This window comes from Aegilops tauschii, chromosome 1 (genome assembly GCF_002575655.3).
Source record: "Aegilops tauschii subsp. strangulata cultivar AL8/78 chromosome 1, Aet v6.0, whole genome shotgun sequence".
Classification (NCBI taxonomy): domain Eukaryota; kingdom Viridiplantae; phylum Streptophyta; class Magnoliopsida; order Poales; family Poaceae; genus Aegilops; species Aegilops tauschii.
The window spans coordinates 66,887,231-67,031,409 of NC_053035.3; the positions used below are offsets into that span (position 1 = coordinate 66,887,231).

Below are 144,179 nucleotides of genomic sequence, written 5' to 3' on the forward strand. Positions count from 1 at the left end.
AGTTCGAAGGTTCACCGTTGTCTAACAACATGATTACCAGGACAGGGTTGCCGTACCACTCTGGTGCGGAACGTGTCCTTGTGGACCTACGAAGTTCAGTAACTTGATCCGAAGCTTCATGATCATCATCATTAACTTCCTCCCCAGTCGGTGTAGGCACCATAGGAACACTTTCCCGCGCTGCGCTACTTTCCGGTTCGGAAGGGGTGACTATCACCTCATCAAGTTCCACTTTCCTCCCACTCAATTCTTTCGAGAGAAACTCCTTCTCCAGAAAGGACCCGTTCTTGGCAACGAAGATCTTGCCTTCGGATCTGAGGTAGAAGGTATACCCAATAGTTTCCTTAGGGTATCCTATGAAGACGCATTTTTCCGATTTGGGTTCGAGCTTTTCAGGTTGAAGTTTCTTGACATAAGCATCGCATCCCCAAACTTTTAGAAACGACAGCTTAGGTTTCTTCCCAAACCATAATTCATACGGTGTCGTCTCAACGGATTTCGATGGAGCCCTATTTAAAGTGAATGCGGCAGTCTCTAAAGCATAACCCCAAAATGAGAGCGGTAAATCGGTAAGAGACATCATAGATCGCACCATATCCAATAGAGTGCGATTACGACGTTCGGACACACCATTTCTCTGAGGTGTTCCAGGCGGCGTGAGTTGTGAAACTAGTCCACATTTCCTTAAGTGTGTACCAAATTCGTGACTTACATATTCTCCACCACGATCTGATCGTAAGAATTTTATTTTTCTGTCACGTTGATTCTCGACTTCACTCTGAAATTCCTTGAACTTTTCAAAGGTTTCAGACTTGTGTTTCATTAGGTAGACATACCCATATCTACTTAAATCATCAGTGAGAGTGAGAACATAACGATATCCACCGCGAGCCTCAACACTCATTGGACCACACACATCGGTATGTATGATTTCCAATAAGTTGGTTGCTCGCTCCATTGTTCCGGAGAACGGAGTCTTGGTCATCTTACCCATGAGGCATGATTCGCACGTGTCAAATGATTCGTAATCAAGAGACTCCAAAAGTCCATCTGCATGGAGCTTCTTCATGCGCTTGACACCAATGTGACCAAGGCGGCAGTGCCACAAGTATGTGGGACTATCGTTATCAACTTTACATCTTTTGGTATTCACACTATGAACATGTGTAACATCACGTTCGAGATTCATCAAAAATAAACCATTGACCAGCGGGGCATGACCATAAAACATATCTCTCAAATAAATAGAACAACCATTATTCTCGGATTTTAATGAGTAGCCATCTCGAATTAAACGAGATCCAGATACAATGTTCATGCTCAAAGCTGGCACTAAATAACAATTATTGAGGTTTAAAACTAATCCCGTAGGGAGATGCAGAGGTAGCGTGCCGACGGCGATCACATCGACCTTGGAACCATTCCCGACGCGCATCGTCACCTCGTCCTTCGCCAGTCTCTGTTTATTCCGTAGTTCCTGTTTTGAGTTACAAATATGAGCAACCGCACCGGTATCAAATACCCAGGAGCTACTACGAGTACTGGTAAGGTACACATCAATTACTAGTATATCACATATACCTTGGGTGTTGCCGGCCTTCTTCTTGTCTGCTAAGTATTTGGGGCAGTTCCGCTTCCAGTGACCACTTCCCTTGCAATAAAAGCACTCAGTCTCGGGCTTGGGTCCATTCTTTGACTTCTTCCCGGTAACTGGCTTACCGGGCGCGGCAACTCCCTTGCCGTAATTCTTGAAGTTCTTCTTACCCTTGCCCTTCTTGAACTTAGTGGTTTTATTCACCATCAACACTTGATGTTCTTTTCTGATCTCTACCTCAGCTGATTTCAGCATTGAATATACCTCGGGAATGGTCTTTTCCATCCCCTGCATATTGTAGTTCATCACAAAGCTCTTGTAGCTTGGTGGAAGCGACTGGAGGATTCTGTCAATGACGGCGTCATCTGGGAGATTAACTCCCAGCTGAGACAAGCGGTTGTGCAACCCAGACATTCTGAGTATGTGCTCACTAACAGAATTGTTCTCCTCCATTTTACAGCTGAAGAACTTGTCGGAGACATCATATCTCTCGACCCGGGCATGAGCTTGAAAAACCAGTTTCAGCTCCTCGAACATCTCATATGCTCCATGTTTCTCAAAACGCTTTTGGAGACCCGGTTCTAAGCTGTAAAGCATGCCGCACTGAACGAGGGAGTAATCATCAGCACGCTGCTGCCAAGCGTTCATAACGTCTTGGTTCTCAGGGATTGGTGCTTCACCTAGCGGTGCTTCTAAGACATAATCTTTCTTGGCTGCTATGAGGATGATCCTCAGGTTCCGGACCCAGTCCGTATAGTTGCTGCCATCATCTTTCAGCTTGGTTTTCTCTAGGAACGCGTTGAAATTGAGGACAACGTAGGCCATTTGATCTACAATACATAGTGTAAAGATTTAGACTAAGTTCATGATAATTAAGTTCATATAATCAAATTATTTAATGAACTCCCACTCAGATAGACATCCCTCTAGTCATCTAAGTGAAACATGATCCAAATTCGACTAGGCCGTGTCCGATCATCACGTGAGACGGACTAGTCAAGATCGGTGAACATCTCCATGTTGATCGTATCTTCTATACGACTCATGCTCGACCTTTCGGTCCTCCGTGTTCCGAGGCCATGTCTGTACATGCTAGGCTCGTCAAGTGAACCTAAGTGTATTGCGTGTGTTCCGAGGCCATGTCTGTACATGCTAGGCTCATCAACATCCGTTGTATTCGAACGTTAGAATCTATCACACCCGATCATCACGTGGTGCTTCGAAACAATGAACCTTTGCAACGGTGCACAGTTAGGGTGAACACTTTCTTGAAATTATTATAAGGGATCATCCTACTTGCTACCGTCGTTTTAAGCAAATAAGATGCAAAAACATGATAAACATCACATGCAATCAAATAGTGACATGATATGGCCAATATCATCATGCTCCTTTGATCTCCATCTTCGGGGCACCATGATCATCTTTGTCACCGGCATGACACCATGATCTCCATCATCATGATCTCCATCATTGTGTCTTCATGAAGTCGTCACGCCAACGATTACTTCTACTTCTATGGCTAACGCGTTTAGCAACAAAGTAAAGTAATTTACATGGCATTATCCAATGACACGCAGGTCATTCAAAATAATAAAGACAACTCCTATGGCTCCTGCCGGTTGTCATACTCATCGACATGCAAGTCGTGATTCCTATTACAAGAATATGATCAATCTCATACATCACATATATCATTCATCACATCTTCTGGCCATATCACATCACATAGCACTTGCTGCAAAAACAAGTTAGGCGTCCTCTAATTGTTGTTGCAAGTTTTTTTTACGTGGTTTGTAGGTTTCTAGCAAGAACGATTTCTTACCTACGTATGACCACAACGTGATTTGCCAATTTCTATTTACCCTTCATAAGGACCCTTTTCATCGAATCTGTTCCGACTAAAGTAGGAGAGACAGACACCCGCTAGCCACCTTATGCAACTAGTGCATGTCAGTCGGTGGAACCTGTCTCACGTAAGCGTACGTGTAAGGTCGGTCCGGGCCGCTTCATCCTACAATGCCGCCGAAACAAGAAACGACTAGTAGCGGCAAGAAGAATTGGCAAACTCAACGCCCACAACTGCTTTGTGTTCTACTCGTTCATAGTAACTACGCATAGGCCTGGCTCATGATGCCACTGTTGGGAATCATAGCATAATTTAAAATTTTCCTACGCTCACCAAGATGCATCTATGGAGTCTACTAGCAACGAGGGGAAAGGAGTGCATCTACATACCCTTGTAGATCGCGAGCGGAAGCGTTCCAATGAACGTGGATGACGGAGTTGTACTCGCCGTGATCCAAATCACCGATGACTGAGTGCCGAACGGACGGCACCTCCGCGTTCAACACACGTACGGTGCAGCGACGTCTCCTTCTTCTTGATCCAGCAAGGGGGAAGGAGAGGTTGATGGAGATCCAACAGCACGACGGCGTGGTGGTGGATGTAGCGGGTCTCGGCAGGGCTTCGCTAAGCTTCTGCGAGAGAGAGAGAGGTGTTGCAAGGGAGGAGGGAGGCGCCCAAGGCTGTTGTGTGCTGCCCTCCCTCCCCCCCTTTATATAGGCCCCCAGGGGGGGCGCCGGCCCTGGAGATCAGATCCAAGGGGGGGGCGGCGGCCAAGTGGGGGGGAAGGGGTGCCTTGCCCCCCAAGGCAAGGGGGAACTCCCCCCCTAGGGTTCCCAAACCTAGGCGCATGGGGGGAGGCCCAAGGGGGGCGCCCCAGCCCACTAAGGGCTGGTTCCCTTCAACTTTCAGCCCACGGGGCCCTCCGGGATAGGTGGCCCCACCCGGTGGACCCCCGGGACCCTTCCGGTGGTCCCGGTACAATACCAGTAACCCCCGAAACTTTCCCGGTGGCCGAAACTGGACTTCCTATATATAATTCTTCACCTCCGGACCATTCCGAAACCTCTCGTGACGTCCGGGATCTCATCCGGGACTCCGAACAACTTTCGGGTTTCCGCATACATATATCTCTACAACCCTAGCGTCACCGAACCTTAAGTGTGTAGACCCTACGGGTTCGGGAGACATGCAGACATGACCGAGACGCCTCTCCGGTCAATAACCAACAGCGGGATCTAGATACCCATGTTGGCTCCCACATGTTCCACGATGATCTCATCGGATGAACCACGGTGTCGAGGATTCAATCAATCCCGTATGCAATTCCCTTTGTCAATCGGTATGTTACTTGCCCGAGATTCGATCGTCGGTATCCCAATACCTTGTTCAATCTCGTTACCGGCAAGTCTCTTTACTCGTACCGCAATGCATGATCCCGTGACTAACGCCTTAGTCACATTGAGCTCATTATGATGATGCATTACCGAGTGGGCCCAGAGATACCTCTCCATCATACGGAGTGACAAATCCCAGTCTCGATCCGTGCCAACCCAACAGACACTTTCGGAGATACCCGTAGTGCACCTTTATAGTCACCCAGTTACGTTGTGACGTTTGGCACACCCAAAGCACTCTTACGGTATCCGGGAGTTGCACGATCTCATGGTCTAAGGAAAAGATACTTGACATTGGAAAAGCTCTAGCAAACGAAACTACACGATCTTTTATGCTGTGCTTAGGATTGGGTCTTGTCCATCACATCATTCTCCTAATGATGTGATCCCGTTATCAATGACATCCAATGTCCATAGTCAGGAAACCATGACTATCTGTTGATCAACGAGCTAGTCAACTAGAGGCTTACTAGGGACACTTTGTGGTCTATGTATTCACACATGTATTACGATTTCCGGACAATAAAATTATAGCATGAATAATAGACAATTATCATGAACAAAGAAATATAATAATAACCATTTATTATTGCCTCTAGGGCATATTTCCAACAGGGGGGGTTGGATGAACAGTGAGCGGTGGCGTTGCCTCTGGATGAACAGGACCCCGTGGTGTGGAGGGCTGGATGAACAGGAGACGGTGGAGGGGTGCCTGTGGAGGGGTGGTTGAAAAGGACCCCGTGGTGTGGAGGGCTGGATGAACAGTAGACGGTGGAGGGGTGGTTGAACAATAGCCGGTGGAGTAGCGCGCGGTGGAGGCTGGATGAACAGGAGCCTGTGGATGCTGGAGGAGGTCGACGGTAGCCCGTGGAGGCTGGAGGAGGTCGACGGTGGAGATGAACAGTATCCCGTGGAGTCCCGTTTTGCGGTACGCCACACCCCTCCCGATGAACAGGACCCCCGTTTCGACCATAGGAGGTACGTTTCGTCCGTTTTGCGGTACGCCACACCCCTCCCGATGAACAGGACCCCTGTTTCGACCGTAGGAGGTCCGTTTCGTCCGTTTTGCGGTACGCCACACCCCTCCCGATCAAAAGGACCCCCGTTTCGACCGTAGGAGGTATGTTTCCTCCGTTTTGCAATACGCCACACCCCTCCCGATCAACAGGACCCCCATTTCGACCATAGGAGGTCCGTTTCCTCCGTTTTGCGGCACGCCACACCCCTCCCGATCAACAGGACCCCCGTTTCGACCGTAGGAGGTCCGTTTCCTCCGTTCTGCGGTACGCCAGGCCTCGTTTCCATCGCCTGTTCCGTCCAAGCCCTCCCGATGAACACGACCACACATTTCGTACCGACCCAGCCGGTTGGCTCCCACGCGTTCCGTTGCCTCCCAATGAACACGACGCATTCCGTTGCCTCCCCATGAACATGACGCATTCCGTTGCCTCCCCATGAACACGACGCATTCCGTTGCCTCCCCATGAACACGACGACGGCCATGTACACGAGCCCTGGTCGTAGGTATGCGCGAGTAGGTGTCCGAGACCCCGCCCGTATGTACACATACGTGGCCGTATTTTCTTTCTTGCACCCTGGCCGCTGTACGTACGTGTACATGCTACGTGTGCGCCTCTACTACGACACGTACGCGCCTCTACTACGACACGTGGGTGCCTCCACATCCACCAGTATATATGTACGTACACGTTCGCGACCAGAATGACAACGCTACGTACGCTTCGACCAGGTGGGTCCCGACTGTCAGGCACTTCCTTGCGTGCGAAGATGTAGCTGGTGGGTCCCAGCAGTCAGGGGAGCGAATCGTTTTGTTTTTTTGCCCGGACGCACTTCCTTGCGTGCGAAGGTGTAGCTGGTGGGTCCCAGCAGTCAGGGGGGAAACATTTTTTTCGCGAAATACGGTGGCCCGTCCAGTGGGTCCCCGCTGTCAGGTGGAGGAATAATTATTTTGCACGTAATAAGAGGCACTTCCTTGCTGCGGCCGTGGACCCAGCTGCCAGCCTCTCCACATACAGTCCACGTCCGATGGAAGCCGTTCCTTGTCCACGTTGACCACGCCACGCCGAGAGCACCAGGGCGGTGGACGACGGCGAGGCCTAGGAAGGGGACAACGCAGAGCCGGGGAAGACGCGGCAGTGGATGCCACGCGTAGAGGAGTACGAGGGTTCACTGGTTCGCTGCGGTGTGAGGCTGTCGTCGCCGCAGAATAACAGGGGGTGTGGGTGAGTAGAGGGATGGCCTGGCCAGCGGTGGGAGTAGTAGGGGCTGTGAGGCCTCCGCCGCATTGCAGCCGGCCACGGGAGGCAGGAGCACGAGGCACGACCGGCGCTGGTTTGGGCGGCTGGAGCAAGAAGACCAGAGGTTGAAGAAGCACTATGGCCGTTGGATGGACATCGTACGGTCACTGGAGCTAGAATCGTGCATATTGACTAAGTTGACAAAGCCCTCCGTCCCTGTCAACTTAGTAGGCCCACAAGTCAGCCTGCCACTATACTGGGTCCCAGCTAACAGGGGGAGTATTCATTTTTTTGTGCGTAATAAGGAGGCACTTCCTTGTGTGCGAAGATATAGCTGGTGGGTCCGAGCTTTCAGCGGTGGTAATGTTTTTTTCGCGAAATACAGAGGCCCTTTCGGTGGGTCCCTGATGTCAGGTGGAGGAATCATTATTTTGCGCATAATAAGGAGGCATTTCCTTGCGTGCGGCCGTGGACCCAGCTGTCGGCCTCTCCACGTACAGTCCACTTCAGATGCATGTCGGTCGTTGACCACGTTGACCAGGCCACGCCGAGAGCACCAGGGCGGTGGACGACGGCGAGGCCTAGGAAGGGAACGACACGGAGGCAGGGAAGACTCAGCAGTTGTTTCCCACGTGGAGGGGAGTACGACTGTACGAGGGTTTACTGGTTCGTCTGCCGTCGCCGGAGAATAACAGCAGGTGTGGGTGAGTAGAGGGATGGCTAGGACAGCGATGGAAGTACGGTGGGGCGGGGAGGCCTGCGCGGCAGCAGAGCCGGCCGCGGGAAGGAGGGAGCAGGCAGTCCCGCCGGCGCTTGAGCGACTGGAGCAGGAAGAGCAGAGATTGAAGAAGCACGACGGCCGTTGGATGGACATCGTACGGTCAATGGAGCTAGAATCGTTCATATTGACTAAGTTGACAACGCCCTCCGTCCCCGTCAACTTAGTAGGCCCACAAGTCAGCCTCCCACCATGGTGGGTCCCAGCTAGCAGGGGGAGTATTCATTTTTCTATGCGTAATAAGGAGGCACTTCCGGTGGGTCCGAGCTGACAGCGGGGGGAACGTTTTTTCGCGAAATACGGTGGTCCGTCCGGTGGGTCCCAGCAGTCAGGGGCAAACGTTTTTTTCGCGAAATACGGTGGCCCGTCCGGTGGGTCCCAGCAGTCAGGGGGGAAATGTTTTTTCCGTGAAATGCTGGTGGCCCGTCCGGTGGGTCCCTGCTGTCAGGTGGAGGAATAATTATTTTGCGTGTAATAAGGAGGCACTTCCTTGCGGCTGCCGTGGACCCAGCTGTCAGCCTCTCCACATACAGTACTCTTCCGATATAAGTCGGTCGTTGACCACATTGACCACGCCGCGCCGAGAGCACCACGGCGGTGGACGACGGCGAGGCCTAGGAAGGGGACGACGTGGAGCCGGGGAAGACGCGGCAGTGGATGCCCACGCGGAGAGGAGTACGAGGGTTCACTGGCTCGGCTGCGGTGTGAGGCTGCCGTCACGGCAGAATAACAGGGGGAGTGGGTGAGTGGAGGGATGGCCTGGCCACCGGTGGGAGTAGTATGGGGACGGTGAGGCCTCCGCGACAGCACAGCCGGCCACGGGAGGCAGGAGCATGCGGCACGACCGGCGCTGCTTTGGGTGGCTGGGGCAAGAAGACCAGAGGTTGAAGAAGCACTACGGCCGTTGGATGGACATCGTTGACCACGCCGCGCCGAGAGCACCAGGGCGGTGGACGACGGCGAGGCCTACGAAGGGAACGACACGGAGCCGGGGAAGACACGGCAGTGGCTGCCCACGCGGTGGAGAGTACGAGGGTTGACTGGTTCGGCTGCCGTCGCCGGAAAATAACAGGAGGTGTGGGTGAGTAGAGGGATAGACAGGCCAGGGATGCGAGTATGATGGGGCCGTGAGGCCTGCCCGGCAGCACTGCCGGCCACGGGAGGCGGGAGCATGCGGTTCCGACGGCGCTGGTTTGGGCGGCTAGGGCAGGAAGATCAGAGACTGAAGAAGCACGATTGCCGTTAGATTGACATCTAACGGTCTGACGCTGGTAGAGTCGATTGTTGACTAAGTTTCTTTTTTGAGAAACCTTGTGTACGCATGAACTTAGTAGGCCCACAAGTCAGCCTCCAAATCTGTGGCAGACAACATAAAGCCCATTTGCTATTTTTTATAATTTGCAGCCCATTTGCTAATTCTTAAGTAATTTATTACAGCCCATTTTCTGCCCAGGACCACGGTCAAAAAGTAGAACCTTATTTTGCATATTTCGGTGGAATTCGAACTGTTGTAATCCCGAAATGATAAACATTTTTTTAAGAACTTATTGATTTGCCTACGGATGTTGTAAGACAAAATATAACTAACGCTGGCGGGCCAGAGGCCAGTAGATACCTGCTGGATCTTTGTGCCCCGTTGTCGTCATGGGCTGGGCCTGTTAAAAACAAAACCAACCCTGGGCAGTCTACAGCCCAGTTGAAACTTGCTCGACCTAAAAAAACAATATACGTGCTCAATAAACGAGAGAATTCTGCAAGTACAGACTGATAACTGGGATGCAGCACGGATATTGTTTTTTTATTGTGATAATAAGTGCATGCACTTGTTTCGAAACAAATGGAGAACTGGGAATTCGAACGGCGGGTGCTTTTGCTACCCATCAAATAAAAATCAGGTGCCTGAAAATTCGTTTCGAAACAAATGATTCAACTTTATATCCACGTCGACCCTCGGCATGATGGTTGGAAGCAAATGCAAGTTCATACCAAAAGATCGTTAACAACAATACCAACTTGCGAACGACAAGGTAGTACAACTACCAATACCAAACTAACTTATAATCTTTTTACTCCTGGCCCTAGTGTTCGTCTGGTAGAAAATCTTGCAGAGAACCAGCTCCTGCTCCTTCTCTTGCTCCAGGTCCCCGAGGTGGTACTGGTGCATCACCCAGTTGGTCCTCTGTTGGTCGAAGTTCTTGTTGGTGTGCAGCACCAAAACCTTTTTTGCTGCCCGTCTGCCGGCTATTAACCATCACCGGCAAGGTATTGCCGGTCTTGTGCCACATCGCGTGCATGCCGAACTCCGACTGTATCTTGCGACGCGTCCACGTGCCCCTTTTGAACGCCCTGGAATTGCGCTGGAAGAAATGCTTCCTTAGGCCACTCAGTGTGATACCTGCAGTATTGTGGAATATAGGTTTTAGTGTACCTAGTTGGCATTTTCATAACATCTTTGGCATGTTGCAGTCACTTGTTTCACTTTTTATTAACTGTCAAATTGTAATTGCTTCACCAGGTCTGCGTCTAAAAAGAAAAATAGAGCTATAAACAAAGGAATATGTTTGTGCAAGTAGACGGCCGATCAGTGTCTTACCTGGAAGTTTCTCGGGTTGGGTGTAGCATATGCCGTGCTCGCTGTCGATGGTTGGTATGAACAAATTGATGAGAGACTAAAATCTCACACTGTCAGCACTCACTTTGGCCTCAAGGTGCTCGATCAGCTCCTGATCCGTGGGATCGAACTTTGACGCCAGCCGGCATCACCGGCCAATCCTTCTTCGACTTGCATCGGTAATTCCAGTTATGTGGTACTCAATGTATGATCAATCGACTGTTTTAAGTGAATGATGAAAGATTTCGACAGATAAGTGGTACTCCAAATCTGAAGTCCAGAATACCCGAACACGCCGCCGGGATTCTTGTGTCACCTCACGCGCAGCGTGTTGTCACGTCAATTCAATGTGTGGACATGATGAATAATTTGACCGACGTATACTAGTACTGCTACTGTACTACTTACTAGTCGTATTTATTGTCACAATTTATACATAGGTTTAAATAACAAGTACGCACTTGAAGCCTAACTGATATATATATGGCTTCTGCACAGCATCTCCATCATCATTATCAGTACATCCTACGCAGGTGAGTTAGGATGCACTTGATCCCAGGAAGGTATCTATCCTTCAAACCAGAGGAGTGCTTCAAACTAACAACAGTACATAATATCCAACAAAAGAGGGTCGTGCTACAGCAGCAGAATACATGGCTCAGTCTAGATATGAGCATCAATCAAGTTGTGCATATTTGCTGTTGGCATGAACCACATCGCCGCATGTCGGGTTTGCAAAAGCCATCCATCGCATGGAAGCTTGATGCCTTTCACACACTGAAGATTATCTAGCAACAAGCTATGTCGACGAATCTCTGGATATGGTGATTCATGAAACCCATGGTATGATGTGTAAACACAGGCCCCCCCTCGCGAATGGAAGTTGCATAGCGCAGTAATCATCGCCGGTGATATGATCGATGATTGGTTGGATGATCGGATAATTGAGCCCGAGGAACAAGGAGTGGTTGCCGAGGCTGTAAACCCACCTCCAGTTGAATACGCCTGGCCCAACGGAGCTGGGATCTTTCTCGAACACGAAGCAGCCATAGCCATCAATGTCACGAACACCCCACGCATTGTACTGCATGTGGTTTGATGTAATGGTTTGGTCAATTTGGTACGTGTGAATGAGCATCAAATGACCGCCGTCAGCTGAACGAGCGATAAACCACCACCCATCGGCTGCTATGATTCCAGGTCCTGGAATCATGAAGGCCAGCGCATTTGCGTCTGCTGCAACAATTCAAATTGGAGACCAAAAGGACAAAAATAAAGAATCATGTTCAGAGTATGTGTGGAATTAAGATTATTATAATAGTGACACATATCATAGACAGAGAATTGCAATGTCGTGGTCATAATCATACCCCAAGTTAAAAAAATAAGCCAATGGCTTTCATATTCTAGTAATATGTCATGGTTCAAACATCATATAACAATGAGAGGAAAACAGCTATGACAGCGCCTACTCATATTCTACCATAGCACTTACTACTACTGTTCTCATATCAACTCTAAGCAATAACATGCGTTGTTATAAAAATCTTGTAAACGAGAGTAACATATAGCAATCATGATGTTATGCTCATAATATGTATTCTAACAATCATTAGATGCCAATTGTTCTCATATCAACTCTAACAATAACATGTGTGGTCATAAAAATCTAGGAAATGAGAGGAACATATAGCAATGATGTGGTTATAGACATGCTATGCATTCCAAATTTGTAACAAATGAAGAGGCAGTTGTATTCATAAGGTAAAGATGAGATGAGATAGAACAATTACACGATGATAGATTCCACCAGTATAGGCAGCCAATCTGTGCGTCGACCGCGTAAACGATGCCACCGTGCACTATAGCATCAGACAGAAATGTTGCCTCAACAGGATTGATGATGAGCCATAACCATGTATGGCAACCGGATTCCAGATAGACTAATCCCATGTTGAACAAGGCAATGAGCTTGTAATCCATGTAGTCTTCTGATGGTGTGGGCACTTCGCATATTACAAGTTTCTGCAAACAGAGGTCGAGCCAAAAGCTTGACGCGTCTCGTGCGTAGTAGGCAGGAGTGTCCGGCGGGCCGCGAGGCTCGATGGCGGCGGTATCCAACGATGGAAGGGTGATCTCTCGCTGGGTGTACATATCCACGAGCCACAACGAACTACCGGTGTGGTGGATGAGGACGATCCAGTTGGCCTTCATGCCCGCCCAGTAGTGGCCGTGCATGAAGGACAGGTGGACGGGTAGTGATAGCATGTCGAGGGGCACCACGGCAACCTCCGTAGGATCGTCAAGTCGGTGTCTGGGCCACCTGCGAGGATCGGGCATCAGCAAGCAGGGTTTCTTGAAAAGAGCCGGCCGGTTGCAGACGAGTAGACGGTACAAAGACACCGAGCATGCGGCCAGACGGACGGTGCTGAGTAGGTCCATACGACTACAGATCTACTCCAAGAGAACATCGGGGAGGGAATTCCAATCGCGGCTCTGCGTGTCAGTCGGTTCTGCCATTGGGGTTTTCGGTGCCTGCGAGCCAGCGGGGAAGTGGATTTGGGCGGGCGAGCGAAGAAGCTTCTCCTCGTGTGGCCGAGCAGTGAGCGGGGGGATATGGTACGCGCGAGCTACCAAGGAAGACGGCGCGGGCGGACGAGCAGTGAGCGGGGGTAAATGGTGTGCGGCCGACGATGGGGAAGAGAGGAGGAAGAAGAAGAGAGGAGGAAGAAGAAGAGAGGAGGAAGAAGAGTAGAAGACGGGGAAGAAAGTGCATTCAATCTCAATTCTACTAGTACTACTACCAGGATATACCGTCCTTCGGAGTGTAAATAGTTACACCGATGACATGTGGGTCTACCACAACATGGCCCATATGTCAGTTAATGGAGGATAGAGGTGCGTAGGCGTATTTGTGGAAGCGTGCTCTACTGGCAAACATCATGGCAGTACTGGGTAAGGCTGATTTAGTAACACCAACACGCTGGTTCAGCTTATTAATTACGTGTCCCATCTGCTGCAGCGTGTATTGTCACTTCACTGCAAAGACTAGTTGAATAGTTCTCTCTGACCGAGATGGGGAATAATGGATCGCGAGGACTTCCTTTCTACAGTATCCCAATGCCTCTACGCTCACTTCACTCATTTTGCTCCGTACCTAGTCACTTGTTGAAATCTGTAGAAAGACAAATACTCCGTATTTGGGAACAGAGGGAGGCTTTTACTCCGTACTATTTGGGAACAGAGGGAGTATCACCATATGGAGGGAACAGAGGAAGCTTGAAATATGAACATGTCAATGGGAGGGAGTAAGCCCCATGCATGCATGCATGCATGCAACATGCAACACTCACACGTACACATGGACGCACGCAACACTCACGCACCCATGCGGCACACAGCACACGACGCAACACACACGCTCACGCTCAAGTGCTCAACCTACTCCCTACGTCCGTGAAAGACTGTACATTTAGAGATTTACACATTGACCAGGGCATAATTAACGCCCAAAAGTAGCAGACTTATGTGTGCATGCGACCATTGAGATAAGAAGATTAAATGAAGACCGTTGCATGTTGTAATTAAGGATAGACATGTAGCCTATACCTACAGCACAAGTTGGTGCATTAGTCAATCAATATCGATTTAGATTAAAGGCTAAATGCATTGGAAGTGTAGATGTACATCATGTACTACACTCTTTGTTTTATAGCCGATGTACACTCTTTGTTGGAAGACCGAGGGAGGACACGTGCATGCACTCACATACACAGCCAGGGCGGTTCGCGCGCAAGGGTTGGACTCGTGTCACGCCTGCATAAAGTTTTGTTTAACTAATTTCTTTGCTCTGCCAACTGACAGGTGGGACCCAGAAACCAGGTGACAATTTAACCAGTCAACAAAGTGCCACGTCGACTATGTGGCCGGTCAGTAGGGTGCAATACGGTGCTCTACGATGAGCTAGTGATCGTATAATCGCCGCAAAACTATATATAGTGACCGTAAAGAGCGTATTGTTACATACGTTGACCGCCATTGTATTTTTCTCGTTTCAAATTAAGCCATATTAATCGGAAAGGACGCAGTATGGACTACTACTACTAGTACTAGTACTGCTTTGATGTGTCCCGTCAACTCGCCAAACGAGGAGAAGCTTGCTTACTACGCCTCTCCCTCGCCCACGCGCGCGGTGGTTCGCAGGACGAGGAGAGGGTTTTGACTATAGCGCCCTCTCCCTCTCCCTCTCCCTCGCCCTCGCCCTCGCGGTGGATGTGCAGCAGTTCAATCGGTGTCAAATTGCCAGAAGCATATTGTACTGTAGTATCATCATTGTTGGACCTTCTGAAGAGGCGAAGAGCCAAGTGCAAGGTTCACACAAGTACGAACTGTTGAACCTCCCGAAGAGGCAAAGAGCCAAGCGCAAGGTTTTATAGGAGTTGTCGTCCTAGTAGGAGTGTACTACAACTATAGCGAACGATGCTACTGTATGATGCCGCCACGTCACGTATATCCAAAGCTGTGCCACCTTTTTTTCTCAAAGAGCGTGTTGGAGCCCGTGCAACAACCACACAAGTTGCACGTACACATAACACATTTACTAGCAATAAATTCTAAAGGACAAATGCCAGTATGCCACACAAGTTCATCTCCAATTCATGTGATAAATTTGTGCACGACTAGTCTACATATATTCACAGTGCTACCATTCACAATTACCGTACTCCACTTACACGTTATAGATGGGCTACATGTCCTCCTCCAGGTTCCAGTCCCAGGTGTTCTTCATGGATGGCATGATCCATAGCGGTGGGCAACGGGAATCATTGTCGCAGCTTTCTAGTCCGGTTGCACACGATGGAGACTCATCCAAGCTGAAGCGGCATAAATCAGGGATAGCGTGTCCCAGCATGTCGTTCATCCGGCGGTGCACACTGAAGACACAACCATGCTTCATGAACGGCAGGCCTTCCGTGTCGTGCACAGAAGGTGGCATCCGCTTCACAATGGGGTAGTTGTCCCCGATGAAAAGCGAGTACTCTCCAAGAGTGTTCCTGGGCGCCCACGTAGCATCACGGGGGTCGAACTCGGCGCCGTTCATCTGGTACACGCGGCATCCCAGATCTGGACACATGGTGATGTACATAGTCAAGGTCCATGCATAATAATGTTGTCCTCAAATATGGCGGTCAGTAATACTGTGCAGCAAATAGTACTACTCCGGTATAGAGGAAGTAAAATAACCGGATTATTATATATAGCCACTCTTGGCTACATGGATGAGATAGTAAGACATGGAAAAACAAAAATGGTGGCAGCTAGTGGGTTCAAGTCTTCAAGGGCCTAGCTAGCTATACGCGTTCTCCAAGGTAAAAAGTACTCCTACTAGTACTACAAAGTATACTACTAGTACAACAATGAAAGAGAAGGCGAGAGGGTTAAAAAATGGAATACTTGGGTAGATGGTGACGGTCCGATCGTGGTAGATTGTGTAACCATGTTGCAAATCAGTGGTACCATGGGTAACGACTGCTAAGATAGTTGATCCCAATATGCCAAAGTCAGCTACAAGGTTCCAGGTTAGACCGAATCACGGATGCAAATGCACATCTAGGATCGGCGATCTTATTTTGATCGGGGGATGACTGGTCCCTGCAAAATAATGGAGTACCGTTAGGGATGAAAATGATGGTTTGTGCATTCCGTTTGTAATCTCCCGTACCGTAGGATGGCAACCAGATGAAACAAGTCCCCTGGCTTGTCACCGCGAAGATGCGGCCTAGATGGTGCACGGCGTCTTCGAACGTGTAGGGGTACAAATCTGCCGCCGCCAACATGCGCCAGCCTCTGCCATTACTGCCTCTTGCATTGATGGCAATCCTTATGTCGAACACCGCGATGAGATAGTAATCGTCGTAGCCGCGTCGCTTTGTCGGCGGGTCCGCAATTGCTATATTCTTCAATCTCATGTAGGCATCATCATACGCATTCAAGCCCAGCCAATCCGGAAGGCCGATCCCAATGGTGGAGAAGGGGTCTACCGGAACGGCCGCATTGCTGTGGATGTTGTGCAAAATGATGGTGGTATCCGGCCGGAGGTATGCAAGCCAATCTTCGTTGGCACCGACCCAGACCTATATATAAGACGGTGGGCAACGGAGAAATTATGGGATGGAAATGGAATAACTAAGTACTACATGATCAAACTCCATTACTGGCCTACTCATCGGACAAAATCCGACTACCTCTCAACGTCGGCAACTCTAGCGGAGTCAACATGCAACCATGGCCAGGGAGCGGTGGACTGTTCGAAGGATTGTCCCATAGAAGAACCTTCTCCTCGAGGATGCATGGAAGACCAACAAGCATGGCCTTTTCCCAAGCCTATTTAAGCAGCGTCTTGAAAAAGTTGGTGCAGGAAGCACCGAGTCTTGCGGCGGTGAGGACGTCGGAGCGGTGTGCGATTTCTCCCAGAGGATCGTCGTCCAAGGTCTCCCAGCCCCGATGAGGAGGAGAACCGCCTGGCGAATCCATGGGAGCAGCGACGAACTGCCTTCTCTTCGGAGGGAGGGGAACTGGCGAGGAGGAGATAAGAGCGTAGTAACCGCAGGGCCTCGTCCCTTCCAACTGTAGATCGTTCCTCAGCGAAGGGGTGAGGCTATTATTTACTACTAGTACTAGCATTATGGAACGTTATGGGATTGCATTATACTGTAAATAATAGCACTAGTAAGAATTTTTGGCACTAGGTAGTAGTTTTTGGCATGGATTAAGAAATTTTGGGTATGTTTTTGCCATTTTTTGTACACGCCAACTAGTGTCAAAAAACGTCTTACATTATGTGACGGAGGAGTACGTACTCGTACTGTAGCAGTACTAGTACTACTTTTCTCAACTAGTAGTGCGATGTACTGTACTTCTAGTCTAGTCTAGTATAGTGCACCAGTTTTGAACTCTTGAATCTCAGGGCCAAGGAGCTACAGTTGGAAGTGGAGGGTACTACTGTTCTCTAGAACCATCGCTGTACTATCAATGCACGGGAAGTACACCTGCGTAGTGGCCTAGTGGGTACTCTCGGTGCTCCATTCAGCAGCTCCTCTCACGTAGCGGGCCTACTCAGCCGCTCCTCTCACGCACACACTAGCAGCCTGTTTATCAGCGACGGTTACTGCGGGGGCAGAACATTTGAGTTATTTGATACAGCGAGACTAGGCTTTTCGCTTCCATTTGTGGAGGTGTAATGGATCTCGTCGAACTTTGTTAGTAGTTCCTTCTTTATGAATGAGATGAAGCAAAGCTTTTGCCTCTGTTTCAAAAAGAAACACGTCAAGAGGAATTTCTTTTATAGTAGAGCCAATAATGGAGTGAAGTCCATGCGTGCAACGCCACAAGCTACAGAGTAGTAGTAGAGCACTTTACGTACAGAGCCATAGTGCACAGTTCCCAATGCCCCGCCAGGCTTTTCCGGCTCCTCAGGCTTAATTGGGAGGCGCTACTTTAAATATGCTACTAGCTGGAAGCTGCAAGCGAGGTGCGGCTAGGGCGAGCACGCGAGCCACGGGATGTTGGGAAGGAAAACCCGTTCACGTGGCTAGGCTGTCCAGTGCACCCAGATTGTGGGGCCGCACGTCCGTTTTGACTTCAAAACTCAAACTACCCGTGTAAAATATTGGCTCACAGCGAAGTGTAGTAGTACTATTTTTTTTAAAGGCCGCCGTGCGTTCGGCCGGGATCGAACCCACAAAATGAGGTATACACTCTCGCGACCACTAGTAGTACTCGTTGGAGTACAACGCAACCTAGAATCGCCTTTTGTCGCTAGTAGTACGTACATTGTTCCTTACAAGAAACCCCTAAGAGCACGGTTAATAGTATAGCCAGCTGCAGCCTATAAGCCAGTGCCATGTCATCTACAGCCCATCTTATAGCCAACATGTACAATAATAGATCAAAAGAGTGTACTACTTTTTTATTATGTGGCCCACTTTTCATTCTCACAAAGTGCCTAGGAGCACGTGCTAGAGCTGGCTCTTCACGAAGAGCCCGCTTACCTTCTCTCTCCTCTTCTCTTTCCTCCAACTAAGCAGAAATATACTAGTTTATTTCTTATACCCCGCTGACTCAGCTCTATTGTACTTGCTCTAATAATGCAAGAAACCACTAAAATGCCAAGAAAATACTGCCACTTGCATACGTGGCAGACTTAAGATAAGACTACCTTATCAACCATTGTACATGCTCTTACCAACAAAAATCCTCGAGTGACCTCCTACTTCCGGCCCGTCCACCTAGTCATCCTCGGCCATGGGACGCAGCTACCGCCGCCGGCAGAAGGCGAGGTCAAAACCGATGGCGGTGTGGAGCCCATGTTGCGGCAGCCCAGATGCCAACTCCGTCCGGCGCTCGCGGCCGCTAGCTAGCCAAGATAGCTCCGTCCAGCTGCTTGTCTGCAAGGTTTGCTAGATAGATTGGCACGGCAGCGCGGCGGCTTGCTCGCGCGCACCGCGCTAAGGCCAGCCATCTGGCTCGAGCGAAGGCCAGCGCGGCAGCTTGCCGTTGGGGAATGTAGTAGTTTCAAAAAAATTCTACGCACACGCAAGATCATGGTGATGCATAGCAACGAGAGGGGAGAGTGTTGTCCAAGTACCCTCATAGACCGAAAGCGGAAGCATTAACACAACGCGGTTGATGTAGTCGTACGTCTTCACGATCCGACCGATCAAGTACCAAACGCACGGCACCTCCGAGTTCAGCACACGTTCAGCTCGATGACGTCCCTCGAACTCCGATCTAGCCGAGTGTTGAGGGAGAGTTTCGTCAGCACGACGGCGTGGTGACAATGATGATGTTCTACCGACGCAGGGCTTCGCCTAAGCACCGCTACGATATTATCGAGGTGTAATATGGTGGAGGGGGGCACCGCACACGGCTAAGAGATCAATGATCAATTGAGTGTCTAGAGGTGTCCCCCTGCCCCGTATATAAAGGAGCAGGGGGGGTTCGGTCGGCCAAGGGGAGAGGCGCGCCAGGAGGTGCCGCCCACCTATCCTTGTCCTATTCGGACTGGGGGGGAGGGGCGTGCGGCCCTGCCCTGGCCTCCTCTCCTCTCTTCCACCTAGGCCCACTAAGGCCCATTAAGTTACCGGGGGGTTCCGGTAACCTCCCGGTACTCCGGAAAAATCCTGATTTCAACCGGAACACTTCCGATGTCCAAACATAGGCTTCCAATATATCAATCTTTATGTCTCGACCATTTCGAGACTCCTTGTCATGTCCGTGATCACATCCGGGACTCCAAACAACCTTCAGTACATCCAAACATATAAACTCATAATATAACTGTCATCGTAACATTAAGCGTGCGGACCCTACGGGTTCGAGAACTATGTAGACATGACCGAGACACCTCTCCTGTCAATAACCAATAGCGGAACCTGGATGCTCATATTGGTTCCCACATATTCTACGAAGATCTTTATCGGTCAGACCGCATAACAACATACGTTGTTCCCTTTGTCATCGGTATGTTACTTGCCCGAGATTCGATCGTCGGTATCTCGATACCTAGTTCAATCTCGTTACCGGCAAGTCTCTTTACTCGTTTCGTAATACATCATCCCGCAACTAACTCATTAGTCACAATGCTTGCAAGGCTTATAGTGATGTGTATTACTGAGTGGGCCCAGAGATATCTCTCCGACAATCGGAGTGACAAATCCTAATCTCGAAATATGCCAACCCAACAAGTACCTTTGGAGACACCTGTAGAGCACCTTTATAATCACCCAATTACGTTGTGACGTTTGGTAGCACACAAAGTGTTCCTCCGGTAAACGGGAGTTGCATAATCTCATAGTCATAGGAACATGTATAAGTCATGAAGAAAGCAATAGCAACATACTAAACGATCGAGTGCTAAGCTAACGGAATGGGTCAAGTCAATCACATCATTCTCCTAATGATGTGATCCCGTTAATCAAATGACAACTCATGTCTATGGCTAGGAAACATAACCATCTTTGATCAACGAGCTAGTCAAGTAGAGGCATACTAGTGACACTCTGTTTGTCTATGTATTCACACATGTATTATGTTTCCGGTTAATACAATTCTAGCATGAATAATAAACATTTATCATGATATAAGGAAATAAATAATAACTTTATTATTGCCTCTAGGGCATATTTCCTTCAGTCTCCCACTTGCACTAGAGTCAATAATCTAGATTACACAGTAATGATTCTTACACCTATGGAGTCTTGGTGCTGATCATGTTTTGCTCGTGGAAGAGGCTTAGTCAACGGGTCTGCAACATTCAGATCCGTATGTATCTTGCAAATTTCTATGTCTCCCACCTGGACTAAATCCCGGATGAAATTGAAGCGTCTTTTGATGTGCTTGGTTCTCTTGTGAAATCTGGATTCCTTTGCTAAGGCAATTGCACCAGTATTGTCACAAAAGATTTCCATTGGTCCCGATGCACTAGGTATGACACCTAGACCGGATATGAACTCCTTCATCCAGACTCCTTCATTTGCTGCTTCCGAAGCAGCTATGTACTCCGCTTCACATGTAGATCCCGCCACGACACTTTGGTTAGAACTGCACCAACTGACAGCTCCACCGTTCAATGTAAACACGTATCCAGTTTGCGATTTAGAATCGTCCGGATCAGTGTCAAAGCTTGCATCAATGTAACCATTTACGATGAGCTCTTTGTCACCTCCATAAACGAGAAACATATCCTTAGTCCTTTTCAGGTATTTCAGGATGTGCTTGACCGCTATCCAATGATCCACTCCTGGATTACTTTGGTACCTCCCTGCTAAACTTATAGCAAGGCACACATCAGGTCTGGTACACAGCATTGCATACATGATAGAGCCTATGGCTGAAGCATAGGGAACATCTTTCATCTTCTCTCTATCTTCTGCAGTGGTCGGGCATTGAGTCTTACTCAATCTCACACCTTGTAGTACAGGCAAGAACCCTTTCTTTGCTTGATCCATTTTGAACTTCAAAACTTTGTCAAGGTATGTGCTTTGTGAAAGTCCAATTAAGCGTCTTGATCTATTTCTATAGATCTTGATGCCTAATATATATGCAGCTTCACCGAGGTCTTTCATTGAAAAACTCTAATTCAAGTATCCCTTTATGCTATCTAGAAATTCTATATCATTTCCAATTAGCAATATGTCATCCACATATAATATCAGAAATGCTACTGAGCTCCCACTCACTTTCTTGTAAATACAGGCTTCTCCAAAAGTCTGTATAAAACCAAATGCTTTGATCACACTATCAAAGCGTTTATTCCAACTCCGAGAGGCTTGCACCTGTCCATAAATGGATCGCTGGAGCTTGCACACTTTGTTAGCTCCCTTTGGATCAACAAAACCTTCCGGTTGCATCATATACAACTCTTCTTCCAGAAATCCATTCAGGAATGCAGTTTTGACATCCATTTGCCAAATTTCATAATCATAAAATGCAGCAATTGCTAACATGATTCGGACAGACTTGATCATCGCTACGGGTGAGAAGGTCTCATCGTAGTCAATCCCTTGAACTTGTCGAAAACCTTTCGCAACAAGTCGAGCTTTATAGACAGTAACATTACCGTCAGCGTCAGTCTTCTTCTTGAAGATCCATTTATTTTCAATGGCTTGCCGATCATCGGGCAAGTCAACCAAAGTCCATACTTTGTTCTCATACATGGATCCCATCTCGGATTTCATGGCCTCAAGCCATTTTGCGGAATCTGGGCTCACCATCGCTTCTTCATAGTTCGTAGGTTCGTCATGGTCTAATAACATAACCTCCAGAACAGGATTACCGTACCACTTGGTGCGGATCTTAATCTGGTTGACCTACGAGGTTTAGTAATAACTTGATCTGAAGTTTCATGATCATTATCATTAACTTCCTCACTAATTGGTGTAGGTTTCGCAGAAACTAGTTTCTGTGATGATCTACTTTCCAATAAGGGAGCAGGTACAGTTACCTCATCAAGTTCTACTTTCCTCCCACTCACTTCTTTCGAGAGAAACTCCTTCTCTAGAAAGGATCCATTCTTAGCAACGAATGTCTTGCCTTTGGATCTGTGATAGAAGGTGTACCCAACAGTTTCCTTTGGGTATCCTATGAAGACACATTTCTCCGATTTAGGTTCGAGCTTATCAGGTTGAAGTTTCTTCACATAAGCATCGCAACCCCAAACTTCAAGAAACGACAACTTTGGTTTCTTGCCAAACCATAGTTCATAAGGCGTCGTCTCAACGGATTTCGATGGTGCCCTATTTAGAGTGAATGCAGCCGTCTCTAAAGCATAACCCCACAACGATAGCGGTAAATCAGTAAGAGACATCATAGATCGCACCATATCTAGTAAAGTACGATTACGACGTTCGGACACAGCATTATGCTGTGGTGTTCCGGGTGGTGTGAGTTGCGAAACTATTCCGCATTGTTTCAAATGTAGGCCAAACTCGTAACTCAAATATTCTCCTCCACGATCTGATCGTAGAAACTTTATTTTCTTGTTACGATGATTTTCAACTTCGCTCTGAAATTCTTTGAACTTTTCAAATGTTTCAGACTTATGTTTCATTAAGTAGATATACCCATATCTGCTCAAATCATCTGTGAAGGTGAGAAAATAACGATATCCGCCACGAGCCTCAATATTCATCGGACCACATACATCTGTATGTATGATTTCCAACAAATCAGTTGCTCTCTCCATAGTTCCGGAGAACGGTGTTTTAGTCATCTTGCCCATGAGACACGGTTCGCAAGTACCAAGTGATTCATAATCAAGTGATTCCAAAAGTCCATCATTATGGAGTTTCTTCATGCGCTTTACACCGATATGATCTAAACGGCAGTGCCACAAATAAGTTGCACTATCATTATCAACTCTGCATCATTTGGCTTCGACATTATGAATATGTGTGTCACTACTACCGAGATTCATTAAAAATAGACCATTCTTCAAGGGTGCATGACCATAAAAGATATTACTCATATAAATAGAACAACCATTATTCTCTGATTTAAATGAATAACCGTCTCGCATCAAAACAAGATCCAGATATAATGTTCATGCTCAACGCTGGCACCAAATAACAATTATTTAGGTCTAATACTAATCCCAAAGGTAGATGTAGAGGTAGCGTGCCGACGGCGATCACATCGACTTTGGAACCGTTTCCCACGCGCATCGTCACCTCGTCCTTGGCCAGTGTTCGCTTAATCCGTAGTCCCTGTTTCGAGTTGCAAATATTAGCAACAGAACCAGTATCAAATACCCAGGTGCTACTGCGAGCTCTGGTAAGGTACACATCAATAACATGTATATCACATATACCTTTGTTCACCTTGCCATCCTTCTTATCCGCCAAATACTTGGGGCAGTTCCGCTTCCAGTGAGCAGTCTGCTTGCAGTAGAAGCACTCAGTCTCAGGCTTAGGTCCAGATTTGGGTTTCTTCTCCTGAACAGCAACTTGCTTGATGTTCTTCTTGAAGTTCCCCTTCTTCTTCCCTTTGCCCTTTTTCTTGAAACTAGTGGTCTTATTGACCATCAACACTTGATGCTCCTTTTTGATTTCTACCTCCGCTGCCTTTAGCATTGCGAAGAGCTCGGGAATTGTCTTATTCATCCCTTGCATGTTATAGTTCATCACGAAGCTCTTGTAGCTTGGTGGCAGTGATTGAAGAATTCTGTCAATGACGCTTTCATCCGGAAGATTAACTCACAGTTGAATCAAGTGATTATTATACCCAGACATATTGAGTATATGCTCACTGACAGAACTATTCTCTTCCATCTTGCAGCTGTAGAACTTATTGGAGACTTCATATCTCTCAATCTGGGCATTTGCTTGAAATATTAACTTCAACTCCTGGAACATCTCATATGCTCCATGACGCTCAAAACGTCGTTGAAGACCCGGTTCTAAGCCGTAAAGCATGGCACACTGAACTATCGAGTAGTCATCAGCTTTGCTCTGCCAGACGTTCATAACTTCTGGTGTTGCTCTTGCAGCAGGCCTGGCACCCAGCGGTGCTTCCAGGACGTAATTCTTCTGTGCAACAATGAGGATAATCCTCAAGTTACGGACCCAGTCCGTGTAATTGCTACCATCATCTTTCAACTTTGCTTTCTCAAGGAACGCATTAAAATTCAACGGAAGAATAGCATGGGCCATCTATCTACAATTAACATAGACAAGCAAGATACTATCAGGTACTAAGTTCATGATAAATTTAAGTTCTATTAATCATATTACTTAAGAACTCCCACTTAGATAGACATCCCTCTAATCATCTAAGTGATTACGTGATCCAAATCAACTAAACCATAATCGATCATCACGTGAAATGGAGTAGTTTTCAATGGTGAACATCACTATGTTGATCATATCTACTATATGATTCATGCTCGACCTTTCGGTCTCAGTGTTCCGAGGCCATATCTGCATATGCTAGGCTCGTCAAGTTTAACCTGAGTATTCTGCGTGTGCAAAACTGGCTTGCACCCGTTGTAGATGGACGTAGAGCTTATCACACCCGATCATCACGTGGTGTCTGGGCACGACGAACTTTCGCAACGGTGCATACTCAGGGAGAACACTTTTATCTTGAAATTTTAGTGAGAGATCATCTTATAATGCTACCGTCAATCAAAGCAAGATAAGATGCATAAAAGATAAACATCACATGCAATCAATATAAGTGATATGATATGGCCATCATCATCTTGTGCTTGTGATCTCCATCTCCGAAGCACCGTCATGATCACCATCGTCACCGGCGCGACACCTTGATCTCCATCGTAGCATCGTTGTCGTCTCGCCAACTATTGTTTTTATGACTATCGCTACCGCTTAGTGATAAAGTAAAACAATTACATGGCGATTGCATTGCATACAATAAAGCGACAACTATATGGCTCCTGCCAGTTGCCGATAACTCGGTTACAAAACATGATCATCTCATACAATAAAATATAGCATCATGTCTTGACCATATCACATCACAACATGCCCTGCAAAAACAAGTTAGACGTCCTCTACTTTGTTGTTGCAAGTTTTACGTGGCTGCTACGGGCTTAGCAAGAACCGTTCTTACCTACGCATCAAAACCACAACGATAGTTTGTCAAGTTGGTGCTGTTTTAACCTTTGCAAGGACCGGGCATAGCCACACTCGGTTCAACTAAAGTGAGAGAGACAGACACCCGCCAGTCACCTTTAAGCAACGAGTGCTCGCAACGGTGAAACCAGTCTCGCGTAAGCGTACGCGTAATGTCGGTCCGGGCCGCTTCATCTCACAATACCGTTGTACCAAAATATGACATGCTGGTAAGCAGTACGACTTATATCGCCCACAACTCACTTGTGTTCTACTCGTGCATATAACATCAACGCATAAAACTAGGCTCGGATGCCACTGTTGGGGAACGTAGTAATTTCAAAAAAATTCTACGCACACGCAAGATCATGGTGATGCATAGCAACGAGAGGGGAGAGTGTTGTCCACGTACCCTCGTAGACCGAAAGCGGAAACGTTAACACAACGCGGTTGTTGTAGTCGTACGTCTTCACGATCCGACCGATCAAGTACCAAACGCACGGCACCTCCGAGTTCAGCACACGTTCAGCTCGATGACGTCCCTCGAACTCCGATCCAGCCGAGTGTTGAGGGAGAGTTTCTTCAGCACGACGGCGTGGTGACAATGATGATGTTCTACCGACGCAGGGCTTCGCCTAAGCACCGCTACGATATTATCGAGGTGTAATATGGTGGAGGGGGGCACCGCACACGGCTAAGAGATCAATGATCAATTGTGTGTCTAGAGGTGCCCCCTGCCCCCGTATATAAAGGAGCAAGGGGGGGTTCGGCCGGCCAAGGGGAGAGGCGCGCCAGGAGGAGTCCTACTCCTACCGGGAGTAGGACTCCCCCCTTTTCCATGTTGGACTAGGAGAGAGAGGGGAAAGAGGTGGAGGAGAGGAAGGAAAGGGGGGGCGCCGCCCCCCTCTCCTTGTCCTATTCGGACTGGGGGGGAGGGGCGTGCGGCCCTGCCCTGGCCTCCTCTCCTCTCTTCCACCTAGGCCCACTAAGGCCCATTAAGTTACCGGGGGGTTCCGGTAACCTCCCGGTACTCCGGAAAAATCCCGATTTCACCCAGAACACTTCCGATGTCCAAACATAGGCTTCGAATATATCAATCTTTATGTCTCGACCATTTCGAGACTCCTCGTCATGTCCATGATCACATCCGGGACTCCGAACAACCTTCGGTATATCAAAACATATAAACTCATAATATAACTGTCATCGTAACGTTAAGCGTGCGGACCCTACGGGTTCGAGAACTATTTAGACATGACCGAGACACCTCTCCGGTCAATAACCAATAGCGCAACCTGGATGCTCATATTGGTTCCCACATATTCTACGAAGATCTTTATCGGTCAGACCGCATAACAACATACGTTGTTCCCTTTGTCATCGGTATGTTACTTGCCCGAGATTCGATCGTCGGTATCTCGATACCTAGTTCAATCTCGTTACCGGCAAGTCTCTTTACTCGTTCCGTAATACATCATCCCATAACTAACTCATTAGTCACAATGCTTGCAAGGCTTATAGTGATGTGTATTACTGAGTGGGCCCAGAGATACCTCTCCGACAATCGGAGTGACAACTCCTAATCCCGAAATATGCCAACCCAACAAGTACGTTTGGAGACACCTGTAGAGCACCTTTATAATCACCCAGTTACGTTGTGACGTTTGGTAGCACACAAAGTGTTCCTCCGGTAAACGGGAGTTGCATAATCTCATAGTCATAGGAACATGTATAAGTCATGAAGAAAGCAATAGCAACATACTAAACGATCGAGTGTTAAGCTAACGGAATGGGTCAAGTCAATCACATCATTCTCCTAATGATGTGATCCCGTTAATCAAATGACAACTCATGTCTATGGTTAGGAAACATAACCATCTTTGATCAACGAGCTAGTCAAGTAGAGGCATACTAGTGACACTCTGTTTGTCTATGTATTCACACATGTATTATGTTTCCGGTTAATACAATTCTAGCATGAATAATAAACATTTATCATGATATAAGGAAATAAATAATAACTTTATTATTGCCTCTAGGGCATATTTCCTTCACTTGCTCGCTCGTGAATCACGCTCGGGCCAGCCTGCCAACCCGTGCGGAGGCCAGCGCGGCGTCCGGCCCGTCCGGCGGAGCGGCGGCCAACTCTCTCATCACCGGCGCCGCCGACAAACACGCATCAGTACTGTTTGAAGTAATGTTCAGGAAAAATAATGATTTGCGGGGGAATAACAGGATAGAAGGTCAGATGTGGGTCCCTCGTGTCAACGGTCAAACAAAATGTGTTGGTTTAAGCTGCCTCGTCAGCACGGATGTGTGGTCCAACCCTGTCATAAATGGGTTTAAACGAACCTAATCGGTAGGAGTACTAGGTAGTTTTTGGCGTGGATTAAGAAATTTTGGGTATGTTTTTGCTATTTTTTGTACAATAGATTCTTCCTAGGGCTGGTTGAAAGTGGTAGTTTTTTGTTAAATACTCTACATATTCTAAGTAGGAGTGAAAGCTAAGCTTTGGAAGCCAATAAGCAAGGCTAGTTACATAGTGCATATGTGTACATGATTGAAAGTAAATATCAACCATGAGTGACTAATATCTTGATGGAAAACTCGAAGCTATGGAATACTAGGAAAAAAATGCATGGTTGGAAATACTAGCAATGTTCATGTCCGTTGCGACGAATCATAATTAGAATAATACTTATTCACAAACTTGGTAAAAAACACTCTAATTTTGATATACATATGTCACTAGAGATATATTATGTTTCAGTTAGAATATATTCCTTGGGCTGTTTTGGTGAGGTCAGGGAGGGATGTGGTTGGTTTTAAGATACTAATTATGGGTTTTTCTGCAAATTGGTAGACAAGTGGGATGTTGGTGAGAAAAGGCAACAACTTACCTCACAATCGTTAGATGTAGATCTAATGGTCAGAAACGACGGATGGCAGACACACCAGCATCACCAACTTAGTCTTGTGTAGGAGTACTAGCAAGATCCATGCATTGCACGGAACATCAAGATGCATTTTTTTATAAAACACTTATTGTGATTGACCCTTGCGGGAGTAATCCCATGTGTAAAAACTAATGATATCTCGAGAAATATGAGATAAGGTGAAGAGGAGTGGGGTGTGGTGGTGGTTGGTGGTCGGACTGAGCGGAGGCATGGGGATTGACGACGCCGGCAGCGACCACCAGGCCACTTTGTTCCAGAGGCTTCCTTTCTTAATTGCTCAACAATGAGGTTTGTTGGAGATAAGGATGAACGAGGGAAGGTCTTGTCTACAAATGTGGAGAGGGGTGCGGGTATCTTTTAGTTTAATTTCCATCCGTCAGATATAGATCGGACGGTCTATATTGCAAGATGGCACACGTACCATCATCACCAACTCGGTTTTTTATAAGAGAAGAAATATAAGTATGGAGATACAAACGTATTATCGATACTTGCTTCTGTAAACTAGCATCTACATTCTATTCAACACCTTGGCATGTGGGGCCTTAGCACAATGACTTCTCGACTGTGTAAAACAAAGATTTTCCCGTCGCCGACAAGGAGGGGGGGACGGCGGCGCGCTTTTTGGCTTGCTCTAGTCCTGGTAGTCATACTAGGTGGTCTAAGCACGTGTAGATTTATTCTTTTTCATGTCTTGTGTTTGCCGTACTGCCACGACTGTTGATGAATAGACGGTAAGTTATTCATGGGGAAACCCTTGTTGAGTGTGTTTGCGAGAGAGAGAAAGAGAGAGAGAGAGAGAGAGAGAGAGAGAGAGAGAGACAGTGTGCGCGTGTGATATGTTAGAGGCTGAGGCAATGATAACAGATTCTTTGTGTCTATGTGTGTGGAGGATAGAGAGAGACATGTACATGGGGCTTTGTGTTGTGTAACGTGGAGACACATATACATAATTAGAGAGTGAGTGTGTGAGATACACATGCGGACATGAGGAGAGATGAGGATCCAGATAAATGGGTGTTTGTGCGTGTCTGTGTGTGTTCGTGCACGCATTTGTGTGTGAGAGGGAGAGAGTGTATGTGGAGTAGAGAGACCACTGATGATGTAAACCTAGTATAAGGAAAGGGGGAATGGTGTGACATGTGTAGTAGCGAGATAGCACGGGTGCGGGTGGGGGAGCAGACTATTTGGAAGAGACATCGAGTGTGTGTGTGCGAGAGGGGTGTGAGAGCGAGAGAAAGAGAGAGCTAGCGACGGAGAGAGAGAGAGAGAGAGAGAGAGAGAGAGAGAGAGAGGAAGAGAGGGGGCGAGAGGGGTCGTTTGTGTCCATAAATGGCGTATAGATAGGGAGACAATGTTGATGTTGTCCGAAATTGGCCTATGAACGGAGACGCAAGGGAAGCGAGTCATCGTGTGTGTGATAGGGACTTCATGAGAGATCTAGAATAGATGGTGTAGAGAACAATGTGCGAAATCGAGAACGATTATACATTAGGGAGCTATGCAAAGAGTCATGACATATATGTATACAGGGAAGGAGCTGGGGCGGGTCCGCATGTGGGAGAGATAGAAAGAGGAGAGTGGTGCACAAGGAGACAAAGTGTGCTTGTTTGCAGTGGGCGTGGTGTGTGAGGTGAGTGCGCGAGAACCACATAACTAGGGAGATAGACGTTTGGGGGCGACGTTTTGTGTGTATGGGAAATATACACTCTACATAGTGCGTGTGCTTGGGTAAGAGAGATAGCGGGAGACCTAGAGAGCGAGGGAAGAGATGTGTGCATGCCCGAGACTCCGAGAGACAAAGTGATAGAGACCTATGTTGGGGTCCGGACTTTACAAGAGAGAAGGGTGTTAATGTGCTCTTGTGTTGGTGTTTGGGGGAGAGAACGACTTCTCTATGTGTGTGTGTGTGTGGTGGTGGGGGTGACTTCAGATAAAGAGTGAGGTGTCTATATCTGAGGGACTTTAGTGTAATTGAGATATTGTGCACTCATGGTTGATCAATTTGTTTCACAGTTTGTACTATGAGGTAACGATACTTTTGAACATGCGTGATATACCTTGATGTACCAGAATTACAAACCTAAGATTGGAATTTTGGAATTCGACTCCATCATTAGCTTTTGTAATTCATTTAAACGGAGGTACATTTTTAAGCCGGGATTTCGTGATTTCAAATTCATATATCAAACCTAGAGATATACACATACGGGCATGTTCAAACTTTATAATCATCCACTTCATTCATACACATACACATTTTTGCTTTTGTCGTCATATTTAGGATAAACACATTTGGAATTTCATTTGAATTGGACCGTATGATGGTATTTGCTTGTAGTAGCTCAATGATCCATATTTGAATTGAATGGACAATCTAAGTTTCGAGTTGGAGACATTGATTTTCAAAACTTGCACATTTTTTTGCGTGCAAAACAAACAAATTGTCGGCCATGATATCATAGTCGGCCGTATGAGAGCAGAATACTTATAATTTTAGGCGCCAAAAGCTTTCAAACTTCCCGCTCACATCGAAATATCACGCGCCCGAAAGTTTAGCCCTGCGATATTCCTGTTTTACCCCTGCCACATGAACGGAAAAGGGATGCTTTGGTAACTCCATTGTTTTCCCCTCTTTGCCCCCAACATTCTTCCCCAGAGCCCCTCCCCTTTCCCTCCCCGACCCCCGCAACCACGGCAAGCCGCCGAATCTAGTCCTCCGCCGCAGCGGTGGACCTCACACCCCGCCGGATCTACCTTCCGCACCTTGGAACCCCCAACTGCCAACTCACCACTTCACCGGAGCCGCTTCAGCGACTGGCTTGTCCACCGCTCCAGATCTCCTTGACCGCCATCATGGTCCACCGCACTGGATCTGCTTAACCGGCGCCCTCGTCCACCACAACGTAGGCCCTTCACTGACTCCCTCGGCTGCCCCTTCGCTGGCCCTTCATACAAGCCCTCGTCCGCCGCAACAGATCCGCCCCACCGAAAGCACTGTACAACGCGCCCGCCGAAGCCTTCATCCACTGCACCGGACCCGCTCCACGGACGCCATATTCAACTCCACCGGCCCTGCTTTGCCGACGCCGCAGCCTCATCAGGTTATTTCGATTTGTACTCCTTCGGTTTTTCTCTTTATCGTGCAACTGTTCACTTACCACAAATGAGCTTTCTTGTATGTCGACAGGCGCCGCAACTGTAGCACCGGAGCCGCTTCAGCGACGGCGACAGCCGGCCCATACTCAACCGCAACACGAGCACCATCGACGATCCTTAGCTATCAAGTATGACAACGATACCCATACGCCGCCGAGAATCAGGTACTATTATCCAACGGCCGACGCCTACGTTCACTTTCCTAGCATAAGCACCGCACCTTTGAATTTCTTCATGGCATCATTCAGTTTTTCATGAGACGTGTTATTCTGCTTGCACCTGTAGGGCCATACTTCTGGCAGTGAACATGTTACATGTGCTAAATTACATACCAGTGCACATATAGTTAATATGCTTTAGTTTTGTTCTGATGCCACCTGTTGGTTCCATCAGACTGCTTAATGTTCTCTATGCTTAATTACACATCAGCAAACTAGCATGTGGTTCCGCTGCTTTTTGTTCGTTTTACCCTACATTTTCTGATGCTAGCTATTACATCACTGCTCCGAGCCTCTATTCATTACTTGTTTGTGTGTTCTGGATCTTCCCAAGTTGCATGACTAATTTGATGCTTCTATTAATTATGGAGCTGCCAACCCCATCAAGCAAAATATTTGTTCTTTTGGGGCTGGCACCTCGAACAAGCATAAAAATAGAGGGAAGCAGATATATTGTCGTGTATGCACACACCCTTCTTTCATTAGTTTAGATGAACCATTGATGATCAATTCGAACCAGTGCATGCGATTAAAATTAATTTTACCTAAATAGATGGTGCAGAATAAACTACAACAACTAGATTTGCAACCACGGGATGCTGACGATATCTTCAAAGAACATTGCAACAGCAGCTAGGCTTCACAACAACATATGGTAAGCCAGTGTGTTTTAGTACATGTGAAATGTAATGCGAGTGGGCTGCTTTCTTGGCTTGTGCCCTCAACGTGTAATCCTACCGAATTACAAATAGTTCAGTTGTCTGCTTTGCTGTATTGCTTGATTTGAATGCTTATTTGTTGTTACGGTATACCTGAGTTGGCCAATATGTCAGCAATGCCTGCTGTACTATCGTAAAGAAATGCATGCCTATTTCATTTGAGTCCTTCACTTTTCCTCTCAACTTCATCACAAGACTGTCTTCGTAGTTTATATGAGGCCACACTGTTAAGTGCTTTCTCAGATTATTTCAACTGCTTAGATGCCTTGGCAACTTAAATATAGCGGTTGTACACTCCCTTTCAACTAGGGATGTCAACTGGGTCCCGTTTAATCCCGATTAAAGTCCACTAGTGGTATGATAGTTCAAAAGATTTTTTATTTTTTGAGGAAAATGAACTAGGGAGGTAGCAAAAACTAACTAGATGGGACTAGCGGATGTCGTTTATTTGCCACTTACATCCCTAGTTTCATCTTACCATTTTAATTTCTTTTCGGCTGATGCTGCTTCGAACCATTTAAATATAGTTTGCCATGCTCGGCAATAATTCGTCCGTCGTTTACCATGTAAGCTTACTGCCTGGATCATACGATAACTATCTCTTACTGATATCCAGCGGAAACCTTTCAGGATGCCGTTCACACTAGGACACAATGTACAAACCCAGAATCTATTTGTGGAAGCAGTGCACCATCCATGTTACCAGATGGTAGCAGTTCAGAGGCAACACCGCTAGAGAGCAGTCTGAGCACAAATATTATAGTGCTTGAGGCTCTACTAGAGGCAGAAAGAGATGGTGTGGCTGCCATGAATGAGGTAATCTTTATCTTGAGGCTAGAAATTACGGAATTAGCGGCACGCATTATGCAAGCAACCCAAGAATTAGAGGAAGTAAGAATGTTGCATTTGAAGACGGAGGAGGTCCTGCTGTTTCTGCTATCTGAAGCCTAAGGTAATCCCGGTTCTTCTTTAGATACCAGTCGAAATTTTCATTAGATTATTGTACTTGCGTGTTGTGTCATGTCTCTGAATGGATTATGTTGCAAGACCCCCTATGTTGTCCATGTGTTGTAATGATCCGAATTTTTTAGGCGAGGTAATCCTCAGTACTTGTATGATTGACATAAGGTGAACTGTTTTTCGTGTGAGCATATTGTATTGGATGAAATAACTATTTGACTCAGAGTGTATCCAACCTACTGAATTCGAAGATCATGGCATTTCTAAATCATAATCATATATAAAGGTGGAATAAATCTTTGTTGTGGTTTTGAAGAAATAAATAACAAAACGTATAATTATCTGTGGATATTCGTAATCGAATACAAATTGGATTTGAATTTAGTTTGCCAGGTCCTAGGGCAAACGTGAATGCTAATTCTCCCAAGTTTTGAACGAAGCGGCTAAACACCCACTATAATTTGTGGGCTGCCCGAAGCAAGTGTTTGCGAGATGGAAATTACTGTCTACCCCTGACACTTGACATCCTTATCGACCGGATTTACACTGCTGTCGATAGGGGTAGACTAGTAACTTCAATCCGACGTGACACGACGGCCTCTGAGCCCATTCAGACACGGTGGGCGCCAAACGTGGGCGGCAAAACACATTTGATTCAAGCTCGTCTGAAAGACATGTGTCTCTTCCTCCATTTCCCCATTCATACACGGTGGGCGGAAAAACAAACTCTCCTCGTCCGAAATCGATGTAGGCTAATATTTTAAATAGGGGCAGATGTGTAACTTCCATCAGACGTGACACAACCGCCCTACCTGTCAGCCCCGTTCATACATCGTGGGCGCCAACCGTGGGCGGCAAAACACCCTCTCCTCGCCCGAAATAGTTACCGGCAAATATTTGGGAGATGCGAGATTACCGTCCTATCCCCAACCGACGCGATGTCCGAAATTTTAAACGGGGGATAAGTTCGTAACTTTCCCCCATTTCAGAGAAGCGCGTCCCAAAGTTTGAGATCCCCCTCCCCTCCATTTCCCCATTCATACACCGTCGGCGGCACGACAACCTCCGCACTGCGGCCAGCCTCCTCCGTCTGCCACCCCATCCTCCACCTTGCCGGAGCCGCTACCCCTACCCCGTCGTCCACTGCAAGAGATGGACGGCTCTCATCCACGACGCTGGACCAGGATCTTTTCATCGCCTCCTCTCGCTTCATCGGCGCCGTCATCCACCTTGCCGTTGCCGCTCCTACGACCGCCTCTCCACGGCAATAGGATATATCCCCTGACCCGGCCGTCTGCCGTCTAAAGTCTTCTTCCCCGCCGCCGACAGCCATCCCACCCGCAGCACCCTCAACGTATCAGCATAGGCCTACACGGCGTCGCAAGAGAGGTGGTACTCTTCCATATGTGCTTAAGTTATTGATCTCACCCGGAAAATAGATCGTAATTTGTTTACTGTACTTTTCTTGTCCGTACCAAATCGTAGTGGCTAGTTGAAAGCAAACATTGGTTGCGAAGTAGCTTTGTCCGGTTTGCACATTCAGATCCGCCATGGCACGGGCACTATACTCGTAAAGCTTATGGTTTCCCCCCTTTATATTCACTACCATCATCGTAGGTGCTTCGTGTCGTGCTAGCACTGCTCCTCAAGACCTCAACCCAAAGCTTACGTGTTGAAATACGAATCTGATATAATGCTCATATCACTAAAACAGAGAACGTTTAATTGGTCACCTAATGTTCCTATATTCGTTTCGAAAAGCATGTGCGCCACCCACTGGTCCAGCTAGTTCCACTTTCCTGATTTTTCTCTTGATGCTTAGGGTTTTCCCCTTTTATCTACTCTACTATGATCTGCGTAGGTGCTTTCTGTCGTACTAGCATTACTCCACCCTTCAAGCTAAACAACACAACACTCGGAATTCGAAAGCTTAGTTGTTCAAATATGATTGTGATATGATACTGATATTAGTTAACCGACACATTTAATTGGTTAGCTAAAGGTCCCACTTGAGTTTCCAAATGTATGTCGCGACATATAGAGAGATAGCATAATTGCATTTCTTTGTCACTTGTTGACCGTACTTTCTTGTCCATACCAAATCTTAGTTGTTATTTCAAAGCAAACATCGGTTGCTAACTACCCTTTGCGTGGTTTGCAGCTTCAGATCTGCCATCCCACTGCCACGGTCAACACTGTACTCATCATGCTTATGTTTTCCCCATTTTATGATGACCACAATCAGCCTACGTGGTTCGTGTCGTAATAGCACGGCTCCACGCATCGAGCTAAACAAGCTTAGTTGTACAAATTCATATCTGATATTATTGCTGATATTAGTAAAACTGAGAGATGTTTAATTGGTTAGCTAAATGTTCCTACTTTAGTTTCGAAATGCATGTGAGCCACATATGGAGAGACCGGAAAGAATAGTATTTCTCAGTGCGCTCTGGTTCATCATGGGTGGCCAACCGACATTGTATTGAAAGACTTGTAATATCTTCAATCTGCTTGCTCTTCTGCTCTTCTTTAAGATGATACTCTTCTCTTGCGGTCAACTGGTCACGTCGAGTTGTTCTCCCTTAGTATATTTTGAATCTGTCGGGTCAGGTCGACTTGTTCTTCTTTACTATATGTTGAAGCTATCATCTGCGAAGTGTCATCACTTCTGGAGCTCTCATATTTTGAGTAGTAGGACACATTATATTAATGCACACAACAAATTACAGCATGCATGGCATCTTTTAAAAGAATCGCAGAGATAGCACAAAGGGGTTTACAGGGAGGCAGTATTGGATTAGAATCACTTCTGCATTACAAAGAAAATCTCACTTGTTTTTATGTTTTCATGCATGTCAGATATTGAACATTATCAAAATGAATATGAGAATGGGCGCGCGAGAGGAATATTGCGGAATGATCCACTGGCTAACAAACTTGGCATGGTGGAGGATGGCCTATCTTATTCACCCATCAAGGTGCTTGTTCTAACTTTGCAAAGTTGTATTGGTCGCACATATTTTGCATCTGACCTCTTGCATTACTTCTACTTTGTTACACCATCTGCTTAGTTTAAGCATCATATATGAGTATATGCCATACCTATCCATTTTCTGTACCTATTCCATGTGTCGTCACACTATGTTTTTCCAGTCAAATGTTGTTCTTTCGTAATAGATGTCCAAAAGGAAGAGGGTGAGTGCAGATCCTCAAGGAGTACAAACTAGGTATTTGGAAAAGGTAGTGATACCTGCTAAATCAGATAGATCAGCAGCCACAGAAAACACAGGCCCAACTATACAACACTTTACCCCTACTCCAGTGGCCAAACCCCTATTAGAACTGCTGGGAGCCCAGCGCCAGGTACTGTCTATGATATCAATTCAAAATTTGAACTCCTAAATTTCTGCTTGTGCCTTACCTTCTCTCTTGTATGAAAACTAATTTCAGATGAATCTCCTTGCTCAAAGGATCATACGATCTCAAAACAATAATGGGCTCTGCATTGCTCTTGTCAGTACCTCTCTCCCTTTTGCCTTGTAACGCTGTACTTAATTAATTGCTATTTGATTATGTATCATCAGTCTGCACCTGAGCTTCATTATCCTCTGTTTCTTCCAATATTATTTGATCTATATTTACTCTTTGCAAAATGTAGAATAATGGCAACGCCTATAAAGAATTTTCTTTGGGGAATTTATTGAATTATCCTTCCATCAACATGGAGAAGGGCTTTTTCTAGCCCGTGTTAACATGTAATGTAAGTTCATCCTTCTCAAGCCTTCAAACTTTGTTCTAGTATAGATTTGGATAGGCATCATTTCCTCCACTGCTGTTTGCTTTGCTGTTTACATCTGATTGGATGTTTGCAACAACTACCAGTTTCAAATTGTAGTTGTAAAAACATGTTCCTTATGCAGAACAGATCCATTTATTTGCTTATATAATTGTGAAACCTGTTACGTGTCTCCTTGTTTCTCTTTCAGACTCGTATCTCTTACGCCTGGCAGAACTTTAGGGAAGATAGTGAGCCAAACCATCTTGAGGACAGCGAGATGACCCCCCCAAGGTCCTGTCTTGATGAAGACAGTGGGTTGAAGTTACTCACCAGCAGGTGTGAGACAACCTCTATGCAGTCGCTGCCTCAATCAGTTCGACTTCTTCAGTCTCAACTTAAAGCGGAAAGGCTTGCTTCAGCTCAGCTCCGACTTGAAGTCAAAGATGCAATGAAGATGTCAGAGGACTGTCGTGCGCACCATCATGCCTTAAATCTAGTGTTGATGCATCTATCGTTGACACAACTGAGGTCTACTCAGCTTCTTCAGCTATTTGGGGGGGGGGGCGACGTGGCCAGGCCTAGTGCCTTCTGAAGTGCTCTCAGTTTTGTATATTCTTTTGTTGGTGCGTTTATTTGCACTGGTGGCGAACTTTGATGCCCAGTGGATGTAATATGTGTGATAGCCGTGATAGCCTAGCATAAGTTGCTTGCTTATTTATTTCCTTGTTGTCTTGTTTATTTGTTTTCTTGTAGTCATTGCAGTTCTTTTTCCGCGGTTTGCTAGTGGCTGCAATAACCTATTTTTTAAAACTAGGCCACAATAACCATGGGCTAATATTTACTGTAGACACTGGGCCTCCTACGGGCCGTAGAAACAGTGGGCCTTCTACGGGCCGTAGAAACAGTGGGCCTTCTACGGGCCGTAGAAACAATGGGCCTTCTACGGGCCGTAGAAACAATGGGCCTTCTATGGGTCGTATCATCAATGGGCCTTATACGGGCAGTATGATCGATTGGCCAAACATGGGCCAATAACAGGCCGCATTATGGCCGTAAACGGGCTAGAGTTGGAATCGTCCGTTCATGGGCCGACCATAATGGGCCATCGTTAATAGGCCGTATTTGATGATGCTATGAAAACGGCCCAACGTATTAACGGACCACAAACGGGCCGACCGTAACCACGGGCTGAATTTGGCCCACAAGCAGAAAATGACAGTAACGGGCCGTAAGTAAACGAATGTTGGAAATGAGCCCAAGAATAAATGGGCTCTGTGAAGGCCGAAAGATAACATGGGCTGGAAACGGCCCAACGGAATAACGGGTCGTTAATGGGTATAAAGTGATACACTGTTCATTACGGGCCAGTTTCATCATGGGCCGTTAATGGGTGTAAAGTGATACAGTGTTCATTACGGGCCAGTTTCACCACGGGTCGTTAATAGGCCAAGAGTTACATAGGGCCTCATATGGGCCGAAAGACGTCATGGGCCATACATGGGCCAGAAGTGAAAACGGGCTGGAATCATATTGGGTGGCCCAGATGACGCTACTGGGCCTAATTCGGATAGGGCATAACGGGCCTTGGGTTAGCGGCCTGTAAATGGGCTATATGCGAACAGGCCGTTAACAGGCTTTACATGGGCCGGCCCGCCACCTTTTGACCAAGTCAAATGAGCCGGCCTTTTCACAGGAATGGGCCTCTGTTGGGCCGTGCCACGTGTCGACGTATCATAGGCACCTTCTGTCCAATGAGTGGATGACATCTGTCCCAACGATGAGCCGACACGTGTTTCCTCCAGCCAATGATGATTTTACACGTGGAAAATCCCCATTGGTCGGGGCTGTTAATGGGTTATCGGATCGAAAACCCGACCCGATAGCTTAACGGCGTTCCGTTACGGTGGATGCCACGTGTCGGTCACCCTTGACGAAAGCACTTCTGTGACGCGGGATTTATCGTCATGGAAGTGGACACTTCCGTGATGATAATTTTGGTAATGTCATGGAACACTTCTATGACAGCACAGGTATGACTATCTTGATTCTATCATAAAATCGTCATGGATGTACATGCATGACAGAAAATGCGACCTACTGTGACAAACACGTATCATCACGGAAGTGTATTTTTTTTGTGGGGGGCAACGGCCCCCTAGGGTTTCCAACCCTAGGCGCCTTGGGCCCTTGGGGGGCGCACCAGCCCACTAAGGGGCTGGTTCCCACCAAACTACAGCCCATTAGGTCCTTCGGGGCAGGTGTACCCCGGTGGACCCCCGGAACCCCTTCGGTGGTCCTGGTACAATACCGATAAACCCCGAAACCTTTCCGGTGACTGAAACTGGACTTCCCATATATAAATCTTCACCTCCGGACCATTCCAGAACTCCTCGTGACGTCCGGGATCTCATTCGGGACTCCGAACAACTTTCGGTAACCACATACAATTCCCATTACAACTCTAGCGTCACCGAACCTTAAGTGTGTAGACCCTACGGGTTCGGGAACTATGCAAACATGACCGAGACATCTCTCCAGCCAATAACCAACAACGAGATCTGGATACCCATGTTGGCTCCCACATGTTCCACGATGATCTCATCGGATGAACCACGATGTCAAGGATTCAATCAATCCCGTATACGATTCCCTTTGTCTACTGGTATAGCACTTGCCTGAGATTCGATCGTCGGTATACCAATACCTTGTTCAATCTCGTTACGGCAAGTCTCTTTACTCGTTCTGTAATACATCATCCCGTGACCAACCCCTTAGTCACACTGAGCTCATTACGATGATGTCTTACCGAGTGGGCCCAGAGATACCTCTCCGTCATACGGAGTGACAAATCCCAGTCTCGATTCGTGCCAACCCAACAGATACTTTCGGGGATACCCATATTGTACCTTTATAGCCACCCAGTTACGTTGTGACGTTTGGCACACCCAAAGTACCCTTACGGTATCCGGGAGTTGCACAATCTCATGGTCTAAGGAAAAGATACTTGACATTAGAAAAGCTTTAGCAGACGAACTACACGATCTTGTGCTATGCTTAGGATTGGGTCTTGTCCATCACATCATTCTCCTAATAATGTGATCCGTTATCAATGACATCCAATGTCCATGGTTAGGAAACCGTAACCATCTATTGATCAACAAGCTAGTCAACTAGAGGCTCACTAGGGACATGTTGTGGTCTATGTATTCACACATGTATTACGATTTCCGATTAACACAATTATAGCATGAACAATAGACAATTATCATGAACAAGGAAATATAATAATAACCATTTTATCATTGCCTCTAGGGCATATTTCCAACACTTTTCCGGCATCTTGCCGGAGGGGGATTCGATCACGGAGGGCTTCTACATCAACACCATTGCCTCTTCGATGAAGCGTGAGTAGTTTACCTCAGACCTACGGGTCCATAGCTAGTAGCTAGATGGCTTCTTCTCTCTCTTTGATTCTCAATACAAAGTTCTCCTCGATGTTCTTGGAGATCTATTCGATGTAATACTCTTTTGCGGTGTGTTTGCCAAGATCCGATGAATTGTGGATTTATGATCAGCTTATCTATGAATATTATTTGAATCTCCTCTGAATTCTTATAAGCATGATTTGATATCTTTGCAAGTCTCTTCGAACTATCGATTTGGATTGGTCAACTAGATTGGTTTTTCTTGCAATGGGAGAAGTGCTTAGCTTTGGGTTCAATCTTGCGGTGTCCTTTCCCAGTGACAGCAGGGGCAGCAAGGCACGTATTGTATTGTTGCCATCGAGGATAAAAAGATGGGTTTTTCATCATATTGCTTGAGTTAATTCCTCTACATCGTGTCATCTTGCTTAAAGCGTTACTCCGTTCTTTATGAACTTAATACTCTAGATGCATGCTGGATAGCGGTCGATGTGTGGAGTAATAGTAGTAGATGCAGGAAGGAGTCGGTCTACTAATCTTGGACGTGATGCCTATATACATGATCATTACCTTGGATATCATCATAATTATTCTCTCTTCTATTAATTGACCAACAGTAATTTGTTTACCCACCGTATGCTATTTTCTCGAGATAAGCCATTAGTGAAATCTACGCCCCGGGGTCTATTTTCTATCATATTGTCTCAGATCTATTATTCCAAAAACCCACAAATACCTTGCTACACTTTGTTTTTGTGTTTTCGCTATATCTATTTATCCAACCTCATACAATTTAATCTATCTCAATACCGAGGAGGGATTGACAACCCTTCTTACGCGTTGGGTTGCAAGTATTTGTTAATTGTGTGCAGGTACTGTTTACATAGTGTTGCTTAGTTCTCCTACTAAATTGATAACCTTGGTTTCATAAATGAGGGAAATACTTACCGTTGCTATGCTGCATCATCCTCTCCTCTTCGGAGAAATACCAACACAGATACAAGCAATCAGATATAGTGTGCCAGGATCTGGTCAGGGCTCAGCGATATATGAAATCTCAAGCGGACAAAAATCATACTGAACGTTCTTTTGCCATGGGGGGCTATGTCTTTTTGAAGTTGCAGCCATATGTTCAGTCATCAATGGTACGCATGGCTAATCATAAGCTTTCATTCAAAAAAAATTGGACCGTATGTTATCACTGAAAAGATTGGAGAACTGGCTTATCGTCTGGATCTCCCAGCATCCAGTCGCATACATCCTATCTTCCATGTTTCACAATTGAAACAATATGTCAAGCCACGACATGAGGTACAGTCTCACCTTCCAGCTCCTAATGCTCTTCTCCAGTTTCTTGTCATGGTTTTGAGTAGGTGTGCGCGTCATTGCAGTCATCGCACCATTCCTTAAGTTCTGAGTGGAACTAAATATGGTACTTCGAAGGACCTGGATTCATTGCATCAACATTTTCCAAGATCTTTGGCTTGGGGTCAAGATGAAACTGATGGAAGGGGGAGTGTGAGGAGCACAACCTCTACATCAGCCACAGTCAAGTCAGGCGTTGGGTCAAGGCCCAGGCCCAGAAGAGAGAAGCGCCAACCCGGTTGGGTTGCAGGCCAGGAGTGGGCTAAGTAAGTCTTGTAATAGTTCCAGTATATAAGGATGATGGAGTTGTATCGAGGAACTTTTTTTTAAAGGAGGATGACCCCCTGCCATTGCATCAGGATGATGCATGCAACCATTTTATTAATTATTCACTAGAACCTTACAAAGTGATACATCAATATGTCTGAAGCCACCATCTTGGCAACAACTATCGCTACTCCGATTAACTTGATGAAGGGGTGCAGACTATCGGGGCCGCATACCCAGACCTCACACCAAAACCAACATCTAAAGCCGGAGGCCCCAACCAAGCTGAACTGTCGGGTCTGGGTCACACACCGGTCTGACTCACTCTCAGCGGGCACCGCATGCCCACATTGCAGAGACCGTCGCCACTGTCTTCCATCGAACCACCTTCAGAGTAGGTACTGACGCATCAACCTTGACAGGCCTACCGTCGACACCATCATGGCGCCAAAAAATGCCACCTCCCTCCGCGCGTCCATCATCACATTCGTAGCCAAGAACTTGTTGCGCTGCATTGCCAAGACTTCATGTCGTCGATGCGTCACATGAAACACCGTCCCATCCGCGTCCTCCATCCAGCAGCTGCTCCGAAATAACGCCCTCATGAGGGAGGGCGATATCGAGAGCGTCGCCATCGCCCGATCCGGGATACCCAGATCTGGAGTTTCCCCGAAGTAATGGGAGTGGGTAGAAGGTGGTTGCAATGGCAATGCCTTCAACGAGGTAACGGCGCGTAGACGCTACCATCGCTTGCCGGATCTCGGTTTTCACCGGCAGCCCCGCCTCCCCAACTCACCGCCGGGACTAGCCATGGGCTCTAGGGATCCGCCACAACCAGCCGGCTGACCACCTCTAGCGGAGGAGGCCACCACCGCCAATCCCGGGGCCAAAGCCCCTGGCTTCCTCGTGCTGCGGGACGAACCCAGGAGCCTGCGTGCCGTCCTCGGAGTCGACGAGACACAACAGGTACTGTAGCCTGGGTCACGGCTCGTCCGAACCCATCTAAGGCTGGTCATAGTGGGAGTAACATAGGTAGTAACATAGATGCCACATAAGCAAAAATGGTGATGTGGAGTATTTAATGAGAAGAGAGGCAAATAGAGTAACATAATATGTTACCATCACATAGCGCTTCCCAATACATAATGAGTCTACAAAGTAATAAATGAAGGCATCTATGTTACCACACCTATGACAATACCCACTATGAAGGTAGTAACATCTCTATTCCTAATGTCTGAGTTGGTGAATAGTATCCATAGTTTATTTTTGCTGGGTTTTTTCGTCCCCTCCTCCACCTCACTGGTTTAGTTTCGTGTCACCTTCTCACACAACGAAAAATATCTGAACGGATCAGAACTTTCCATGTTAGCGCAAATTGTTTAGTAAAGTCTTTATCTGAAAGAATCAGTCACGATCAATCTCTAAAGATCAAATCTAAATTAATTAAGATTACCTTAAATCACTCAATCACATTAATTAGGAAATAAATAATCGATTTCAAAGAAACATGCTTCCCCTAGCGAGCCGCGCTCGTCTCTCTCTCCTCGCGTTAGCAATTCCTCTCCCCAATTACGCTCGTGCCGAGGGTTCCTTGCGCCGCCACCGCATGGAAGTTGATCGACGAGCTCCGCTTCCTGCTGCCTCACCCCTCTGCCTCCCTCTCTCCCTCTCGTAACCTCCTCGCTCTCTCCACCAGATGCGGCCGCCATCCCACGCAACTACACGATTTTTCTGGAACGTCCCCAAGGCGGGATCCGCCGCCGCCAGTCACTTGATCGGGTCAGGGCAAGGAGCCATGGACGCAGCCGCCATCCCATTCCGTCTCGTCCTTCCATCCCACTTCATACGCACGAGAAAGAAAAGGAAACCTCCTCCTCTGGCGTTTTCTGTTTTCTCTTTACCAAATCAAACGTATCCCTTCTTCACTTAGAAAAAATAACGAACGCACCTTCTCAGATTCCCATCCAGGACTAGGTCTGACCCCTGCTCTCTGTGTGCCGCCGCCGGCCGCCGCTCTCCCGGTTGCAAGCTGCTGCCGCGTCATCCTGCACACGCACGCCGGCGCCACCCCGCACGCGCACGCCCTGGCTTCTTCCTGTTTGAATGCCTTAGTATCCTCGACGTTGGCCGCCTCCTCCGGCGCCACCCCGCTCGCGCATGCCCCGACTTGTTTGAATGCCACCGTATCCTCGCCGTTGGCCGCCTCCTCCGGCGCCACACGACGCCATGTCACCACACCGTCTCACCTCTCTGCCACCCCCTGCTGGACCCCGTAACAACCGAAGCCCTGAATTTCATGGATGTAGGTTTCCAAGTCCATGTCTGCATCAGTGCCATCTTCGCCAGGTGTTCGGTGTGCCGCAGGTCAGTCAGTCCTGATAGAGCCCAAGGGAGCAGCCGTTCATCCTTACGCGCTCCACGTTCGTCGGCTCCGGCGCCTACGCCGCGCACCGGACCAGCGACAACAAGGGCACCTGGGAGGACCTCCGCTACTCCATCTCCACCATGCTCAACTTCGGCATCTTCGGCATGCCCATGGTCGGCGCGCCGACATTTGCGGCTTCTACCCGGCCAACTCGCCACCGCTGGAGGAGCTGTGCAGCTGATGGATCGAGCTCGGCGCCTTCTACCCCTTCTCCATGGACCACGCCAACTTAGCTTCCGCAAGGCAGGAGCTCTACCAGAGGCAGTCTGTGGCGAGGTTGGCACGGAACGCGCTCGGCATGCGCTACAGGATGCTCCCGTACCTCTACATGCTCAACTACCAGGCGCACCTCACCAGCGCGCCGGTGCGCGGCCGCTCTTCTTCTCGTTCCCGGACTTCGCGCCGTGCTACGGCGTGCCCAACCAGTTCCTGCTGGGCGCCGACGTCATGGTGCCCCCCATCCTCGAGCAGGGCGCCAGCTCCGTGAACGCCTTGTTCCCACCGGGCATGTGGTACAACCTTTGCGACACGAGCAAGGCGGTGGTGTCCACGGGCTCCGGCGCAGCCGTCAGGCTCCCCGCGCAGCTGAACGAGGGCAACGTGCACGTGCACGAGGGCACGGTCCTGCCGCTGCAGCGCGGCGGCACCATCTCCCGGGACGCGCGCGCGACGGCGTTCACGCTGGTGGTCGCGTTCCCGCTCGGCGCGGACAACACGGACGCGGAGGGCGCTGTGTACATGGACGACGATGAGCAGCCGGCCATGGTGCTCGCCGAGGGGCAGGCGACTTAGGCACGGTTCCACGCGGCCGTGCGCGGCGGCAAGGAAGGTCACGGTGCGGTCGGACGTGGCCATGGGGAGCTACAGCATGAGCAAGGTACTGCTTTGAGGCACACGGCATTGCATGCACGACTGTTGCACGACGCCTCAAATTCAGCCGTCAAATCATAGAATGAAGTGCAGCTCATCCATTTGATTGTAAACAAAAATGCTATGCTTACGGAATTCATTGGTTCGTACTTGAAATTATGTGATCTATCCGGTCCCACCTCAAGCAAAAGATAATGCAAGTGCAGTGCTGTCACATCTCAGAATATACTATATTTCCCGTGTGAATGCATATGCCCAATAAATTTAGCAAAAATTGCTAATTTGTTATTGTATCATTTATTTATTTGTAAAGTTTGTTTACACAATATCATTTTCTTATCCAAACATGGACACTATTTTGGTAAAAATAAGGGTGCAGATAGGTAACAATTTTCAATCACTAGATATTTTGTTAACCTAATATTGTTTTTTGTTCTTCTCACTCAAGAAAAGATGATTCAATGAAGTGTACCTTTAGGTTTCACCAATATATAGCAGAACTTAGATCGAGTCATGGATTCTTTAGGTGCGTGTAGTGACTTGGGAGCTTAGCTAGGCATGCCCCTCACCGACGAAAAAGCAAGAGAGCCTGAGCGCCTTTCACGATCCATGGCTCCACGTACGCCCAAAGTTTTCTAGATTTTATGGAGCAAATTGGTTGATGAGTTGAGAGGATAATTTGTTGTTGTTGGTTTTAGGAGGATGTTGGCAAATTACAACCATTGAGCATTGCAAATAATAACAGGTGGTAGAACTTTGCTAGCCATTGGCAACAAAACAAATCAGATGGGACAACATGCTTTCTACTTCCCATTAGATAAAATATCACAAATTGATCATTTCTTCAGTTTAAGAACTTTTTTTAATGGGTATCCTTCACCTATATCCAGGGAAAAGAAGAGCACGTTGATTGCTTGCTATCTATGATTTCCAACCAGCCTAAGGTGCATAAGTTGGAAATAAATCTTTCTTACGAATATCTGCTAGGTTTTGTCTCTTCTCCATTTTGGCTTTCATCTCAACGCCTTTGATTGATCTTTTTAAACATGAAAAAGGGAAATTTAGACTATATGTTAGAAAAACATATTATGTTTTTTGTACAGAAACCTTTACAATGATCTCAAATATTCATTGAGATGTACGAGTTGTGTGAGCTTGACGTGACAATGAAGGCACAAAGCTGGTTGTGGTGAAGGTCAGCTTGGTCGCAGTATGGATCTGAGCTCAACACGGTTGTGGTTGCTGGGGTACTGCGGTTTGGCCGGCGTAAGAAGGTGGTTGGGGAGCGGGAGGAGGATGTAGGAGAGGAAGAAGACATGCATGGAAGTTGGTTGGCAAAAAAATTATTCTGGCGATCGATTCCATAGTATTCACTAAACAAATTGATAAAGGGCTATGGGGGCAATACGTTAGACATGCCCTTAGATGACCTGATTGATTCATTTACCGTAGAAATTACTGCACGTTCAGTATCATTAGTACCAACATGTTTTTACATTATTTTTCTTACTCAGTCCATGATAGTAGATTCAACACGAGATTAGCTGCCATGGGATAGACAACATCTCATCTTACAATATGGTAAGGTATTTTATCCTTTGATGTCATCGTTTATTGTTTCTAATAGCTACCACTTGTAGATTTATCTTTCATATGCATTCATCGGCCGCACACCGGGTATATATTCTAGACCCTATCCGAGGCATTTACTGAAATTGCAAATATGTGCAACGGAATTCAATGACGCACTTGAAATAAACGAACTCGACTGAAATTCCGATATATCTAGATGGCAATGTTTTTTAGAAGGTTTCTCAAATTTCTCATTGACCATTCAATTGTTTTTCATGCATGAAACAGACAATATCTTGGTAAAGTGTGCTAGAATAGGTTAATTGCAATTAGCACACAACAGGGTGTGGGTGGCCGAGCAACCACCCGATAACCTCTCCTCCACTCCCCATTCTTCAATCTTTTAGGATTCATGCAATTTTGAGTGTTTGCATCTGCATGCTGTTTTGGGTTCTCGGGTTTTTTTAATCTCAATCTTTGGATAGGACCGCAACTTCTTAAGTCTGGGAGCTGTAAAAAAAAGAAGAAGAGCATGCCTAATCCATCCAAATTAAAATAAATATTTCATATGACGCTTTGGAGACACATGACCAATGGAACACTTTACAAACTTACATGCTTAGGCAGGTTCATAGGTTGATAGCAAGGATCATATATGCTGTTTGGTTTAATTTGATACAAAAATCTATTTCTACAATTAGTTGATATTAAGGAATAGTAACTAAAAACTTCTAGAGGTTTACATCTGTGAACTTGTCAAGAAATGGACTGTAAAATGTTTTTTATGTGGAAGCATAAAAATTAGTTCACTATTTTGTTTTTGTAAAACGGATCGTTACTCGCCAATTTGTATAGTTAAATCCATCTATTAAGGATACATCATTGAAAAGTATTATTTTTTTACTTTCATTCACTTCCTTAGTCGGGTGTTGAAATTTTGGGAGATTACAAAGTTCCTGCTCTATTCACACATGGTGGAGGCAACCCAACAATTTGTTACGGGAGCCAACAGAGAAAGGAGTTGAGGAACCCGCATCATGGGAGAGTCATCGAGGGGAATCCGGATAAAGTGAGACACTGCATTGTATATATATGGTCAGAATATAGAATCATGTTGTGCATACAATGCATGGTGAGTATTCTTTGTTGCACATTAAATCTTTCACGTGAAAGCTCGTGCAGGTTGGTTATGAGCTGAAAATGAAATTTATATTGTACTTGTTGAAGTACCGAGCGAAAGAAGCTAAAGACAACATTCCCGACGTTGTACGGGAATATCTCAAGCGTATTAAGTATAATTTAGTTTGTAACAGATAATTATTTGGATCATTGCCTATTTTGTATCACTAGTAGAAAAAGGGTCAAATGTGAAGCACATTAGTGTCGGTTTGATTTTGAGCCGGCACTAATGTGTCCATTAGTGCCGGTTCCAATGGCTAGGCGGGCGGAGATCATTAGTACCGGTTCGTGAGCAACCTTTAGTACCGGTTCGTGTCACGAACCGGTACTAATGAGGCTGCGTCAGGCTGTGGTCAGGCTGGGGCCCCACGGGCACCTTTAGTACCGGTTCGTGCCATGAACCGGTACTATAGTTTCTTAGTAAGCTGTTTTTTACTCCCACCTCGCGAAGAGAGAGGCACTAGGAGCGGTTTATAAGCCCTGAGTGCAGAGACGGTGAAGGAGAGGCGCAATGCTCATCTGTACGTTGCTTCGCTTTATTCCTTGAGGAATAGTGTAGACTGCACGGAGCTATGTGCAGTGCAGTTTGCACTATTCCGAAAGGCTTGAAGCTAATGCCTCTTTTTTATCTTTAATAACTTATTACAACTCCGGACTTCTTGTGTTACGGCAAAAACTGGAGGCACTTCGTGTACAAACCGGACAATCTCTCTTGAAGTATCAGGGTTTCTAACGAGAACTCATCTATTACATGGGCACTTCATTTTTTTAAACTTATTACAACTCCAGACTTTTTTGCGTTCCGTACACACCATTCAACGCGACGTCATCAATTTTCAAAACTTTCTGACATCATTTGCTATTTTTCAGTAATTTACCGATTTGTTTAGAGAGCTAAATGACAGTGAAATTGAAAATCACTACAAAATGAACTCTCAAAATGTCAAAACTTGGCATGGTATCATCATTTCACCCACATAGCATGTGCAAAAGAGTAGAGAGGGTTACGGCAAAAATTGGACGCACTTCGTGTACAAACTGGACAATCTCTTTCGGAGTATCAGGGTTTCGAACGAGAACTCATCTGTTACACTGGCACTTCATTTTTTTTAAACTTATTACAACTCCAGACTTTTTTTGCGTTCCGTACGCACCATTCAAAGCGACGTCATCAATTTTCAAAACTTTCTGACATCATTTGCTATTTTTTAGTCATTTACCGATTTGTTTAGAGAGCTAAATGACCGTGAAATTGAAAATCACTACAAAATGAACTCTAAAAATGTCGAAACTTGGCATGGTATCATCATTTCACCCACATAGCATGTGCAAAAGTGTAGAGAGGGTTACGGCAAAAACTGGACGCACTTCGTGTACAAACTGGACAACCTCTTTCGAAGTATCAGGGTTTCTGACGAGAACTCATCTGTTACATGGGCACTTCATTTTTTAAACTTTTTACAACTCCAGACTTTTTTGCGTTCCGTACACACCATTCAAAGCGACGTCATCAATTTTCAAAACTTTCTGACATCATTTGCTATTTTTTAGTCATTTACCGATTTGTTTAGAGAGCTAAATGACCGTGAAATTGAAAATCACTACAAAATGAACTCTGAAAATGTCGAAACTTGGCATGGTATCATCATTTCACCCACATAGCATGTGCAAAAGAGTAGAGAGGGTTACGGAAAAAACTGGACGCACTTCGTGTACAAACCGGACAATCTCTTTCGAAGTATCACGGTTTCTGACGAGAACTCATCTGTTACATGGGCACTTCATTTTTTTAAACTTATTACAACTCCAGACTTTTTTGCGTTCCGTACACACCATTCAAAGCGATGTCATCAATTTTCAAAACTTTCTGACATCGTTTGCTATTTTTTAGTCATTTACCGATTTGTTTAGAGAGCTAAATGACCGTGAAATTGAAAATCACTACAAAATGAACTCTAAAAATGTCGAAACTTGGCATGGTATCATCATTTCACCCACATAACATGAGCAAAAGAGTAGAGAGGGTTACGGCAAAAACTTGACGCACTTCGTCTACAAACTGGACAATCTCTTTCGGAGTAGCAAGGTTTCGGACAAGAACTCGTCTGTTACACTGGCACTTCATTTTTTAAAAATTATTACAACTCCAGACTTTTTTTGCGTTCCGTATGCATCATTCAAAGCGACGTCATCAATTTTCAAAACTTTCTGACATCATTTGCTATTTTTCAGTCATTTACCGATTTGTTTAGAGAGCTAAATGACCGTGAAATTGAAAATCACTACAAAATGAACTCTGAAAATGTCGAAACTTGGCATGGTATCATCATTTCACCCACATAGCATGTGCAAAAGAGTAGAGAGGGTTACGGCAAAAACTGGACGCACTTCGTGTACAAACTGGACAATCTCTTTCGGAGTATCAGGGTTTCGGACGAGAACTCATCTGTTACACTTGCACTTCATTTTTTTAAACTTATTACAACTCCAGACTTTTTTTGCGTTCCGTACGCACCATTTAAAGCGACCTCATCAATTTTCAAAACTTTCTAACATCATTTGCTATTTTTCAGTCATTTACCGATTTGTTTAGAGAGCTAAATGACCGTGAAATTGAAAATCACTACAAAATGAACTCTGAAAATGTCGAAACTTGGCATGGTATCATCATTTCACCACATAGCATGTGCAAAAGAGTAGAGAGGGTTACAGCAAAAACTGGACGCACTTCGTGTACAAACTGGACAATCTCTTTCGGAGTATCAGGGTTTCACACGAGAACTCATCTGTTACACTAGCACTTCATTTTTGTAAACTTATTACAACTCCAGACTTTTTTTGCGTTCCGTACGCACCATTCAAAGCGGCGTCATCAATTTTCAAAACTTTTTGACATCATTTGCTATTTATTAGTCATTTACCGATTTGTTTAGAGAGCTTAATGACCCTGAAATTAAAAATCACTACAAAATGAACTCTGAAAATGTCGAAACTTATCATGGTATCATCATTCCACCCACATAGCATGTGCAAAAGAGTAGAGAGGGTTACGGCAAAAACTGGATGCACTTCGTGTACAAACTGGACAATCTCTTTCGAAGTATCAGGGTTTTTGACGAGAACTCATCTGTTACATGGGCACTTCATTTTTTTAAACATATTACAACTCCAGACTTTTTTGCGTTCCGTACACACCATTCAAAGCGACGTCATCAATTTTCTGCCATCATTTGCTATTTTTTAGTCATTTACCGATTTGTTTAGAGAGCTAAATGACCGTCAAATTGAAAATCACTACAAAATGAACTCTGAAAATGTCGAAACTTGGCATGGTATCATCATTTCACCCACATAGCATGTGCAAAAGAGTAGAGAGGGTTACGGCAAAAACTGGACGCACTTCGTGTACAAACTGGACAATCTCTTTCGGAGTATCAGGGTTTCGGACAAGAACTCATCTGTTACACTGGCACTTCATTTTTTAAAAATTATTACAACTCCAGACTTTTTTTGCGTTCCGTATGCACCATTGAAAGCGACGTCATCAATTTTCAAAACTTTCTGACATCATTTGCTATTTTTTTGTCATTTACCAATTTGTGTAGAGAGCTAAATGACCGTGAAATTGAAAATCACTAAAAAATGAACTCTGAAAATGTCGAAACTTGGCATGGTATCATCATTTCACCCACATGGCATGTGCAAAAGAGTAGAGAGGGTTACGGCAAAAACTGGACGCACTTCGTGTACAAACTGGACAAACTCTTTCGAAGTATCACGGTTTCTGACGAGAACTCATCTGTTACATGGGCACTTCATTTTTTAAAACTTATTACAACTCCAGACTTTTTTGCGTTCCATACACACCATTCAAAGCGACGTCATCAATTTTCAAAACTTTCTGACATCATTTGCTATTTTTTAGTCATTTACCGATTTGTTTAGAGAGCTAAATGACCGTGAAATTGAAAATCACTACAAAATGAACTCTGAAAATGTCGAAACTTGGCATGGTATCATAATTTCACCCACATAGCATGTGCAAAAGAGTAGAGAGGGTTACGGAAAAAACTGGACGCACTTCGTGTACAAACTGGACAATCTCTTTCGAAGTATCAGGGTTTCTGACGAGAACTCATCTGTTACATGGGCACTTCATTTTTTTAAACTTATTACAACTCCAGACTTTCTTGCGTTCCGTACACACCATTCAAAGCGATGTCATCAATTTTCAATACTTTCTGACATCATTTGCTATTTTTTAGTCATTTACCGATTTGTTTAGAGAGCTAAATGACCGTGAAATTGAAAATCACTACAAAATGAACTCTGAAAATGTCGAAACTTGGCATGGTATCATCATTTCACCCACATAGCATGTGCAAAAGAGTAGAGAGGGTTACGGCAAAAACTGGACGCACTTCGTGTACAAACTGGACAATCTCTTTCGGAGTAGCAGGGTTTCGGACAAGAACTCATCTGTTAAACTGGCAATTCATTTTTTTAAATTATTACAAATCCAGACTTTTTTTGCGTTCCGTATGCATCATTCAAAGCGACGTCATCAATTTTCAAAACTTTCTGACATCATTTGCTATTTTTTAGTCATTTACCAAGTTTTTTAGAGAGCTAAATGACCGTGAAATTGAAAATCACTACAAAATGAACTCTGAAAATGTCGAAACTTGACATGGTATCATCATTTCACCCACATAGCATGTGCAAAAGAGTAGAGAGGGTTACGGCAAAAACTGGACGCACTTCATGTACAAACTGGACAATCTCTTTCGAAGTATCACGGTTTCTGACGAGAACTCATCTGTTTCATGGGCACTTCATTTTTTTAAACTTATTACAACTCCAGACTTTTTTGCATTCCGTACACACCATTCAAAGCGACGTCATCAATTTTCAAAACTTTCTGACATCATTTGCCATTTTTTAGTCATTTACCTTTGTTTAGAGAGCTAAATGACCGTGAAATTGAAAATCACTAAAAAATGAACTCTGAAAATGTCGAAACATGGCATGGTATCATCATTTCACCCACATAGCATGTGCAAAAGAGTAGAGAGGGTTACGGCAAAAACTGGACGCACTTCGTGTACAAACTAGACAACCTCTTTCGGAGTATCAGGGTTTCGGACGAGAACTCATCTGTTACACTGGCACATCATTTTTTTAAACTTATTACAACTCCAGACTTTTTTGCGTTCTGTACGCACCATTCAAAGCGACATCATCAATTTTCAAAACTTTCTGACATCATTTGCTATTTTTTAGTCATTTACCGATTTGTTTAGACAGCTAAATGACCGTGAAATTGAAAATCACTACAAAATGAACTCTGAAAATGTCGAAACTTGGCATGGTATCATCATTTCACCCACATAGCATGTACAAAAGAGTAGAGAGGGTTATGGCAAAAACTGGACGCACTTCGTGTACAGACTGGACAATCTCTTTCGAAATATCAAGGTTTCTGACGAGAAGTCATCTGTTACATGGGCACTTCATTTTTTAAAACTTATTACAACTCCAGACCTTTTTGCGTTCCGTACACACCATTCAAAGCGACGTCATCAATTTTCAAAACTTTCTGACATCATTTGCTATTTTTTAGTCATTTACCGATTTGTTTAGAGAGCTAAATGACCCTGAAATTGAAAATCACTACAAAATGAACTCTGAAAATGTCGAAACTTGGCATGGTATCATCATTTCAACCACATAGCATGTGCAAAAGAGTAGAGAGGGTTACGGCAAAAACTGGACGCACTTCGTGTACAAACTGGACAATCTCTTTCGAAGTATCAGGGTTTCTGACGAGAACTCATCTGTTACATGGGCACTTCATTTTTTTAACTTATTACAACTCCAGACTTTTTTGCGGTTCCGTACACACCATTCAAAGCGACGTCATCAATTTTCTGCCATCATTCACTATTTTTTAGTCATTTACCGATTTATTTAGAGAGCTAAATGACCGTCAAATTGAAAATCACTACAAAATGAACTCTGAAAATGTCGAAACTTGGCATGGTATCATCATTTCACCCACATAGCATGTGCAAAAGAGTAGAGAGGGTTACGGCAAAAACTGGATGCACTTCGTGTACAAACTGGACAATCTCTTTCGAAGTATCAGGGTTTCTGACGAGAACTCATCTGTTACATGGGCACTTCATTTTTTTAAACATATTACAACTCCAGACTTTTTTGCGTTCCGTACACACCATTCAAAGCGACGTCATCAATTTTCTGCCATCATTTGCTATTTTTTAGTCATTTACCGATTTGTTTAGAGAGCTAAATGACCGTCAAATTGAAAATCACTACAAAATGAACTCTGAAAATGTCGAAACTTGGCATGGTATCATCATTTCACCCACATAGCATGTGCAAAAGAGTAGAGAGGGTTACGGCAAAAACTGGACGCACTTCGTGTACAAACTGGACAATCTCTTTCGGAGTATCAGGGTTTCGGACAAGAACTCATCTGTTACACTGGCACTTCATTTTTTAAAAATTATTACAACTCCAGACTTTTTTCCGTTCCGTATGCACCATTGAAAGCGACGTCATCAATTTTCAAAACTTTCTGACATCATTTGCTATTTTTTTGTCATTTACCAATTTGTGTAGAGAGCTAAATGACCGTGAAATTGAAAATCACTAAAAAATGAACTCTGAAAATGTCGAAACTTGGCATGGTATCATCATTTCACCCACATAGCATGTGCAAAAGAGTAGAGAGGGTTACGGCAAAAACTGGACGCACTTCGTGTACAAACTGGACAAACTCTTTCGAAGTATCACGGTTTCTGACGAGAACTCATCTGTTACATGGGCACTTCATTTTTTAAAACTTATTACAACTCCAGACTTTTTTGCGTTCCGTACACACCATTCAAAGCGACGTCATCAATTTTCAAAACTTTCTGACATCATTTGCTATTTTTTAGTCATTTACCGATTTGTTTAGAGAGCTAAATGACCGTGAAATTTAAAATCACTACAAAATGAACTCTGAAAATGTCGAAACTTGGCATGGTATCATAATTTCACCCACATAGCATGTGCAAAAGAGTAGAGAGGGTTACGGAAAAAACTGGACGCACTTCGTGTACAAACTGGACAATCTCTTTCGAAGTATCAGGGTTTCTGACGAGAACTCATCTGTTACATGGGCACTTCATTTTTTTAAACTTATTACAACTCCAGACTTTCTTGCGTTCCGTACACACCATTCAAAGCGATGTCATCAATTTTCAATACTTTCTGACATCATTTGCTATTTTTTAGTCATTTACCGATTTGTTTAGAGAGCTAAATGACCGTGAAATTGAAAATCACTACAAAATGAACTCTGAAAATGTCGAAACTTGGCATGGTATCATCATTTCACCCACATAGCATGTGCAAAAGAGTAGAGAGGGTTACGGCAAAAACTGGACGCACTTCGTGTACAAACTGGACAATCTCTTTCGGAGTAGCATGGTTTCGGACAAGAACTCATCTGTTACACTGGCAATTCATTTTTTTAAATTATTACAAATCCAGACTTTTTTTGCGTTCCGTATGCATCATTCAAAGCGACGTCATCAATTTTCAAAACTTTCTGACATCATTTGCTATTTTTTAGTCATTTACCAAGTTTTTTAGAGAGCTAAATGACCGTGAAATTGAAAATCACTACAAAATGAACTCTGAAAATGTCGAAACTTGACATGGTATCATCATTTCACCCACATAGCATGTGCAAAAGAGTAGAGAGGGTTACGGCAAAAACTGGACGCACTTCATGTACAAACTGGACAATCTCTTTCGAAGTATCACGGTTTCTGACGAGAACTCATCTGTAACATGGGCACTTCATTTTTTTAAACTTATTACAACTCCAGACTTTTTTGCATTCCGTACACACCATTCAAAGCGACGTCATCAATTTTCAAAACTTTCTGACATCATTTGCCATTTTTTAGTCATTTACCTTTGTTTAGAGAGCTAAATGACCGTGAAATTGAAAATCACTAAAAAATGAACTCTGAAAATGTCGAAACATGGCATGGTATCATCATTTCACCCACATAGCATGTGCAAAAGAGTAGAGAGGGTTACGGCAAAAACTGGACGCACTTCGTGTACAAACTAGACAACCTCTTTCGGAGTATCAGGGTTTCGGACGAGAACTCATCTGTTACACTGGCACATCATTTTTTAAAACTTATTACAACTCCAGACTTTTTTTGCGTTCTGTACGCACCATTCAAAGCGACATCATCAATTTTCAAAACTTTCTGACATCATTTGCTATTTTTTAGTCATTTACCGATTTGTTTAGACAGCTAAATGACCGTGAAATTGAAAATCACTACAAAATGAACTCTGAAAATGTCGAAACTTGGCATGGTATCATCATTTCACCCACATAGCATGTACAAAAGAGTAGAGAGGGTTATGGCAAAAACTGGACGCACTTCGTGTACAGACTGGACAATCTCTTTCGAAATATCAAGGTTTCTGACGAGAAGTCATCTGTTACATGGGCACTTCATTTTTTTAAAACTTATTACAACTCCAGACCTTTTTGCGTTCCGTACACACCATTCAAAGCGACGTCATCAATTTTCAAAACTTTCTGACATCATTTGCTATTTTTTAGTCATTTACCGATTTGTTTAGAGAGCTAAATGACCCTGAAATTGAAAATCACTACAAAATGAACTCTGAAAATGTCGAAACTTGGCATGGTATCATCATTTCACCCACATAGCATGTGCAAAAGAGTAGAGAGGGTTACGGCAAAAACTGGACGCACTTCGTGTACAAACTGGACAATCTCTTTCGAAGTATCAGGGTTTCTGACGAGAACTCATCTGTTACATGGGCACTTCATTTTTTTAACTTATTACAACTCCAGACTTTTTTGCGGTTCCGTACACACCATTCAAAGCGACGTCATCAATTTTCTGCCATCATTCACTATTTTTTAGTCATTTACCGATTTATTTAGAGAGCTAAATGACCGTCAAATTGAAAATCACTACAAAATGAACTCTGAAAATGTCGAAACTTGGCATGGTATCATCATTTCACCCACATAGCATGTGCAAAAGAGTAGAGAGGGTTACGGCAAAAACTGGATGCACTTCGTGTACAAACTGGACAAACTCTTTCGAAGTATCACGGTTTCTGACGAGAACTCATCTGTTACATGGGCACTTCATTTTTTAAAACTTATTACAACTCCAGACTTTTTTGCGTTCCGTACACACCATTCAAAGCGACGTCATCAATTTTAAAAACTTTCTGACATCATTTGCTATTTTTTAGTCATTTACCGATTTGTTTAGAGAGCTAAATGACCGTGAAATTGAAAATCACTACAAAATGAACTCTGAAAATGTCGAAACTTGGCATGGTATCATAATTTCACCCACATAGCATGTGCAAAAGAGTAGAGAGGGTTACGGAAAAAACTGGACGCACTTCGTGTACAAACTGGACAATCTCTTTCGAAGTATCAGGGTTTCTGACGAGAACTCATCTGTTACACTGGCACTTCATTTTTTAAAACTTATTACAACTCTAGACTTTTTTGCATTCCGTACACACAATTCAAAGCGACGTCATCAATTTTCAATACTTTCTGACATCATTTGCTATTTTTTAGTCATTTGCCGATTTGTTTAGAGAGCTAAATGACCGTGAAATTGAAAATCACTACAAAATAAACTCTAAAAATGTCGAAATTTGGCATGGTATCATCATTTCACCCACATAGCATGTGCAAAAGAGTAGATAGGGTTACGGAAATAACTGGACGCACTTCGTGTACAAACTGGACAATCTCTTTCGGAGTATCAGGGTTTCGGACGAGAACTCATCTGTTACACCGGCACATCATTTTTTGAAACTTATTACAACTCCAGACTTTTTTTGCGTTCCGTACGCACCATTCAAAGCGACATCATCAATTTTCAAAACTTTCTGACATCATTCACTATTTTTTAGTCATTCATCGATTTGTTTAGAGAGCTGAATGACCGTGAAATTGAAAATCACTACAAAATAAACTCTAAAAATGTCGAAACTTGGCATGGTATCATCATTTCACCCACATAGCATGTGCAAAAGAGTAGAGGGGGTTACAGCAAAAACTGGACGCACTTCGTGTACAAACTGGACAATCTCTTTCGGAGTATCAGGGTTTCGGACGAGAACTCATCTGTTACACAGGCACTTCATTTTTGAAACTTATTACAACTCCAGACTTTTTTGCGTTCCGTACACACCATTCAAAGCGACGTCATCAATCTTCAAAACTTTCTGACAACATTTGCTATTTTTTAGTCATTTACCGATTTGTTTAGAGAGCCAAATGACCGTGAAATTGAAAATCACTACAAAATGAACTCTGAAAATCTCGAAACTTGGCATGGTATCATCATTTCACCCACATAGCATGTGCAAAAGAGTAGAGAGGGTTACGGCAAAACTGGACGCACTTCGTGTACAAACTGGACAATCTCTTTCGGAGTATCAGGGTTTCGGACGAGAACTCATCTGTTACACTGGCACTTCATTTTTTTAAACTTATTACAACTCCAGACTTTTTTTGCGTTCCGTATGCATCATTCAAAGCGACGTCATCAATTTTCAAAACTTTCTGACATCATTTGCTATTTTTTAGTCATTTACCAAGTTTTTTAGAGAGCTAAATGACCGTGAAATTGAAAATCACTACAAAATGAACTCTGAAAATGTCGAAACTTGGCATGGTATCATCATTTCACCCACATAGCATGTGCAAAAGAGTAGAGAGGGTTACGGCAAAAACTGGACGCACTTCGTGTACAAACTGGACAATCTCTTTCGAAGTATCCGGGTTTCTGACGAGAACTCATCCGTTACATGGGCACTTCATTTTTTAAACTTATTACAACTCCAGACTTTTTTTGCGTTCCGTACGCACCATTCAAAGCAACGTCATCAATTTTTCAAAACTTTCTGCCATCATTTGCTATTTTTTAGTCATTTACCGATTTGTTTAGAGAGCTAAATGACCGTGAAATTGAAAATCACTACAAAATGAACTCTGAAAATGTCAAAACTTGGCATTGTATCATCAATTCACCCACATAGCATGTGCAAAAGAGTAGAGAGGGTTACGGCAAAAGCTGGACGCACTTCGTGTACAAACTGGACAATCTCTTTGGAAGTATCAGGGTTTCTAACGAGAACTCATCTGTTACATGGGCACTTCATTTTTTTAAACTTATTACAACTCCAGACTTTTTTGCGTTCCGTACACACCATTGAAAGCGACGTCATCAATTTTCAAAACTTTCTGACATCATTTGCTATTTTTTAGTCATTTACCGATTTGTTTAGAGAGCTAAATGACCGTGAAATTGAAAATCACTACAAAATGAACTCTGAAAATGTCGAAACTTGGCATGGTATTATCATTTCACCCACATAGCATGTGCAAATGAGTAGAGAGGGTTACGGAAAAAACTGGACGCACTTCGTGTACAAACTGGACAATCTCTTTCGAAGTATCAGGGTTTCTGACGAGAACTCATCTGTTACATGGGCACATCATTTTTTTAAACTTATTACAACTCCAGACTTTTTTGTGTTCCGTACACACCATTGAAAGCGACGTCATCAATTTTCAAAACTTTCTGACATCATTTGCTATTTTTTAGTCATTTACCGATTTGTTTAGAGAGCTAAATGACCCTGAAATTGAAAATCACTACAAAATGAACTCTGAAAATGTCGAAACTTGGCATGGTATCATCATTTCCCCCACATAGCATGTGCAAAAGAGTAGAGAGGGTTACGGCAAAAACTGGACGCACTTCGTGTACAAACTGGACAATCTCTTTCGAAGTATCAGGGTTTCTGACGAGAACTCATCTGTTACATGGGCACTTCATTTTTTTTAACTTATTACAACTCCAGACTTTTTTGTGGTTCCGTACACACCATTCAAAGCGACGTCATCAATTTTCTGCCATCATTCACTATTTTTTAGTCATTTACCGATTTATTTAGAGAGCTAAATGACCGTCAAATTGAAAATCACTACAAAATGAACTCTGAAAATGTCGAAACTTGGCATGGTATCATCATTTCACCCACATAGCATGTGCAAAAGAGTAGAGAGGGTTACGGCAAAAACTGGATGCACTTCGTGTACAAACTGGACAAACTCTTTCGAAGTATCACGGTTTCTGACGAGAACTCATCTGTTACATGGGCACTTCATTTTTTAAAACTTATTACAACTCCAGACTTTTTTGCGTTCCGTACACACCATTCAAAGCGACGTCATCAATTTTCAAAACTTTCTGACATCATTTGCTATTTTTTAGTCATTTACCGATTTGTTTAGAGAGCTAAATGACCGTGAAATTGAAAATCACTACAAAATGAACTCTGAAAATGTCGAAACTTGGCATGGTATCATAATTTCACCCACATAGCATGTGCAAAAGAGTAGAGAGGGTTACGGAAAAAACTGGACGCACTTCGTGTACAAACTGGACAATCTCTTTCGAAGTATCAGGGTTTCTGACGAGAACTCATCTGTTACATGGGCACTTCATTTTTTTAAACTTATTACAACTCCAGACTTTCTTGCGTTCAGTACACACTATTCAAAGCGATGTCATCAATTTTCAATACTTTCTGACATCATTTGCTATTTTTTAGTCATTTACCGATTTGTTTAGAGAGCTAAATGACCGTGAAATTGAAAATCACTACAAAATGAACTCTGAAAATGTCGAAACTTGGCATGGTATCATCATTTCACCCACATAGCATGTGCAAAAGAGTAGAGAGGGTTACGGCAAAAACTGGACGCACTTCGTGTACAAACTGGACAATCTCTTTCGGAGTAGCAGGGTCTCGGACAAGAACTCATCTGTTACACTGGCAATTCATTTTTTTAAATTATTACAACTCCAGACTTTTTTTGCGTTCCGTATGCATCATTCAAAGCGACGTCATCAATTTTCAAAACTTTCTGACATCATTTGCTATTTTTTAGTCATTTACCAAGTTTTTTAGAGAGCTAAATGACCGTGAAATTGAAAATCACTACAAAATGAACTCTGAAAATGTCGAAACTTGACATGGTATCATCATTTCACCCACATAGCATGTGCAAAAGAGTAGAGAGGGTTACGGCAAAAACTGGACGCACTTCATGTACAAACTGGACAATCTCTTTCGAAGTATCATGGTTTCTGACGAGAACTCATCTGTTACATGGGCACTTCATTTTTTTAAACTTATTACAACTCCAGACTTTTTTGCATTCCGTACACACCATTCAAAGCGACGTCATCAATTTTCAAAACTTTCTGACATCATTTGCCATTTTTTAGTCATTTACCTTTGTTTAGAGAGCTAAATGACCGTGAAATTGAAAATCACTAAAAAATGACCTCTGAAAATGTCGAAACATGGCATGGTATCATCATTTCACCCACATAGCATGTGCAAAAGAGTAGAGAGGGTTACGGCAAAAACTGGACGCACTTCGTGTACAAACTAGACAACCTCTTTCGGAGTATCAGGGTTTCGGACGAGAACTCATCTGTTACACTGGCACATCATTTTTTAAAACTTATTACAACTCCAGACTTTTTTTGCGTTCTGTACGCACCATTCAAAGCGACATCATCAATTTTCAAAACTTTCTGACATCATTTGCTATTTTTTAGTCATTTACCGATTTGTTTAGACAGCTAAATGACCGTGAAATTGAAAATCACTACAAAATGAACTCTGAAAATGTCGAAACTTGGCATGGTATCATCATTTCACCCACATAGCATGTACAAAAGAGTAGAGAGGGTTATGGCAAAAACTGGACGCACTTCGTGTACAGACTGGACAATCTCTTTCGAAATATCAAGGTTTCTGACGAGAAGTCATCTGTTACATGGGCACTTCATTTTTTAAAACTTATTACAACTCCAGACCTTTTTGCGTTCCGTACACACCATTCAAAGCGACGTCATCAATTTTCAAAACTTTCTGACATCATTTGCTATTTTTTAGTCATTTACCGATTTGTTTAGAGAGCTAAATGACCCTGAAATTGAAAATCACTACAAAATGAACTCTGAAAATGTCGAAACTTGGCATGGTATCATCATTTCACCCACATAGCATGTGCAAAAGAGTAGAGAGGGTTACGGCAAAAACTGGACGCACTTCGTGTACAAACTGGACAATCTCTTTCGAAGTATCAGGGTTTCTGACGAGAACTCATCTGTTACATGGGCACTTCATTTTTTTAACTTATTACAACTCCAGACTTTTTTGCGGTTCCGTACACACCATTCAAAGCGACGTCATCAATTTTCTGCCATCATTCACTATTTTTTAGTCATTTACCGATTTATTTAGAGAGCTAAATGACCGTCAAATTGAAAATCACTACAAAATGAACTCTGAAAATGTCGAAACTTGGCATGGTATCATCATTTCACCCACATAGCATGTGCAAAAGAGTAGAGAGGGTTACGGCAAAAACTGGATGCACTTCGTGTACAAACTGGACAAACTCTTTCGAAGTATCACGGTTTCTGACGAGAACTCATCTGTTACATGGGCACTTCATTTTTTTAAACTTATTACAACTCCAGACTTTTTTGCGTTCCGTACACACCATTCAAAGCGACGTCATCAATTTTCAAAACTTTCTGACATCATTTGCTATTTTTTAGTCATTTACCGATTTGTTTAGAGAGCTAAATGACCGTGAAATTGAAAATCACTACAAAATGAACTCTGAAAATGTCGAAACTTGGCATGGTATCATAATTTCACCCACATAGCATGTGCAAAAGAGTAGAGAGGGTTACGGAAAAAACTGGACGCACTTCGTGTACAAACTGGACAATCTCTTTCGAAGTATCAGGGTTTCTGACGAGAACTCATCTGTTACATGGGCACTTCATTTTTTTAACTTATTACAACTCCAGACTTTTTTGCGGTTCCGTACACACCATTCAAAGCGACGTCATCAATTTTCTGCCATCATTCACTATTTTTTAGTCATTTACCGATTTATTTAGAGAGCTAAATGACCGTCAAATTGAAAATCACTACAAAATGAACTCTGAAAATGTCGAAACTTGGCATGGTATCATCATTTCACCCACATAGCATGTGCAAAAGAGTAGAGAGGGTTACGGCAAAAACTGGATGCACTTCGTGTACAAACTGGACAAACTCTTTCGAAGTATCACGGTTTCTGACGAGAACTCATCTGTTACATGGGCACTTCATTTTTTTAAACTTATTACAACTCCAGACTTTTTTGCGTTCCGTACACACCATTCAAAGCGACGTCATCAATTTTCAAAACTTTCTGACATCATTTGCTATTTTTTAGTCATTTACCGATTTGTTTAGAGAGCTAAATGACCGTGAAATTGAAAATCACTACAAAATGAACTCTGAAAATGTCGAAACTTGGCATGGTATCATAATTTCACCCACATAGCATGTGCAAAAGAGTAGAGAGGGTTACGGAAAAAACTGGACGCACTTCGTGTACAAACTGGACAATCTCTTTCGAAGTATCAGGGTTTCTGACGAGAACTCATCTGTTACATGGGCACTTCATTTTTTTAAACTTATTACAACTCCAGACTTTCTTGCGTTCAGTACACACTATTCAAAGCGATGTCATCAATTTTCAATACTTTCTGACATCATTTGCTATTTTTTAGTCATTTACCGATTTGTTTAGAGAGCTAAATGACCGTGAAATTGAAAATCACTACAAAATGAACTCTGAAAATGTCGAAACTTGGCATGGTATCATCATTTCACCCACATAGCATGTGCAAAAGAGTAGAGAGGGTTACGGCAAAAACTGGACGCACTTCATGTACAAACTGGACAATCTCTTTCGGAGTAGCAGGGTCTCGGACAAGAACTCATCTGTTACACTGGCAATTCATTTTTTTAAATTATTACAACTCCAGACTTTTTTTGCGTTCCGTATGCATCATTCAAAGCGACGTCATCAATTTTCAAAACTTTCTGACATCATTTGCTATTTTTTAGTCATTTACCAAGTTTTTTAGAGAGCTAAATGACCGTGAAATTGAAAATCACTACAAAATGAACTCTGAAAATGTCGAAACTTGACATGGTATCATCATTTCACCCACATAGCATGTGCAAAAGAGTAGAGAGGGTTACGGCAAAAACTGGACGCACTTCATGTACAAACTGGACAATCTCTTTCGAAGTATCATGGTTTCTGACGAGAACTCATCTGTTACATGGGCACTTCATTTTTTTAAACTTATTACAACTCCAGACTTTTTTGCATTCCGTACACACCATTCAAAGCGACGTCATCAATTTTCAAAACTTTCTGACATCATTTGCCATTTTTTAGTCATTTACCTTTGTTTAGAGAGCTAAATGACCGTGAAATTGAAAATCACTAAAAAATGACCTCTGAAAATGTCGAAACATGGCATGGTATCATCATTTCACCCACATAGCATGTGCAAAAGAGTAGAGAGGGTTACGGCAAAAACTGGACGCACTTCGTGTACAAACTAGACAACCTCTTTCGGAGTATCAGGGTTTCGGACGAGAACTCATCTGTTACACTGGCACATCATTTTTTAAAACTTATTACAACTCCAGACTTTTTTTGCGTTCTGTACGCACCATTCAAAGCGACATCATCAATTTTCAAAACTTTCTGACATCATTTGCTATTTTTTAGTCATTTACCGATTTGTTTAGACAGCTAAATGACCGTGAAATTGAAAATCACTACAAAATGAACTCTGAAAATGTCGAAACTTGGCATGGTATCATCATTTCACCCACATAGCATGTACAAAAGAGTAGAGAGGGTTATGGCAAAAACTGGACGCACTTCGTGTACAGACTGGACAATCTCTTTCGAAATATCAAGGTTTCTGACGAGAAGTCATCTGTTACATGGGCACTTCATTTTTTAAAACTTATTACAACTCCAGACCTTTTTGCGTTCCGTACACACCATTCAAAGCGACGTCATCAATTTTCAAAACTTTCTGACATCATTTGCTATTTTTTAGTCATTTACCGATTTGTTTAGAGAGCTAAATGACCCTGAAATTGAAAATCACTACAAAATGAACTCTGAAAATGTCGAAACTTGGCATGGTATCATCATTTCACCCACATAGCATGTGCAAAAGAGTAGAGAGGGTTACGGCAAAAACTGGACGCACTTCGTGTACAAACTGGACAATCTCTTTCGAAGTATCAGGGTTTCTGACGAGAACTCATCTGTTACATGGGCACTTCATTTTTTTTAACTTATTACAACTCCAGACTTTTTTGCGGTTCCGTACACACCATTCAAAGCGACGTCATCAATTTTCTGCCATCATTCACTATTTTTTAGTCATTTACCGATTTATTTAGAGAGCTAAATGACCGTCAAATTGAAAATCACTACAAAATGAACTCTGAAAATGTCGAAACTTGGCATGGTATCATCATTTCACCCACATAGCATGTGCAAAAGAGTAGAGAGGGTTACGGCAAAAACTGGATGCACTTCGTGTACAAACTGGACAATCTCTTTCGAAGTATCAGGGTTTCTGACGAGAACTCATCTGTTACATGGGCACTTCATTTTTTTAAACATATTACAACTCCAGACTTTTTTGCGTTCCGTACACACCATTCAAAGCGACGTCATCAATTTTCTGCCATCATTTGCTATTTTTTAGTCATTTACCGATTTGTTTAGAGAGCTAAATGACCGTCAAATTGAAAATCACTACAAAATGAACTCTGAAAATGTCGAAACTTGGCATGGTATCATCATTTCACCCACATAGCATGTGCAAAAGAGTAGAGAGGGTTACGGCAAAAACTGGACGCACTTCGTGTACAAACTGGACAATCTCTTTCGGAGTATCAGGGTTTCGGACAAGAACTCATCTGTTACACTGGCACTTCATTTTTTAAAAATTATTACAACTCCAGACTTTTTTTGCGTTCCGTATGCACCATTGAAAGCGACGTCATCAATTTTCAAAACTTTCTGACATCATTTGCTATTTTTTTGTCATTTACCAATTTGTGTAGAGAGCTAAATGACCGTGAAATTGAAAATCACTAAAAAATGAACTCTGAAAATGTCGAAACTTGGCATGGTATCATCATTTCACCCAAATAGCATGTGCAAAAGAGTAGAGAGGGTTACGGCAAAAACTGGACGCACTTCGTGTACAAACTGGACAAACTCTTTCGAAGTATCACGGTTTCTGACGAGAACACATCTGTTACATGGGCACTTCATTTTTTAAAACTTATTACAACTCCAGACTTTTTTGCGTTCCGTACACACCATTCAAAGCGACGTCATCAATTTTCAAAACTTTCTGCCATCATTTGCTATTTTTTAGTCATTTACCGATTTGTTTAGAGAGCTAAATGACCGTGAAATTGAAAATCACTACAAAATGAACTCTGAAAATGTCGAAACTTGGCATGGTATCATAATTTCACCCACATAGCATGTGCAAAAGAGTAGAGAGGGTTACGGAAAAAACTGGACGCACTTCGTGTACAAACTGGACAATCTCTTTCGAAGTATCAGGGTTTCTGACGAGAACTCATCTGTTACATGGGCACTTCATTTTTTTAAACTTATTACAACTCCAGACTTTCTTGCGTTCAGTACACACCATTCAAAGCGATGTCATCAATTTTCAATACTTTCTGACATCATTTGCTATTTTTTAGTCATTTACCGATTTGTTTAGAGAGCTAAATGACCTTGAAATTGAAAATCACTACAAAATGAACTCTGGAAATGTCGAAACTTGGCATGGTATCATCATTTCACCCACATAGCATGTGCAAAAGAGTAGAGAGGGTTACGGCAAAAACTGGACGCACTTCGTGTACAAACTGGACAATCTCTTTCGGAGTAGCAGGGTCTCGGACAAGAACTCATCTGTTACACTGGCAATTCATTTTTTTAAATTATTACAACTCCAGACTTTTTTTGCGTTCCGTATGCATCATTCAAAGCGACGTCATCAATTTTCAAAACTTTCTGACATCATTTGCTATTTTTTAGTCATTTACCAAGTTTTTTAGAGAGCTAAATGACCGTGAAATTGAAAATCACTACAAAATGAACTCTGAAAATGTCGAAACTTGACATGGTATCATCATTTCACCCACATAGCATGTGCAAAAGAGTAGAGAGGGTTACGGCAAAAACTGGACGCACTTCATGTACAAACTGGACAATCTCTTTCGAAGTATCACGGTTTCTGACGAGAACTCATCTGTTACATGGGCACTTCATTTTTTTAAACTTATTACAACTCCAGACTTTTTTGCATTCCGTACACACCATTCAAAGCGACATCATCAATTTTCAAAACTTTCTGACATCATTTGCCATTTTTTAGTCATTTACCTTTGTTTAGAGAGCTAAATGACCGTGAAATTGAAAATCACTAAAAAATGAACTCTGAAAATGTCGAAACATGGCATGGTATCATCATTTCACCCACATAGCATGTGCAAAAGAGTAGAGAGGGTTACGGCAAAAACTGGACGCACTTCGTGTACAAACTAGACAACCTCTTTCGGAGTATCAGGGTTTCGGACGAGAACTCATCTGTTACACTGGCACATCATTTTTTAAAACTTATTACAACTCCAGACTTTTTTTGCGTTCTGTACGCACCATTCAAAGCGACATCATCAATTTTCAAAACTTTCTGACATCATTTGCTATTTTTTAGTCATTTACCGATTTGTTTAGACAGCTAAATGACCGTGAAATTGAAAATCACTACAAAATGAACTCTGAAAATGTCGAAATTTGGCATGGTATCATCATTTCACCCACATAGCATGTACAAAAGAGTAGATAGGGTTATGGCAAAAACTGGACGCACTTCGTGTACAGACTGGACAATCTCTTTCGAAATATCAAGGTTTCTGACGAGAAGTCATCTGTTACATGGGCACTTCATTTTTTAAAACTTATTACAACTCCAGACCTTTTTGCGTTCCGTACACACCATTCAAAGCGACGTCATCAATTTTCAAAACTTTCTGACATCATTTGCTATTTTTTAGTCATTTACCGATTTGTTTAGAGAGCTAAATGACCCTGAAATTGAAAATCACTACAAAATGAATTCTGAAAATGTCGAAACTTGGCATGGTATCATCATTTCACCCACATAGCATGTGCAAAAGAGTAGAGAGGGTTACGGCAAAAACTGGACGCACTTCGTGTACAAACTGGACAATCTCTTTCGAAGTATCAGGGTTTCTGACGAGAACTCATCTGTTACATGGGCACTTCATTTTTTTAACTTATTACAACTCCAGACTTTTTTGCGGTTCCGTACACACCATTCAAAGCGACGTCATCAATTTTCTGCCATCATTAACTATTTTTTAGTCATTTACCGATTTATTTAGAGAGCTAAATGACCGTCAAATTGAAAATCACTACAAAATGAACTCTGAAAATGTCGAAACTTGGCATGGTATCATCATTTCACCCAGATAGCATGTGCAAAAGAGTAGAGAGGGTTACGGCAAAACTGGACGCACTTCGTGTACAAACTGGACAATCTCTTTCGGAGTATGAGGGTTTCGGACGAGAACTCATCTGTTACACAGGCACTTCATTTTTTAAACTTATTACAACTCCAGACTTTTTTGCGTTCCGTACACACCATTCAAAGCGACGTCATCAATTTTCAAAACCTTCTGACATCATTTGCTATTTTTAGTCATTTACCGATTTGTTTAGAGAGCTAAATGACCGTGAAATTGAAAATCACTACAAAATGAACTCTAAAAATGTCGAAACTTGGCATGGTATCATCATTTCACCCACATAGCATGTGCAAAAGAGTAGAGAGGGTTACGGCAAAAACTGGACGCACTTCGGGTACAAACTGGACAATCTCTTTCGGAGTATCAGGGTTTCGGATGACTCATCTGTTACACTGGCACTTCATATTTTTAAACCTATTACAACTCCAGACTTTTTTTGCGTTCCGTACGCACCATTCAAAGCGACGTCATCAATTTTCAAAACTTTCTGACATCATTTGCTATTTTTTAGTCATTTACCGATTTGTTTATAGAGCTAAATGACCCTGGAATAGAAAATCACTACAAAATGAACTCTGAAAATGTCGAAACTTGGCATGGTATCATCATTTCACCCACATAGCATGTTCAAAAGAGTAGAGAGGGTTACGGCAAAAACTGGACGCACTTCGTGTACAAACTAGACAATCTCTTTCGAAGTATTAGGGTTTCTGACGAGAACTCATCTGTTACATGGGCACTTCATTTTTTTAAACTTATTACAACTCCAGACTTTTTTGGGTTGCGTACACACCATTGAAAGCGACGTCATCAATTTTCAAAACTTTCTGACACCATTTGCTATTTTTTAGTCATTTACCGATTTGTTTAGAGAGCTGAATGACCGTGAAATTGAAAATCACTACAAAAATGAACTCTGAAAATGTCGAAACTTGGCATGGTATCATCATTTCACCCACATAGCATGTGCAAAAGAGTAGAGAGGGTTACGGCAAAAACTGGACGCACTTCGTGTACAAACTGGACAATCTCTTTCGAAGTATCAGGGTTTCTGACGAGAACTCATCTGTTACATGGGCACTTCATTTTTTTAAACTTATTACAACTCCAGAATTTGTTGTGTTCCGTACACACCATTCAAAGCGACGTCATCAACTTCCAAAACATTCTGACATCATTTGCTATTTTTTAGTCATGTACCGATTTGTTTAGAGAGGTAAATGACCGTGAAATTGAAAATCACTACAAAATGAACTCTGAAAATGTCGAAACTTGGCATGGTATCATCATTTCACCCACATAGCATATGCAAAAGAGTAGAGAGGGTTACAGCAAAAACTGGACGCACTTCGTGTACAAACTGGACAATCTCTTTCGAAGTATCAGGGTTTCGGACAAGAACTCATCTGTTACACTGGCACTTCATTTTTTTAAAATTATTACAACTCCAGACTTTTTTTGCGTTCCGTATGCACCATTCAAAGCGACGCCATCAATTTTCAAAACTTTCTGACATCATTTGCTATTTTTTAGTCATTTACCAGTTTGTTTAGAGAGCTAAATGACCGTGAAATTGAAAATCACTACAAAATGAACTCTGAAAATGTCGAAACTTGACATGGTATCATCATTTCACCCACATAGCATGTGCAAAAGAGTAGAGAGGGTTACGGCAAAAACTGGACGCACTTCGTGTACAAACTGGACAATCTCTTTCGAAGTATCACGGTTTCTGACGAGAACTCATCTGTTACATGGGCACTTCATTTTTTAAAACTTATTACAACTCTAGACTTTTTTGCATTCCGTACACACCATTCAAAGCGACGTCATCAATTTTCAATACTTTCTGACATCATTTGCTATTTTTTAGTCATTTACCGATTTGTTTAGAGAGCTAAATGACCGTGAAATTGAAAATCACTACAAAATAAACTCTGAAAATGTCGAAACTTGGCATGGTATCATCATTTCACCCACATAGCATGTGCAAAAGAGTAGATAGGGTTTCGGAAAAAACTGGACGCACTTCGTGTACAAACTGGACAATCTCTTTCGGAGTATCAGGGTTTCGGACGAGAACTCATCTGTTACACTGGCACATCATTTTTTAAAACTTATTACAACTCCAGACTTTTTTTGCGTTCCGTACGCACCATTCAAAGCGACATCATCAATTTTCAAAACTTTCTGACATCATTCGCTATTTTTTAGTCGTTTATCGATTTGTTTAGAGAGCTAAATGACCGTGAAATTGAAGATCACTACAAAATGAACTCTGAAAATGTCGAAACTTGGCATGGTATCGTCATTTCACCCACATAGCATGTGCAAAAGAGTAGAGGGGTTACGGCAAAAACTGGACGCACTTCGTGTACAAACTGGACAATCTCTTTCGGAGTATAAGGGTTTCGGACGAGAACTTATCTGTTACACTGGCACTTCATTTTCAAAACTTATTACAACTCCAGACTTTTTTGCGTTCCGTACACACCATTCAAAGCGACGTCATCAATTTTCAAAACTTTCTGACATCATTTGCTATTTTTTAGTCATTTACCGATTTGTTTAGACAGCCAAATGACCGTGAAATTGAAAATCACTACAAAATGAACTCTGAAAATGTCGAAACTTGGCATGGTATCATCATTTCACCCACATAGCATGTGCAAAAGAGTAGAGAGGGTTACGGCAGAAACTGGACGCACTTCGTGTACAAACTGGACAATCTCTTTCGGAGTAGCAGGGTTTCGGACAAGAACTCATCTGTTACACTGGCACTTCATTTTTTAAAATTATTACAACTCCAGACTTTTTTTGCGTTCCGTATGCACCATTCAAAGCGACGTCATCAATTTTCAAAACTTTCTGACATCATTTGCCATTTTTTAGTCATTTACCTTTGTTTAGAGAGCTAAATGACCGTGAAATTGAAAATCACTACAAAATGAACTCTGAAAATGTCGAAACTTGACATGGTATCATCATTTCACCCACATAGCATGTGCAAAAGAGTAGAGAGGGTTACGGCAAAAACTGGACGCACTTCATGTACAAACTGGACAATCTCTTTCAAAGTATCACGATTTCTGACGAGAACTCATCTGTTACATGGGCACTTCATTTTTTAAAACTTATTACAACTCTAGACTTTTTTGCATTCCGTACACACAATTCAAAGCGACGTCATCAATTTTCAATACTTTCTGACATCATTTGCTATTTTTTAGTCATTTGCCGATTTGTTTAGAGAGCTAAATGACCGTGAAATTGAAAATCACTACAAAATAAACTCTAAAAATGTCGAAATTTGGCATGGTATCATCATTTCACCCACATAGCATGTGCAAAAGAGTAGATAGGGTTACGGAAATAACTGGACGCACTTCGTGTACAAACTGGACAATCTCTTTCGGAGTATCAGGGTTTCGGACGAGAACTCATCTGTTACACCGGCACATCATTTTTTGAAACTTATTACAACTCCAGACTTTTTTTGCGTTCCGTACGCACCATTCAAAGCGACATCATCAATTTTCAAAACTTTCTGACATCATTCACTATTTTTTAGTCATTCATCGATTTGTTTAGAGAGCTGAATGACCGTGAAATTGAAAATCACTACAAAATAAACTCTAAAAATGTCGAAACTTGGCATGGTATCATCATTTCACCCACATAGCATGTGCAAAAGAGTAGAGGGGGTTACAGCAAAAACTGGACGCACTTCGTGTACAAACTGGACAATCTCTTTCGGAGTATCAGGGTTTCGGACGAGAACTCATCTGTTACACAGGCACTTCATTTTTGAAACTTATTACAACTCCAGACTTTTTTGCGTTCCGTACACACCATTCAAAGCGACGTCATCAATCTTCAAAACTTTCTGACAACATTTGCTATTTTTTAGTCATTTACCGATTTGTTTAGAGAGCCAAATGACCGTGAAATTGAAAATCACTACAAAATGAACTCTGAAAATCTCGAAACTTGGCATGGTATCATCATTTCACCCACATAGCATGTGCAAAAGAGTAGAGAGGGTTACGGCAAAACTGGACGCACTTCGTGTACAAACTGGACAATCTCTTTCGGAGTATCAGGGTTTCGGACGAGAACTCATCTGTTACACTGGCACTTCATTTTTTTAAACTTATTACAACTCCAGACTTTTTTTGCGTTCCGTATGCATCATTCAAAGCGACGTCATCAATTTTCAAAACTTTCTGACATCATTTGCTATTTTTTAGTCATTTACCAAGTTTTTTAGAGAGCTAAATGACCGTGAAATTGAAAATCACTACAAAATGAACTCTGAAAATGTCGAAACTTGGCATGGTATCATCATTTCACCCACATAGCATGTAGCATGTGCAAAAGAGTCGAGAGGGTTACGGCAAAAACTGGACGCACTTCGTGTACAAACTGGAAAATCTCTTTCGAAATATCAGGGTTTCTAACGAGAACTCATCTGTTACATGGGCACTTCATTTTTTCAAACTTATTACAACACCGGACTTTTTTTTGTTCCGTACGCACCATTCAAAGCGACGTCATAAATTTTCAAAACTTTCTGCCATCATTTGCTATTTTTTAGTCATTTACCGATTTATTTAGAGATCTAAATGACCGTGAAATTGAAAATCACTACAAAATGAACACTGAAAATGTCGAAACTTGGCATGGTATCATCATTTCACCCACATAGCATGTGCAAAAGAGTAGAGAGGGTTACGGCAAAAACTGGACGCACTTCGTGTACAAACTGGACAATCTCTTTCGAAGTATCAGGGTTTCTGACGAGAACTCATCTGTTACATGGACACTTCATTTTTTTAACTTATTACAACTCCAGACTTTTTTTCATTCCATACACACCATTCAAAGTGACGTCATCAATTTTCAAAACTTTCTGATATCATTTGCTATTTTTCAGTCATTTACCGATTTGTTTAGAGAGCTAAATGACCGTGAAATTGAAAATCACTACAAAATGAATTCTGAAAATGTCGAAACTTGGCATGGTATCATCATTTCACCCACATAGCATGTGCAAAAGAGTAGATAGGGTTACGGCAAAAATGGACGCACTTCGTGTACAAACTGGACAATCTCTTTCGAAATATCAAGGTTTCTGACGAGAAGTCATCTGTTACATGGGCACTTCATTTTTTTAAACGTATTACAACTCCAGACTTTTTTGCGTTCCGTACACACCATTCAAAGCGACATCATCAATTTTCAAAACTTTCTGACATCATTTGCTATTTTTTAGTCGTTTACCGATTTGTTTAGAGAGCTAAATGACCGTGAAATTGAAAATCACTACAAAATGAACTCTGAAAATGTCGAAACTTGGCATGGTATCATCATTTCACCCACATAGCATGTGCAAAAGAGTAGAGAGGGTTACGGCAAAACTGGACGCACTTCGTGTACAAACTGGACAATCTCTTTCGGAGTATCAGGGTTTCGGACGAGAACTCATCTGTTACACTGGCACTTCATTTTTTTAAACTTATTACAACTCCAGACTTTTTTGCGTTCCGTACGCACCATTCAAAGTGACGTCATCAATTTTCAACACTTTCTGACATCATTTGCTGTTTTTTAGTCATTTACCGATTTGTTTAGAGAGCTAAATGACCGTGAAATTGAAAATCACAACAAAATGAACTCTGAAAATGTCGAAACTTGGCATGGTATCATCATTTCACCCACATAGCATGTAGCATGTGCAAAAGAGTAGAGAGGGTTACGGCAAAAACTGGACGCACTTCGTGTACAAACTGGAAAATCTCTTTCGAAGTATCAGGGTTTCTAACGAGAACTCATCTGTTAAATGGGCACTTCATTTTTTCAAACTTATTACAACACCGGACTTTTTTTGTTCCATACGCACCATTCAAAGCGACGTCATAAATTTTCAAAACTTTCTGCCATCATTTGCTATTTTTTAGTCATTTACCGATTTATTTAGAGAGCTAAATGACCGTGAAATTGAAAATCACTACAAAATGAACTCTGAAAATGTCGAAACTTGGCATGGTATCATCATTTCGCCCACATAGCATGTGCAAAAGATTAGACAGGGTTACGGCAAAAACTGGACGCACTTCGTGTACAAACTGGACAATCTCTTTCGGAGTATCGGGGTTTCGGACGAGAACTCATCTGTTACATGGGCACTTCATTTTTTTAAACTTATTACAGCTCCAGACTTTTTTGCGTTCCGTACACACCATTCAAAGCGACGTCATTAATTTTCAAAACTTTCTGACATCATTTGCTATTTTTTAGTCATTTATCGATTTGTTTAGAGAGCTAAATGACCGTGAAATTGAAAATCACTAAAAAATGGACTCTGAAAATGTCAAAACTTGGCATGGTATCATCATTTCACCCACATAGCATGTGCAAAAGAGTATAGAGGGTTACGGCTAAAACTGGACGCACTTCGTGTACAAACTGGACAATCTCTTTCGGAGTATCAGGGTTTCTGACGAGAACTCATATGTTACACAGGCACTTCATTTTTCTAAACATATTACAACTCCAGACTTTTTTTGCGTTCCGCACGCACCATTCAAAGCGACGTTATCAATTTTCAAAACTTTCTGACATCATTTGCTATTTTTCAGTCATTTACCGATTTGTTAAGAGAGCTAAATGACCGTGAAATCTGAAATCACTACAAAATGAACTCTGAAAATGTCGAAACTTGGCATGGTATCATCATTTCACCAACATAGCAAGTGGAAAAGAGTAGAGAGGGTTACAGCAAAAATTGGACGCACTTCGTGTACAAACTGGACAATCTCTTTCGGAGTATCAGGGTTTCGGACCAGAACTCATATGTTACACACGCACTTCATTTTTCTAAACATATTAAAACTTCGGACTTTTTTTGCGTTCCACACGCACCATTCAAAGCGACGTCATCAATTTTCAAAACTTTCTGACATCATTTGCTATTTTTCAGTCATTTACCGATTTGTTTAGAGAGCTAAATGACCGTGAAATTCAAAATCACTACAAAATGAACTCTGAAAATGTCGAAACTCTGCATGGTATCATCATTTCACCCACATAGCATGTGCAAAAGAGTAGAGAGGGTTACGGCAAAAACTCGACGCACTTCGTGTACAAACTGGACAATCTCTTTCGGAGTATCAGGGTTTCTGACGAGAACTCATCTGTTACACTAGCACTTCATTTTTTTAACTTATTACACCTCCAGACTTTTTTGCGTTCCGTGCGCACCATTCAAAGCGACGTCATCAATTTTCAAAACTTTCTGACATCATTTGCTATTTTTTACTCATTTACCGATTTATTTAGAGAGCTAAATGACCGTGAAATTGAAAATCACTACAAAATGAACTCTGAAAATGTCGAAACTTGGCATGGTATCATCATTTCACCCACATAGCATGTGCAAAAGAGTAGAGAGGGTTACGGCAAAAACTGGACGCACTTCGTGTACAAACTGGACAATCTCATTCGGAGTGTCAGGGTTTCTGACGAGAACTCATCTGTTACATTGGCACTTCATTTTCTTTTAACTTATTACAACTCCAGACCTTTTTTTTTGTTTCGTATGCACCATTCAAAGCGACGTCATCAATTTTCAACACTTTCTGACATCATTTACTATTTTTCAGTCATTTACCGATTTGTTTAGAGAGCTAAATGACCGTGAAATTGAAAATCACTACAAAATTAACTCAGAAAATGTCGAAACTTGGCATGGTATCGTCATTTCACCCACATAGCATGTGCAAAAGAGTAGAAAGGGTTACGCCAAAAACAGGACGCACTTCGTGTATAAACTGGACAATCTCTTTCGAAGTATCAGGGTTTCTGACGAGAACTCATCTGTTACATGGGCACTTCATTTTTTAAACTTATTACAACTCAAGACTTTTTTGCGTTCCGTACACACCATTAAAAGCGACGTCATCAATTTTCAAAACTTTCTGACATCATTTGATATTTTTTAGTCATTTACCGATTTGTTTAGAGAGCTAAATGACCGTGAAATTTAAAATCACTACAAAATGAACTTTGAAAATGTCAAAACTTGGCATGGTATCTCATTTCACCCACATAGCATGTGCAAAAGAGTAGAGAGGGTTACGGCAAAAACTGGACGCACTTCGTGTACAAACTGGATAATGTCTTTCGAAGTATCAGGGTTTCTGACGAGAACTCATCTGTTACACTGGCACTTCATTTTTTAAACTTATTACAACTCCAGACTTTTTTGCGTTCCGTACGCACCATTCAAAGCGACGTCATCAATTTTCAAAACTTTCTGACATCATTTGTTATTTATCAGTCATCTACCGATTTGTTTAGAGAGCTAAATGACCGTGAAATTGAAAATCACTACAAAATGAACTCTGAAAATGTCGAAACTTGGCATGGTATCATCATTTCACACACATAGCATGTGCAAAAGAGTAGAGAGGGTTACGGCAAAAACTGGACGCACTTCGTGTACAAACTGGACAATCTCTTTCGGAGTATCAGGGTTTCGGACGAGAACTCATCTGTTACACTGGCACTTCATTTTTTTAAACTTATTACAACTCCAGACTTTTTTGCGTTCCGTACGCACCATTCAAAGCGACGTCATCAATTTTCAAAACTTTCTGACATCATTTGCTATTTTTCAGTCATTTACCGATTTGTTTAGAGAGCTAAATGACCGTGAAATTCAAAATCACTACAAAATGAACTCTGAAAATGTCGAAACTTGGCATGGTATCATCATTTCACCCACATAGCATGTGCAAAAGAGTAGAGATGGTTATGGCAAAAACTGGACGCACTTCGTGTACAAACTGGACAATCTCTTTCGGAGTATCAGGGTTTCGGACGAGAACTCATCTGTTACACTGGCACTTCATTTTTTTAAACTTATTACAACTCAAGACTTTTTTGCGTTCCGTACGCACCATTCAAAGCGATGTCATCGATTTTCAACACTTTCTGACAGCATTTGCTATTTTTCAGTCATTTACCGATTTGTTTAGAGAGCTAAATGACCGTGAAATTGAAAATCACTACAAAATGAACTCAGAAAATGTCTAAACTTGGCATGGTATCATCATTTCACCCACATAGCATGTGCAAAACAGTTGAGAGGGTTACGGCAAAAACTAGAGGCACTTCGTGTACAAACTGGACAATCTCTTTCGGAGTATCAGGGTTTCGGACGAGAACTCATCTGTTACACTGGCACTTCAGTTTTTTAAACTTATTACAACTCCAGACTTTTTTCCGTTCCGTACGCACCATTCAAAGCGACGTCATCAGTTTTCAACACTTTCTGACAACATTTGCTATTTTTCAGTCATTTACCGATTTGTTTAGAGAGCTAAATGACCGTGAAATTGAAAATCACTACAAAATGAACTCTGAAAATGTCGAAACTTGGCATGGTATCATCATTTCACCCACATAGCATGTGCAAAAGAGTAGAGAGGGTTACGGCAAAAACTGGATGCACTTCGTGTACAAACTGGACAATCTCTTTCGAAGTTTCAGGGTTTCTGACGAGAACTCATCTGTTACATGGGCACATCACTTTTTTAACTTATTACAACTCCAGACTTTTTTGCATTCCGTACACACCATTCAAAGCGACGTCATCAATTTTCAAAACATTCTGACATCATTTGCTATTTTTGAGTCATTTACCGATTTGTTTAGAGAGCTAAATGACCGTGAAATTGAAAATCACTACAAAATGAACTCTGAAAATGTCGAAACTTGGCATGGTATCATCATTTCACCCACATAGCATGTGCAAAAGAGTAGAGAGGGTTACGGCAAAAACTGGACGCACTTCGTGTACAAACTGGACAATCTCTTTCGGAGTATCAGGGTTTCGGACGAGAACTCATCTGTTACACTGGCACTTCATTTTTTTAAACTTATTAAAACTCCTGACTTTTTTGCGTTCCGTACGCACCATTCAAAGCGACGTCATCAATTTTCAACACTTTCTGACATCATTTGCTATTTTCAGTCATTTACCGATTTGTTTAGAGAGCTAAATGACCGTGAAATTGAAAATCACTACAAAATGAACTCAGAAAATGTCGAAACTTGGCATGGTGTCATCATTTCACCCACATAGCATGTGCAAAACAGTTGAGAGGGTTACGGCAAAAACTGGATGCACTTCGTGTACAAACTGGACAATCTGTTTCGAAGTATCAGGGTTTCTGACGAGAACTCATCTGTTACATGGGCACTTCATTTTTTTAAACATATTACAACTCCAGACTTTTTTGCGTTCCGTACACACCATTCAAAGCGACGTCATCAATTTTCTGCCATCATTTGCTATTTTTTAGTCATTTACCGATTTGTTTAGACAGCTAAATGACCGTCAAATTGAAAATCACTACAAAATGAACTCTGAAAATGTCGAAACTTGGCATGGTATCATCATTTCACCCACATAGCATGTAGCATGTGCAAAAGAGTAGAGAGGGTTACGGCAAAAACTGGACGCACTTCGTGTACAAACTGGAAAATCTCTTTCGAAGTATCAGGGTTTCTAACAAGAACTCATCTGTTACATGGGCACTTCATTTTTTCAAACTTATTACAACACCGGACTTTTTTGCGTTCCGTATGCACCATTCAAAGCGACGTCATAAGTTTTCAAAACTTTCTGCCATCATTTGCTATTTTTTAGTCATTTACCGATTTATTTAGAGAGCTAAATGACCGTGAAATTGAAAATCACTACAAAATGAACTCTGAAAATGTCGAAACTTGGCATGGTATCATCATTTCACCCACCTAGCATGTGCAAAAGAGTAGAGAGGGTTACGGCAAAAACTGCACGCACTTCGTGTACAAACTGGACAATCTCTTTCGGAGTATCAGGGTTTCGGACGAGAACTCATCTGTTACACTGGCACTTCATTTTTTAAACTTATTACAACTCCAGACTTTTTTGCGTTCCGTACACACCATTCAAAGCGACGTCATCAATTTTCAGAACTTTCTGACATCATTTGCTATTTTTTAGTCATTTACCGATTTATTTAGAGAGCTAAATGACCGTGAAATTGAAAATCACTACAAAATGAACTCTGAAAATGTCGAAACTTGGCATGGTATCATCATTTCACCCACATAGCATGTGCAAAAGAGTAGACAGGGTTACGGCAAAAACTGGACGCACTTCGTGTACAAACTGGACAATCTCTTTCGGAGTATCGGGGTTTCGGACGAGAACTCATCTGTTACATGGGCACTTCATTTTTTTAAACTTATTACAGCTCCAGACTTTTTTGCGTTCCGTACACACCATTCAAAGCGACGTCATTAATTTTCAAAACTTTCTGACATCATTTGCTATTTTTTTAGTCATTTATCGATTTGTTTAGAGAGCTAAATGACCGTGAAATTGAAAATCACTACAAAATGGACTCTGAAAATGTCAAAACTTGGCATGGTATCATCATTTCACCCATATAGCATGTGCAAAAGAGTAGAGAGGGTTACGGCTAAAACTGGACGCACTTCGTGTACAAACTGGACAATCTCTTTCGGAGTATCAGGGTTTCTGACGAGAACTCATATGTTACACAGGCACTTCATTTTTCTAAACATATTACAACTCCAGACTTTTTTTGCGTTCCGCACGCACCATTCAAAGCGACGTCATCAATTTTCAAAACTTTCTGACATCATTTGCTATTTTTCAGTCATTTACCGATTTGTTTAGAGAGCTAAATGACCGTGAAATCTAAAATCACTACAAAATGAACTCTGAAAATTTCGAAACCTGGCATGGTATCATCATTTCACCAACATAGCAAGTGGAAAAGAGTAGAGAGGGTTACGGCAAAAATTGGACGCACTTCGTGTACAAACTGGACAATCTCTTTCGGAGTATCAGGGTTTCGGACGAGAACTCATATGTTACACAGGCACTTCATTTTTCTAAACATATTAAAACTTCAGACTTTTTTTGCGTTCCACACGCACCATTCAAAGCGACGTCATCAATTTTCAAAACTTTCTGACATCATTTGCTATTTTTCAGTCATTTACCGATTTGTTTAGAGAGCTAAATGACCGTGAAATTCAAAATCACTACAAAATGAACTCTGAAAATGTCGAAACTCTGCATGGTATCATCATTTCACCCACATAGCATGTGCAAAAGAGTAGAGAGGGTTACGGCAAAAACTGGACGCACTTCGTGTACAAACTGGACAATCTCTTTCGGAATATCAGGGTTTCTGACGAGAACTCATCTGTTACTCTGGCACTTCATTTTTTTAAACTTATTACACCTCCAGACTTTTTTGCGTTCCGTGCGCACCATTCAAAGCGACGTCATCAATTTTCAAAAATTTCTGACATCATTTGCTATTTTTTACTCATTTACCGATTTATTTAGAGAGCTAAATGACCGTGAAATTGAAAATCACTACAAAATGAACTCCGAAAATGTCGAAACTTGGCATGGTATCATCATTTCACCCACATAGCATGTGCAAAAGAGTAGAGAGGGTTACGGCAAAAACTGGACGCACTTCGTGTACAAACTGGACAATCTCTTTCGGAGTATCAGGGTTTCGGACGAGAACTCATCTGTTACATTGGCACTTCATTTTTTTAAACTTATTACAACTCCAGACCTTTTTTTCGTTTCGTATGCACCATTCAAAGCGACGTCATCAATTTTCAACACTTTCTGACATCATTTACTATTTTTCAGTCATTTACCGATTTGTTTAGAGAGCTAAATGACCGTGAAATTGAAAATCACTACAAAATGAACTCAGAAAATGTCGAAACTTGGCATGGTATCGTCATTTCACCCACATAGCATGTGCAAAAGAGTAGAGAGGGTTACGGCAAAAACTGGACGCACTTCGTGTATAAACTGGACAATCTCTTTCGAAGTATCAGGGTTTCTGACGAGAACTCATATGTTACATGGGCACTTCATTTTTTTAAACTTATTACAACTCAAGACTTTTTTGCGTTCCGTACACACCATTAAAAGCGACGTCATCAATTTTCAAAACTTTCTGACATCATTTCATATTTTTTTAGTCATTTACCGATTTGTTTAGAGAGCTAAATGACCGTGAAATTGAAAATCACTACAAAATGAACTCTGAAAATGTCAAAACTTGGCATGGTATCTCATTTCACCCACATAGCATGTGCAAAAGAGTAGAGAGGGTTACGGCAAAAACTGGACGCACTTCGTGTACAAACTGGATAATGTCTTTCGAAGTATCAGGGTTTCTGACGAGAACTCATCTGTTACACTGGCACTTCATTTTTTAAACTTATTACAACTGCAGACTTTTTTGCGTTCCGTACGCACCATTCAAAGCGACGTCATCAATTTTCAAAACTTTCTGACATCATTTGCTATTTATCAGTCATCTACCGATTTGTTTAGAGAGCTAAATGACCGTGAAATTGAAAATCACTACAAAATGAACTCTGAAAATGTCGAAACTTGGCATGGTATCATCATTTCACACACATATCATGTGCAAAAGAGTAGAGAGGGTTACGGCAAAAACTGGACGCACTTCGTGTACAAACTGGACAATCTCTTTCGGAGTATCAGGGTTTCGGACGAGAACTCATCTGTTACACTGGCACTTCATTTTTTTAAACTTATTACAACTCCAGACTTTTTTGCGTTCCGTACGCACCATTCAAAGCGACGTCATCAATTTTCAAAACTTTCTGACATCATTTGCTATTTTTCAGTCATTTACCGATTTGTTTAGAGAGCTAAATGACCGTGAAATTCAAAATCACTATAAAATGAACTATGAAAATGTCGAAACTTGGCATGGTATCATCATTTCACCCACATAGCATGTGCAAAAGAGTAGAGATGGTTATGGCAAAAACTGGACGCACTTCGTGTACAAACTGGACAATCTCTTTCGGAGTATCAGGGTTTCGGACGAGAACTCATCTGTTACATGGGCACTTCATTTTTTTAAACTTATTACAACTCAAGACTTTTTTGCGTTCCGTACGCACCATTCAAAGCGACGTCATCGATTTTCAACACTTTCTGACAGCATTTGCTATTTTTCAGTCATTTACCGATTTGTTTAGAGAGCTAAATGACCGTGAAATTGAAAATCACTACAAAATGAACTCAGAAAATGTCTAAACTTGGCATGGTATCATCATTTCACCCACATAGCATGTGCAAAACAGTTGAGAGGGTTACGGCAAAAACTAGAGGCACTTCGTGTACAAACTGGACAATCTCTTTCGGAGTATCAGGGTTTCGGACGAGAACTCATCTGTTACACTGGCACTTCAGTTTTTTAAACTTATTACAACTCCAGACTTTTTTGCGTTCCGTACGCACCATTCAAAGCGACGTCATCAGTTTTCAACACTTTCTGACAACATTTGCTATTTTTCAGTCATTTACCGATTTGTTTAGAGAGCTAAATGACCGTGAAATTGAAAATCACTACAAAATGAACTCTGAAAATGTCGAAACTTGGCATGGTATCATTATTTCACCCACATAGCATGTGCAAAAGAGTCGAGAGGGTTACGGCAAAAACTGGATGCACTTCGTGTACAAACTGGACAATCTCTTTCGAAGTATCAGGGTTTCTGACGAGAACTCATCTGTTACATGGGCACTTCACTTTTTTAACTTATTACAACCCAGTCTTTTTTGCATTCTGTACACACCATTCAAAGCGACGTCATCAATTTTCAAAACATTCTGACATCATTTGCTATTTTTGAGTCATTTACCGATTTGTTTAGAGAGCTAAATGACCGTGAAATTGAAAATCACTACAAAATGAACTCTGAAAATGTCGAAACTTGGCATGGTATCATCATTTCACCCACATAGCATGTGCAAAAGAGTAGAGAGGGTTACGGCAAAAACTGGACGCACTTCGTGTACAAACTGGACAATCTCTTTCGGAGTATCAGGGTTTCGGACGAGAACTCATCTGTTACACTGGCACTTCATTTTTTTAAACTTATTAAAACTCCTGACTTTTTTGCGTTTCGTACGCACCATTCAAAGCGACGTCATCAATTTTCAACACTTTCTGACATCATTTGCTATTTTTCAGTCATTTACCGATTTGTTTAGAGAGGTAAATGACCGTGAAATTGAAAATCACTACAAAATGAACTCTGAAAATGTCGAAACTTGGCATGGTATCATCATTTCACCCACATAGCATGTAGCATGTGCAAAAGAGTAGAGAGGGTTACGGCAAAAACTGGACGCACTTCGTGTACAAACTGGAAAATCTCTTTCGAAGTATCAGGGTTTCTAACGAGAACTCATCTGTTACATGGGCACTTCATTTTTTCAAACTTATTACAACACCGGACTTTTTTGCGTTCCGTACGCACCATTCAAAGCGACGTCATCAATTTTCAACACTTTCTGACAGCATTTGCTATTTTTCAGTCATTTACCGATTTGTTTAGAGAGCTAAATGACCGTGAAATTGAAAATCACTACAAAATGAACTCAGAAAATGTCGAAACTTGGCATGGTATCATCATTTCACCCACATAGCATGTGCAAAACAGTTGAGAGGGTTACGGCAAAAACTGGATGCACTTCGTGTACAAACTGGACAATCTCTTTCGGAGTATCAGGGTTTCGGATGAGAACTCATCTGTTACACCGGCACTTCAGTTTTTTAAACTTATTACACCTCCAGACTTTTTTGCGTTCCGTACGCACCATTCAAAGCGACATCATCAGTTTTCAACACTTTCTGACAGCATTTGCTATTTTTCAGTCATGTACCGATTTGGGGAAAAGAAAAAAACTATATAAAAAACTAATCAGAAATAAATAGAAGAAAATTAAAAAAAGCAGAAAAGAAAAAATATATAAAAAACTACTCAGAAATAAATAGAAGAAAATAAATAAAGGAGAAAAGAAAAAAACTATATAAAAAAATTTCAACACTTTGTGACAGCATTTGCTATGTTTCAGTCATTTACCGATTTGGGAAAAGAAAAAAACTATATAAAAAACTAATCAGAAATAAATAGAAGAAAATAAAAAAGCAGAAAAGAAAAATACTATGTAAAAACTACTCAGAAATAAATAGAAGAAAATAAATAAAGAAGAAACGAAGAAAACTATATAAAAATTATTGGGGCGCTGCCCTGTGGGCCTGCTAGACCACGGGCGTGGAAATTCAGGCCCATAAGGGCCAGCAGGCTCACAGGGCAGCGTGCCATAGTTAGGCCCAGAAGCCTGCTTTACAAGGGAGTTCAAAGTAGCAGCTGCGCCTGGGTTTATAAACCAGTGCGGCTGCCCTTCGCCCGGCGAGGTGGGACTAAACTTTTTACACCGCGGGTGGCAGCGCACCCCTTTTAGTACCGGTTGGTGGCCCAACCCGGTACTAAAGGTGGGTCTTTAGTACCGGTTGGAGCCACCAACCGGTACTAAAGGCCTGCTCTTCCCGCCTCTTGGCCTGGCCAAAATAGGCCTTTAGTACCGGTTGGTGGATCAAACCAGTACTAATGGCCACCGCTATATAAGCACCACTTACGAATATTTTCAGTTCGTTTCAGTTTCTTCTTCGCCCCCGTCGCCGCCCCTGTCGCGCCCCAGCCCGTCCCTGCCGCCGTCGTCGTCGCCGCCCCCGTCGCCGTCGTCGCCGTCGTCGCCGCCCCCGTCGCCGCCCCAGCCGGCCCCCGTCGTCGCGCGACCCGCCGCGCCGTCGTCGTCGTCTCACGCCGTCGCCCCCGGCCCGCCGCCCGTCTTCGCCGTCCCCGTCGCCCCCGGCCCGCCGCCCCGTACGTGTCGCCGTCTCACACCGTCGCCCCCGGCCCGCCGCCCGTACGCCGCCGCCCCGCTCGTACACACACACACACACACATTTTTTACTTATTTTCTGTTTTCTGTTGTTTAGATTAATGCATGCCAAATTTTCTGTTGAATTAATATAACTAGTTTATTTTTAGTAAATGCTTAGTTGAACTAGTTGAATTAATACAACTAGTTTATTTTTAGTAAGAAAATTTAGGTATATGAGATTTGATGATCTAATTAAAATATTACTATATATAGCTACTTTATCTATTTTAGTAAGAAAATTAATATAACTAGTTCATTTTTAGTAAATTCTTAGTTGAATTTGTTGAATTAATAGGACTAGTTTATTTTTAGTAAGAAAATTTAGGTATATGAGATTTGATGATCTAATTAAAATATTACTATATATAGCTACTTTATATATATTTTTTAGTAAGAAAATTAATAGAACTAGTTTATTTTTAGTAAGAAAATTTAGATATATGAGATTTGATGATCTAATTAAAATATTACTATATAGAACTAGCTACTTTATTTTAGTAAAAAAATTAATAGAACAAGTTTATTTTTATTAAATGCCTAGTTGAATTAGTTGAATTAATAGAACTAGTTGAACTAATAGAAGTAGTTGAATTAGTTGAATTAATAGAACTAGTAAGTGTTTAATGTTTCACCTATATGAACATAGAAAATGTCGTCTGACGACGAAAAATATTTCATTAAGTGCGAATTCTGTGAAGACCAGCGCGGCCTGTGCGACAGAAATTTCCTTGTTGATGGTAGGCGCTTCAGCATCAAGCTGGATGAGACCTTCGAAGTGGATACAGTAAGTCACAACGACAAGTCTTTTTTCGTAATTAAGCATGACTTATATATGCTTCATTTGCTTCAACTTATAATTTTAAATTTTCATTATTCTACTAGCGCATCCCCTGCCATGCAAGAATTTTTGTCTTGGATAAGATAGGTTTCAGTGCTATGGAAACTATGGAGGTAAAGAGAGTTTACCTGAAGACCCAGCATGGTTATACTTTCAACGTCAAATTATACAATGCAAACACGTACACCTATTTTGAATGCAAAACTTGGCAAGCACTATGCAAGGCTTATGCATTTGAGCCTGATATGGTTATCACCTTTGATATTCGTCCGGAAGATGATATTGAAGGTAATAGAGACATCTGGGTCGATGTGCAGACACCTCCAATTCTACCATTATGTGAGTTTCTCAACCATATTTATGTCTTTGATATTGTTTATTCAAAAATAGTTGACAACTAATTTCTATTGACAGCTTATTTCCATTCAAGCAAACATGTCCGGCGCTTGGTAGACAGGACCTACTACTGTCCCGGAGCTGAACTAAACTGCGAGGAGATAAGTCATTATGTTTCATGGCTTGAGGATCTTGATGCTGTTAAGAGAAATCATTTTCCTGAATTTGAAAATCTTAGTACTCAAAACGTGCGACCAATAGTGATCGTATTGAACTACGGTCACATGTATTTAGGAAAGATGGTGAGATTTTTACTATTAGTCCTCAGTGCATCTTTTGCATACATTATTTTTCAAGCTAAACTTTCATTGCTAAGTATATTAATTACTATACGATGTTCTTCAACAGGGACTCCCAATGGCAGTTGTGCCTCAGTGGATCGAGACTAAAGGTCGCATGTCAATTGTTAGCTTACGGCCAAGATATCCTACAGTGCACATGAGTGCATTCAGGATTTCTGAAAGCGATGAATGCTTAATAGTGAAAGATTGTAGCAAAATTGTTAACGATCGCAGAGAAGTACTAGGGGGCAGCAATCAGAAGCGCAGCCCACGATTAGGAGACAGGTTCATCTGCATGCTCCAATATGATGAATCAGGAGAGTTATACATGTTCTATGCTATTTTACCTGAGAGAGAGAGCAGCAGGAGTGATTTAGCTAGTTATCATGCTCTTAGTACTTGTTGTCCTCTCATGCGTGTCCGTGTTCTTCGTCCTGAACTTAATCTCAAAGAGTGATTTGCTTTTGTGGTGTTATGAACGCTTATAATATCATGACCATGTTGAACTCGATGATATCTTTGCTAGCTAGTATATACTGTTGTTGGTGATGATATGATGCAAGAGTTTTTATATTAATATGATGATGATGATGATGATGATGAGTTATTATATCATTTATGAAAGAAACCGCATATTAGTTTCAACTGGATGGATCCTAGCTAAGTGATCAAGTATATGCCATATCCATATTACTGAGATCACTAAGTGATCAAGATCCTAGCTAAGTGATCAAGTATATGCCATATCCATATTACTTAGATCACTTAGTGATCTAAGTAATATGGATATGGCATATACTTGATCACTTAGCTAGGATCCACATGCATCCAGTCGAAACTAATCTGCGGTACTTTCACCTAATGATTTAACAACTCATTATAATGTAAAACAATCACTAAATTAAATTGAAAACACAAAACTAAAGGAAAAATAAAAATTAAAACCAAAACACACCCAAACATTTAGTACCAGTTGGTGTTACCAACCGGTACTAATGTCCTACACGCACCCGGGCCTAGCTCGTGCCATGTGGTGGCACGTTAGCGTCGGTTCGTGCCGAACCGGTACTAAAGGGGGGGGGGGGCTTTAGTCTCCACTCTTTAGTGTCGGTTGCAGAACCGGCACTAAAGGCCCTTACGAACCGGCGCTACACTAGTGTATGTACATCGTCAAATTACATTGCAAGTGAAATTGATTTCAATTATTTTTCAATTGTTGTAGATTATTTTTCCTATACATATAAATTTTGATATGCATTATATATTTATTATTTTGATGGTGAACTACGACATACTTACTACTCCCGGTTGAACTATATGCATTATATTTATATACGTGTAATCAGAAAGGGCGATGCTAGGCGCCGGCGCACCGGCCCAACAGTTGGGACGGTCCAGCCCTGGCCGCCCGATGTAGCGATTAATGACCGTCAGATTCAGTCCTCGCTTCATCCTCCTCACGAGTCGTTTTTCCAAAAAAAAATGCAACAGCCCGAGGGCCGCCGACATCACGCCATATCCCCGCGAGAAAACGGTCGAGCTTGAAGCACCACCGCGGCGTTCCTCGTCGCCGGGGGGCGCCCTCGCTGGCCGTCCGCGCTTGCCCGAGATCCGCGCTCGCCATGGATGCAGCTTCGCCGCCGCGCTCGTCAGAGATTTGCGCTCACCATGGATGCAGCTCCGCCGCCCTCGCTTGCCATGGATGCAGCTTCGCCGCCCACGCTCGCCATGGATGGATCCCACGCTCGCCGCCCGCGCACGCCATGGATATAACTCCGCCTTGCTGGTGATTGACTGGTTCTAGCAAATAGAATTGCCTGTTGTAGCATTTTTCGTTGTTTGTCGTAGCAAAATGGAGACACGGTTGCAACAAAAAAGAAACGTCGCCGTTTTCGCTGGTTGTAGCTCGCCGTTGCAGGTAGCAACATTTGCATAATGAACGGATGTAACAAAACCCGTTGCCGGACATAGCAAATACGTATGACGGTTGCAATAAAATGTCGTCGTCACCGTCGCGGGTCGCAGCTCGGCCATGCTGGATGTAGCAAAACATTATGCCGGTTGTAGCAAAAAAAATATGCTAGTTGTAGCAAAACCACAACGCCGGCTGTGTGTTGTAGCAAAACGTGACCCTAGCTATAGCAAAATGCTATGCCGGTTGTAGCAAAATCTATGCCGGTTGAAGCATGTAGCAAAACTGCAGCGTTTTATCATATTCTTCCACCTCCAGCCGTCGCTGGTTGAAGCTTTCTTATTTTCATAGTGTCTAGTTGTAGCTTTCTCTCTCAATGGTTGGAGCTTTTTCCAACAACCGTTGAAGCTTTTCTACCAAAAAGTTGTAGCTATTTTCTTTTTAGCAGCACTTGGTCAAGGCTTTTTGTGTCGTTTCGGTTGAAGCTTTTCACATCGAAGGTTGTAGCATTTCATGTCAACGGTTGTAGCTTTCCGGCGAAGGCGTTGACCGCTTGTAGCTTTCTCTACATCCGATTGAAGCTTTTCATGTAGGGGGGTGAACTTTTTTTTAAACGGATGCAAGATGATGGGGTGCGACAATTCTGCAGAAGCCTCCGGTGTCGTCCATCGCCGCCTGGCTTGGCGGCGGCGAGGCAGAAGCACGAGGCGCGTGGGAGTTGCAACCAACGGGAATGGAATTGGTCAACGGCCTTGCTGCATCCAATGGCGAGCGGGGCTGCAAGTGTGGCGGGGTGAGATCTACATCCATGGCCGGCGGAGATTCGATCTTCCATGGCCGACGGCGAGCTACTCACGCGCTACAGCGATGGAGGCAGGAGATGCGGGCGTCGGCGCTGCGTGCTGCAACGACGGAGGCAGGAGACGAGGATGGGGCAAGGTCCGCGGAGCTGGGAGACGAGGATGGGGTGGGATCTGCGGAAGGTTGAAGAAAAGCAGCGATTTGGATGGCCCACATCCTATGTGTCGCTTGGTGGATGGCTAAGGCGGAACGCGCGTGGACGCGACCAGCGCAAAGTTCGGCCGGCACGCCGTTGCCAAACATTTACCAATCAGAAAATAAAGACCCGTGGCAACGCACGGGCTTTCTACTAGTACACCAATAACATATGTATGTTACTACTCTAAGTTAAGTTACTCTTCACTATGACTGGCCTAAGTCCAGATCGGACCCAACCACTGCCACCGCCGCCCGCTAGCCTTCGCGTCGTTGCCGCCGCAAGCTTGCCGATCCTGGCCGCCGTCGCCACCCCACATCACTGCCTCTGAACGGCCGGAGCGAGCGTCACCCCTACGATCCCGAGCTTTGGCCGAGGAGATCCACCGCCGCCGCGCCACACAGGCTTTTACCGGCGGATGGCCGGCGGGTGCGGCGCACCCGCACGGGAGCGAGTTAATTGTTAGACAAAGGGGAACTTGGCGGTGCCCAGAACTTGGCTAGGAAAAAACGACCGCAAGGCTGGGCTGTAATCGTGACAGAACAGAGGTGTGGGAGGATGGTAGATAGCCTCTGCTAACATTTCGCCATGAAATTGAGCTGTGATCTTCCGATCCGAGTTCATAGTTAGCAAATTAGTTCGTGTTGCTAACAGTGTACGTTGCTGTATGTACAGAGAACCAACTAGAACTATACACATAGGTCGACCAAGTGTGATGACCTGAAAGAGATGCCAACCACCAAAATGCACTCGTAAGACACGAGACGACGATCGAATCGCCGATCACCATGGCGCGGCCGCCAGCTGCAGCAAGGCATGGCCCCTCCTCTTCTCCGCGATCTCCTCCATCTCCATCTCCATATCCTTGAGAGCATCCTTCAGGCTCGCCATCTTCGACTCGAGGGCCCTCACCTTCTCCGCGGCACGAGCACGCTCCAGCTTCACCTCCTCATACCCCTCTGGCGGGTGATCATCCGATGACCGGGCGTCAAGGAGGAAAAGGAGCTCATCAAGGCGCTCGCGTATGAAGCCCACGTCCATTCCCAGCAGCTCGAAGGACTCCAGGGTCTTCTTCCACGCCGCGAGGTCCTCGCAGGAAGAGCAGGAGCTGGGGTAGGACCTGATGCCCTCAGCGATGCTGGCCGTCTCTACTATCACCCCTGCGGCTAGCGTCAGGTTTATGTGCTTCGGCAGACGCCTGTGGAGGAACGCCTTCCGGTCGCCGCAGAGCTTGTAGTACGTCCAAAGCAGGCGATCTTGGACTAGTTTGTGGTCGATGACAGAACTGTCGATGGCCATCTTGAAGGTTCTGAATGTTTTCACGGCGTCGAAATCAGGGTCTGGATCTGGGGATCCGACGCCCCCGTTTGCTGCTGCTTCACTAAAAAGGTCGTTGCTATCATCATCGGATGCTTTGTTGGTGACGACTTTGGTGACTTCTGGATCCTCCCTGGACTTGGCATCTTCATCAGAAGTATCTTCTCCTTTTTCTGCTTCACAAAAGACAACACATGATTAGAAAGATTTCATAACATTGCAATATGAAGATGAATAATACTTTTACTCACCGGGCATGTTGTTTTCCATGGACGTGTCTAAACTCAGGAGACTGAGTGCTCCATCGGTTGTACTGAACTTACTCTCTCTCAGTATGTACACCTGTAAACAACAGTCAATGGTCCAACGTATCACTATCAATATCATGAAGAGGGTAGTGTTACTCGCGGCGCGACGAATGTTGCCCCTCGCCCCTCGCGTCGCCCCCGCGGGCGACCCGGGGGGAAAACCCTAGCCGCCGCCCCTCGAGTCTCCTCCTCCTCTCCCCCTCCTCGCCGCCGTCCATAGCGCCGCCGGGCGAAGCCTGGCCGGCTGGGCGGCGGCGGGGCTTCTCCCCATCCTCTCCGTCTTGGCTGGCGCGGGACAGCGAGATCCAGAGGAACGCCGGGCGAACGTGGGGTCCGGCGGCGCGGCGGGCGGGTCTCCCATCGGCATCGTGCGCGGCGCGGCGGTGGCGACCTGCGTGTCGTGAGGTGGTGGCTGCGTTGGCCTGACTGGTGGTCGCGGGTGCCGCCAAATCCAAATCGGATCCATCTGGATCCTTTCTTCGGACTCCGTCGGCCGCCGCGGGGTGGTGATGATCGTCGCTGGCCACGTCGGATCGTTGGATTCGGCGTCTGGAGATCTACAAGGAGTTCTTCTCGATCCTCCTTTCTGGTGGGTTGAGCCCCATGGCTCTTTCATCTTCGCGGGTTTCGGATCATGGCTTGCCGGATCCGGAGTACACGGAGGTTTGGTGGCATAGGATGGGGACCGGAGGAAACTTTGGTCGGCGTGTTCGGCCCGGCATCGGCGACGTCACTTGACGCCGTTACCCTTCCTGGAGGCGAAGCCGAGGTCCCCCCTATCCACCCCCGAACCCCTCCCGGACGAAAGTCCAAAATTCAGTCTGGATTGGGCGGCGGCGGCGTCCAGCGCGTCGTATCCTCCATGGAGGCGCCGTCTTGGGAGGAACTGCTGTTCGGGGAGAGATGTTGTGGATGGTGGGCTCCGAGTAGCTCCAGCAGTGGCGATGGTGTGGAGGTTGCCAGGTGGTGCGGCGTTGTATCTACCGCGTCATTGACGACGAGTGGTGGCGGCATGGTGCAGCTGCATATCGACGACGGATGCGGCTGGATGGACGAGCGCAGGGTGGTCGAGCTGTCTGGCGCCATGGTGGCGTCGACGGCAGGCCTGGCAAGGTCTGTGCGTCAGTACCTGCTCTGGAGATGGATCGGTGGAAGAAGGCGGCGGCAGCCTCGGTGAGTGCGCCGGACCGGCGTGTGACCCAGTCCCGGTATGTGGCTAGGATGGGGCATCCGGCATTAGATGTTAGGATTTGGTGTGATGTCTGTTTTGTATTAGGCTCGGACATTCGGCACCACTGCATCAAGGGGATAGGAGTAGCGACAGATGTTGCCTAGATGTTGGCTTCAGGCTTACTGATGTACTACTTTGTAAGGTCTTTTGTGCTTAATAATTAATAAAGTGGCCGTATGCATCGTCCAGATGCAGAGGCCGGGGTGCATCCTCCTTTTCTAAAATAAAAAAAACTTGCATACACAAAAAATATGATGGAATAAAACATTGACGAAGCACTCGCCTTAAATCTTGTTGGTTCCACGAGTTGAAAGACCACTGCATCGCCGACCTTAAGATGATGTCGCGTTGCAAATCTATTCCACCCACCACTGAGGCCCTGCTTGCGCGCTAGATAATTTGTATCAAACCGGTGACCATCCTCATCTTCTAATACAATTGTAACATCATGATTTGGAAGATGCTCTCTGCAAAAGCTAACCGGGACACCCTGGGAGGAAGACAAAAGTCAAATGCAAAGGAAGCAAAATACAAAAAGCTAAATTAATCAGTGGCACTCGCTTCTCCGCTCCTCTCTCTAAAAACATGAATGCCATGAATCAGTGGCATGCTCTGAATTTGCAGTTGCGTCTTCTGTAGATATTAATTGCCGTGTAAATTAAAATTCTTACAGGAAAACACAAACTGAGTGTTGCCTATACGGAAACATTACCGGATTCTTGGCATTGGACAAACATTCAAACACCTAATAAACAAGGACTTACCAGCCAAAAAACCCTTACAACATGTGATATCTGCATAAGCTTGACGAAGCTCGGACCTTCTGCTGGCAATTTCTTTTCTACCTCCAAAGCTCTGTCAAAAGCAGTGGCATAGAAGCCCAAAACACTATAGCTTGTTTGAAGATTCATGTGCATAAGTCAGATACACACACTTGACAGCTATTCAACACACACTACTGACGAGAAACAACAAAAGTTGAAATACCTTGCATATTTCTTCTGGCCATCATCATCAGATATCTGGCAAGTCATAAGTTGCTCACAGTTAGTCTATAGCCCAAATAAGAATTTTGACTACACCATCCACATTAGGGAATATAATATACATATTGATCTATTTACTAATAGCATTATATTTTTTTAAAGGGTATGATACATCAACAAGCTATTTCGTATGACCTTACCTTACTAATGTTGTTGCTGCCAACCAATCTTGGCTTCTTCTCTACCTTTCTCTTGGCATATACTGGACCTGCTGACCTCCCTGTCTTCTTCCTCTGAAATTAAAGTAGCCCACCAAAACAGAGCAATGAATCCAAAATATGTTTCTAAAGGTGATTGAATATAACAAATAATCTGAGTTGTGAAATTTTTGGATCAGCCAAAATCAAGTATTGTGAGTTCATTTTTTCCTCTCGGACATGGATCAAAATGTGTATCTTTATGTATTAGACATGATTGCGAACCAACTAAGCCAAAAGTTCCAAGAAACTCTACACATAATAGAACTATTATTGGTAAATAAAAATCTAGAGGCCAGTAAAAGAAAGCCAAAAGAAGCACCTTGAATTCATAATATATTTGTTCGCAATTTATTTATTTATTTGTTCATATCATACACACACACACACACACACACACACACACACACATACAGCGATGGAATAAGGCAGTGTATCTTACTTTATAAGTTTTATTGATAGTTCTCTGGGTTTTGTGTTTATATCGGAGGCCGGGATGCTTTCCAGGCTCACTCTTCACATTCTTGGTTCTCATCATCTGCCATAATGAGGTTACATCAATAATTTACATGATCGTACTTTATGAAAATTATGATCGAGATGGAAATGAAAACGAGGAACTATTGCAATGATGTCAGACATTATGTTTTTCACTAAAATTGATGTTGTGAATGGGTCCATGTGTGGTATAATTGGTGCATATACAAGAGAATTCAAGCAATAAAACACTCACTATCAATGGAACAAAGTCGTCCTCGCTACCATCTGGATCATCGCTGTCATCAACTGCTGTATTCTTCTGAGCAACATCAACAGCGAACTCCTCACCCTACAATTGCCAATTTTTTATTATCGCATCTCGAGAAATTCAAAATGAGTGAAGATAAAAAAATGGAGTGAAGTGCATCCTAGGTCCTCGAACTATTTCAGAGGTGCATCCTAGGACCTACATGACACCTCTGAAATAGTTCAAGGACCTATGTGACACCTCTGAAATAGTTCGAGGACCTAGATGACGCACATTGCACTTTGAGAACCTGGATGATGGTTTTCATAGTTTGAGGACCTATGTGACGCCTCTGAAATAGTTCAAGGACCTATAGGATGCACTTCACACAGAAATGTATATATAATATAGCTTAATAACATGGAGGATGCTATGCGGTCACTGTGTACTTGTACTAGTCGCTGCAGTACTAATGAGCGCTATAAGGAAAAACATAAGCAGTTAATCTTCAGTTTGTCTGACGGTTCCACAAGGTAAGCGTGATCGAAGATTCAGAAGAAAAGAGAGAAGGCAAATGAAATGGTTGACAAAAAAAAGAGCTGGATTGACCTCATAACAATCTCAGTAAATGGGCTTTTCCAATGCTCGATTCATCGACCGACCAACCAACCAACCAACTAACTAACTGATAAAAGCGGCTTCCTATATTTATTCGAGTTGATATATGAGAACATGCGTTTGATACTCTGAATCCTGGAAGAACAGGGGTGCCTGAAATGCAGGAACGTGAGATCAGATGGTTCCATGAAGGTTCTTACCATCTGCTCAGAACCACCACCAACATCATCAGCCGCAGCAGCAGCAGCAGCAATGTGTCTACTGATGCTACTGCCATCGTCAAGCAAAGAGAGCCTTCGATGCGCCAACGACATCTTCTGCCCCATCTTGGTCCTGGCAGAATGGGGGGGATAACCCGCTGGCGTCCCTCCCATAGCCTGGAAATTCGTCACACAACCAATGCAGAGTAATTGTTATGCGCGTATATGAACATCAATCAACCAATCAATCATTTTACTACTTATACTGAATCTCAAATAGTGATCTCGCAGTTAGTACAGGACCAAAACAAAACACATATATAGCTTCAGATAAAGGCTAATGAAATGCTGACACAAAAGGCTACTGAAGTGGCCTCCTAGCAGGCTCCACCTAGACTCTCTGATAAAACTAGAACACATTCAGTAACACATGTCAACAATGTATTGATACATAGATCACGAGTTCCGGTGTCAAATAAGTGGACCGACAAACAAAATACACGAGAAACATTGTTTCCTGCTCATATCACTATCACATTATCAATAATGTCAAATAAGTTCTAGGAAAAAAAGAATGTGCGATATATGTATGACAACATGCAGTCAATATACTCTGAAGCCTGGAAGAACAGAGGTTCCTGAAATGCAGCAATGTGAGATCAGATGGTTCCACAAAGGTTCTCACCATCGGCTCAAAACAATCAGTAATTTTGTCACCAAATGTCATCTAGTGATTTACCAACAATAGAAGATTAAGAAACAACAGAGAAAGGCTAATCAAATGGTGACAAAAAGAAGACTACTGAAGTGGCGTCAGAACATGCATTTGGTACACTGAATACTGGAAGAACAGAGGTTGCTGAAACTGAAATGCAGCAATGTGACCTCAGATGGTTGCAGACAGGTTCTCACCATAGGCTCAAAATCGTCGTCGCCGTCGCCGTCTTCGTTTCTGCTGCTGCTGCCTTCATCAAGCAAAGGGCGCCTTCGATGGACCATCTTCTGCCCCGTCTTGGACTTGGCAGAGTGGGGATCACCCGCTGGCGCCCCTCTCTTGCTCTGCAAATTAGTCAGGCAACCGATCAATAATTCTGTTACTACCAAATTTCATCTAGTGATCCACCCAACGCGAAGCATAATCTCCCGCGGTGAAAAAGCGGATCGAAGGGTGGTGCAGACTTTAAAAAAGCCCTAGCAGCAGCTGGATATATATGCAGCCGGAGAAAACGATGGAGACTTTTTTTTTTCTTCTTTTTCTCAAGAATCAATCACCTCCCTCCCTGTTTCTATTCAAAACCCCCATGGATAAATCAACCAAATTAACAGAAGGAGGTAATCATTGGAAAGACAAAAATAGCATGAAGAAATCCTACCATAAATAAAATAAATAAATGAGTTGAGTGCGGTAGAGAAGCAGATGATGATGGGAGCTGGAGCAGAGGAGGAGGAGGGGGAGGAAGGTGGGGGGCTTTACTTTGGCGGGCTCGTCGATCGCCATGGCTGTGGCTGGCCGGATGCACTTACTTCGGGAGCTCCGATGGGTGGAGTGAGAGTGAGTGTGAGTGTGAGCCAGAGGAGGTGGAAGAAGGGATTATACACGCACTGGTAAATACTAGAGATACGCAGCGTCTTACACGTGTACAGCTCCCAATTATTACCACCGTCTTACTGCTCCTTGGTGTACTATACTTGTCATGTTGTCCAACATGCAAACATTTTTTTTAGCAAACTTAAGTCCTCACATTTTTCTTTCTGAAAAGGAACACCTGAGCCATATTGCGGATAAAAATGATTCGAGCCCTTGCAGGCAACTAGGGTTCCCAGGCCACCCTCCCCTCCTCCTCCTCCATATCCCTAGTGGTCGTCACTAGAGGAGGACAACGGGAAAGGCTGACGGGCGCGGTGAAGGTGGCAGGGAGGCTCAAGTTGATCTGTTTCTCATGTTGATGGCATCGGACGCCTACGCGGCAGCCCTTGGTGGTGAGACGGCTGGCGTGCCCCGCAGGTGCTGGTGGCTGGATCCCTCAGTCCCTTGGGCGGCGAGGTGTCGGCGGGCGGTTGTCGAGGCGAAGGGCCTTCTTCGGCTTTCGCCTCCAAATATGAAGGTACAACCCCCTTCCGCCTCTCTGGATCACCCCTCCTTGTCAATACTGGTGCACAACGGCTTTGGTTGCATGCCCTCTTGCTAGAGAGGTGATGACGGTTCTGGCTCTGAGGGAAACCCCTGAATGGCTGGTTCGAGCATGGCAGTGGCAACACCCAAGGCGCCACTTTCCTTCCTCGAGGAGTTGTTGAAGACGCTTCCGTCCATACTAAATCACTTTCCTGAATGAAAGCCTAAAATCCACTAGCAGAACGCACGTGCGTTGCTACGGGCTATCCGCAATATCTGTAACATCCAGGTTCAACACAAAACCCCCATCCAATGACACACCTTCCCTTTTTTTGTCGGAACCTCTCATTCCCGACTAGTTTCCCGCCGTAGCGGGACATTTCTCGTTTTTTTTGCTGGAGTCACCTCCTTTAAAAGGAGATGACCTCCACCTCATCTTCGTCGTTCATTGCAATAAGGTGAAAATTTTCATGTTTACAATATAATAGACTGGGTTAAACTAACACATACTATTGACACAAAACATCAAATAACTGCAGGGATCATTCTCAAATGTCCATTCAACTTTGCAAATGCAAATTGACATTGGAGGAGAGTGGCAACGTGAACGTATTCCTAGTCACTAATAAGCTCCACCTTCATCCCACAAATGCTAGAAGGGATAATTGACGTTCTTCTCTTCCTCGTCTTTCCCTACATCTTCTACTCCTCGCCTCTTCGCCAGCCCGTTTCATTGGCGCCAACCAGCACCACGTCAACATTATTGTGTTCGTCATCGACGCCTCTTCTTCCCCTTTCTCCTTCTTCGCCAACTTTAGTTCTCGTTCCTACTTATTTCCTAGAATACTCTTTTTTTTTCTCTTATTATTTGGAACACTCTTTCTTTCTCCAACACTATGCACCACTTGGTGGCTTTAGTTCCTTTTCCTTCTTGTTCTTGGAACACTCTTCCTTTTTATTATAGCATGAACCACCTAGCTAGTGTTGTGTTGTGTTGTCCTCACCCGCGAACATTTCGGGAACCGTCAGCGTGTGGATATCCTACAAAGCATAGACTTCATCCATCTTGGTGAATGCTAGGTCGCCCATGTCGCGAGCGCATGGTGGCAGTTGTCCATGTTGGCAAGCAGTGCTCAGTGCTTGGCCATGTAGCTGAGAGCCCGTAGATCGTTCTTGCCCACGAGCCCTTTCAAAATGATTCACCATGATTAACTGCTTGCTTAATTAATTAAGTACACAAAAAATTAACGACCTATCTAATTCTCTGCATGACTAATTAACTGCCAACCAAATCAATTAATTATCTGACTAATTGGAAAAAGTCCCTACTTCTAATTTTCTGTAGGCATAAAGAATTGTCTAACAAATTAATTAATTGCATTAATGACTCCATTTTTAAATTGATTCGGTGCTTAAAAAATTCCTATTCAAATGGACCTAATTTATTTCATACGTAATTAACTATCTAGCTGATTAATTGCATCAATGGTTTGATTTCCAAATTGATTCAGTGCTCGATTTCTAAATTATTTTCGCATGAATGGCTGCTACAAACGACTATGACGACGACTACCAAGTAATGTAGGAAATATTCCCTTAACGAATTTCTTGACATTTAAATGGACACACTTGATTTGAGAAAGTAGGGTCTGGCTCTCTATTTGACCGACAAGAAATATAATATGACCACGTCCACATGGCAGTCTGATCATGATGACCTGCCTCCCGCCACGGTCGTCCTCGATGTCGTGATCCATGCTCTGGCATTCTCGAGCATCGCGCCTGAGTTAGGCCCGGCCATGACATCTTACATGGTGTCATGCACGACATCCCTCCGCAGGAGCGCGCGGATGCGTACGCCCATAGGAAACTTGTGACTGACAATTAATAGTAGAGATAATGATAACAATAAATGCCATAGCGCGGGGGATTAGCAATTTGTTATGAAGGAATATCTTATTTTATTTTGGAAGGTTATCGAGAAAAATCTTATGTTTGTCTTTTAGTGAAGTGATCTCATATATATGGTGCAATTTCTGAATTCTTATTTACTTATTGTTTATGTGATATAATTGAATCCGCACCTATCAAAAGAACCACGAAACAAGATCACCCTTAATAGGATTTTGTTTTTTAATGGGAGGGAGAAAACACAGTCGGAGGGGGTAGTGGGAGGTGGGACGAAGAAAAGCCGTATGAAAATAGACCGTACGAGGCTACCAAGTGCATTAATGACTCGATTTCCAAATTGATTCGATGCAAAAAAAAATTAAATGGACATAATTAATTGCATATGTAATTTACTGTCTAGCTAAATAATTGCATCAATGGTTTGATTTCCAAATTGATTTAGTGCTTGATTTCTAAAATATTTATGCATGAATGGCTGCTCCAAACGACGATGACGACGACTACCTAGTAATGTAGGGCACATTCCCTTAATGAATTTCTTGACATTTAAATGGACACACTTGATTTGAGAATGTAGCTTGTCTGGCTCTTTGTTTGACTGACAAGAAATATAATATGCCGCGTCCACGTGACGATCTGACGACCCGCCTCCCGTCACGGTCGTCCTCGACACCGTGATCCACGCCCTGGCATTCTCGAGCATTGCGCCAGCATTAGGCCCAACCAAGACATCTTCCATAGTGTTGTGCACAACGTCCCTCCCCAGGGGCGCGGATGCGTACGGCCGTATGAAACTGTGATTGTCAAGCATAGCGCGCGGGATTAGTGATTTGTTATAAATTAATATCTTATTTTATTGTGGAAGATTATCGAGAAAAATCTTATGTCTGTCTTTTAGGAAGGTAATCTCACATATATAGTGCAATTTCTGAATTATTAATTACTTATTATTTACATGATTGAATTGAATCACCACCTACGAAAGGAAGCATGAAACAAGATCTCCCCTTAATGGGATTTGGTTTTCAATGGGAGGGAGAAAAACCAGTGGGAGAGGGTGGTGGGAGGTGGGACGAAGTAAAACCGGACGAAAATAAACCGTACTAGGCTACCAACTGCTCCATATGTCTGTCTTTTAGTGAAGTGATCTCATATATATGGTGCAATTTCTGAATTCTTATTTACTTATTGTTTATGTGATATAATTGAATCAGCACCTATCAAAGGAACCACAAAACAAGATCCTCCTTAATAGGATTTGGTTTTTTAATGGGAGGGAGAAAACCCAGTCGGAGGGGTAGTGGGAGGTGGGACGAAGAAAAGCCGTATGAAAATAAATCGTACGAGGCTATCAAGTGCATTAATGACTCGATTTCCAAATTGATTCGATGCAAAAAAAATCTATTTAAATGGACATAATTAATTGCATACGTAATTAACAGTCTAGCTAAATAATTGCATCAATGGTTTGATTTCCAAATTGATTTAGTGCTTGATTTCTAAAATATCTATGCATGAATGGCTGCTACAAACGACGATGACGACGACTACCTAGTAATGTAGGGCACATTCCCTTAACGAAGTTCTTGACATTTAAATGGACACACTTGATTTGAGAATGTAGCTTGTCTGGCTCTTTGTTTGACTGACAAGAAATATAATATGCCGCGTCCACGTGACGGTCTGACGACCCGCCTCCCATCACGGTCGTCCTCGACACCGTGATCCACGCACTGGCATTCTCGAGCATTGCGCCAGCATTAGGCCCAACCAAGACATCTTCCACAGTGTCGTGCACAACGTCCCTCCGCAGGGGCGCAGATGCGTACGGTCATATGGAACTGTGATTGTCAAGCCATATGGAACTGTGATTGTCAAGCGTAGAGCGCCGGATTAGTGATTTGTTATGAATTAATATCTTATTTTATTGTGGAAGATTATCGAGAAAAAACTTACGTCTGTGTTTTAGGAAGGTAATCTCACATATATGGTGCAATTTCTGAATTATTAATTACTTATTATTTACATGATTGAATTGAATCACCACCTACGAAAGGAAGCATTAAACAAGATCTCCCCTTAACGGGATTTGGTTTTCAATGGGAGGGAGAAAAACCAGTGGGCGAGGGTGGTGGGAGGTGGGACGAAGTAAAACCGGACGAAAATAAATCGTACCAGGCTACCAACTGCTCCATATGTCTGTCTTTTAGAATGATCTCATATGTATGGTGCAATTTCTGAATTCTTATTTACTTATTGTTTATGTGATATAATTGAATCAGCACCTATCAAAGGAACCACGAAACAAGATCCCCCTTAATAGGATTTGGTTTTTTAATGGGATGGAGAAAACCCAGTCGGAGGGGGTAGTGGGAGGTGGGACGAAGAAAAGCCGTATGAAAATAAACCGTACGAGGCTACCAAGTGCATTAATGACTCGATTTCCAAATTGATTCGATGCAAAAAAAATTCTATTTAAATGGACATAATTAATTGCATACGTAATTAACTGTCTAGCTAAATAATTGCATCAATGGTTTGATTTCCAAATTGATTTAGTGCTTGATTTCTAAAATATTTATGCATGAATGGCTGCTACAAACGACGATGACAATGACTACCTAGTAATGTAGGGCACATTTCCTTAACGAATTTCTTAACATTTAAATGGACACACTTGATTTGAGAATGTAGCTTGTCTGGCTCTTTGTTTGACTAACAAGAAATATAATATGTCGCATCCACATGACGGTCTAACGACCCGCCTCCCGTCATGGTCGTCCTCGAGACCGTGATCCACGCCCTGGCATTCTCGAGCATTGCGCCAGCATTAGGCCCAACCAAGACATCTTCCACAGTGTCGTGCACAACGTCCCTCCGCAGGGGCGCGGATGCGTACGGCCATTTGAAACTGTGATTGTCAAGCGTAGCGCGTGGGATTAGTGATTTGTTATGAAGTAATATCTTATTTTATTGTGGAAGATTACCGAGAAAAATCTTATGTCTGCCTTTTAGGAAGGTAATCTCACATATATAGTGCAATTTCTGAATTATTATTTACATGATTGAATTGAATCGCCACCTACCAAAGGAAGCATGAAACAAGATCTCCCCTTAACGGGATTTGGTTTTCAATGGGAGGGAGAAGAACCAGTGGGAGAGGGTGGTGGGAGGTGGTACGAAGTAAAACCGGACGAAAATAAACCGTACCAAGCTACCAACTGCTTCATTAGGAGTAGAGATTATGGATTGGTCGGCGACGATGTTGCTAGCCGTCTGGGGAAGGTTGGTTTTGGACGAGTGGTGTCATTGTGTGGAGGTGCCCGGTTGCTTTGAGTTTCAAGCGGTGGTGGTGAGCGATGCTTTTTCTTGTAGGCCAGGCGCTGGTGGTGCTCTCTAGTGTGGTGTGCGATGTAATGTCGTTTGGTCTGTTTCAGCTCCTCCTCGAAAATAGAAAAGGCTAGGATTTCGTCCTGTGTAGTGTCGTTTCGTGTAGGTCTTGGTTCTTGTGTCCTAGTGGTGACGTAATTGAGTCCCTCTGCCCCCAAAGGTGTTCACTCTGGCTCCAGCAAATAGGTGAATGTGTGGTCCCAGGGATCTAGGCGACCAGATCTATTGGATAGTCATCAACCAGACAGGAATTACACAAGGCCAACAAGAAAAAACAGTTGAACGATACAATAAGATGATAGAGCAGCTTATAGCACAACACACAGAGAAATCACAGAAAGAGAGAAAAAAAGAAAGCATGGCTTGAAAATGGTGCTGCCACCACACTCGGGAACCTAAAACAGAAAACATAAGAGAACAGTGGATTAGCCGACTGCCACTAGAAGAACGCATGCACGAAAGCTCCACCGTGCTGAGAAGACGCAACTCGTTCCTACTCAAATGCCGAAGAGGGAGCCTACCCTGCCATCTTGGCTAGAGGACGCCACACCGTCGACTTGAAGATGCACTCACTTGAGAGCTATGAAAGGAGCCGGCCTCGCGACCACACAGAGAGAACACAGCAAATGAATTGCTCGAAGCACAAAGGACACCACGTCGACTATAATAGTGCCACCCTCAGAGACCCAAGTGAAGATGGAAAGTTACTAGGGGCAATCGGAGGTGAAAGAACAATACCGAGGCTGAGCCTAGGCGATAAACAAGTTGAAAACACGACTAGCCTTCGTAGAAAGGGGCCTGGCACCCAGCATCGCGGTTGTGCTACTGCCATCGGGAGGGAGAAACCCTATCCCCTTCGGGCCATGGACGAAAAATACATTGCAGATCCAAAATGACACATGTACAACACCCACTGTCAAAGGACGATCCAAGTATTGCCTTCGCTAACTGGAGTTGGACTTGCCACCAAAAGACGAACGCAAATGAGCACCCTATACATCTAAAGCAACCCTTGGTGGTCGTTTGCAGGCAGAGACAAGGCACAGCCTGTGTCTATCCAAATAAAGAATATGTTGCCTCAGAGCACTTCGCTGCTCAATACCCAGGATGAAGCCTTTGAATTTCATGAGCCAAAGCTGCAGAATATAACGCCACACGAATCTCCAACCTGAGAAATCAACGAGATCGGTGACTTTGCATGCGGATTTCGCACATGGGACGGTGCTGGTTGCGCAATCGCCTCAAAGTCAGCATAGCTAATACACGGAACAATGCAGACGGTTTCGAAAACCAGCCGCAAGCGGTTTAATTAAAGGGGTGTTTGGTTCAGAAGTCCTAAGACTTTTTCTAGTCCCAGGGACTAATCAAAAAAGACTCTCTAGTAGAGTCTTTTTCTAGTCCCTGTAGAAAAAGTCCCTCCCGTTTGGTTCCTAGGGACTTTTTCTAGTCTCTGAGACTAAAAAGTCCCTGAACCAAACACCCCCTAAGCAAACTACCTCCAATGTTGAGATTGCCAGAGGTGTCTCTTTCATCTGTAACCGCCTCAAATGCCTTAATTGTCCTTTTTATTGTTGGATTTTGTTTGGAATGTCGTAATACATTTCTGCAGCATTCACAATACACAATCACAACTTTCTCATAACGCACATGCATGTTCCTCTCATAACTGCACTGTATTATGCAAATTTAATTTTTTTAAAGGAGCGTATATTAATATTGCGGAGATACTAATTACACCCAGCCTCTGCACCAACAAAATGTCACGAACGACATCCAGAATGCAGACAGCCTGAAAGAAAAAAGGAAGAAGAAAAGGAAAAAAAGGCCCCGCCACGGTAATCAACTCCTCGCAGCAGCAACCCAACAAAACTACCGCCAAAGACAACACCCGAAATACAAAAAAGATTCTCCAAAGGCCACGCCTCCAAGGAGGAAAAGAGTGCACAAGCGCCGTCGTCGCCCGATCGAAGATTTTAGGTTTTCACCCTGGAGAAAGTATGAGCTCTCAAAACAATTCCTTCAGCAAGGACATTGCTAGACACAACCAATGAAGGTCAGGCCTTAGGTTTTCACCCTGAAAGTCAACACTCGGCACTTGAGAAGCGCCACCAAACTTGAATTCCACCAATGCTGCCGCCCCCACTTGCCAAGGCTGCTACTGCAAATCATCAAACACCAGGCTCACAGTTACCAAATCCAAATTGGATCATCGGCCCCCATGAAGAAAAATCTTCAGCGCCTCGGAGGTCTCCGCCAACACTGGTCCTCCAATCTCAGCTACCATGACCTTCTCCACCGCAGTATAGACCATGAAAATCGAGATGCCGACATGTCCCATGGTTTCAACAACCAGCGGAGCTTCGTGCCGCACCGCCATGAAGCCACGCATGCGGATATGTGTGTGCGCACGACCGGATTCCATCCTATCCAGATATCCAGGAGCTTCATAAGCCAAACTGAGAAGAGACGAAGCAAGTGTACAATGTGTCTAAGGATGACATATGGTACAAAGTGCAAATAAAGCCCGACGAAGAGACGAAGCATCCCCCAACCTTTCTGAGCACGCTTGATGCTTGCTGACTTTCTATCATCCAATCCACAACAAATCGAATGAAACCGCTTCGGTTTTCTTTTCTTTTGATGAAAACCCTTGTTCCGCTCTCGCTTGCCGCTGAGCCAAAACTGAAAAAAGTAGAAGTATAATAAGAATATCGCCAGAAGCAGCCGCGAAGACCTTGCGAAGATGACGGTCAAAAACAAAGAGTTGATCCCCTCCAATGCAACTGCCATCGGATAGGTGGACAATAGCCAACAGTATCAGCGAACCGCCAAATGAAGAAGCGCCGCCAACATCACCCTGGCACCCACCGACCCCCGCTCCAGCAAACCGTAACAAAACCCATCCCACCGCACATCAAATCCCTCCCCAACGGCCCCCACGTCCCCTCTGTAGACAGCCCCAACTGGTCAACCGAGCGACACGTGCCTCACGACGCCCTCTCAGTCGCCACATCACCTTTGACCAAGAAAGACTTACGGTCCCACTCATGGACAGATCGGGCCCCATGCGTCCACACAGCTGAACAAAACGACCTATAGAACAAGCTAACTCACGCAGTCCAGCTCACATTTGGACGACCGAGAAAAAAATGATGTAAGAAACAAAACAGTGACCTGAATCGCTCGTGGGAGTTTAACGAGCAATGCTACACCTACGAAAGGTTAGGTAAGGAATTGACGTAATTGATGATGTGGAGTACTATCATTGGAGGGGGAGGGGGGCAAAAGAATTAGTTGGAAAGTTAGTAGGTGTCCAGTAGATGTAGTATTATTCAAGTTTAACCCCTACTAGGGTGCTTAGTGATTTAGAATATTAACATGCCCAAACCAAAACTCGTCAATTTTTTGTAACTTCTCTATAGTCTAGCAGTTAGCCAAATTTTGAAATTTTTTGTAACTTCTCTATAGTCTAGCGGTTAGCCAAAAAAATTGTAACTTCTCTATAGTCTAGCGGTTAGCCGAAATTACCCAAACACAAACTTTCTTTTCAGAGGCCAAAATTTGAAATTACACAAACACAAACCTTCAAAAGCCAAATTTCAGCGTAACCCAAACAAGTCAGCAAAGATCCAGTCACAGTGAGGAAAGCAGGGAAAGGGTGGCCCCAGGTCCACCGCAAGCGGGCGAGCATGGCGGCGGTAGGCGGCGACGCGGCGAGCATGGTGGCGGTGGGCCTGGTGTGGGGCGCCACGAACGCGCTGATGCGCCGGGGCGCGCTCGTCTGGGACCGCCGCTCCCGCTCCCTTCCTGCCGGCACCGGCGCCGTCCGGCGGTGGGCCGACCTCCTGCTCACGTGGCAGTACTCGGCGCCGTTCCTCGCCAACCTCTCGGCCTCCGTCGCCTTCTTCCGCCTCCTCGGCGACTCGCCCATCTCCGTCGCCGTGCTAGTCACCAACGCCACCACCTTCGCCGCCACGGCCGTTGCCGCCGCGCTCCTCGGGGAGGCCACCCGCGCCGCGCCCGCCGCGCTCGGCACCGCGCTCATCGTCCTCGGCGTCTGGGTCTGCATCGTCTAGCTCGCTAACCCTCGTCCGTTCCAACTTCCAAGGGTCCTCATCTGTCTTCCGTGTTGTCTGTAGAATTAGCTCGAATTTGGTCTGCTTGTGTAAATCTGTCAGTTCATAATATGTGCCTTTGATGCTGATATTTAGACTGTTTCTCATTTTGGCCTTTAGCAATCTTGCTTATTTCAGGCCTGGATGGATAGGGAACTTGGTAATTGTATCACATGATGTGCTGAACAACCCTGCAGCATCTCTCGGAAAAACTGGGTGGAGCCTATAATGAGTCCTCAGAAGGAGCTTGCTTGGCTCTCAAGGGACCCATTCGGCGTAAAGGCCTCAGGTCCAAAAATGTCCTCGGACATGAAAATGATTATGAATGCAAAGATAAAAAATGTCCTCGGACATGAAAATGATTATGAATGCAAAGATAAAAAATGTCCTCGGACATGAAAATGATTATGAATGCAAAGATAAAAAAATGTCCTCGGACATGAAAATGATTATGAATGCATAGATATCGGGTTTGTTAAACTCGCCTACGAAGCCAAAGACTAAAGATGAAGCAACGACTTGGAGGAGCCGAGTAATGTCCTCAGTTTGAAGATCGGTTTAGGGGCTGCTGATGGTGTCCTACATAGGAAGATACTAACCGCGTCGGCCCTAGGATGGGCTGGGTCGAGGACCCCTAGACGATCAACTAGTGAGCCACTTTCGCCAGGCCCCATGATGTATTCAAGATGGAATCTTCCTAAGACTTGGCGCACGCTCCAAGACACGATGTAATCCTCGGGGTATCTATCTCCCGATGTAACCGACCTTGGTGTAACTCTAGTACCCTCGGTGTCTATATAAGTCGAGGGGTTTAGACTGTAGAGGTAGATTCATTTACACATACGATCTCGAGGTAGATCAGCATGTACTATGTATCTCCCCCACAATCAATACAATACAAGCGGGACGTAGGATTTTACATCTTCGAGAGGGCCCGAACCTGGGTAAACACTATGTCCCTTCTTCGTCATGTTACCATCGTGCCAAGATCACCAGCTCGAGACCTCCTACCCGAGATATGCCGGATTTAGCTCCGTCAACTGGATGTTGCCATCAAGACAACCACGGCTGGAGCTGGCTGCGAGGAATGCTACGACACCATGGCCGAAAGATGTTGGAATCGGCTATGCATGGGGGATGTTACGACCACAACTGGTATATGCTAAAGTCCTCTGTCAGGGAAGTATCACAGGGGGGAAGAAGTCCTTGTTGCCGGCAACCTTCGGGTTAGGCGGCCAAAATCGAGATGATTGCAACGAATGGGTACAAACAAGCTCTTTGTGGAAATTGGTGCACAGGCTCGTGACCTCCCCGAAGCCCCTCAGAATACTTGGCAAGGTTGTCAACATCTCTTTTGATCGGAGCCAAGAAGACAGTTGCGTCATCCGCGTATAGAGAGGTCCTCAACATGGCTACCCTTCCCCTAATTTCATGGAGTAGCCCCTTTCTCGTAGCAACATCAAGAATTCTTTGGAGCGGGTCAATAGCGATGACAAAGAGCAGCGGGGATAGGAGGTCCCTGTTGGGGATCGTAGCAGAATTTTAAAATTTTCTACGCATCACCAAGATCCATCTATGGAGTTTACTAGCAACGAGAGGGAAGGAGTGCATCTACATACCCTTGTAGATCGCGAGCGGAAGCGTTCAAGTGAACGGGGTTGATGGAGCCGTACTCGTCGTGATCCAAATCACCGATAGCCGAGCGCCGAACGGACGGCACCTCCGCGTTCAACACACGTACGGAGCAGCGACGTCTCCTCCTTCTTGATCCAGCAAGGGGGAAGGAGAGGTTGATGGAGATCCAGCAGCACGACGGCGTGGTGGTGGAAGTAGCGGGGATCCCGGCAGGGCTTCGCCAAGCGCAAGCGGGAGGGAGAGGTGTCACGGGAGGGAGGCGCCAGGGGCTGTGGTCCGGCTGGCCTCCCTGTTGGGGAACGTAGTAATTTCAAAATTTTCCTACGCACACGCAAGATCATGGTGATGCATAGCAACGAGAGGGGAGAGTGTTGTCCACGTACCCTCGTAGACCGACAGCGGAAGCGTTATCACAACGCGGTTGATGTAGTCGTACGTCTTCACGATCCGACCGATCAAGTACCGAACGCACGGCACCTCCGAGTTCTACACACGTTCAGCTCGATGACGTCCCTCGAACTCCGATCCAGCCGAGTGTTGAGGGAGAGTTTCGTCAGCACGACGGCGTGGTGACGATGATGATGTTCCACCGACGCAGGGCTTCGCCTAAGCTCCGCAACGGTATTATCGAGGTGTAATATGGTGGAGGGGGGCACCGCACACGGCTAAGAGATCTCAAGGATCAATTGTTATGTCTATGGGGTGCCCCCCTGCCCCCGTATATAAAGGAGCAAGGGGGAGGCAGCCGGCCAAGGGGAGAGGCGCGCCATAGGGGGGAGTCCTACTCCCACCGGGAGTAGGACTCCTCCTTTCCTTGTGGGAGTAGGAGAAGGGAAGGGGGAAGGAGAAAGAAGGAAGGGTGCGCCCCCCTTCCCTAGTCCAATTCGGACCAGACCATGGGGAGGGGTGCGGCCACCTTTTGAGGCCTCTCTCCTTTCCCGTATGGCCCATTAAGGCCCAATACGAATTCCCGTAACTCTCCAGTACTCCGAAAAATACCCGAATCACTCGGAACCTTTCCGAAGTCCGAATATAGTCGTCCAATATATCGATCTTTACGTCTCGACCATTTCGAGACTCCTCGTCATATCCCCGATCTCATCCGGGACTCTGAACTCCTTCGGTACATCAAAACTCAATAAAACTGTCATCGTAACGTTAAGCGTGCGGACCCTACGGGTTCGAGAACTATGTAGACATGACCGAGACACGTCTCCGGTCAATAACCAATAGCGGGACCTGGATGCCCATATTGGCTCCCACATATTCTACGAAGATCTTTATCGGTCAGACCGCATAACAACATACGTTGTTCCCTTTGTCACCGGTATGTTACTTGCCCGAGATTTGATCGTCGGTATCTCGATACCTAGTTCAATCTCGTTACCGGCAAGTCTCTTTACTCGTTCCGTAACACATCAACCCGCAACTAACTCATTAGTCACAATGCTTTCAAGGCTTATAGTGATGTGCATTACCGAGTGGGCCCAGAGATACCTCTCCGACAATTGGAGTGACAAATCCTAATCTCGAAATACGCCAACCCAACAAGTACCTTTGGAGACACCTGTAGAGCACCTTTAAAATCACTCATTTACGTTGTGACGTTTGGTAGCACACAAAGTGTTCCTCCGGTAAACGGGAGTTGCATAATCTAATAGTCATAGGAACATGTATAAGTCATGAAGAAAGCAATAGCAACATACTAAACGATCGAGTGCTAAGCTAACGGAATGGGTCAAGTCAATCACGTCATTCTCCTAATGAGGTGATCTCGTTAATCAAATGACAACTTATGTCTATGGCTAGGAAACATAACCATCTTTGATTAACGAGCTAGTCAAGTAGAGGCATACTAGTGACACTCTTGTTTGTCTATATATTCACACATGTATTATGTTTCCGGTTAATACAATTCTAGCATGAATAATAAACATTTATCATGATACAAGGAAATAAATAATACTTTATTATTGCCTCTAGGGCATATTTCCTTCAGTCTCCCACTTGCACTAGAGTCAATAATCTAGATTACACAGTAATGATTCTTACACCCATGGAGCCTTGGTGCTGATCATGTTTTGCTCGTGGAAGAGGCTTAGTCAACGGGTCTGCAACATTCAGATCCGTATGTATCTTGCAAATTTCTATGTCTCCCACCTAGACTAAATCCCGGATGGAATTGAAGCGTCTTTTGATGTGCTTGGTTCTCTTGTGAAATCTGGATTCCTTTGCCAAGGCAATTGCACCAGTATTGTCACAAAAGATTTTTATAGGACCCGATGCACTAGGTATGACACCTAGATCGGATTTGAACTCCTTCATCCAGACTCCTTCATTTGCTGCTTCTGAAGCAGCTATGTACTCCGCTTCACATGTAGATCCCGCCACGACGCTTTGTTTAGAACTGCACCAACTGACAGCTCCACCGTTCAATGTAAATACGTATCCGGTTTGCGATTTAGAATCGTCCGGATCATTGTCAAAGCTTGCATCAATGTAACCATTTACGATGAGCTCTTTGTCACCTCCATATACGAGAAACATATCCTTAGTCCTTTTCAGGTATTTCAGGATGTTCTTGACCGCTGTCCAGTGATCCACTCCTGTATTACTTTGGTACCTTCCTGCTAGACTTATAGCAAGGCATACATCAGGTCTGGTACACAGCATTGCATACATGATAGAGCCTATGGCTGAAGCATAGGGGACATCTTTCATCTTCTCTCTATCTTCTGCAGTGGTCGGGCATTGAGTCTTACTCAACTTCACACCTTGCAACACAGGCAAGAATCCTTTCTTTGCTTGATCCATTTTGAACTTCTTCAAAACTTTGTCAAGGTATGTGCTTTGTGAAAGTCCAATTAAGCGTCTTGATCTATCTCTATAGATCTTGATGCCCAATATATACGCAGCTTCACTGAGGTCTTTCATTGAAAAACTCTTATTCAAGTATCCCTTTATGCTATCCAGAAATTCTATATCATTTCCAATCAGTAATATGTCATCCACATATAATATCAGAAATGCTACAGAGCTCCCACTCACTTTCTTGTAAATACAGGCTTCTCCAAAAGTCTGTATAAAATCAAATGCTTTGATCACACTATCAAAGCGTTTATTCCAACTCCGAGAGGCTTGCACCAGTCCATAAATGGATCGCTGGAGCTTGCACACTTTGTTAGCTCCCTTTGGATCGACAAAACCTTCTGGTTGCATCATATACAACTCTTCTTCCAGAAATCCATTCAGGAATGCAGTTTTGACATCCATTTGCCAAATTTCATAATCATAAAATGCGGCAATTACTAACATGATTCGGACAGACTTAAGCATCGCTACGGGTGAGAAGGTCTCATCGTAGTCAATCCCTTGAACTTGTCGAAAACCTTTCGCAACAAGTCGAGCTTTATAGACAGTAACATTACCATCAGCGTCAGTCTTCTTCTTGAAGATCCATTTATTTTCAATGGCTTGCCGATCATTGGTCAAGTCAACCAAAGTCCATACATTGTTCTCATACATGGATCCCATCTCAGATTTCATGGCCTCAAGCCATTTTGCGGAATCTGGGCTCACCATCGCTTCTTCATAGTTCGTAGGTTCGTCATGGTCTAGTAACATAACTTCCAGAACAGGATTACCGTACCACTCTGGTGCGGATCTTACTCTCGTTGATCTACGAGGTTCAGTAATAACTTGATCTGAAGTTTCATGATCATCATCATTAACTTCCTCACTAATTGGTGTAGGTGTCTCAGAAACTGGTTTCTGTGATGAACTACTTTCCCATAAGGGAGCAGGTATAGTTACCTCATCAAGTTCTACTTTCCTCCCACTCACTTCTTTCGAGAGAAACTCCTTCTCTAGAAAATTTCCGAATTTAGCAACAAAAGTTTTGCCTTCGGATCTGTGATAGAAGGTATACCCAACAGTTTCCTTTGGGTATCCTATGAAGACACATTTCTCCGATTTGGGTTCGAGCTTATTAGGTTGAAGTTTCTTCACATAAGCATCGCAGCCCCAAACTTTAAGAAACGACAACTTTGGTTTCTTGCCAAACCACAGTTCATAAGGCGTCGTCTCAACGGATTTTGATGGTGCCCTATTTAACGTGAATGCAGCCGTCTCTAAAGCATAACCCCAAAACGATAGCGGTAAATCAGTAAGAGACATCATAGATCGCACCATATCTAGTAAAGTGCGATTACGACGTTCGGACACACCATTACGCTGTGGTGTTCCGGGTGGCGTGAGTTGCGAAACTATTCCGCATTGTTTCAAATGTAGACCAAACTCGTAACTCAAATATTCTCCTCCACGATCTGATCGTAGAAACTTTATTTTCTTGTTACGATGATTTTCAACTTCACTCTGAAATTCTTTGAACTTTTCAAATGTTTCAGACTTATGTTTCATTAAGTAGATATACCCATATCTGCTTAAATCATCTGTGAAGGTGAGAAAATAACGATATCCGCCACGAGCCTCAACATTCATCGGACCACATACATCTATATGTATGATTTCCAACAAGTCTGTTGCTCTCTCCATAGTTCCGGAGAACGGCGTTTTAGTCATCTTGCCCATGAGGCACGGTTCGCAAGCATCAAGTGATTCATAATCAAGTGATTCCAAAATCCCATCAGTATGGAGTTTCTTCATGCGCTTTACACCAATATGACCTAAACGGCAGTGCCACAAATAAGTTGCACTATCATTATTAACTTTGCATCTTTTGGCTTCATTATTATGAATATGTGTATCACTACGATCGAGATCCAACAAACCATTTTCGTTGGTGTGTATGTGTTGGAAATATGCCCTAGAGGCAATAATAAATAGGTTATTATTATATTTCCTTGTTCATGATAATCGTTTATTATCCATGCTAGAATTGTATTGATAGGAAACTCAAATACATGTGTGGATACATAGACAACACCATGTCCCTAGTAAGCCTCTAGTTGACTAGGTCGTTGATCAATAGATGGTTACGGTTTCCTGACCATGGACATTGGATGTCGTTGATAACGGGATCACATCATTAGGAGAATGATGTGATGGACAAGACCCAATCCTAAGCCTAGCACAAGATCGTGTAGTTCGTTTGCTCAGAGCTTTTCTAATGTCAAGTATCATTTCCTTAGACCATGAGATTGTGCAACTCCCGGATACCGTAGGAATGCTTTGGGTGTACCAAACGTCACAACGTAACTGGGTGGCTATAAAGGTGCACTACAGGTATCTCCGAAAGTGTCTGTTGGGTTGGCACGAATCGAGACTGGGATTTGTCACTCCGTGTAAACGGAGAGGTATCTCTGGGCCCACTCGGTAGGACATCATCATAATGTGCACAATGTGACCAAGGAGTTGATCACGGGATGATGTGAGTTACGGAACGAGTAAAGAGACTTGCCGGTAACGAGATTGAACAAGGTATAGGGATACCGACGATCGAATCTCGGGCAAGTAGCATACCGATTGACAAAGGGAATTGTATACGGGATTGATTGAATCCCCGACATCGTGGTTCATCCGATGAGATCATCGTGGAACATGTGGGAGCCAACATGGGTATCCAGATCCCGCTGTTGGTTATTGAGCGGAGAACGTCTCGGTCATGTCTGCATGGTTCCCGAACCCGTAGGGTCTACACGCTTAAGGTTCGATGACGCTAGGGTTATAGGGAAAGTATGTACGTGGTTACCGAATGTTGTTTGGAGTCCCGGATGAGATCCCGGACGTCACGAGGAGTTTCGGAATGGTCCGGAGGTAAAGATTTATATATGGGAAGTCCTGTTTTGGTCACCGGAAAAGTTTCGGGTGTTATCGGTAATGTACCGGGAGGGTCCCGGGGGTCCACCAAGTGGGGCCACCAGCCCCAGAAGGCTGCGTGGGCCAAGTGTGGGAGGGGACCAGCCCCAGGTGGGCTGGTGCGCCCCCCACCAAGGCCCAAGGCGCATGGGAGAGTGGGAGGGGGCAAACCCTAGGTCCAGATGGGCCTTAGGGCCCATCTAGTGGGCCCCCCCCCTCTCCTCCCCTTGGCCGGCCCCCTTGATGGGATCTAGGGCTGGCCGCCAGCCCTTGGGGTGGAAACCCTAGAGGGGGGCGCAGCCCCCTCCCCCCCTATATATAGTTGAGGTTTGGGCTGCCCAAGACACATGAGAACGTCTCTCTTTCGGCGCAGCCCTACCCCTCTCCCTCCTCCTCCTCTCCCGCGGTGCTTGGCGAAGCCCTGCGGAATGCCACGCTCCTCCACCACCACCACGCCGTCGTGCTGCTGCTGGATGGAGTCTTCCCCAACCTCTCCCTCTCACCTTGCTGGATCAAGGCGTGGGAGACGTCACCGGGCTGCACGTGTGTTGAACGCGGAGGCACCGTTCTTCGGTGCTTAGATCGGAATCAACTGCGATATGAATCGCTACGAGTACGACTCCTTCATCCGCGTTCTTGCAACGCTTCCGCATCGCGATCTACAATGGTATGTAGATGCACTCCCCTTCCCCTCGTTGCTAGATTACTCCATAGATTGATCTTGGTGATGCGTAGAAAATTTTGAATTTCTGCTACGTTCCCCAACAGTGGCATCATGAGCTAGGTCTATGCGTAGTTTCTATGCACGAGTAGAACACAAAGAAGTTGTGGGAGTAGATGTTGCCAATTCTTCTTGCCGCTACTAGTCTTATCTTGTTTCGGCGGCATTGTGGGATGAAGCGGCCCGGACCGACCTTACATGTACTCTTACGTGAGACAGGTTCCACCGACTGACATGCACTAGTTGCATAAGGTGGCTAGCGGGTGTCTGTCTCTCCCACTTTAGTCGGAACGGATTCGATGAAAAGGGTCCTTATGAAGGGTAAATAGAAATTGGCATATCACGTTGTGGTTTTACGTAGGTAAGAAACGTTCTTGCTAGAAACCTATACAAGCCACGTAAAAACTTGCAACAACAATTAGAGGACGTCTAACTTGTTTTTGCAGCATGTGCTATGTGATGTGATATGGCCAGAAGATATGATAAATGATATATGTGATGTATGAGATTGATCATATTCTTGTAATAGGGATCACGACTTGCATGTCGATGAGTATGAAAACCGGCAGGAGCCATAGGAGTTGTCTTTATTTTTGTATGACCTGCGTGTCATTGAATAACGCCATGTAAATTACTTTACTTTATTGCTAAGCGCGTTAGCCATAGAAGTAGAAGTAATCGTTGGCGTGACAACTTCATGAAGACACGATGATGGAGATCATGATGATGGAGATCATGGTGTCATGCCGGTGACAAAGATGATCATGGTGCCCCGAAGATGGAGATCAAAGGAGCAAAATGATATTGGCCATATCATGTCACTATTTGATTGCATGTGATGTTTATCATGTTATGCATCTTATTTGCTTAGAACGACGGTAGCTTAAATAAGATGATCCCTCACTAAAATTTCAAGAGACGTGTTCCCCCTAACTGTGCACCGTTGCGAAGGTTCGTTGTTTCGAAGCACCACGTGATGATCGGGTGTGATAGATTCTAACGTTTGAATACAACGGGTGTTGACGAGCCTAGCATGTACAGACATGGCCTCGGAACACATGCGAAACACTTAGGTTGACTTGACGAGCCTAGCATGTACAGACATGGCCTCGGAACACAAGAGACCGAAAGGTCGAACATGAGTCGTATAGCAGATACGATCAACATGGAGATGTTCACCGATAATGACTAGTCCGTCTCACGTGATGATCGGACACGGCCTAGTTTGACTCGGATCATGTATCACTTAGATGACTAGAGGGATGTCTATCTGAGTGGGAGTTCAATAATCAGATGAACTTCATTATCATGAACATAGTCAAAAGGTCTTTGCAAATTATGTCATACGCTTTAGTTCTACTGTTTGAGATATATTCCTAGAGAAAATTTAGTTGAAAGTTGGTAGTAGCAATTATGCGGACTGGGTCCGTAAACTGAGGATTGTCCTCATTGCTGCACAGAAGGCTTATGTCCTTAATGCACCGCTCGGTGTGCTGAACCTCAGCGTCGTCTGTAGATGTTGCGAAACATCTGACATACATGTTTTGATGACTACGTGATAGTTCAATGCGTAATGCTAACAGTTTAGAATTGTGGCACAAGAGACATTTTTTGAAACGTCGCAGAACATATGAGATGTTCCGAAGACTGAAATTGGGATTTCAGACTAGTGCCCACGTCAAGAGGTATGAGACCTCAGACAAGTTTCTTAAGCCTGCAAACTAAGGGAGAAAAGCTCAATCATTGAGCATGTGCTCAGATTGTCTGAGTACTACAATCACTTGAATCGAGTGGGAGTTAATCTCCCAGATGAGATAGTGATGGTTCTCCATAGTCACTGCCACCAAGCTAGTAGAGCTTCGTGATGAACTATAACATGTCAGGGATAGTTATGATGATCCTTGAGCTATTCGCGATGTTTGACACCGCGAAAGTAGAAATCAAGAAGGAGCATCAATTGTTGATGGTTAGTAAAACCACTAGTTTCTAGAAGGGCAAGGGCAAAAGGGATACTTCATGAAACAGCAAATCGTTTGCTGCTCTAGTGAAGAATCCCAAGGTTGAACCCAAACCCGAGACTAAGTGCTTCTGTAATGAGAGGAACGGTCACTGAAGCAGTACTACCCTAGATACTTGGTAAATGAGAAGGCAGGCAAGGTCGACAGAAGTATATTGGATATACATTATATGAATGTGTACTTTACTAGTACTCCTAGCAGCACCAGGGTATTAGATACCGGTTCGGTTGCTAAGTGTTAGTAACTTGAAATAAAAGCTGCGGAATAAACGGAGACTGGCTAAAGGTGAGATGACGATATGTGTTGGAAGTGTTTCCAAGGTTGATGTGATCAAGCATCGCATGCTCCCTCTACCATCGAGATTTGGTGTTTGCGTTGAGCATGATTGGATTATTTTTATCGCAATACGGTTATTCATTTAAGGAGAATAATGGTTACTATGTTTATTTGAATAATACCTTCAATGGTCTTGCACCTAAAATGAATCTCGATCGTAGTGATACACATGTTCGTACCAAAGGATATAAAATAGTAATGATAGTTCCACATACTTGTGGCACTGCCATTTGAGTCATATTGGTATAGAACGCATGAAGAAGCTCTATGTAGATGGATCTTTGGACTCAGTCGTTTCTGAAAAGATTGAGACATGCGAACCATGTCTATTGGTATATATGCATGAAGAAACTCCATGCAGATGGATCGTTTGGACTCACTTGATTTTGAATCACCTGAGACATGCAAATCATACCACATGGACAAGATGACTGAAAGGCCTCGTTTTCAGTAAGATGGAACAAGAGAGCAACTTATTGGAAGTAATACATTTTGATGTATGCAGTCCAATAGAGTGCGATTACGACGTTTGGACACACCATTTCGCTGAGGTGTTCCAGGCGGCGTGAGTTGTGAAACGATTCCACATTTCCTTAGTGCGTACCAAATTCGTGACTTAAATATTCTCCCCCACGATCTAATCGTAAGAACTTTATTTTCCTGTCACGTTGATTCTCAACCTCACTCTGAAATTCCTTGAACTTTTCAAAGGTTTCAGACTTGTGTTTCATTAGGTAGACATACCCATATCTACTTAAGTCATCAGTGAGAGTGAGAACATAACGATATCCTCCGCGAGCCTCAACACTCATTGGACCGCACACATCGGTATGTATGATTTCCAATAATTTGGTTGCTCGCTCCATTGTTCCGGAGAACGGATTCTTGGTCATCTTACCCATGAGGCATGGTTCGCACGTGTCAAATGATTCGTAATCAAGAGACTCCAAAAGTCCATCTGCATGGAGCTTCTTCATGCGTTTGACACCAATGTGACCAACGCGGCAGTGCCACAAGTATGTGGGACTATCGTTATCAACTTTACATCTTTTGGTATTCACACTATGAATATGTGTAACATCACGTTCGAGATTCATTAAGAATAAACCATTGACCTGTTGGAAATATGCCCTAGAGGCAATAATAAATGGTTATTATTATATTTCTTTGTTCATGATAATTGTCTATTTTTCATGCTATAATTGTGTTATCCGGAAATCGTAATACATGTGTGAATACATAGACCACAACGTGTCCCTAGTAAGCCTCTAGTTGACTAGCTCGTTGATCAACAGATAGTCATGGTTTCCTGACTATGGACATTGGATGTCATTGATAACGGGATCACATCATTAGGAGAATGATGTGATGGACAAGACCCAATCCTAAGCATAGCTCAAAGATCGTGTAGTTCGTTTGCTAGAGCTTTTCCAATGTCAAGTATCTTTTCCTTAGACCATGAGATCGTGCAACTCCCGGATACCGTAGGAGTGCTTTGGGTGTGCCAAACGTCACAACGTAACTGGGTGACTATAAAGGTACACTACGGGTACCTCCGAAAGTGTCTGTTGAGTTGGCACGGATCGAGACTGGGATTTGTCACTCCGTATGACGGAGAGGTATCTCTGGGCCCACTCGGTAATGCATCATCATAATGAGCTCAATGTGACTAAGGAGTTAGCCACGGGATCATGCATTACGATACGAGTAAAGAGACTTGCCGGTAACGAGATTGAACAAGGTATTGGGATACCGACGATCGAATCTCGGGCAAGTAACATACCGATTGACAAAGGGAATTGTATACGGGATTGATTGAATCCTCGACATCGTGGTTCATCCGATGAGATCATTGTGGAACATGTGGGAGCGAACATGGGTACCCAGATCCCGCTGTTGGTTATTGACCGGAGAGGCGTCTCGGTCATGTCTACATGTCTCCCGAACCCGTAGGGTCTACACACTTAAGGTTCGGTGACGCTAGGGTTGTAGAGATATTAGTATGCGGAAACCCGAAAGTTGTTCGGAGTCCTGGATGAGATCCCGGACGTCACGAGGAGTACTGGAATGGTCCGGAGGTGAAGAATTATATATAGGAAGTCCAGTTTCGGCCACCGGAAAAGTTTCGGGGGTTATCGGTATTGTACCGGGACCACCGGAAGGGTCCCGGGGGTCCACCGGGTGGGGCCACCTATCCCGGAGGGCCCCATGGGCTGAAGTGGGAAGGGAACCAGCCCTTAGTGGGCTGGGGCGCCCCCCCTTGGGCCTCCCCCTGCGCCTAGGGTTGGAAACCCTAGGGGTGGGGGCGCCCCACTTGGCTTGGGGGGGAAGCCACCCCCCTTCCCCCTTGGCCGCCGCCCCCCCATGTAGATGGGTTCCAGGGCCGGCGCCCCCCCCCCTCCAAGGGGCCTATATATAGTGGGGGGCAGAGAGGGCATCAACACCACAGCCCCTAGCGCCTCCCTCTCCCCCTGCAACACCTCTCCCTATCGCAGAAGCTTGGCGAAGCCCTGCCGAGATCCCGCTACTTCCACCACCACGCCGTCGTGCTGCTGGATCTCCATCAACCTCTCCTTCCCCCTTGCTGGATCAAGAAGGAGGAGACATCTCCGCTCCATACGTGTGTTGAACGCGGAGGTGCCGTCCGTTCGGCACTCGGTCATCGGTGATTTGGATCACGGCGAGTACGACTCCATCAACCCCGTTCATTGGAACGCTTCCGCTCGCGATCTGCAAGGGTATGTAGATGCACTCCTTTCCCCTCATTGCTAGTATACTCCATAGATGGATCTTGGTGATGCGTAGGAAATTTTAAAATTCTGCTACGATCCCCAACAGTGGCATCATGAGCCAGGCCTATGCGTAGTTACTATGCACGAGTAGAACACAAAGCAGTTGTGGGCGTAGATGTTGCCAATTCTTCTTGCCGCTACTAGTCTTATCTTGTTTCGGCGGTATTGTGGGATGAAGCGGCCCGGACCGACCTTACACGTACGCTTACGTGAGACAGGTTCCACCGACTGACATGCACTAGTTGCATAAGGTGGCTAGCGGGTGTCTGTCTCTCCCACTTTAGTTGGAACGGATTCGATGAAAAGGGTCCTTATGAAGGGTAAATAGAAATTGGCATATCACGTTGTGGTTTTACGTAGGTAAGAAACGTTCTTGCTAGAAACCTATACAAGCCACGTAAAAACTTGCAACAACAATTAGAGGACATCTAACTTGTCTATGCAGCATGTGCTATGTGATGTGATATGGCCAGAAGATGTGATGAATGATATATGTGATGTATGAGATTGATCATATTCTTGTAATAGGAATCACGACTTGCATGTCGATGAGTATGACAACCGGCAGGAACCATAGGAGTTGTCTTTATTTTTTTGTATGACCTGCGTGTCATTGAATAACGCCATGTAAATTACTTTACTTTATTGCTAAACGCGTTAGCCATAGAAGTAGAAGTAATCGTTGGCGTGACAACTTCATGAAGACACAATGATGGAGATCATGATGATGGAGATCATGGTGTCATGCCGGTGATGAAGATGATCATGGTGCCCCGAAGATGGAGATCAAAGGAGCAAAATGATATTGGCCATATCATGTCACTATTTGATTGCATGTGATGTTTATCATGTTTTGCATCTTATTTGCTTAGAACGACGGTAGTAAGTAAGATGATCCCTTATAATAATTTCAAGAAAGTGTTCCCCCTAACTGTGCACCGTTGCGAAGGTTCGTTGTTTCTAAGCACCACGTGATGATCGGGTGTGATAGATTCTAACGTTCGCATACAACGGGTGTTGACGAGCCTAGCATGTACAGACATGGCCTCGGAACACACGCAATACACTTAGGTTGACTTGACGAGCCTAGCATGTACAGACATGGCCTCGGAACACGGAGGACCGAAAGGTCGAGCATGAGTCGTATAGATGATACGATCAACATGGAGATGTTCACCGATCTTGACTAGTCCGTCTCACGTGATGATCGGACACGGCCTAGTTAACTCGGATCATGTTTCACTTAGATGACTAGAGGGATGTCTATCTGAGTGGGAGTTCATTGAATAATTTGATTATATGAACTTAATTATCATGAACTTAGTCTAAAATCTTTACAATATGTCTTGTAGATCAAATGGCCCACGTTGTCCTCAACTTCAACGCGTTCCTAGAGAAAACCAAGCTGAAAGATGATGGCAGCAACTATACGGACTGGGTCCGGAACCTGAGGATCATCCTCATAGCTGCCAAGAAAGATTATGTCCTAGAAGCACCGCTAGGTGAAGCACCAATCCCAGAGAACCAAGACGTTATGAACGCTTGGCAATCGCGTGCTGATGATTACTCCCTCGTTCAGTGCGGCATGCTTTACAGCTTAGAACTGGGTCTCCAAAAGCGTTTTGAGAAACATGGAGCATATGAGATGTTCGAAGAGCTGAAAATGGTTTTCCAAGCTCATGCCCGGGTCGAGAGATATGAAGTCTCCGACAAGTTCTTCAGCTGTAAAATGGAGGGAAATAGTTCTGTTAGTGAGCACATACTCAGAATGTCTGGGTTACATAACCGCTTGTCTCAGCTGGGAGTCAATCTCCCGGATGACGCGGTCATTGACAGAATCCCCCAGTCGCTTCCACCAAGCTACAAGAGCTTTGTGATGAACTTCAATATGCAGGGGATGGAAAAGACCATTCCTGGGGTATATTCAATGCTGAAATCAGCGGAGGTGGAGATCAGAAAGGAACATCAAGTGTTGATGGTGAATAAAACCACTAAGTTCAAGAAAGGCAAGGGTAAGAAGCACTTCAAGAAGGACGGCAAGGGAGTTGCCACGCCCGGTAAGCCAGTTGTTGGGAAGAAGTCAAGGAATGGACCCAAGCCTGAGACTGAGTGCTTTTATTGCAAGGGAAGTGGCCACTGGAAGCGGAACTGCCCCAAATACTTAGCGGACAAGAAGGCCGGCAACACCAAAGGTATATGTGATATACATGTAATTGATGTGTACCTTACCAGTACTCGTAGTAGCTCCTGGGTATTTGATACCGGTGCGGTTGCTCATATTTGTAACTCAAAACAGGAACTGCGGAATAAGCGGAGACTGGCGAAGGACGAGGTGACGATGCGCGTCGGGAATGGTTCCAAGGTCGATGTGATCGCCGTCAGCACGCTACCTCTGCATCTACCTACGGGATTAGTTTTAAACCTCAATAATTGTTATTTAGTGCCAGCTTTGAATATGAACATTGTATCTGGATCTCGTTTAATTCGAGATGGCTACTCATTTAAATCCGAGAATAATGGTTGTTCTATTTATATGAGAGATATGTTTTATGGTCATGCCCCGCTGGTCAATGGTTTATTCTTGATGAATCTCGAACGTGATGTTACACATATTCATAGTGTGAATACCAAAAGATGTAAAGTTGATAACGATAGTCCCACATACTTGTGGCACTGCCGCCTTGTCACATTGGTGTCAAGCGCATGAAGAAGCTCCATGCAGATGGACTTTTGGAGTCTCTTGATTACGAATCATTTGACACGTGCGAACCATGCCTCATGGGTAAGATGACCAAGACTCCGTTCTCCGGAACAATGGAGCGAGCAACCAACTTACTGGAAATCATACATACCGATATGTGCGGTCCAATGAGTGTTGAGGCTCGCGGAGGATATCGTTATGTTCTGACTCTCACCGATGACTTAAGTAGATATGGGTATGTCTACCTAATGAAACAAAAGTCTGAAACCTTTGAAAAGTTCAAGGAATTTCAGAGTGAGGTTGAGAATCAACGTGACAGGAAAATAAAGTTCTTACGATCAGATCGTGGTGGAGAATATTTAAGTCATGAATTTGGTACGCACTTAAGGAAATGTGGAATCGTTTCACAACTCACGCCGCCTGGAACACCTCAGCGAAACGGTGTGTCCGAACGTCGTAATCGCACTCTATTGGATATGGTGCGATCTATGATGTCTCTGACCGATCTACCGCTCTCATTTTGGGGCTATGCTTTAGAGACTGCCGCATTCACTTTAAATAGGGCTCCGTCAAAATCCGTTGAGACGACACCGTATGAATTATGGTTTGGGAAGAAACCTAAGCTGTCGTTTCTAAAAGTTTGGGGATGTGATGCTTATGTCAAGAAACTTCAACATGAAAAGCTCGAACCCAAGTCGGAAAAATGCGTCTTCATAGGATACCCCAAGGAAACTATTGGGTATACCTTCTACCTCAGATCCGAAGGCAAGATCTTTGTTGCCAAGAACGGGTCCTTTCTGGAGAAAGAGTTTCTCTCGAAAGAATTGAGTGGGAGGAAAGTGGAACTTGATGAGGTGATAGTCACCCCTTCCGAACCGGAAAGTAGCGCAGCGCGGGAAGATGTTCCTGTGGTGCCTACACCGACTGGGGAGGAAGTTAATGATGATGATCATGAAGCTTCGGATCAAGTTACTGCTGAACTTCGTAGGTCCACAAGGGCACGTTCCGCACCAGAGTGGTACGGCAACCCTGTCCTGGAAATCATGTTGTTAGACAACGGTGAACCTTCGAACTATGAAGAAGCGATGGCGGGCCCGGATTCCGACAAATGGCTAGAAGCCATGAAATCCGAGATAGGATCCATGTATGAAAACGAAGTATGGACTTTGACTGACTTGCCCGATGATCGGCGAGCCATAGAAAATAAATGGATCTTTAAGAAGAAGACAGACCCAGATGGTAATGTGACCATCTATAAGGCTCGACTTGTCGCTAAGGGTTATCGACAATTTCAAGGGGTTGACTACGATGAGACTTTCTCACCCGTAGCGAAGCTGAAGTCCGTGCGAATCATGTTAGCAATTGCCGCATACTATGATTATGAGATATGGCAGATGGACGTCAAAACGGCATTCCTTAATGGCTTCCTTAAGGAAGAATTGTATATGATGCAGCCGGAAGGTTTTGTCGATCCTAAGAATGCTAACAAGGTATGCAAGCTCCAGCACTCCATCTATGGACTGGTGCAAGCATCTCGGAGTTGGAACATTCGTTTTGATGAGATGATCAAAGCGTTTGGGTTTACACAGACTTATGGAGAAGCCTGTGTTTACAAGAAAGTGAGTGGGAGCTCTGTAGCATTTCTCTTATTATATGTGGATGACATACTATTGATGGGAAATGATATAGAATTCTTGGAAAGTATAAAGGCGTACTTGAATAAGTGTTTTTCAATGAAGGACCTTGGAGAAGCTGCTTATATATTAGGCATCAAGATCTATAGAGATAGATCAAGACGCCTCATTGGTCTTTCACAGAGTATGTACCTTGACAAGATATTGAAGAAGTTCAATATGGATCAGTCCAAGAAGGGGTTCTTGCCTGTATTGCAAGGTGTGCAATTGAGCACGACTCAATGCCCGACCACGGCAGAAGATAGAGAAAAGATGAGTGTCATCCCCTATGCCTCGGCCATAGGGTCTATTATGTATGCCATGCTGTGTACCAGACCTGATGTAAACCTTGCCGTAAGTTTGGTAGGAAGGTACCAAAGTAATCCCAGCATGGAACACTGGACAGCGGTCAAGAATATCCTGAAGTACCTGAAGAGGACTAAGGATATGTTTCTCGTTTATGGAGGTGACGAAGAGCTCGTCGTAAAGGGTTACGTCGATGCTAGCTTCGACACAGATCTGGATGACTCGAAGTCACAAACCGGATACGTGTATATTTTGAATGGAGGGGCAGTAAGCTGGTGCAGTTGCAAGCAAAGCGTCGTGGCGGGGTCTACATGTGAAGCGGAGTACATGGCAGCCTCGGAGGCGGCGCAAGAAGCAATCTGGATGAAGGAGTTCATTACTGACCTAGGGGTGATTCCCAATGCGTCGGGCCCGATGACTCTCTTCTGTGACAACACTAGAGCTATTGCCCTTGCCAAGGAGCCCAGGTTTCACAGGAAGACCAGGCATATCAAGCGTCGCTTCAACTCCATTCGTGAAAGTGTTCAAAATGGAGACATAGATATTTGTAAAGTACATACGGACCTGAATGTAGCAGATCCGTTGACTAAACCTCTCCCTAGAGCAAAACATGATCAACACCAGGACGCTATGGGTGTTCGATTCATCACAATGTAACTAGATTATTGACTCTAGTGCAAGTGGGAGACTGTTGGAAATATGCCCTAGAGGCAATAATAAATGGTTATTATTATATTTCTTTGTTCATGATAATTGTCTATTGTTCATGGTATAATTGTGTTATCCGGAAATCGTAATACATGTGTGAATACATAGACCACAACGTGTCCCTAGTAAGCCTCTAGTTGACTAGCTCGTTGATCAACAGATAGTCATGGTTTCCTGACTATGGACATTGGATGTCATTGATAACGGGATCACATCATTTGGAGAATGATGTGATGGACAAGACCCAATCCTAAGCATAGCTCAAAGATCGTGTAGTTCGTTTGCTAGAGCTTTTCCAATGTCAAGTATCTTTTCCTTAGACCATGAGATTGTGCAACTCCCGGATACCGTAGGAGTGCTTTGGGTGTGCCAAACGTCACAACGTAACTGGGTGACTATAAAGGTACACTACAGGTATCTCCGAAAGTGTCTGTTGAGTTGGCACGGATCGAGACCGGGATTTGTCACTCCGTATGACTGAGAGGTATCTCTGGGCCCACTCGGTAATGCATCATCATAATGAGCTCAATGTGACTAAGGAGTTAGCCACGGGATCATGCATTACGGTACGAGTAAAGAGACTTGCCGGTAACGAGATTGAACAAGGTATTGGGATACCGACGATCGAATCTCGCGCAAGTAACATACCGATTGACAAAGGGAATTGTATACGGGATTGATTGAATCCTCGACATCGTGGTTCATCCGATGAGATCATCGTGGAACATGTGGGAGCCAACATGGGTATCCAGATCCCGCTGTTGGTTATTGACCGGAGAGGCGTCTCGGTCATGTCTACATGTCTCCCGAACCCGTAGGGTCTACACACTTAAGGTTCGGTGACGCTAGGGTTGTATAGATATTAGTATGCGGAAACCCGAAAGTTGTTCGGAGTCCCGGATGAGATCCCGGACGTCACGAGGAGTTCCGGAATGGTCCGGAGGTGAAGAATTATATATAGGAAGTCCAGTTTCGGCCACCGGGAAAGTTTCGGGGGTTATCGGTATTGTACCGGGACCACCGGAAGGGTCCCGGGGGTCCACCGGGTGGGGCCACCTATCCCGGAGGGCCCCATGGGCTGAAGTGGGAAGGGTACCAGCCCTTAGTGGGCTGGGGCGCCCCCCTTGGGCCTCCCCCTGCGCCTAGGGTTGGAAACCCTAGGGGTGGGGGCGCCCCACTTGGCTTGGGGGGGAAGCCACCCCCCCTTCTCCCTTGGCCGCCGCCCCCCCCCCCCCCCATGTAGATGGGTTCCAGGGCTGGCGCCCCCCCCCCTCCAGGGGGCCTATATATAGTGGGGGGGAGAGAGGGCAGCAACACCACAGCCCCTGACGCCTCCCTCTCCCCCTGCAACACCTCTCCCTCTCGCAGAAGCTTGGCGAAGCCCTGCCGAGATCCCGCTACTTCCACCACCACGCCGTCGTGCTGCTGGATCTCCATCAACCTCTCCTTCCCCCTTGCTGGATCAAGAAGGAGGAGACGTCGCTGCTCCGTACGTGTGTTGAACGCGGAGGTGCCGTCCGTTCGGCACTCGGTCATCGGTGATTTGGATCACGGCGAGTACGACTCCATCAACCCCGTTCATTGGAACGCTTCCGCTCGCGATCTACAAGGGTATGTAGATGCACTCCTTTCCCCTCGTTGCTAGTATACTCCATAGATGGATCTTGGTGATGCGTAGGAAATTTTAAAATTCTGCTACGATCCCCAACATGACCAGCGGGGCATGACCATAAAACATATCTCTCATATAAATAGAACAACCATTATTCTCGGATTTAAATGAGTAGCCATCTCGAATTAAACGAGATCCTGATACAATGTTCATGCTCAAAGCTGGCACTAAATAACAATTATTGAGGTTTAAAACTAATCCCGTAGGTAAATGTAGAGGCAGCGTGCCGACGGCGATCACATCGACCTTGGAACTATTCCCGACGCGCATCGTCACATCGTCCTTCGCCAGTCTCCTCTTATTTCGGAGCTCCTGCTTTGAGTTACAAATATGAGCAACCACACCGGTATCAAATACCCAGGAGCTACTACGAGTACTGGTAAGGTACACATCAATTACATGTATATCACATATACCTTTGGTGTTGCCGGCCTTCTTGTCCGCTAAGTATTTGGGGCAGTTCCGCTTCCAGTGACCACTTCCCTTGCAATAAAAGCACTCAGTCTCAGGCTTGGGTCCATTCTTTGACTTCTTCCCGGCAACTGGCTTACCGGGCGCGGCAACTCCCTTGCCGTCCTTCTTGAAGTTCTTCTTACCCTTGTCTTTCTTGAACTTAGTGGTTTTATTCACCATCAACACTTGATGTTCCTTTTTGATCTCCACCTCTGCTGATTTCAGCATTGAATATACCTCAGGAATGGTCTTTTCCATCCCCTGCATATTGAAGTTCATCACAAAGCTTTTGTAGCTTGGTGGAAGCGACTGAAGGATTCTGTCAATGACCGCGTCATCCGGGAGATTAACTCCCAGCTGAGACAAGCGGTTGTGTAACCCAGACATTTTGAGTATGTGCTCACTAACAGAACTATTTTCCTCCATTTTACAACTAAAGAACTTGTCGGGGACTTCATATCTCTCGACCCGGGCATGAGCTTGGAAAACCATTTCCAGCTCTTCGAACATCTCATATGCTCCATGTTTCTCAAAACGCTTTTGGAGCCCCGGTTCTAAGCTGTAAAGCATGCCGCACTGAACGAGGGAGTAATCATTAGCACGTGATTGCCAAGCGTTCATAACGTCTTGGTTCTCTGGGATGGGTGCTTCACCTAGCGGTGCTTCTAGGACATAATCTTTCTTGGCAGCTATGAGGATGATCCTCAGGTTCCGGACCCAGTCCGTATAGTTGCTGCCATCATCTTTCAGCTTGGTTTTCTCTAGGAACGCGTTGAAGTTGAGGGCAACGTGGGCCATTTGATCTACAAGACATATTGTAAAGATTTTAGACTAAGTTCATGATAATTAAGTTCATCTAATCAAATTATTCAATGAACTCCCACTCAGATAGACATCCCTCTAGTCATCTAAGTGAAACATGATCCGAGTCAACTAGGCCGTGTCCGATCATCACGTGAGACGGACTAGTCAATATCGGTGAACATCTTCATGTTGATCGTATCTTCTATACGACTCATGCTCGACCTTTCGGTCTTCCGTGTTCCGAGGCCATGTCTGTACATGCTAGGCTCATCAAGTCAACCTAAGTGTATTGTGTGTGTTCCGAGGCCATGTCTGTACATGCTAGGCTCGTCAACACCCGTTGTATGCGAACGTTAGAATCTATCACACCCGATCATCACGTGGTGCTTCGAAACAACGAACCTTCGCAACGGTGCACAGTTAGGGGGAACACTTTCTTGGAATTATTATAAGGGATCATCTTACTTACTACCGTCGTTCTAAGCAAATAAGATGTAAAACATGATAAACATCACATGCAATCAAATAGTGACATGATATGGCCAATATCATTTTGCTCCTCTGATCTCCATCTTCGGGGCGCCATGATCATCTTCGTCACCGGCATGACACCATGATCTCCATCATCGTGTCTTCATGAAGTTGTCACGCCAACAATTACTTCTACTTCTATGGCTAACGTGTTTAGCAATAAAGTAAAGTAATTTACATGGCGTTATTCAATGACACGCAGGTCATACAAAAAATTAAAGACAACTCCTATGGCTCCTGCCGGTTGTCATACTCATCGACATGCAAGTCGTGATTCCTATTACAAGAACATGATCAATCTCATACATCACATATATCTCATTCATCACATCCTTTTGGCCATATCACATCACAAGGCACATGCTGCAAAAACAAGTTAGACGTCCTCTAATTATTGTTGCATGTTTTTACGTGGCTTCTATAGGTTTCTAGCAAGAACGTTTCTTATCTACGTAAAACCACAACGTGATATGCCAATTTCTATTTACCCTTCATAAGGACCCTTTTCATCGAATCCGTTCCGACTAAAGTGGGAGAGACAGACACCTGCTAGCCACCTTATGCAACTAGTGCATGTGGTCGGTGGAACCTGTCTCACGTAAGCGTACGTGTAAGGTCGGTCCGGGCCGCTTCATCCCACAATACCGCCGAAACAAGATAAGACTAGTAGTGGCATGAAAAATTGACAACATCTACGCCCACAACTGCTTTGTGTTCTACTCGTGCATAGTAACTACGCATAGGCCTGGCTCTGATACCACTGTTGGGGATCGTAGCAGAATTTTAAAAAAATTTACGCATCACCTAGATCCATCTATGGAGTTTACTAGCAACGAGAGGGAAGGAGTGCATCTACATACCCTTGTAGATCGCGAGCGGAAGCGTTCAAGTGAACGGGGTTGATGGAGTCGTACGCGTCGTGATCCAAATCACCGATGACCGAGCGCCGAACGGACGGCACCTCCGCGTTCAACACACGTACGGAGCAGCGACGTCTCCTCCTTCTTGATCCAGCAAGGGGGAAGGAGAGGTTGATGGAGATCCAGCAGCACGACGGCGTGGTGGTGGAAGTAGCGGGGATCCCGGCAGGGCTTCGCCAAGCGCAAGCGGGAGGGAGAGGTGTCACGGGAGGGAGAGGGAGGCGCCAGGGGCTGTGGTCCGGCTGCCCTCCCTCCCCCCCCCCACTATTTATAGGGGCCCTGGGGGGGCGCCGGCCCCCTGGAGATCCCATCTGAGGGGGGCGGCGGCCAAGGGGGTGGCTTGCCCCCCAAGCCAAGTGGGGCGCCCCCCACCCCTAGGGTTTCCAACCCTAGGCGCAGGGGAGGCCCAAAGGGGGCGCACAAGCCCACCAGTGGCTGGTTCCCCTCCCCACTTCAGCCCATGGGGCCCTCCGGGACAGGTAGCCCCACCCGGTGGACCCCCGGGACCCTTCCGGTGGTCCCGGTACAATACCGATAACCCCTGAAACTTTCCCGGTGGCCGAAACTGGACTTCCTATATATAATTCTTTACCTTTGGACCATTCCGGAACTCCTCGTGACGTCCGGGATCTCATCCGAGACTCCGAACAACTTTCGGGTTTCCGCATACTAATATCTCTACAACCCTAGCGTCACCGAACCTTAAGTGTGTAGACCCTACGGGTTCGGGAGACATGCAGGCATGACCGAGACGACTCTCCGGTCAATAACCAACAGCGGGATCTGGATACCCATGTTGGCTCCCACATGTTCCACGATGATCTCATCGGATGAACCACGATGTCAAGGATTCAATCAATCCCGTATACAAATCCCTTTGTCAATCGGTACGTTACTTGCCCGAGATTCGATCGTCGGTATCCCAATACCTCGTTCAATCTCGTTACCGGCAAGTCACTTTACTCGTACCGTAATGCATGATCCCGTGACCAGACACTTGGTCACATTGAGCTCATTATGATGATGCATTACCGAGTGGGCCCAGAGATACCTCTCCGTCATACGGAGTGACAAATCCCAGTCTCGATCCGTGCCAACCCAACAGACACTTTCGGAGATACCCGTAGTGCACCTTTATAGTCACCCAGTTACGTTGTGACGTTTGGTACACCCAAAGCACTCCTACGGCATCCGGGAGTTGCACGATCTCATGGTCTAAGGAAATGATACTTGACATTAGAAAAGCTCTAGCAAACGAACTACACGATCTTTTGTGATATGCTTAGGATTGGGTCTTGTCCATCACATCATTCTCCTAATGATGTGATCCCGTTATCAATGACATCCAATGTCCATAGTCAGGAAACCATGACTATCTGTTGATCAACGAGCTAGTCAACTAGAGGCTTACTAGGGACACTTTGTGGTCTATGTATTCACACATGTATTACGATTTCCGGATAACACAATTATAGCATGAACAATAGACAATTATCATGAACAAGGAAATATAATAATGACCATTTTATTATTGCCTCTAGGGCATATTACCAACAGTCCCCTTGCCGAAGGCCCTGCCCATGTTTAATTGGGTCGCCGACAATATCATTGAGGGTGATCCTCGATGAAGTGGAGCTAAGGAGGGTCGCGATCCAGTTCCCAAATTTGTTTGGGAATCCTCGTTGTTGGAGTAGCTCAAGCAAATACTCCCACTTAACGGTGTCAAAGGCCTTGCGGATATCAAGCTTGAAGAGGAGGGAAGGGGTCTTGTTGTTGTGAAGGCGCCAAGCAAGGTTACGGACATACAGGAATTTGTCGTGAATGCTTCTTGTTCTGATGAAAGCGCTTTGGGCGTTGGAGATGAGACTTGTCATGTGGGGCCCAAGCCTTAAGGAGAGAAGCTTGGCAATAATCTTCGCGATCGCGTGGATGAGGCTGATAGGTCTATAATCGGCAATTCCCTCTGCCCCTTCCTTTTTAGACAAAAACGCCACTTTGCGGAATTGAGCCTCTAGAGGTTTGAAGTGTGAAGGGAGTCATAATGAATAATGACCCTCATGAGGTCAGGCTTGATAATGTTCCAACACTTCTTGAAAAGGAGGCCGGTGAAGCCATCTGGCCCTAGGGCCTTGTCACTTGGCATGTCGTTGATCGCTTCAAGGACCTCACTCTCAGTCATCGGGGAGTCGAGGCCATTCAAGTCCAGTGGTCCAAATTTAGCTCCTCCCATTTGAAATCTTTGCGACTTTTGGGGCCTCTCTTCGTGACATTGGAAAAACGATCCATGACCAGTTTCTCTTTGTCTTCGTGCTTGATGACCCACCCATGATCGTTCTTCATTCTATGGATATGGTTTTTTCACCTCCTAGCATTAACTCGGCGGTGGAAGATTTTAGTATTCACGTCCCCCTCTTGGAGGTTGGAAATTCCTGCACGTTGTTTCTTGCGTCATCTTTCTAGCACAACCAAGGCAATGACTCTTCTCTTGAGCCTAGCTCAGAGCTCAAGTTGGAAAAGAACCTATCCTCTTGGGCAATGTCAAAGCAGAGAATCACCAAAAGAGCAGTTTGGTGGTGGATTTTGCCTTTGAGAAAAGGCCCCTACTCCATTCGAAGAGGCGCAGTGCCGCTTTTTGAGCTTGTGTTAAAGGATTTGGTATGGCTCAATGTGATCAACCCTTTCGTTCCACGCCCTTAAAACCACCTCATTGAATCCAGGCATGGATGCCCAAAAGTTTTTGAATTTAAAGACTCGGGGCCTTCTCGGTCCCTTATCATCGGCAAGCAAGAACGGGCAATGGTCGGAGAGGGAGGAGGAGAGTGCATTCAGGACATGGGTATTGAGAGTTGTATCCCTCTTGGCGTTGCAGAAGGAGTCCAGCTTGCAGAAGGTTGGGCTTACCCTCTCGTTGCTCCAAGTGAACCTACGGTTTTGAAGGTGGATTTCTTTGAACTCACAATTCTGAAGTGTTGCCCTGAAACAATTGATCCTGCTGCAGTTAACATTTCTCTTGTTTTTTTCTTTGGCCCAGTAAATTTGGTTGAAATCCCCAGAACCAAGCCAAGCCATCCCTGATGGCGGCTTTTTTTTGTGCGGGTAAAAACTTATATTACTCAAGCATCAACCGTACAATCCTTTATTACATAACTCAATGACTTCTTGGAGGCCAGAGCCCAACCAAACTACGGTTCTACTACCAGTTCTAGCAAATTTAGCTAGGAAATCACTTACACAGTTCTGACCACGATTGATATGAGTAATATGAGTCATACGAAGAGACTTCAAATGCATGATCTCCTGCACCAGCGCCGCATAAACAGACCTGTTCATGCCACTGTCATTCAACATGTTCACCGCTAGTATCGAATCCATCTCAATGCAAATTGGGAGATCCGAACGTTGAATGGCTAGAGATAAACCCTCCATGCATGCACTTATTTCTGCTTCTAAGGCATCTCGACATGAGAAGAGTTCCCTGCAGGATGAATAGATGATATTGCCGCGATCATCACGAAGCACCATACCAGCTCCAGCTTTACCGTCCTCCGTCCATGATCCGTCCGTATTAAGTTTGACCCAACCAACGGGTGGAGGAGACCACTTTGCAGGATGTGTACCATTTGGTATTTCATGCGTACATTTCACAACTGGAGCATAAGATAATACAACTTTACCTTTCACGGGATCACAACCATAGTCTTGGGCCATTGCGATCAAGGAGTCCATGTAACTGCACAAAAAACGTCTGGATGTATCCATCGGTGGTGGGGTCTTATTGTGTGTCACCACATTACGGTTATGCCATATTCTCCAAAAGGTAAACAAAACCATGGTTCGTTGAACATCTCCCAATGGATACAAGACATCCAGTAGCCATTCTACACCAGTGTTAATTACTTCCTTAAGATTCGGCAAGCGCCACACTTCCCTCATACAGTCCCAGAGCTGGACTGCTAGTGGACATCGGCATAGTGCATGGAAACTATCCTCCGGCTCTGTACCACAAACAGGACAAACATCTAAAGTTTCTAGTCCTCTCTTATATTTATTCTGCCAGGTTGGAAGTGAATTTATAGCAACTCTCCAGGCAAAGTTTTTAACCGTTGGTGTAGACATACCTCCCCAAATCAATTTCCAGCAGGCCCGCCTCCCCTCTGGTGCAGAACTAGAGCCTTAGGCAATCTCACGGCATGACTCATCAAATGCCATATCGTACGCAGATTTAACTGTGAAAACACCAAATTTTCCTGGCCCCCAAGCTAGTACATCCGCACCCTGTCTCGGGGATGCTCAAATTTTCAAAATCTCCAAGACATCACATGGCAGAAAGATTGAACGTAAAAGTTGACCATTCCATGATCCATTGGCGTTCAGGAGTTGTGATACATATCTCATACGGCATCTCCCCTGTAAAGAAATTGGCTTGTAAGAAAAAGGCCTCGGTATCCAATTGCACGCCAGATACGGACACTCTGACCCTTGCCGATCCTCCATATCAATCCCTTTTTTAGAAGGTCTAGACCATGAGAAATAGCTGTCCACGTAGAAGAAGCGTTGCCCGTGAAAACAGTATCTTCCAACTTCCCACTTGGATAATAGCGAGCCTTCAACAGTTGAGCACACAGACACTCCGGCTTTGTGATTAGTCTCCATGCTTGGCGGGCCAATAGTGCTTGATTAAAAATACGGAAGTCTCGAAACCCGGCACCCCCTTTACACTTAGGCTGCTGCAGCTTTGGCCAAGCCTTCCAGTGGACCTTCCTCTTGCCTTCTGACGCTCCTCAATAAAAGTTTCTAACCAAGCTAGTTAATTAGATCATCACAAACTGAATAAGGAAGCTTAAAGACCCCCATAATATAAGTGGGCAATGCTTGTGCAACTGATTTTATCAACACTTCCCTACCAGGTTGAGCCAAATGACCATCTCCCCATTGGATTAGCCTTTTCAGAAGTCAGAGCTTGAAGATTTTGAAATTTGCCTTTTGACATACGCCCATCCGGAGTTGGTAGACCCAAGTACTTCTCCTCAAAGCCCGCAATTGGGATAGCTAGGACTTCTCTTACTTCCTCTTGAACGAGTAACGGGCATGTATCCCCAAAAAAATTGAACATTTATTATAGTTTAACAACTGTCCTGTGGCAGACGCATACATATTCAAACATGACTTAACTTCTTGAGCTTGTTCACGAGAGGCTTTGAAGAACAGAAGAGTATCATCCGCAAATAAGAGATGTGAGATACCAGGTGCCCTTCGACAAATTTTAACTTGTGCCGTATCCACCCTGTTCCTCAGTAGTGCAGAGAGACCGTCAGCAACGAACAAAAATAAAATGGGGAGAGAGGATCACCTTGCCGTAGCCCACACGACGGTGCAAATGAATCTAAGAGGGTCCCATTTAATTTAACAAAATATCGCACCGATGTGACACAAGAATCCAGTCAACCAATCGATGTGCAAACCCCAACTTTTGCATCATTTGCCTCAAGAAGCTCCAATCCACCCTATCATATGCTTTAGACAGGTCCAATTTGTAAGCACAACAACTTCTTGTGGGATCTTTTTCCTGCTTAATGTAGTGGATACACTCAAAAGCAATCAAGGCATTATCCGTGATCATCCTTCCTTGAATAAAAGCACTCTGCTCAGGAGAAATAATGTCGTCTAGAAGAGGCCTAAGCCTATTCACAAGACACTTAGAGACCACCTTGTAGATGACATTGCACAAGCTAATAGGGCGGAAATCGGAAACCTTGCAGGGGTTTGCAATTTTCGGAATAAGTACAATGGAGGTTTCATTCACACCTTCTGGCATAATACTTGTCCTAAAAAACTCTCTTACTGCCTTGATAATATTTTCCTTTAGACTGTCCCAATTCCTCTGAAAGAATCTAGCAGGAAATCCATCGGGCCCCGGTGCCTTTAGGGGGCCAATTTGGAAGAGTGCATCTGAAATCTCCTGATCAGAGAAGTCACTACAAAGCTTTGCATTATTCTCAGCTGATATAACAGGATTAAATAAATTCAAGACAGGTGTAGAATCATGGTTTGGATCTGCTGTAAATATAGACTTGAAGTATGCAGAAACCAAGACCCCCATGTCATGAGAATCTGTATGCACATTACCATCATCATCAAATAATTGTCTAATTCTATTTTTCCGAGCTCACCACACTGCCTTGCTCTGGAAAAACCTTGTGTTCCTATCACCTTCCTTGAGCCAAGTAATACGCGATCTCTCGAGCCAAATCATTTCCTCTTTGTACAACAAATCATTGAGTTTATCCGACGCTTCTCTGATTTCCTGTCTGTCTGCATTCATTCTCATAAGTTCTTCTAACCTTGACCGAGACTTATTTATTTCTCTGGATACGTTTCCAAATTTTTTACTACTCCATCTCCTTAATGTAGACATGGTACTCCGAAGGGCAGTACTCACCTGCCCCAGGTCGTCCATCACACCAAAAGCCGACCAGGCTTTGCGAATCACTTCAGGGAGGCTTGCATCCCTCTCCCAAAAAATCTCATACCTCCTTCCTGTGGCCTTGGGAACAAGCTGGTCCGCCTCACCCTTCAGCAACAAAGGAACATGATCGGAACTAGGAGAGGCTAAGTGGTGTACTGTATGAAAAGCATACAGATTCCTCCAGGAGTTTGAAGCCACTGCTCTATCAAGACGGACTCTCACATTCGCCCTACCTGAACGCATATTATCATAAGTATATGGGACTCCAACAAAACCAAGGTCAACCAACTCACAAAACATAAGAGCATCTCTAAAGGCTATCATTTGTTGTTCAGGCCGTGGTGTAATGGAAAAATGCTCAAACCCCCACATGGCTTCATTAAAGTCTCCGATAACTAACCACGGTAAATCTGACACCGCTTTTAGGCCTTGTAATGTATCCCACATAAGATGACGATCCTCAACTCTTGGCTGACCGTAAACTCCAGTCAATCTCCATGGAGTGCCGTTGGGTTCAGTTTTAACAGCAACATCTATGTATCGATCGTCTTTCCCAAGTATTGTAACTTCACAAGATTCATGCCAATATAAGGCTAGCCCACCGCTAATACCAATGCTATCAACTCCTTCAAAGCCTTGTAGACCAAGACGTCGCCTTAACCTTCTCATCCTGCTTACTGTTTGTCTAGTTTCAGAAAGAAAAACAAAATTGGGGGAATGCGACTGCACCAAAGTCGCAAGATCGCGAACTGTCCGAGAGTTCCCCCCTCCCCGGCAGTTCCAACTAAGAGCATTCATTGGGTCGGGCGGCACTCCTCTAGGGAGCCCGCCAAATTAACATTGTTCTGGGAAGCCACGGATCCACTATCTGCTCTCAACTTCTTATTGTTTGCATTATGCTGCGAGGTACTAGCGTTGGACAGATCAGACTGATCTGTCTCTTTTTCCTCCCCAAAGGAATTCTGAAGATGTGTTTCAAACTTTCAATGGATCCTCCAACAGCCACCGGCACTAAGGCCAACCTATTCATCGCACAGGGTGTTGACACCACATCTGCCGTTGTCCGCTTACCAAGAATGTTTAGTTCAGACCTACCATCTTGACTGGATACATTATTTGGAGCAGCAGCCAGGTCATCGACTTCCATCGAACCACCTTCTGTACCCATGTTGAAAAGACTATTATGTCTCCAGCTCTGAAGTTGAATACCATCAGGGTTCTGCGATCTTGTATATACTGCATCCTCTCTGCCAAGTCCGCGGCCCCGAGATGAGCCACCTCTTCCTCTGACTGCACCCCTACCGGATCCTCGCCCAGCCGCTTTACTCTTCCACATCCACAAGAATGAAGTCACCCCACTCAAACTTAGAAACATCATGCTCACCGGTTCCGCACTCCTCAAACCAGTGTCCAAGCAAGCCACCATGATTGCAAAAAATAGGCATCTTTTCATACTTGACCATATACCAGTCCTTCTTGCCTCCACGAGTTATCGAGACAAAACGCTCCAACCTTCTGTTTACATCTAGGTTAGCCCTAACTCTCACAAAAGCTCCAATATAGCCTGCCGGTAATTAGATCTGTACCTCCGTAATCTGCCCCAGTTTACGGCACATACCCTTGATCATTGGTTCATTCAGGTAAAGATCAGGTAAACCAAGAATTCGCGCCCAGACAGCAACCTTATCAAGCACAACCGATCTAGGGTTCGTGTAGCCGTCATACTCTTGGATGATGACTGCTTGATTTCTAAACAGCCAAGGTCCGTTTGTCAATGTCGTATTCCAGTCGCCGAGACATCCGAACTGCACCGTGAACAAATTTGTATCGATCATGCGCCAGCACACATCTCTTGCAGGATTCCATGCTGATCTCATATCCGCATACAGCGCGGAAGGACTAAAACTCTTTGTTGTGTGAACCCTAGCAATCGCAAGCCACTTAGCATGAACCTTCGGTAGATTCTCCTCATCCTCCCAAACGAACTCATCCCCATCATCCTCATGGAGCTCAAGCCTTCCAAGAAGTTCTTCCACCTCCTCTCTATGGGATGATCTCCTTGTAGGGTTGGCTGCCTCTTTATCCATCTGTCCTGACACCTACGATCAGACCCGGCTCCCGCTAGTCCAAAGCCAGGAGGAAGCTTTAGGGCTCCTGCTGGAACAGCTGGAGATAGGGGAAGGGTGGGACGATCGAAGGGATTGATCAATCGGACTCGCAATACTCTGGGGACGAAGTCGCCAGAGGAGAACCAAACCGCAGCTTTGGCTTAGGAGCTCGGCAAAGAAAGCGTCTTTGCACCCCAGGTCATGGCGGAGAGCTTGAAGAGCACATCGGTCCCTCTCACCCGGTCCCTCTCACCCGGACCATGGGGAAGAGGCAGTACATTGTGAAGGTGATGTTGGACACGTCAACAAAATCATCCTAGAGCAGCAACCCCCCTGCCCCACACACACCCAGTACCATTTGTCGGTCTTTGCGCGAAGCTGCACAGCCTCTACCCTCCTAAAAAGTTTGCCGCAAACTGATCGACATTGTCGAGCTTTGTCCCTTGAAGGCATACTACATTACAAGACAAGGAGGCGATCGTGGCATTGACCGTATAGTTGCGATCCGGGCAGTTTAGCCCCCTCACATTCCAACCCAGGAGATTAATCGGTTGTTCTAACATTATGTAACCAAAAGTACCCTGGAGCCTGGCCATTCAACAGAAGCAGTCCTAGCAGCAACAACAATGCCCAGAACATCTCTAGGACATACAGACAGACGGTAACCAACAGGCCTTGGAAAGCATAACAACAACAGCACTTGCCCCTCCAGCGAAGACAGCAGTGGGCACCCAACGATTACATGGCCAGCGGCCAACAGATAGCTTGCTCCCAGGAAGTAGACTATTGCGGAAATGTAAAAGTCCACTCTTGCAACATTGTTTTGATGTTTTCACATACGCATCATGGGCAAACTGAGCCGATATAAGTACCGCAAGAGAAATGATGGTATAGAAACATTTGATTCATACAAATTGAATGATTTAATGGAAGTCCCACACTATGCCAAAACAAGCACACATAACGCATAATCTATAAAGTACAGTAGCCACTGTCATCATGAATTACCTGCCAGAGTTTTCACCTGTGTCATGAGTTGAGTGTGTCCACCTACATACACCGCAATGCAAGATCCAGCAGTTATAGAGCAAAATAGAAGTCCTTTACAGAAGCTCTTAGAAACCAAGCTCGCCAAAAATTAATGTTTCCATCCTTGTTGTTAGACATTTCTACAGAAACAATTTCTTCAGGTTGTACCCGCAAAAGAGCAAAAATGAAAGGAATGTAGAAATAAAAGAACCTAAGTGTTAGTTTCTGTATCGAGGTCGTATACCGAAGATAATCCAGGCAAGCATCCAAGGTCAACGGCATTCCTGTCATGCCTGGACGCTTCCATGATGTGTCAGTATAAGCAAGTGCCCTCTGGCCAAGTAGATCATCGAAATGTACGCTGATCTTGCTTACGTAATCTGGAGCTGGTAGTTGCTCGACTAATCTGGACCTCATAGTGCATAATGGGTAAGCTCCATCTCCACATATTTTCAATCATCGGGGTCCATCTCCTCATCTTGCTCGGATTTATTCGTGTCGCTTCTATCAGATTCCTGCTGTGTGTCTTGGCTAGGATCATCTTCGGGCAACTCACCCTCGTAATCCTCACTTTGAGGTTCATTATTCTTGGTAGGCACGAGTGCCAGGGTGCGAACCATCCAATCAGGGCAGTCTTCTTCACCTCCAAAAAGGAGCGCACCATGCTTATCTTTCACCGGTTGGACAACAGGTGACTTCGCCGTTCTGCAAGAGCACTCCGGTAACGGGTGTGCAAGAAAAGATGCAGGTTTTGACATCGTAGCTGACATTTTGATGCCCTCTATGCGTGCACTGTTATTGAGATGCTGACGTGCAGCCATTGTCCAATTCCGTGGTGGATGATACAGATGATCGCTGACATTTTCAAACAGTGTAGCAACAGTCTTTCTGTTCATATGAAAATAAGGGAATCAGTCATCATGTGCGAAATTACATATCAGTGAACAATCTACATTGGCGAACGATGCTTTTGAACACCACCTAGATATGCTACTAAATTCTCAAGTGGCCTAGCTAGTCTGTACATAGCTTTTGCTTGGCGCAAAACCTAATGTGTAATCTACCTACATCCCGACATTAAGCAATCTAGATTGTCAAAAGAATAAAAGATGTTTTTGAACACCACCTATACATGTACTAAATTCTCAAGTGGCCTAGCCAGTCATATGTACATAGCTTTTGCTTGGCGCAAAATCTAATATCTTATCCACCTACATCCTGACATTAAGCTATCTAGACTGTCAAAAGATGCATTTGAACACCACCTATATATGTACATGGCTTTTGCTTGGAGCAAAATTTAATGGGTTATTCACCTCCTGCATCCTGAAAACTACTTTACGACTGCACATATGCCAGCAATGTTTTTCGAAACAAAAAAGGTTCAATTTTTCTAAAAGAACAATTATTCTTAAGTTATAAGCAAACTGTACGAAGTCAATAGTACTGATAATAATGGTGTTATACCTGTCAGGCCTATAGGTTATACCAGATGGGGTTTGGTATAACCGGTGCCCCATAATCAAACTTGAGTAGTCTGGCCAACCACTCCCGTCATTGTGAAACCCAGGGAAGAATGCATCAGCTTGAACAGAAACAAAATAATCAAGCGCGTCCCAGAGCAATCGGTGAGCTTGCCTCCTAAATTCAATGGGCGATGGATCAGGTTCCGTGTCATTCTCACCAATCCACCCATACCACCCTTCCTTCTCATGGGCATAAAATGGTCTTGCAGGAGGTGGAGGCAGCGGCCTCGGACGAGGCCCTGCTTTTTTCCATTCCTCAATGAGTTCCTTCTCGCTCTTGGGAGGTGGAGGATGCGGCAAATCAGAGGAGAGAGGAGACTCTGGGCCAGCTAAATCAGATAGCTCCCTCTGACTACACAAGGAAGTGCGATCAACTAAGTTGGCATACATAGCTCGTAGAGGAATGAGTATTCTTTGCCCACCAAAAGTTTCCGAACCAGCCAAGTATATTATTGTAGTTGATGGATAACCTAATGCTTGGAGTAGAAGTCCAACCTGTAAGTACAAATAGTTTGCACCATAAGCTTGGAAGTAAGCATCTATTACGAGTTAAACACGGTAATAAGCAAACCATGTTCCCATAATTTCATGGAAGAGAAACAAGGCGCAATCCTAATTGTGTTCTATGAAAAGAACAATGATTCATTGAAGTGTTCTCAAATAATGCCACTTTGAACTGAAGATTAGAAGGCCCCAAAGTATAATGCATGACTACATTTTGTTTCTCTTCTTTTTCTGAATGTGCATGCCATGCCCCTATATATGCTGGCATACCTATATGCATGTGAATAAGGTTTGTAGTATCTCATTTTTCACAGCTGAAGCTCAATTCTTTGAGCTTTACAGTTCCCACGCAAAGGTTTAAACATGAAGTGTATATAAAACCAACCTAAGGTCACCAAGTGTACATAAAACATGGGGAAGACGACCAATAACTAGCAGTATAACTATCTCACTATGTTGATCGCGTTTTGACACCCTAAGATTTCCAATGTCAATCAATGATATGTTTTGCAAGCTACACACGAAAGCTGGAAGCATTATTACATATTTTTATTAAGCAGATGAAACTTTACTCAAGTATGTGCATCACGAACAGTTGAACGCCAGATAAGCAACAAAGTTGACTTTAGCAAACCATTAGAAACAAGCCTCACCTCTTCTGGCATCAGTGGACATGAACCATTTTTCTTTATGGACACTGAATCAACAGTTAGTTGTTCCTTCACAGTTCCTCGTTTGATCATCTGATTCCTTCTATACTGAATCAATTCTGTATGGATGTCCTAGAAAAATCAAGTAACAACCAGTCACATAAATTCTATAGATAGATATTCAACAGAAATCCGTCCAACCTTCACATTAGAATAGAAAGAAACCATTCTAGCTCCACCAACCTGGAAAAGTTCAGCACAACCATGAAAAGCTAGAGTATCTCTTAGCAATCCTGGATGATATGCCAGATAAGGACGACCAGATGCTCGCAACCTATACAAATATACAAGAACTATGAGAGAACAGCAAAAGCAAATCAAAATAGCAGATTCATATTAAACTGGGGAAGTTTAAAGGGTATAATTTTCAATTTTACATATGTATATCACCCAACATCTAGAGTGAGCAACCGAAAACTCCCTAGTGCAACCAAATATTCCAGAATGTAAAAGTAACATCGCATTTTCTTAGTAAATTATAAGCAAGACAACTAGCAAATTGAAGCTTTGTTAAAGGCTTCGAAAGTGCCCCAGCAATACGATGAGAGTTACAGTCAATGTAACCAGACAATATATATTGGCTCAGGCCACTGGCAACTACAGATAATTCAAAATATGAACGGTGAACCATAGCATGTACAAATATTAGAAAGACAGAAAGCATCACCTTCCTACTATTTGGCTACCGAGAGACCGAATTTCTGGACGGAACTTGAGAGCATGGAAAGCTACCCTGCACCTAAGTCTCTGAAGTTCCTCCAAGCTTGCAGGAAGAATTGACTGCGAAATCATCATACTCTAAGTCCACGATGTACCACAAACAAAAAAGAGAAAAAGAGTTAGTGGGACCTGGAGGATACCTGGAGACATTTACCTCCATTAACGATTATCCCAAGGACTTTTGATTTGACAAGTCTGGGCAAGACATCTGTGGTGTAATAGTCTGAAGTGGCTGTATTCTTAGGAGATACTGTCGGGAATTTGATCTTTTTTCTAGCCTCTCTAAGATCCTTTGGCAAACCCCGCACTATTGGCACGTCATCGGAAAGTGCAGCAATGAAGTGCTCTTCATCATAG

General features: G+C 44.2%; 3 protein-coding genes and 1 pseudogene across 7 annotated transcripts in view; 2 read left to right on the forward strand and 2 right to left on the reverse strand.

The window, feature by feature from the left end:
• Window positions 1-43,165: 43,165 nt before the first annotated feature.
• LOC109765670 (alpha-xylosidase 1-like) lies at window positions 43,166-90,490 on the forward strand (annotated as a pseudogene).
• Window positions 90,491-91,068: 578 nt separating this feature from the next.
• LOC109765669 (B3 domain-containing protein Os01g0234100) lies at window positions 91,069-97,728 on the reverse strand. 3 transcript variants are annotated; one of them, XM_020324452.4, is made up of 11 exons: window positions 97,618-97,728; window positions 97,056-97,202; window positions 96,144-96,320; window positions 95,332-95,427; window positions 95,041-95,136; window positions 94,542-94,634; window positions 94,343-94,377; window positions 94,120-94,243; window positions 93,639-93,845; window positions 92,068-92,158; window positions 91,069-91,989 (listed from the first exon to the last, which is right to left on the reverse strand). In XM_020324452.4, the coding sequence occupies exons 1-11, from the start codon at window positions 97,639-97,641 to the stop codon at window positions 91,283-91,285; spliced, it is 1,797 nt and encodes a 598-aa protein (XP_020180041.1). In that variant the 5' UTR covers window positions 97,642-97,728; the 3' UTR covers window positions 91,069-91,282. The 3 variants fall into 3 exon arrangements, with proteins under 3 accessions (XP_020180041.1, XP_020180040.1, XP_020180042.1); XM_020324451.4 differs by having other exon boundaries at window positions 94,120-94,249; XM_020324453.4 differs by having other exon boundaries at window positions 94,120-94,210; window positions 97,618-97,727.
• Window positions 97,729-107,048: 9,320 nt separating this feature from the next.
• Window positions 107,049-107,782, forward strand: LOC109765671 (uncharacterized). The gene has a single exon (XM_020324454.3). The coding sequence runs from the start codon at window positions 107,247-107,249 to the stop codon at window positions 107,631-107,633; it is 387 nt and encodes a 128-aa protein (XP_020180043.1). The 5' UTR covers window positions 107,049-107,246; the 3' UTR covers window positions 107,634-107,782.
• Window positions 107,783-140,413: 32,631 nt separating this feature from the next.
• Window positions 140,414-144,179, reverse strand: part of LOC109745540 (protein EMBRYO SAC DEVELOPMENT ARREST 30) — a 5,891-nt gene continuing 2,125 nt past the window's right edge. For all 3 annotated transcript variants that reach the window (XM_020304669.4, XM_020304670.4, XM_020304671.4), the window contains exons 6-11: window positions 143,963-144,179; window positions 143,770-143,882; window positions 143,286-143,376; window positions 143,046-143,174; window positions 141,830-142,383; window positions 140,414-141,250 (exon numbers count right to left, since the gene is read on the reverse strand). The exon at window positions 143,963-144,179 is cut by the window's right edge and continues 27 nt beyond it. In XM_020304669.4, coding sequence (XP_020160258.1) covers window positions 140,815-141,250; window positions 141,830-142,383; window positions 143,046-143,174; window positions 143,286-143,376; window positions 143,770-143,882; window positions 143,963-144,179 — 1,540 coding nt within the window. In that variant the 3' untranslated portion in view covers window positions 140,414-140,814. The remainder of the gene's footprint in view (window positions 141,251-141,829; window positions 142,384-143,045; window positions 143,175-143,285; window positions 143,377-143,769; window positions 143,883-143,962) is intronic.

Excerpts from the sequence above, each read along its gene's own strand:
- LOC109765669 (XM_020324451.4), bottom strand. The coding sequence starts at position 97,641 with ATGGCGATCGACGAGCCCGCCAAA. Across the intron at positions 94,250-94,342 it reads GGCCAGAAGAAATATGCAAG|CTATAGTGTTTTGGGCTTCT; the intron begins GTATTTCAACTT and ends TCTTCAAACAAG. Across the intron at positions 92,159-93,638 it reads TGGAACCAACAAGATTTAAG|GTGTACATACTGAGAGAGAG; the intron begins GCGAGTGCTTCG and ends TGTTGTTTACAG.
- LOC109765671 (XM_020324454.3), top strand. The coding sequence starts at position 107,247 with ATGGCGGCGGTAGGCGGCGACGCGGCGAGCATGGTGGCGGTGGGCCTG.